Raw genomic sequence first — 144,179 nt, 5'->3', positions numbered from 1 at the left:
GACTCCTTCTTCCACGAAAGGCCTATTACAAATTAGGTTCGCGTCAGCCTATCGGGATCGTTAGCTTGACAGTGTTCGGAGGTATTGGGCTTGCCCTTAGAAGACGGCTGCATTCATTTCTTGGTTTTCTTCTGAGTGAGCTGAGTGAACGGCAGGCATACCGGTCACTCCTTCCAGAGTTTTCTCTTAATATGCGAGGTTAGGAGAAGCGATCGGCAACTCGTCGATCGTGATCGTCAGAGCGGAAATCGTTCGCAATTTGGCCAATCGCGAAAGATAAGAAACAATCATTAAATTTGACTTTTGTTTTTGATATATTTCAATTTATAATTTCCATTAGGTGTCTGTAAAAATTACGCGTAGTTTCAAAGTTTAGGAATTCACGAACTAAGTCGATTGTCATTGGAGAGAAAATCGACGAAACTCTGAAATAATTTTTTTTATCACCAAAGGAAATACGAATTCCTTTTGTAATTTTTTGGTGCGAATCGTGTATTGCAAGAAAACTAGCGAATTTGGATTCCAAATGTGCATTAAACTCTCATTTTACTTATTTTCACGAATTTGAACGACTAATTAGTTAATTAATTATGATTTTAATTAGCACCAGGATCGTTGTGATTAATAAATGGCAAGCTTTCAAATTTATAAAAATGATAAAATTCTCAATTTTACTGATTTTCTTCGGATAGTAAGATTGTTTTTTTTTCCAATTGTCCTCTAAGAGAATGATTCCCAAACGTTTTCCAGAGTCATGCTGGAGCGCCCCTGAGGAGTTTCGTGATCTGACAGGAGTACCACGAACGAGAAAAACGTTTGAAAGTCTCTCCTCGAAATCGCCCTTCACACGCAGAGCATTCGCACTTCGTGCTGCTCTCTGTTGATCACAAATTTCAACAGTTAGCCTTTTATATAAAGCAATTTTGTTAACGTCCTCAAATACACCTAATTAAACAATCCGAATTACACATTTTATCCAAAGAATAATAAAATACTAAATCTGTGTGACTATGTTAGAATTCTCTAATTTTTGAAATGCAAAAAAGTTTAATTTTTATATGAAATAGCTAAAACTAATAACTTAGGTCCTCATGCGAAATTTTGAGCAATCTCAACAAAACTACATTCATTCAATAAGCGGATGAAGAATTCGGGAGTATTTCTTTCAGGGTTGAGATCATGTCATCATCGATGGCGGCACTTTTATTTATAAGTTTTCCAAACATCTTCTTGAAAGAATTCTGACGCTATTTCAGATGAAGGGATGTTCAGAGTGTCAACCATTCCATTTAATTCATTGGTGCATTTGCATATCATATTTGTCATAAAGGTCCGTATATATTCTTTCCACAATACAAAGTTACAAGGACATTTTGGGGTCTCGCTTCTCCATACTTCAAAACATTCAACAAAACCTACTTATCATTGCTCCAGAATAATAAACCTACCTTTATCCTGGTGATAGATGGCTTGTGCTGATCGAGAATTTCGAAATACAGTCGAACTTGGCTCACTCGAAGTCCAAATTCGCCGGAAAAATTTTGAATTACAATCCTGGATCTAAAAAATTAATTCGAATTGCAACTTAATCAGCGCCATTCCCATAGTCATGAATTATTAAATTTTTATCACCGGTTACGAAATTATATTCCAAAAATTTTAGTAATGCATAATTATAATATATACAGTATAAACCGCAAGAGCGACCTGGCAGTCCAGTGGTTAGGGTTTCTATCTCTTGTTGATTGGATCGAACCCCGGTTCCAGCATTAATATCTCCTAACACTAACCAATTTCCTGGACAGATCTTACCGACCTCTTAGGAATACGTGGTAATCACATTTTTATAACTAAAAAACATTAATAATAATAATAATTTATCTCAGCTGCTACATTATTCCACTGCTTTCGATTCAGCATCACTGCAGAATTTCTTGACCATATTCAAAGCCAGACGTAAAGAAACTGTTCACGATCATCTGTTGTGAAACTGTTTTGCGAATTTTGCATATCATTCTTATACTATTAAGGAATTGCACTTTCATTAACTTATAACGATCTGAACTTTCCATACCCACAACGACAACGGAGAAATCATATTTTAAATTTTACACCTTGATCTACAGGTTGAAGAACATAATCGGTGTTAAATGGTACACAATGTCGAAGCACTTCAGATGAACAATGTTAAAATGGGCATTAAATTGTCAAAAAAAAAGCTGAAAAAAAACAAATTTTTCAATCCTTTATTAATTTTTCAAAAATTTGTTTCTTAAGAACTTCATCGAGAAAAGCAACCTCTGGCTTCTTGAAGAATTTTTCTATCTCTTGTTGACTGGGGAATATAACAATTCCAGTGTCTCCACAATTTTCTTTTAACGGAGTAAAATTATCAACATCGAATTTTAGTGGACATTTTATTTTTATTTACGTGCAGGTGAAATTGTACCTTGAAATTTCTATCCCCTCTCAACCATCATTCGAAAGAATCACCAATTGAACATTGCAACTTCTCCCCCCCCCCCCCCCCGTTCAGATGCCCATCCGTGGGTGAATGACGTTAGAATAGCACTAAAGGTTTAATTCTTGTGATTTCACTGGTTGTAGCCGATGGTAGATTTTAAACAACCATTTAGACGCAGAAACAAATTACCAAGACGCAGAAGAGACGAGAGCCCAAAGTGCTCGGTACTTCGCAGCAACTAGCTAGCAATGGCATTCACTAGTTGAATCTATTACAACGTATATTATCGTCTTCTAACCTGACAAAATGCGAATACGATAATATTGCATTCAATAAATCCGTTGAAATTAATTTGTACCAACGATTTTGGTTACATAAGAAATTCAAAGCAACCTCCGAACAAAAAACGGAAAAAGCCGGGGCTGTAATCGGAAAATAAGGGACAAAATGCGGGACGTATAGTTAATTTGTGAAAAACAATTTGAAAAATCACCCCTCCCAACGGCGAGCTCTGGATACACCCCTGCAACTCCACACAGTGAAGAAAAAAAAAGTATTTCTTCTGTCGTCCCATAATTACTGTCGTCTTTGTTAATCCGTCATCGTCATACATTATGGTTGCGACTCTTATATCAGTGTATAACGCAAAGGCGAAACAATATTGATGGCATAAACATGTTCAAGACATCTCAGACACGCACTTCCCCCTTTAACTACTTATCATTCATTTAATTGGATCATTTATCACTTGTTTTGAGCGAAATTCCCATTTTAAAGGACAGTATATTTCTCAGCCGTAGAATTTTCCTGCCATAAATTCCATTTTCTCCGCGTCAGTTATTTATGCGGTTTTACGGCACTTTATGATTTTGGCGAGAGCAATTTCGGGAACGGGAAAAAAGTTGAAGAAGCGTCACCTCGAAGTTCTCTTAAAAGCTCATAAATAATCCATTGATAAAGAAAAATAACGCCAGAGAAATTTTCTCTTCCATTTTTCTCGAGGAACAAACTTACTTTTCTTAACTCTCGAAGATTGATATTATCGTTATAGAAAATATCCTTTCGTAGGATGATTCAAATTTGTATTTTCAATAGCACTGACTCTCTAACCGTCGACTTTAGAAGTCGCCTGTGAATAAACATTGATGCATTTCTCTGTGAATCTCGCCAAATTGATGACAAACTTGGCACGTCTGGCGAAAGCTCCTGCGACTTAGCGATGTCATAGCGCCAAGAGAAGTGTAATGATCCCGGGAGAATCTTCGAGATTTTCTAGAAGGTTTCTTATACCTATATAGTGGCGCCACCAGAAGAGAAGTAACTATGCTCAGTTTTGTTGAAATTTCTTGTATGGAGAAAAGTCACTCTCTGGTTTTAGCGTGTTTCGTCGAAATTTCAATTGTAAATTGAATTTTCAAATTGTAAATGCGTGTAAATAGCTGTTCTTTAAAATAAATCTGTGTTGACCTTCGAATTGCTTCGTGCTTTGCCATATCGAGTGCTAGTGACAGATATTATCCCGAACAGTAAGTATACTTGCAATCAGAGAAAGCTTTCAAATCATATTCTTTAAATAAGGTAATTTTCTTTATCAAATATGCGTTGCAATTCGATAACTGATCATTTTCGAATTTTTTATTGCTGTTTTTGTTTAATTATTGTAAATTAATAGAAGTAAAGGAATCGAGTACTGAAATTCCATGACCCCCCTCAAGGGTGGGGCTGACAGACGGGATCGTCTTAAGAGCATCATGGGCCCCGAGCCTAGGGATTTTTTGGAGCCCCCCCCCCCCCACCTGAAAAATTCTCGAAAAATGCAACTACGTAAAAAGTTTACTACTTCCCTAAGGTTCGCACCAGGCGTCCTCCTTTTTTAGTTTTGAATCTGGTAACCCTATCTGAAGAACTGCATAATCCGTATTTTCACTTATTTCTCGATCATCCATATTGTCAGCATTTTTTTGTGGGAAGAAATATTTTTTTTTTCTACATAAAAAAAATCGATTATTGCAAATTTACAAATTTTGTTACCGAAATTTTCGTCTCATAAAAAAATTTAATGCTAAAAAGTAACAAAGAACTCTCTCTCGCTCTCTTTTCATCATCGCATCAGTTGTCTGAAATTTCGAGATTAGATGGCAGCACCCACCAACAGTCAAGCCTCAGAATCTCTGTCGTCTGCTTCTATCCAGGTTCCTTGTTTTGGACGTCTCCTTAAGTCCTGCAGAAATTACTGAACTGGTAGTTCGAATTTCCAGTTCTGTTTGTGAGCTGAGTTTGTAGGGGACCGACTTCTTGTCTGTCGTCTGCTCATCAAGGGGTTCTTTGTTTTGGACGTCTCCTTATGCTCAAATGAAATAACCGAACTTCCAGTTTGAATTTCCAGTTCAGTTTATTAGATTCGCTCATAAGGAACTGAGCGGAATAAAGAGTATAGTTTTTTTTCCTTCGAAATTCATCGTCACCACATGAGTCACTTTTAAATTTGAGATTAGATGGCAGCACATTACTATAAAGTGGAATATGGGAAAAATTCACTTTTTACGATCTTACCTGTTGTCTGCTTATGTGGAAGTCCTTTGTTTTGGATTTCTCCTGGAATGTCACAGCGAAAATTGCACGTGGAAATTTATAAAATTTCTAGAAAATTCGCATTTTTACTAATTTTCATGAAAGTCTAAATCTCAGCATTTACCGAAGTGCTTGGTAAATGTCCGAAATGTATTCGTTTAAAAGCGTTTTTCGGGCTTTTACCAACTCGATTTAGCCGGAGTTCGGTTAAATTTATGATCATGTTGAACTTGAGAGCTTTTCTATTTTCTCTACAGGGTGTCCTAAAACTCCTAATTCGACCGTTCGTCGTACAGGTACAATCCCAATTAAAAAATGCTCAAAATTTGTACAGAAATCACTCTGTACCAGTTTTGAGAGTGAATACGCAGTGTGTGACAAAATAAAAAAAATTCAAATTTTTCAATGGTCCTCCCTCTGTCTTCTTTAATGTGTGTTCATAATTTTTCTAGTTGGAAGTATGCCTCTAGGATCAACAATTCATAGGAGAACGTGACACTTGGTGACTTTCCTTACTACCCTGTACTTTTTTTGGCATTTATATATTTTCTACAATCAATGGAACTTCCTGGAAAGTGTTAGAAAACACATGCTTGAAGAAATATTCCCGAAAACGGTCGGCTCCATTTGCTGAAACACATAAAATCTCTTGTGAAGTTTCTAAATTGTGAGAGAAATTCCAGGACTTGGCACACAATTTTGAGAGAGACATTCGCTGGAAATGAGCCAAATTTTTCTTTTTTCGAGCAATAAAGGAACAGATTCATCCATGAGAAGAAAAATTGATGAATCTCGACAGAATCGCTTTTAAAGGCGTGGCAGTTGCGGTGAATTTTCTCCTAAAAGACTTCCAGAATGTTCCGCCCTAACTTTATGATTTCCCCACGAGGACCTGGAAACGTTGGCGAATTCCCGGAATTTCTTCTCGGTTAGTAATGATCATTGATAAAAAAAAAGTACAGAAAATTATATATTATCCGACCAACCGTTAAATTCATAATATGACAGTATCTAACAACAAAACTGTCGGCATTATGATATTTTTTTTGCATTCCTAAATCTAATGAATGTCTCATTATATGCAACGTTGATTAATTAATGATGTAATAGCTGATTATGGATAAGCATATTTCATTCCCCATTTGATGATTTTGTCGTTCGATATGCACCGGCAACTACGCTTCTAAAAGCTCTCTTCCTTGTATGTAGACAACGTTGAATGGTGCGAATAAATGTGACTCATTTTGTAAACCCTCTGCAGAGAGAGATACATATTTTAATAATCATTCGATTAGTTCAGTGCATGGAAATGGCTTCTTTTGGTTTAAAATACGTTAAAATCACTAAATACATTTCACGCGCGTATTTATAAGATATTTTCTAGAAGCCCCTTATGAACCCGGCGTGAAGTTACTCATAAAATGAATGGAATTTGCCATAGTCGCTCGTTAGCATTTGAATTTCTGCTACGCATTACTAGTCAGTGCATACTAGAACCATGGTAGCGATCAAACCTGATGATCAAAATACCCATCGACTATATTTATTATAACGGTAATTATAAACCTTTCCTCTACCTGACAACCCGAGTGCAATACTATTTACTTTCCCGCACATTTTGAATAAGGCGTTTTCTAAGTTTCTGCAATCGATTACATCAATTATCCCTCACTACTATAACTATAAATAACTTTAATATATTTTTCCATATATGTTTTAGTACCTTTTGTTTTGTGAGGTTAATAATGTAGTTAGTTTTGGCTCTTTTTGGAAACTAATTCAAAAAACTGAAATAAAATTTATTTTCACTTGGCGCTTGAGCTCCGATGTGGAGGCGGACGAAGACCAACAGTTTAAAATGAAGCGAGTGGACTTAAATAGATTCTGAGTTGTCTATATTGGTTTAGGTATTGGGGGTTCCAGGCTTCACAGGCATAGGAGAGAGCAGGGAGAATATAATGTCTGGTAGCGCGGGTGACGGAAATGACGGGTGGAGTTTTTCAGGTTACGATGAAGCAAAAAGTGTTTTTGTAGACATTTATTAAAAATATAATCAACGCGAAGATTGGAAGACATTATAATGACCAGGTATTTAAAATGGGAAACCTCACAGATATCAAAGAATTGTATATAACATAACGAAATAAATTCAGATATGTCTAGATAATGTTCTAGACACTAGAGACATATTTCGCGCTATTACTAGATCTGAAACAAGTAAAACTGAGATAATATATAGATATTGGGTTTCTTCTACTATCAAAAGATTCGAACATTTTCTTGTTTGAAGCGAATAGCGTTTTTTTTTTCTCTTTGATATCGTATTATTATATTCAACATTATCGTTGCGAATCCGAAATGCCTTCTTCAAATATTTCAACTGGCCGCGTGTGATTGATTCAACTAATACTCACTAGGTAGCAGCAAAGTACTTAACTGTGAGATTAATATTTAAATTATTAATGTGTCTCTATTTTTATAAGCACTGGACAAATGGTTTTCACGTTCCTCGATACCTTGACACGGATAGTGAAAATGTAGACACAATACCATGCATTATGCTTGTATTTTATATACAAGGTGAAAAAGTGCGTCCGTTTGATCCCGTGAAACGTCGCCTATAGGAACATATTTTAAATAAGAAAAAAACATTGAAATATATTAGATATTTTATATATATATATAGGGGACGTCTCTCCATATATACCGAGACACAAAATATAATTTGTCACAAGGTTCCCCGTCCACTAAGCAAACGATGCCAAAAATCCCTCGAGAGAAAGAAGCGACACGGACGAGAAAATTGATTACATTCGCTTTAACGAATCAAGGATCGCACACACAAACTGAAGACCAAACTCTCTCTCTTACTCCACGCGCGCCAACATTCCGATCCTTGAAAACTCTGTAAGACCTTTTCCACTCGATATAACGCTGTCAATAAGACGTGATGGTGGAAGTAAACGGTTGTGGGTGGTTCACAGCGATGCCAACGCCATCTCCGAACGAATCCTTAAGGCGGATGGAACTCCAGAAAGCAATCAGATTTCTCTCTGTCTGTATTTCTTTCAGCAATTTGAGCACAGAACCTTTCAACATTCCATTAGACCATCGCCCTTGCCTTCTCCTACACGACTGATCCCACTGGAAATCCGATTCTCTCTCTCTCTTAAATGATCCAAACCGTCATTTTCTGAACGATGGCGTCTCTTCAGAAACGAGAGAAACAATTGCTAAATAATTAACTCTCGGGCCGTCATTTTCGAGTGCGTGTGGGGAGAAAAGTTTTGGCGAAAGAAATTTACGGAAAGTTGACACGATGTAAGTGGTACCCAGTACATTAAGAAATCACTAAAATGACTCGAAGCACATTTACAGATCACATAAGTGACCCGTAGTGCAGTTTGACATCACTTAAGTGGCCCTCGGCACCGTCCCAGATCACTTGAGCGGCCCACGACACATTTACAGATCACTTAAGTGACTCGCGGCTCTGTTCGAGATCACATAAGTGGCCCGCCCACCTTTAAGAAACGTGTGCGACTACGTTTGAGACAGCTATATATATTTTTTTAATTTTGAATTTGAAAAAATTCCAAATTTAAATCAACTTTTGAGACGGAATGTAAATGCCATTGCGTTGCATTTCATCTTTTCTTCCCTTGCAATATGTTTTTGCACCATCTCCATTTACTGCAACGCGTCTCGTTCACTCTTAAAATTTCTTGTTTTGTCGCAAAAATACGGATTGTGTGTGGAACTGGCAACTTACTTCACCACTGGTTCTTTGGACGCAATATTACGTCCGTGATCGTAAAGAGCTTTAAAAACGTCGCCGCATTAAATGACAAATGTTTTTAAGTCTATTAAATTAAATCACACGAGTTGGTGTTTATGCTTGTTTACAAATTAAATAGCACTAACCGCATTCTAGGAAGAAAGTTTTTCCAACCGAGAATGGGGGCGATGAGAAAGATCACCACAATGACCAAGTCACTGATCATAAGAATGACCAAGTGACTGACCGTATGAGTGACCAAGTCAGTAATTAAATAGTTGACAGTATGAGTGACCAAGTGAGCGACTGACTATATGAGTCACCATGTGATTGTATGTAAGAGCGACCGAGTGATTCACCGTGTGAGTGACCAAGTGAGTGACTGAGTGATTGGCTGTATGAGTGACCGAGTGATTGAATGTGTGAGGGACCGAGGGATTGAATGTGTGAGGGACCGAGTGATTGAATGTGTGTAAGTGACCACATGATTTACTAAGAGAGTGATCATATGGTTAACCGAGTTATTACATCCGGGAGCTCTTTATGCTCCTGGGAGAGACAAACAGAAGGACCAAAAACAAAAAAGTCGTCTGCTCTCACTGGTGGCGGGAAATTTCAAGCCCTTTGATTGGTGCTGCGTCTAATCCGGGGATTTTGAAACTTTATGTATAACAAAGAGCGAGAGAGGAGAGGAGGGAGGGAAGAGCTGACAAAGTCACGTGGGGGGGAGGGGGGGGGGCTCGGCTTAATATAGAAACATTTCATGAAACATTAAAATCATTTGAGATTCTTTTTTTAAATTTCTGTAAATTAATGAGACAGAGAAAATTTAAAACCTATTTTTTGTAACCTATGCATTTACACGAGACATGATCTTACAGAAGCAGAGCCCTCCTTGAGTGCAGGCACGTATTTTGTTTGAAATAAGATTTGAATACTGCATGGCTAAATATCATCAAACTATCTGATAAAATTATCAAAATAATGTGCTAATCGGTAAAAAATCTAAACTTTCGATATTTAATTAAGAAAGGGTGAATATACTATTTAAAAGAAAATTACGCAAAATGCGGACTAATGAGCAAGCTGTGATATTGAGTACGGCTTTACTGATGTAGAGAAGTCTGGAATCACGATGGAAATGACCCGTATATTGTACGGGACATTCTATATCATTTATATACTCTCGTTATTATCCCAACAATTCTTACTAGCATTTATAACTTTTACTGGAATCACGATGAAATATTGTTTTCATTACTTTATGACTTGTATGAGGATGATTATGAATATTCATATAATATAGTTATCAAGTCCAATGTTAAAATATTTTGGAAACAACAATTTTCACTGCAGATTTAGAGCAACATTTTCTTAAACACCCAAACACGACTTTTAAGCAACGATTTACCTACGTCCCGTTTTTCTCAGTGTATACTAAGGTACAGATTTTTAGTATTTTCAATCTTTTTTGTAGCACCGCGGGTTCATTTTTTTGCCGACGAGGGGCAATTAGACAGGGACCTATACGATTTATAGTCGAACCCGAACGGCAGCGTTTGATATCACTATTATTATTCCAAATACCTCACCGAGGACAATTTCGTCATCTCAACTGATCACATAAACACTAATCGGATTTTTCACGCTGCACATTTACAAATCATTTAAGAGTAACGCAGCGCATTTACAGATCACTAAAATGACACGAAGCACATTTACAGATCACTTAAGTGACTCGTGGTGCTGTTCGAAATCACATAAGTGGCCAGCTGTACTTTTTCAAATCGATTAAGGGGCCTGCAGTCCTCTAGTGGTTGAGCACTCTTGACTTAAGTGATCTGTAAATATTCCTGTGGCGGTCAAACAAGTGACCTAAGCAATGTGAAAGGTAGCAGGAAAAAGTGAAAAATGAACAATGTGAAAGGTAACTGCACTGCGGGTCACTTAAGTGATCTGTAAATGTGCTTATACGATTCATTTCTTATATAATACTGTATTGAGAATGGTATTATTTTCGAATTGTCATTTTTCTATGTTTATTGCCAACAATGTATGTTTATAATTCTCCATATACAAAGTATTTTATTGATATCTTAATATATTGTCCTGTGAATGATAATTCCATATATATCTCGCATCATTCATATATTCATATGTATATATATTTTCAGCTTGTTATATTTTTTATAATATATATATATATATATTTTTAAACTGTGATGTTTGACAAAGTCTGTTATACCAATGGTTGTTAATTACAACAATCCTGAACCTCCCCAACAGTTATTAACTCTATGCCGTGCTGTGCTCTTTTTATGTTGCGGAGTCACCACACAGAGCCACAGCTTCGGAATAAACATTTATTACGACGACACAAACATGATAATCAGGGTTAATGAAAAAGGAAGGCAGACATAGAAATTTTTGAACCTCACGCTTTCGTGTGCAGTGACTCTCTGCTCTGCTGTTTTCCAGACGGTCGTCTCCAGTACCCGGGATCACGTGACACACTCGAGCTCGTTGACCCGACTCTTGGGGGGTCGTCTGCGTGAGACACCACAATGTTATCGTTTTAGGTGGATGATGCAACTGCTCGGTGTGAAGAGACTCCAGAATAGGATTAGAGACTGGTTACTTGACCAGCAACTAGGGATTGAGTGCTATAATGATAATGGTTTGATATGTGCCGCTGGATGAGGAACGGACGTACGGTTCTTCCCCGTTGATCCGATGGAGTGACGGATGGTGCCGTCCTGCTGTAGGTCCGGCGGGACCATGGGCTGCCAGGGTGTTCTTACTGGTCATTTGCGTGGGTCGGAAGTCCGGTGATGCGATACCGGCCGGCGTTCGACCGGTGGTCTGGGCGGCTGGCGGGGCTTTCCTTTTTCTAACATGGCCCAGCCGTGAGGTGACCTGCTTATATCCCGCAAGGGACAGAGCGGGGCCATGTTTGGTGATTGTGTAAATGTGCTTCGGGCCATTTTAGTGATCTGTAAGGTCGGGACGGTTTTTTTCTAATGTGGCAAAAACTTAACACTGATTGCTTTTGAATTTTTTATGGTGGGAGCTGCTGATGTGGCCGGGATATGCATACGGGGGGAAGGGGGGTTGGAGAAGGAAGTAAGAGGAGGGGGGGACATGGTGACTTCCCAAACAAAACCACGGCCAACAGGGGTCAGAGCGAGTGAGCTTAAGGTGATTCTTGAGCTGTTAGAATCGGACCCACCACCAGCATTTGGAACAAAAAAAGCTGCACACACACAGATATCATTATAATGCGGATCAGGGGAATTTTAAAACCTCTCAAAGGGTTAAGCAACAGTTGGCAAAACATTTCCAGTGACAATTGGTCCAGTTACAATATTAAAAACTCATTTCATGTTCTTATTTAGATTCTTATGATATTATTCACACATTAAACATTAGAAATTCTCTAAAGCAAGGGTCTTCAAACTATGGCCGCCGCCACGTGCGTCAACTGAAGTTACTTTTCCTTTCCTTCTCTTCACACATTATTTCTGAAATTATTTCTCACTAATTTGCAAATTATGTCTCTCATTATTTCCGAAATGCGTCCTGAAAAAATAAATTTTTGATTAATTTTTCACCATTTCTGATCATTTCAGTGAAATTCGTATCTTTTTCGTCGGTGGTTCTCTGCAAAGATCCTCGTTGCCCCCCCCCCCCCGTCTCATGGGGCTCTGGAGGCTTTTTGCAGGGAGCCTTATGTCCACGCTCTGAAGACCACTGCCCCCTCAGTTGGCTATTGGCTATTCTTATGCCCTGGATATTCGAGTTAGTGCACATGTCTGTAAGTGGTTCAGGTTTATTTATGGCTGTCTGCACAGCTCTTTTCGGTAATGACCAGACTATAGTTTTGAAAAGGGTTACTTCAGTGTTTGTCAATTTTGGCTTTTCCCACAGTTAGAAACCTATTCGGATGACTTCGTTTTCCAGCAGGGCTTGGCGCCACCACACTGGAGCTTTGACGTTCGAGAATTTTTGAACAATCGCATTCCTAAACGATGGATAGGACGTACGGGACCTGACGATTCAGTTAAACCTCACTGATCTCCAAGATCACCGGACCTCACAGTGTGCGATTTCATCTTGTGGGGAATTTGAAAGACTACATGTGCCTCCTCTCTTACAGTCCCATTAGCCGAACTCAAGATACGCATAACAGCAGCAATGGATGCAAACATGCTCGCAACTAGAAGAAAAATCCGGACAAAAAGCAAAAAAACAACCACTCTGGATACTGAAACCAATATGCCAGTGTGTGCTGTCGAAATGAATAATGACGCCATATATATAGAGACATTGCTATGAAAAACGATCAGAATAACGTTTACTGCCCTTTACCACATCGAATAGGAATGCGATGTATTTTTTCCGATTTCAAACTTTACGAAAGCTACTCATACGAAAAGAGGGAGAGAGCCGTGGTTTCGAAAGAATCGATAAGTTTTATATCGTTCAAATAGCGATGGAACGTATTTTATGGACTCACTTCCATCATTTTCGTTACATTGAAACGAAAAAAACACTTTACAGAACGGCTTACACGGAAGGAAATGGCATAGTCGTATCCGAAAATGTAAATTTCTTACATCTATCTCTCAATAAACAAGGCTCGATATCAATAACAATAATATTTTCGTCATCAGAGAGAGAAGCCCTTAAATTAGATTCCGACCGAGGGATGGGACAAAGAGCGAAAAATCCAACTTTTCCCATTCCTGGAACATCCGGAGAAAATAGCCGTCTTCTCCAAATAATGAAGTTCGGTTGAATTTATGATCATGTTGAACTTGAGAGCTTCTATATTTTCTTCTACAAGGTGTCCTAAAAGTCTTAATTCGATCGTTCGTCGTAGAGGTACAATCCCAATTAAAAAGTGATCAAAATGTGTACAGAAATCACCCTGTACCAGTTTTAAGAGTGAATACGCAGTGCGTAACAAAATAGAAAAATATAAGTTTTTTAATTGTCTCCTCGTCTTCTTAATCACAACTCGAAAGTTGTTGCCCTGTCACTTCTTAGCCAAGAAAAATACTCCCGTGTTTCTAACTGCAATATTCGCTGAGATATTCGAATTCAAAAAACGAAAGAAAATTAGGAGAAAAAAAAAATGCCCAAAATGTGTACTACAGATGTGAGTTATGATTTGACACTTGGTTTTGGACTCTGGAACATTCCTGAGCAAGGCACACGTTTGTAAAGAAGCCTGTTTGTAGTAGATATGCTGCTCTCTGTTTTTTATCTTTCTTGCCAAAAAGAAACAGAAAAAGTTATACGACAATAACAACAGAACAATTCGAACTATTATGGATTGGAGATGACTGTAATATTCGATGCCAAAATAATAATAGAAAAATCAGTGACGATGGAAATAATTGTGTATGTTGACAATTATTTAACTTCTTTATATAAATTTTTCAAGATTTTGTATTTATATATTTGTTGACATCTGAAGTATTGAATATAGTTCTACACATTCTCTCTTGTATATAGTTCTCGATATTAATTTGCATATTAATGGTTTATATATATTCTTCTATTATTCCGGAAAGGTTTGGAGATGCAAGTGCATCACTCGCAGTTATTACCCTAAACGTTATACATGTAGAAGCAACTAAAGTGTAAACGAGTCACATCAATTCAGCGCGTTCCGCACGCTGATATTGTCTGCTTAAAAGTGTTTGAGCAGTGACGGAGCTTTCAAACAAAGGCCGCTGATCCAAGGCGGAAAACAATACTTCGAAATCGATGAAACAGCGCTTTACACGGTTTCCTGCAACTTCTGATGCCGCCTTTATCGCATCAACCACAAAGAGTCATAGAGGTACGATTTCAATTTCAAAAAATACTCAAAACGAGTTCAAAAATTGCCATTTACCAGTTTTTCAGAGTGAAAATACAGTGTGTCGGCAAATAAAAAATCGATATGATTATACGATCCCCTTGTCTTCTAACTTCCATTTGAAAAGTTGTTGCCCTGTATGTCCTTACGAGATATATATATATTTATTTATTTATTTATATCTCTCGATTTTCTTCACATATTTTTTGTTATACTTATCGAAATCAACTTCAACAATTTTATATTTGTTTACCTTTCAAGGATACGGCTATGTCCACACTGACTGTGAGCAATATTCGCTCGTTTATGATTTCCACGTGAAATGTTAGAATGTAATTTCACGAGTGGTCAAAGTCGTCCAGACTCTTATACATCAACAAAGATGATGCCACGCATCAAGGGTTCACAGCCAGAAGAAACGAAGGTACAGCCGCTTCGCACATCGCTCTTTCTAATTTAATTCCCCCGGTCAATTAAGGTACTTTTAGCAACATAACTATGTAGCAATGATCGGATATTTGGCGGCATTAAAAGATATTGAAATGACGTTCTTATCTTAGTTATGTGCTCGATTCGGGTTGTCATTTACGTCTCAATCAAAGATTTAGTGCTCAGATCAACGTATCGCGACAACTTCTACACATCGACTCAAGAGGAACCCATTAAGAGGAAAATTAGCTCTTTTAAACAGATTTGAACAGATCCGAGACTGAAAAGGTTCGTTAAATTTCATTTCAACATTGATTTTTCTCCGATAAAAGCATGGAATCCATTAACGATGAATTGCCTCTAGAGATAATGGCGATGATCTTCTCTCGTTACATCGAAACTGAAGGACCGGTGAAGTTTCTGAGGAAAGTTTCGCCAGTCTGCAAGCTATGGAGGAATCTGTGCTCAGTCCCTATTCTGTGGGAAAAAGTCAGCTGGAAATCGATGTGCTGGAACTTTGAACACTTGCTCAGATTGGCCGAAAGAGGATATCTTTCATCCACTCGAACCCTGGACCTATCGACTGAGGACAATGAAGATTCACCCAAGATGACTGTCAGAAATTTCATTCAAGTCATTCCTTACTGTCACAATGTGAAATCGCTTGATATTTCTCACAACGAGTTGATGACTGGAAAGATGATGCAGTTTCTGGCAGAAAACTTTCAGAGCATGGAAAAACTGGTATTGCGTTCACCAGACTGTAACTCCGAGGGGGACCCTTTACGTTGTCCTCGGATGGTATCATTGACGGCGTTAGAACCGATTTTCAAGGGATTCCGACGAACTTTGACGCATTTGTATGTGAGGTGTCACTTCACTCGTGATGATGCGTTGGTCTCGAAAATAGCTCGATCTTTCCCGACTCTCGTAGAATTTCATTTAATCAATTACCGATTCTGCTCCGAATCGACCGAGTATTACTCTTTTCCAATCGGTGAGCTTCACGCTGGATGTCCAAAACTACAAGTGCTAGAATTTTCTTTTTGCAAATTTGAGTTATCGAAAAAGCTCGAAGAAGGCTTCAGAGAAATGAAAAGATTCGTAGCAGTTGGATGTAATTTCAAAGACCTCGACGTGATCAAGATCTTCGGGAATTCGGCGCAATTGCGACATTTGGAAATTACCAGATCCAATAACGTTATATTGCGTCACATACACGATATCCCATCGGGCAAAGTCGAAGTCTTCTGCATCGGATACATCCTAAAATATTCGAAGCCTCTTGAAATAGCTGTGAAAAAATGGAGACGAACATTGAAAAGACTTTCGATCTACGCATCTTGTGACGTTACTGGAATCATTAAAGCCTTTCTGGAGGATAACCAGGACCCTGTAATCGAGAAAATTGCTCTATACGGCCTCGTCGACGCAACATACCTGAAATTATTGATACGCGATTGTAAGAAGCTCAATTCCTTGACTTTCGCATATGAAAAATTGAACAGACCACTAGAGGTTTGCAAAAATCGAGAAGAAGTTGAGAAATTGATGGATAATTTTAGAATTTCTGCTGATTTTGTATGAAGATTTTGATTTCGTCATCCACAATTACATGAAACTATACAGAATGTTTAACAAATGTGACGTGGGAATAAAACTTCTTGATCATGTTATCCGAAGAATTGATAGGTAATATTTTTTGTATTTATTCATTTTGCCACTGCAGGGTTTACATAATTAAACTTTCCTCTGTTCTGAACTGTCTGCAACCGTAACTATTCACATCAGTTATCTACGAAACTGAGTATTGAACTGAAATTTCAGTATGCTTCAATGAAAAGTTCTTGAGAATAGTAAAAACATGATTATCAGAGCCTAGTCAGCCTAGTTTCGGGCTACCCGAGGCGCTTTTCATAAATTGATTTGAAAAATTAGGTGCAGACTCTTGCGTTGCGACAAACTGGTTCACTGAATGGCGCAGCGTGTAACGAGAGCTTCAGAGGTTGTACAGTTAGGGACTTGGATATGTGTTTTCTAAAATGGGTGATATCGCCCGTTTAGACTGAGCTATGTTACGGACCACGAAAGCAGTAGATGTTACAGATGCAGCACGGGATTTTATGGGCTGGCTAGCCAGGAAAGCGATAAGATATTTCTTTTTCTTCTGAAAAACATGTTAATGAGAAGATTGTCATTTTATTAACAACTCTGTAATATCGGGCACATTGTTCAAAAATGGAAAGAAAATATAAGAAGTTCAAGTTTCGTAGCTACTGCAATTCAAAAGGAAGAAATAGTTCCCCGTAACTTCTTTCGTTTTCTAGCGTTAGTTGTATATATATTTTTTCGCAGGAGAATTACTGTGAGTTTCACTGACCCCTCTCTCCGAAGAGAGCGGGCATATGCACAACTCATTACGGGAGTTAATGTCTATGTCAAAAATTTAATAACTTGATCATCAAATTTTTATAACAAAAAAAACAATAATAATAATAATTTATCTTTGCTGCTGCATTATTCCATTGTTCTGGAATCAGCATCACTGCAGAATTTCTCGACCGTATTCAAAGGTGGAGGTACAGAAATTGTTCACGTTCATGTATTGTGAAAATATTTTCCGATGAAAGAAGAAATACAGATAAAAAAAATAGACTTCGCGTATAAAGTTTGGCAGAGAACTATCCGTCAGATCATCACAGGGTGCGGAATCTTCGTTTTTATCGTCATCTGGGCTGTCATCGCCATTGTCACTTTCAAAGAGGATATCATCTTCAGTTTCGTCCATCGCATTGCTGATGCAACACTTTTTGAAGGGTCGGATGATAATTTGGGTGGAAACAGAATTCCACGCCTCTCTCATGTACAAAATATGCACTATAATTAAAAAATTATGTCCTCAAAAATGGAAAACAATAATATGCATATCAAAAAAACTGAATTATGCATTAATAGGAAAAAATATATGCGCAAAAAATGAAGAAAACATGCATTTAGAAGTGCATAAACATGCACTTGAAAATACTTAAAAATATGACCACACATTAATAATCAATAGTTAAAATATTTTCTTAAAAAAAAAAATTAAAGAAATTTTATTAAATTCGTTTAATGTACCGGAGACGAAACATTCCGGGGGGGCAAAATGTCCGTTAACCGGTCAGATGTGGCCATCCGAGCATTTTGCTGCGGCCCGCCGACGATTTTTAGAAAATAGCAACTTCACATGAAAATACTATTAGATTCACAAAAAACAAAAGTTAAAAAAGTGGTCTGTCCACCGAAATCTGTGCTGCCGTATTTATAGCACTGTGAGATAACTTCCAGATTTAATAATAATGCTGCGCATTTTGATGCATTAAAAGGGCCGTCGTAACGAAATGTGTGGCCAAATTCAGCATCCAAAAGTTGAACATATTTACAGAATTTATAAATTAATGTCTTAAAAATCCAAATCGACGTTTAACGTCATAAAAATCCGAATCGACATTTCATCTGTGGGTCATAAAAATCCGAATCGACATTTCATCTGTGGGTCATAAAAATCCGAATCGACATTTCATCTGTGGGTCATAAAAATCCGAATCAACATTTAGTCTTTGGGTCATAAAAATCCGAATCGACGTTTCATGTTTAGCGCCATATAAATGCGAATCGACATTTCATCTGTGGGTCATATAAATCCGAATCGACATTTCGTCTGTGGGTCATATAAGTCCGAATAGACATTTCATCTGTGGGTCATATAAATCAGAATGAACGTTTCGAAATCCTGATTGACGTTTCACTTTTGGGTCATAAAAATCCAATACGACGTTTCATCTTTAAAGCCAGGTTTTCCTAGAAATATATTTTACGCAGCGTGAACCGGAATATATAATTTCGCGTCGGCAGAAACGTGTTACAAAATGACGCTACTCGTTTGTGTTTTCCTAGCGTGTCGTATCAGATCAGGGTGGCTATTATAGATCAGAGTAGCTGGCACCAGCTACTCTGTCGTCTGCATTTCCGATTTGAAGGGGTGAGGGGGAAAAACACAACAAAAATGAAGAGAAGATCGGTGAAACGCGCCCCTCGTAACGCATTTCACTCCTCCAGGAGCAGTCCGCCTATCACGCCCAACGTAAAGCGCTGTCGTGAGCCGTATCGCGCTCTGTAAGAAAACAGTCACACTTCTTTTCTTATTGGTGAGTGGACGGCGTATCGCGCTTCACGTTGCGAACGGCACAAAATCTGCTCCTAGGAATTTTTTGTTGTTTTCATCTCAGTTTTTATTTTCAACCTTGCTCTGAGACATTTTGACTCGAACTGAGCTCGCAATTTGTTCCACACTTCAGCACGATGGAAACTCAAAATTGGAAAACAAATAATTTACGAAAATTAACCCTTTCCGCTATTTTTATAAATTTCACTGATCGGTATCAAAACTGGCACCGTGGGAACTGTAAACTCTCTCATTTCTTCAAAATTACTTTGTGTAAGTTTTTTTGCATATGATAGGTCTTTCCTTTCCCCAACTCCGACGACAATGAAAAGAGGAAGATGAATGTCGTCTTCTTTTTTCATTTGCACTCTAGGCATAATCCCGTACCACTCCCACGGGAAGGAAAAAAAGCTACATTTCAAACATCGTCTCTGTCATGATAGTAGTCCCCTCAAAGTATTAATTTGAAGATAACATGTTCGTTATAACATCTTCCTACATTCTTTCCCACGCCTAGGACCACGGCGCATTCATTTCATTTATATTAGATATAACTTGCTCGGATTCATCAACAACATCGACTCCGATATGTGAACGCAGCATAATCATGACGAAAAGTCGTCGCGCCATAACATGCCTTGTTTTTCAAAACATCTCTGGCATCAGAGAAAAGACGGCCAAGCTTTCGTCTTACGAACCGCTGCTATCGCCACAATCCGCATTTTGGCAGTTGGAATCCACGCAAAACACCTTTTCTTTATCATATATCATATATATTTATCTATGCGTTTAGAATCAATACGTGGTGTTATCGGTGAATAAAAATAGCCTCTATTAAATTATTGCAGTTTTTCCTTCTATTGCAATTTCATTATTTTCTATCTACTCTTTTATTTACTGTGAATTTATTTCTTCCGTTAAATTTGAACTTTTTTTCTTTTTTCCTTCCATTCGTTAATTAATTAATTTGTTAATCACTTTATTTCTTTTATTAAATCTCAAATTAGTCCCGATAACATTGAGAAATTACTGTTTCCATAATTTTAAATTTTCATCGATTATGAAATTATTTTCTGCAAAAAAAAATTACACAATTAACAATTCTCAATAATTCCGAAATTATTCCTATCAGTAGTTCTGCAGTTACCACTGATTCCGTAACTATTTTTCATTAATTATAAATTTTCGTCAATTTGGGAAATCATTATTTTTTCACAAATTATTTCTCCTCGATTGAATGCCTCGCCTTGATCAACAATGGTCATTTCTCTAACAATTGTATCGGATATCTATATATATAAAATTGATTTTCTGTGTGTCTGTGTGTGTGTATGTTCTCTATACAAATCTACAATTTTAGATCGATCGTCGCCAAATTTTGCATATATACCAAATGGGACCCGACTTGAACGATAGGCTACTTTAAAATTTCGTCAGACCAGGGCAAATGCCCCAAATGGGCAAAAAACTGTCCGGCAACAATGGTTTTTGGGCCTCAACAATCACTTTCCGAACGTTTACTTTGGTTACCGTGGTTCCCTAGCGATGAGTTTCAGACGCGTTTATGTCTTTACAATGGTTTGTCACTTCTTTAATGCTGCCAGTTATGTATAATAGTTTATGCCTTTATAATGGTTTGCCACATTTTCAATACTCTCAGTAATGAGGCTTTTTGAATAGACGTCATAATCATCACCATCATCGCTTTGAGGGTCAGGAAAAGGGTGATACTCATAGAAATCACTATTAAAATTGCCGATTTAACTGCATAAATACGGAAATTTAGTGGGGGGGGGGGGTCCCTGCCACATCAATAATTTTAAAAATTAAATTGAATTCTCGATTTTTGAAATATGGAATTCACTTGGAGATACGAAGCCCAGAAAATTAAAAATATGAATAATTTGCCGGATCTACTTTTGAGTTGGATATCCATGTAATAACATTGATTTCAACTTTTTATTTATATCTTCTCAAGCATGAAAATTAAGTTCTCCGTATTGTCTTTTGATATTTATTTGCATAAATTCATATAGTTTAGGATGTTTTTAAAATTAGTTATGGGCCCCGTAAAGTGCATCGAAAAAATTCCACAGCTTTAATTAAACATTTTTGGAAGCTCAAACAGGCAGAAATAGATAACTTGAAGTTCAGGGGGAGGGAATCGAAATACCTAACACCCATAAAAAAAGTGGGGGGGGGGAACTATTCATTTCTACGTTTCTTTAAATTTAGATTTATTTCTTTCATGAGTAGCGCAGGACGTCGCCATATTGGTTAACTTAGACACGGTTTGCATGTCCCTCAAAGAAAGAGGGAGATATCACGTGTTTCTAACAGCCTTATTGAAGAAAACCCGGGCAGCGCCGGGTATTATAGCTAGTAGACTATAATATTAAACAAATCATGTTCAACAATGTGTCTATAATATAAATACGGGTATTTTATCGTCCTGGTTTGATAAATAATCACGAAGAGACACGAAGTAAATAGTAAGAATCAGACGAAGCTGTACCAGATTTTTTTTTTTGCTTCACATCATGGTCTAACACAAGCGGAAATGGTGTTCGAGTTAGAATTCTCCTTTTTTCCTGTCTGGCTTTCAATGATGAGGATGGGCCTCGACGTCGGTGCCCGGGAACCGGCCCGAGGTTCTGATCCTGAGATCGCGAGGAGCCCGAGACGGATGAAAATCGCTTCTGCACAGGTTGTGCCACTCAGGACTTACGACCCGATACCCCAAAAAGGCGGGCAACTTAGGTTTCCTAACCACTGAAGTTTCCAGCTGATATAGTTTGATGTAAAAGTATATTTAATGCCTCATTTCGAAGCTGTAATACACGGTTAATATAGTAATAACAAAAATAATAATTGTGATAACAGTAATAATAACAATAATGGTATATAGCTGGAAGTTTCACGGTCGGGGGGTGGTGCGATCAGCCGGTCTCCTCTGTGGATGTGATGTGAAGTCAACAATATGGTTAACAGTGATATTATAAATAAATATATATATCCAGTTAAAATTCCAGTCAACTTCTACCAGACCAGCATTAATTTTACTTTCCCCCTTTTATAAAGTCATATGAGTTGGCGAATTTGGTCGCTGATTTATATTAAAATATAGTAATTTTTAAATTTTTAAGTAAAAATGCACGCATTTAATTGTTAATAATAGTAGTAGTGGTGGCATATAACCCTAACATACAGTTAAAGAAACCGTGATAAACTGCCAATTAGTGTAAATTCCACCCTTCTTTAATTAAGAACTTATGAATAGGATTTCTAAATACCCGATATTTTTGAACCTTAGGGAATCGGAAAGGGGGAAATCGTACTTCTCTCATGAGAACTCTCGAGAATTACCGAGATCATATTAATTTTGGTTTTTTTTTTTTGGAAAATCGAAAATGAAGCCCCCCCCCCTATTTCCCCCGAAAATACAACAGCAACCCCCCCCCCCTTTTCCGAATTCGTGACCACTATGCTAATTTTCTAGTAAATTTATACTAGATTTATACTTTATGAAAATTAACTGCCAGGGAAGGTGTCATGAAATGTCTACGGAAAATTCACAGACCAACAATTCAACGACGGAAAATTCACCAACTATAGTCCGTTTCAGGTTAGCTATGCAGTGAAGAGGAAGCTACGAGGGAACCGCATCACTCGTTGCTATGACAACGAAAGCTTCTTAACCTATGTATCGATGCGCGGCCTCGGTAAGGTATGGCTGATTCTCGCCAATCGCGCAGAAAAAAATATTTTTTATGTGTAACGTAATGCTTGTAGAAAAAATTGCAGTCAGTTAGTAACAAAAAATTAGCTAATGAAAAAAAAAAATCATTGTCGATACTTTCAGAAATCAAAGTTGCGGTTTTTGAAATCATTTTTTTTATTGAAAAGTATCTTAGTAACTCCTATTAACCCGGTTTTCACGTTTGAATTTGGGAATAGCCCCAAATAATAATAATAATAAAAATGATAAGGCAAAATTTAGAATTCTTTTACTCACTTTTCTTGCCGAAATTTCCGCCGCTCATCCACCCGAACGCATATACGTCGATGCCACTTATTATCACTACAGTTTTAGTCATTTTTCACGGATTCCCATTCTACGGAATCCTCACTTGACGTTGTAGAACTATCTGATTCTCTATTACTTATTAATTGTTGTTGCTCCAACATGTGTTCCATCAGGCCACCTGCAATCCAAAATTCCTCTTCTTTTTCAATAACGTGCTTTATGCATTATTGCCAAAAAGAACGGAGAACGTTTTAGCGTGTCTATCTCTGGTGAAAAGCAAGATACAACTGTCACAGAAGAAAAAAATACACTGCAAGCCTAAACCATTGTGGGTCTCTCTCTCTTTCTTGCTTATTTATATTTATCTGGAGAGACACTAAAGGGTCATCTGGAGGAACAGCCTCTGCTGTGGGGGAGGAAGTTGGTGTGGGTGAAAAAGAGACATTACTTATGTCAACACCCTCCGCTATCGGCTATTGGAATTCAGAAACCACCCCTATCCTACGAACACGGCAAGAAATAGATATAAAAAAAAAGAGGGGGGGGGGGTCTGGAACCGTAACCTACCCCCATAAAGAGAGCCTCTCACAACGGTATCGGCGCTGTCGTGAAAGAGGGACAGTTCCTGTAATCTATGAGTGAATATCTGAATTCGTTGGAGGTTATTTTCGGGAGAAAAAAAAACCTGATTGAATATTCGTCTGGGTGTGTAGGCCTATAACTACATGCAAAACTGAATGAAAAATTGCATCGGAAAAAATTCAACAAAATGACGATATAATATATATATAACTCTCTCTTTCTCTCTGAGCAATCAAAAAAAAAAAAAAAGCACGATAGTAATATTGGCGGGGAAAATTTCTTGGAAATCGCGCCAAAATGTTCTTGAGCTCGCCATGGATTTTTGATAATGGTAACCAATATTTTTCTAATTTAAAAATTTTAAACGAATATACATTGGTTCAAAACGGTATTTTTTCAGTATCTTTTTCAAAATCATAAAAAAATTTGAAATATTCTATATAAATGATCATCAGAAACCTCCGATGTATGGGAACTATATTTTGCGGCGAAGGAATACACTCTCTACCTTTCTCTCCACTGCAAAGTTAACCTGAAACAAACTATAATAAGTTCGACGACAACAGTTTGACACGAGTCAGTGAGCCAATAAGTGAGCGAGGAATGACCGGGTGAGTGAATCAGCAAATGATGCAGTAGTTAGTGTTGGTGAGTGAGCGACTTAGAGATAGAGTAAGTGACCTAGTGAGTGTCACGATGGTAGACTGAGACCTAGACCCAGAATATTGATTGATCAGGTGGTAGACTGAGGGATCTACTGACTGAGTGACAAAATGCGTGAATTAGTGAGTACGTGCGTGACCTGGTGATTGAGTGCGTGACACAGTTAGCGACCTAGTCAGGAAGAAATACAGGGCGTTTCATAAAGAATCATCCGATTAAAAAAAATCATAACTATTCTGCTTTCAATTTTGATCGTGTGCTTCGTTTTGATCGAATAATATATAGGTAGAAAAAGGGAAATCTCTCTCTCTCTCTCTCTCGAGTTTCACGCAGTTTCCGACAGGTAGCGCTAACGCTCTTCCTTCGGCCACCACTTCAGTGTTTGTCAAGACGGTGACTGCACAACAGAATGGGTCACAACATGACAATTTTTTAACACGCTTAGTGTTTAGGAACGAGGCTACTTTTCATCTAAGTGGTGGCAAGGTTAACCGCCTCAATGTTAGAATATGGGGTATATGGAGCAGCATGAAATTGTACAGCATAGGAGAAAGCCTCGCCCAAAAATAAGCGCTTTTTGTGCAATTTCATAAGGTGTATGGCCCACTTTTTATTCATAAAGACCACTGTTACGGGAATCTCACATATCTCGATATGCTTGAAAATTGGCTTTTCCCACAGTTAGAAACCGATTCGGATGACTTCATTTTCCAGCTGATGCTAACAAATAAATTTTACGTTTTTAAGTGCAATATTCAATGATATATGCAAATTCAAGTAACGGAAGAAAGTTGGGAGAATACAGCGTTGAATACGGGTAAACCGCGTTTAGCCCGTTATGTAAGCAACGGTATATCACAACTAATAACGATATCCACATAGGTTTGAATTTGAAAAAAGGTTCAGGCCCATATACCGCAAGTGGTGAGTAGCCGCGGCAAACATTGCCTGAGGCAAGGGAGCTACGAGTGATGAAAGTTGAAAAATCGGCTGTTAAATTGTCTCACCGCCCATTTAAATTACATTTTAATGGCCCTGGGATTCACAAAGACTAAGAAAAGCTGCCGTGAACGAAACTTCGGTTGTGCCCCCGCTCCCTCTCCCCCCCGAACGGTCCTGGAAATGAACAGAACCAGCGCTATTTATTATTGGAGATCGACATCTAGCCATTAACATAGCCATTGTTCCCGGATTGGTACAGTAGTAGCTAACTTCGCATTTGGACTGTATTTCTCTAAAGGATAATTTCTGCATTTAATGGAATTTTATTCTATTCGCAGCTGAAGATCTCTGCATCGGCTTTATTAGCAGCTAAAGATGCCTGTACGTCCGTTCCATTCAAATATTTCTGCCTCCAATCATTTCGCAGTTTAAGATGTCTGTATCAGCTTCTTTCCCAGCTGAATATTTCTGCCTCTGCTCCATTCGCAGCTGAAAATATTCACCTCTGCTCCATTCGCAGCGGCTGAAGATGTGTGCCTTTGTTCAGTAACGGATCCAGGGGTGGGGGCGATAGGTAAGAACCGAATACTATTAGAAAATTCAAGATATACAGAAGACAGTCTTCTGTATATCTTGTATTAACAAGTGGATTCATGTCATTATATATTCATGTCATATATATAGCCATCTGGTGGCTCGTCGTCCATGAGCTATTAGCTGATCGGTTTCACCGTCCATTGCACGGTTCCGTTCGGCATATATACGCTCTAGCGAAGGAAAATCTCTATCTCCTCTGTAGCTTAGTGGTCAGAGCACTCGTCCGGCAATCGAGGGACCCGGGTTCGACTCCCGGTAGAGGCAGAGATGAGTTTTTCCCTTCCTTAAAAAAAATAAATAAATAAAAAAATTAACATCTCAAATAATAAATATCTTCACAACATCCAGTCTTCTGTATATCTTGTATTAACAAGTGGAGAGCGACATTCATGTCATATTAGAAAATTCTCCTGTCCCGTAAAATACAGGACGATCCAACGAACTTACACAATTCGCTTCTCCCGACACCTGTACCCGCACCTGGCGGTGCCCATACGGTCGCACGAACCGTCCCTAGTTAAGAACGCCGATTATGGTTTCTTTTCTGAATTGTTTCCAACTCTGCTTCAACATTACAAGAGGGTGCCCACATGCTTGCTTGACACAGCTGACCAAACCTCTAGTTGTGGCCCCGGGTCTACGATGGTCTTAAGGTGACCTTGATGTACCAATGGGTAGGGGCAGAAAAAGGAAAGGAATCTCTGCCCGTGCGGGATCTATTTTTGGTGCCCCCGATGGTGTTTATCAGCTCGACAATTTTTTTTTTACCTTCCAACTCGGATTTGGCATCCTTTCCTAGAGAGGTGCCCCATGTGGTTGCACAGATCGCACGGCCTCTGTGGGGACTGAAAGGCTTCAGCCTAGTTTCTTATAATTTTTGTTTTTTTCATACTATAAATTCTTTATCGAGGGACCAGTGAAAAATGTGGCCTCTAACAAAGGCCCCAACAAAGATCCCAGCCTAGCGACCCTTGCTGCAGGACGTGGGTGCGATAAATGAATCCAGTCTTCCCGACTAGGCCATTAATTCCTATAGACATCTAGGAAGTAATTAGTCCCATATATACCGGGTGATAAGAAACGTTACGCCGTCCACCAATAGCAGTTTTTTGTTTTGTTTTGTTTTTTTTGCCTTGTAGCATTTGCGGCGAATTGACAATGGCACTAACAATTTTAAGGAATTAAAATTAAAATTCAATACTCTAGAATACTTTAAGACATTCATTTTTAAAAATATTTTTGGTGCTGCTATCTACTTTCAAAATCAGAAGTGCCTTATGTGGGGATGACGAAGCTCAGGTATAGAAAACTAAATTCTTCTCATTCAGCTTTGCTCCTTAGAAACAAAGCTTATAAACTGACCTGAAAGATCAAACTTCCAGTTCAGTATAAGGGGCTGTTCAAGTATTACGTAAGGAAAATTTCAGCCATTTTTGACCCCCTGCCCCCCCCCCCCTTGACAGCAAAAGTCAGCAAAACATTGACCCCCCCTCCCCCCCTTGTCAGCAAAATTTTGCCATCAGCTCTGCCCCTCTGAATCCCCTCTGAATTTTTGTTTTTTTCATACTATAAATTCTTATCGAGGAAACCTGCTCCTAGGAAAACCCGGTTTAAGATCGTAAAAAGTGAATTTTTTCACATTCCACTTTATAGTAATGTGCTGCCATCTAATCTCAAACTTAAAAACGACTCATGTGGTGACGATGAAGTTCAAAGTAAAAAACTATATTATTTATTCCGCTCAGTTCCTTATAAACAAAGTTTAAAAACTGAACTGAAAGTTCAAACTGAAAGTTCGGTTATTTCATTTGAGCATAAGGAGACGTCCAAAACAAAGAACCTCTTAATGAGCAGACGACAGAGAAGAAGTCGGTTTGTTCGGTTCCCTACAAGCTAAGCTATCAAACAGAACTGGAAGTTCGAACTGCCAGTTCAGTAATTTTTTCAGAACACAAGGAGACGTCCATAACAAATAACCTGGAGAGAAGCAGACGACAGAGATTCCGAGGCTTGCGTTTAGCTGATATTTTGGCGGAAGTATCTAGCCGCCGCGACAGCAGCGACATCAAATGCAAGGAAATCACGTGACTGGGTGAAAACAAAGTTCCCTCCTGGCAATTTGCCCATAAAAATGTACAGTTCGGTCTAAAGATTAAAAAAAGGATAGAGAACTCGCATCTAAGTCTAAAGGTGAGAAAAAAGATTAAATTATTTATTTCATTTACACTCGAGAATCATTTCTTTCTCATCAATTCTGAATTTTCCTCCATTATTTCTGGAATTATTTCCCTTTTATTAATTATTATTTCTTTCATTACTTCTGGAATAATTGCTTTCATCAATTCTGAATTTGTTTCTTTCATTAATGCTGAAATTATTTCTTTTATTAATGCTGTTATTACTGCTTTCATGGATTCTGAAATTATATCTCATTAATTTTGGAATTATCTCTTTCATTAATTTTGGAATTCTCTTTATAGCCCTCTGCCAAGGGCCGCTTGAGTGATCTGGAACTGTGTCACGGGTCACTCAAGTTGTCTGTAAATATATACTGTAGGTCACTTGAGTCATCTGCGTGGAACTGTAGGGCTATTTAAGTGATCTATATGTATGCCACGGCCTGCGGGTCACTTAAATGATGTTGAACTGCAGTACAAGTGATGTCGTTAATGTGTCGTGGGTCAATCAAGTCATCTACAAAATCTCACTTGATGCATTTTTACAAAGTTAGATTATGAGGTCATGGGTCACATCAGATGACTCGCGTGGCGAGCCACGAGTTGAACATGTACGAATTTGATCCAGAGAGAGAGGGGCGGCTCGAAAAAAATCTCAATTCGTGTGAGACCTATTTTCGCACTCTTGGCCAAGCTTGTTGTTGTCGACAAAGTTTTTTTTCTTTTGTTCTTTTAACTTGGTTTTGGCGTCTTTGCTGTCACGCAAGAGCTGCACCTGATTAAACCTGCGGGCAGGGCCGCAACTAGGGGGCAGCAGGCGGGTATGATGCCACGGGTGCGGAACCAGATGGGGCGCCGAATTCACGATTTAACTGCTTCCTTTACATGCAAGGGGCACGAAAATTCCGCCCTTCCCCAGGTGACAAAGTATCTAGTTGCGGCCCTGCTCATAGGTATAGGTAATTAACATGCAGTTTTTATCAGCTTCTTTTTTAGTTAGATTAGAAGGCTAAAAACCCTTCTTAGTAAAGTCTTTTCATCAAGAAATAAAACTTCTGACCAAATGTCATGAATTGAACTATAGACTTCAGAAGTTGCGGTTCGGGGTGATGTTTCTAATGCAATTGAACCCCCATGACCCCCTTCCTTCAGAGGTGGAATTTCCTAAAACCCCATAGCTTCAGCGGTTTCGGCTTGGCATGATTTCTCTTTGTTACCTCTGTAGCCCCTAAGGGATGGAATTTTGAAAAATCCCTTCTCAGTTTGTCTTTACGGCATGAAATATAAAACTTGACAAAATTTCATGAATATAGGCTTGAGCAGTTGCGTCTCAGTGTGATTTCTGTTCACAATTGAACACCATCCCCTCCCCTTTTAGAGGTGGAGTTTCCTGAAACCCCATCTTAGTGAGTTTTAACGTCAATAAACAAATCTTCTGACCAAATTTCATGAATATAGCTTCAGCGGTTTCGGCTTGACGTGATTTCTCCATGTTACAATTGAACCCCCTTTTATGATCCCCTTAAGGTTCAAATTTTGAAAACCCCCTTCTTGGTTTGTCTTTATATCATGAAGTAAAACTTCTAAAACTTATTCTTAGTGAGCCTTTGCGTCATAAAACAAAACTATTGACCAAATTTGATATTTGTAGCTTCAGCGGTTTTGGCTCGGCGATGATGAATCAGTCAGTCGGGACATGTTATTATATATGTATGTAGATTACTTTCATTCTTGTATAAATTCCATCATTGAACATTCTCATCATTGCTTCCAAATTATATTTCAAAAGTTAAGAGTTGCGACAGAAAATCCAATGACTTTTTTGCAAAAATAATAACACAGCATATCTCCATCGATAACATTTATTTATTCAATGTTTTAATCAATACAATATGGTATTGCTCTGTATGAAAGCTATGAAGAAAATATTCATATATAATTCTTATTCGAAAATAAATTCTTATAGAAAAGTACAAAAGCCACAAAAGATTTTTTTATCCCGTCTCTTAACAAAACGTGTAACAAAAAAAAAGCTCTTTTTTTCAGTAATAAAGCGCAAACATCACACATACTAATTACTTCCACAAAGGGATGGTAAGAAAATAATAGCATTCAATGAGTAGACAATAGGAAATCGCAACATAGATTTTTTTTAAAAAATCATAAAACGAAACAAAAAATTGTCAATTTCTAACAGTTTTAAACGGGAACAAAAAAATACACATACTTCCCTTATGGACAATCTATTCACAGACTCTATCACTTGACACTTCAGGAACATTCACAAACTCGCACGAATACGAATATATTACTATAAAATGCCGATGGAACATAAAATATGTGCTTTGATAAGTGTTTCTATGTATCTAAATATACATATATACAGAAATAAATATGACTTAAAAATTCATGTGTGTGATAGGCAAATTGCTTTTTGTATGGCACAACATACTGAAATGGCGAGGGTAAGAAAGTCTGTGACACATTTTAAAAGTTGATATAAAAAAAACAACCAAATTGAAATGAAAAGAAAATTGTTTGCACTAATCAATTTATAATGGCGTAGAATGTTTCCGACAAAATGAAAAAAGAGTGAGTGGAAAATTTTACTCACAGATGGTATATATTTTACATGAAACCTCACACGATACATAAAAAGTGGCATGTGCAGATGGTGCAACAGATCAACATTTTTGCAAGCCTTATTTTTGGAGAGTCAGAGATAAGCTCTTTTGCATTTTGGTATGCTTGTTTGTAGCTAATTGCTAAGCGTGATGGAATGCAATCTGAAAATAGCACCTTCCGATACTGTCATGCTTGAGATGGCTCGTCCATCCAGTGAAAGAAAGAACTGTGTACTTTTGTGTACTGGTTGGTATTTTGAAACAAAATCTGTTATCAAGGAAACAAATACCTTCTGGATATTATGCCGAAGTGAACTCTGAAAAGAAAAGTCATATCATCTGTCCCGGACTCGAACCCTGGCCCTCTTGCAAACCGGGCAAGCATGCTACCATCTACAACACTGCAGACACTCCTGTATTCTTTATTTCACACACTGTGGCATGAGGCATTGAAGTAGAGATATTAGTAGCTTCTCTTAACCCACAAGTGGGACGGTAGAGAGAGAGAAAGACGGGTGGCTTCTTTGTCGGTCCAATATATCAAGGAAACAGATATTTTCTGTACATTACATCGAAGTGAACTCAGAAAGGAGAGTCATCTGGTCTGTTAAAACCGTCAAACCAAAAAAATCTATTATTATGTGTCTCCTGATGTCTTCTTGTGGGGATATCCTAAAATTTACATCTCATGCATAACCAACATCAATAAAATTAAACTGAGTACAAGAATGACGAAAGTGATTGAGATTCTTATGCAATCAATGTTTCCAGATGCGTGAGTTGAAATTGAGCATCTTTTAGGTGTAGCCCCGAGCTACAAAGGATGCTCAAATTAAAATGTGGTTGTTTTATGTAATGCAATGCATTATTTACTGTCTGTGTGCCATTTTGTGTGTCAAGTCGAGTTTTTCAGCACCATCTATGAGTGAAATTTCAAACTCTTTCTTTCGGTTTATCAAAAAAAGAAATAAGCCATGTGATAAACATTTCTGTACAAAAAAACAAACACATTTTTTTTTTTTATGTCAAGCGATTGATTGATTATTAATTTTAAAAAGCGTCATATGGATTTTTTTTGTTTATCCCCTACATAACAATCAGTTGTTCTAATGTTATTCAATCAACGTATACAGCGTTGGCTTCTTTTCACATCAAAAAGTGATGTCACATATGAGATCCATTCCTTGTTTTTTTTTCTTTTTTGGGCAAACAAAAAGTATTTTTTTCCCATAATTACTAAAATTCTCAGAGGAAAAATTGTGGTCAAGTTATGTTTTAAGTTGGCAGCAGCCATCAGGCTGAATCTTTTCCAGCCGTGTAACCTTCATGTGTTTGTGCTTCCAACTGACTTGGTTATAAAACTGATTTCAACCGCTCATTACCTTAATTAAAAAACAATGAGCTGAAGAACTTGTTGGAAATAATGGAATGATGTTCAGCTCAGGTACTTTGAATATATTCTAGCTTGATATGTTTCATTCTCCTTACCCCCAATAGTGGATATAAGTCATGAAAAACTACCAAATATTCTGGGTTTTTGCAGAAAGTTTGCATAAAAAACTTTACAGTAAAATCAGATTCATTGCAGCACAACCCTCTGGCCTGCTGGCCATGTGCAGTCTGCCAAGGGGTCCCATCCATCCATCTTGCGAAAGGTGTTCCGGTAGAAAAATATCAATACACACAACACGATAAAAGCCTGGGCTGATCATATTTCCTTCATAAAAATATGGGAAATCAATATCCATGTGGAACTTTGCCAATTATCGCAAAAAAAATTAATTATAAAATGCAAGTAAAGTTGCCAATAGAAAAAATTATCTATGTGTAATTATTATCCCAGTGTAATTTTTGAATGCAAAAGTGCAAAGAAACAATCTCAAAATCAATGTGTGGTGAGCGCTTTCATCTGATATGATCATTGGACCAGTGGACCAACATAAGGAGCACATGTGAAAAGTGCACTGATTTTGTTTTAAACAAAAACTTTTCAAGTGTTACTCTTATTTGTATACTTTTCTCATCCTTCCCAACTTCTTGTAAAGTGTAGGAATTTACAAGAAGTGAACAGGGACATTTGATTTTTGGACACCCTGTATATTTCAAGCACTCTCCCTCCTTTCTTTTTTTCATATCGGGACACTTGGTAACCCTATAAGCAGGGCCGTCATTTTAACTTTTTCTGGGGGGGGGGGGGGAACAAAGCACATGTACTCAATGTATGTATATATATCTATATATACCATTTTTAGTGTATTTTCAAAAGCCAGGGGGGGGGGGGCATCTCCCCCCTGCCCTCCTAAATGACGGGCCTGCCTATAAGCAAACTGTTCTTTTTCTTTCCTATGTTTTCTATATTAATGATGTTCTTTTCTCCCTCGATGAGTTTTAACAAGAAAAAAATTATATGGCCACCACGTTGGGCGTTTTGCCTGCTGTGGCCTTGTATTTGTATTTTGTTACATATACAGAGGAGGGCAGACACTGGAAAAGAAAGAATGAAAAACCTATTTTGTTTCACTAATTTTTTCCACTCTATTTTCATTCTCCTTGTTAACAAAGATAGCATTTTTTAAATGTATCGCTGGTGCATCAGTGAGAGCTGATCCCCCATTCAAATGTCTCTGTATACAGAGCAATCAGGCCTGTAATATTTCAGCATAATTACTAAACAAAGCAAAATAAACTGCCACGTTGTTACTTCCGAGTTCGGAAGACAGGTGGTAGCACTATTTGAACACATAACAAGCTTTCCTCAGAAATGAACTTCATGCTAAGTACACAACACATGGTGCATTCACACTTGTACCAATTCATTAGAAGTTCCTCAGAGGAATATTTATGAGATGCATGTGTGGTTTAGTAGTAGTAGTAGTACTTCAATTGAATCAGTGACAGAAGAACAGTGCGAGTCCAAATTACGCCATTTTCTTTTATGAACTGGTTCGGTAAATGATAATATAAACATTGAGCAATACTATACCAGCCCCTCTTCATTTGTTCCAGGTATGTTTAAAACTCGAATCAGTCGAAGAACTGTTCAGGAAAGAAAACTTTAAAACTTGATTATCTGGAATTGAGAATTTCGGACTATATTACTGTTCTTTTTTCTCACGGATTCAATTGTATATTGTCTAAATTTGTTGCCAAAAGCCTGTATGAAAATGGGTTAAAAAGCTCCCTGCATTTTCCAAATAGACAAAGAATATGAAGAATTGACATACAAATACAAGCTAATATGCAAAGTGGGGATGAGTGTAATTCCTCCCCCTCAAGAAAGATTTTAGCGTTTTTTTGCAGTAAAAAACTGAACACTGCCCCCCCCTCCTTCCACCCCTGAGAAAAAAAGTTTAAATGCTTTCCTTTGAAAAAATCCTATGTCTGGATTATATTCGATTTGTTTCAATGAATCACAGTTTTTACTACATTAAAAAAAATCAGTCTAATTGGTTATTGAGGATGTAGAATTTAGCACATGTTTACATTTGTATTTACACTGGAACCGGCTTGTGTGCCATAACAATGTAATGATAGATAATGTTGTAACAAAAACAAAAGAGAAAAAGTTGTAATTTGATTCAACAAATTATTAAAAAAATTTAAAAATGAAAATTTTTTTCATTTGTTCTCACTCTTGTTTGCACAGCAAACATGTCAAAAACTAAAATATTCACTTCTTTGTCTGCGAAGCCATCGCTTTCAGCTGTTCTTCCAGGTACGTCTGCGACAACATCAACAGTCGATAACGCTGCCTCAGGTTGCGAGCCCTGACATGGGAGCTGACTATTTCTACTGTGTGCGAAGATGGGAACCAACCTCTTAGACCATCTCTGATTCTTTCGCCTTCATACCAACCTAAAAAGAATAGAAATTAATTGAGTAAAGCATCACAAATACGATTGTGCTGTGTTACTGTTTGAAACACTAAGTAACGGGGAACTTTGGTTCATGAGCGATTGTGCTGTGTTAAAACTCAAGTATTTTCAGAATGATACAAAAGACCAGAGGGTTTTGCTTCGGAATCCCCACTTACATTAACATCCAATAAAAGGATGAGAGTGTTTTAGAGATGGCAATTTTATAGGCAGTGAAATCTTAACAAATGAGCCCCCAATTAAAACAGGGGCCTTTAAATTATTGAAAGGTTTCCTTCATACACGTGTACATACAATGCAGTTTTCAATTTGCTCATCCATTAAAATAAAAAAAAGAGCTCCAAAAAATGCTCGAGCCCGGCCCCTAAACTCATTGTGGTAGCTTTGCTCACTGTGAGAGAAAGCAAACTGTTGGTTTTTCATTTGTAATCAACATCAGAAAACGTGAATATGCATAGCCTCATAGACTAGTTCTCATTGCAATAAACGACGACAGAGATTTCCAAAGTTTTGACCTATGATTGGTTACAAGACAGTTCTATCAAACCTAAGAAATATGAGTATTTCACAAATATATTTTTAAAACACCAAAGAAACATTTTCCAGCTTTTGATATACTAGTAGGGTTACCATGAGAACTTGAACCCATGAGAAATTTGCCAGATTTGAAGACAGAGAAAGGATTATGCTTCCGCGCACACAATTTGTAGAGTCACTTTTTTGATTTCCACATCAGATGGCACCACAATATTAACAAAAACCTGTTGCCGCAATAATTTCTCTTACAAAAACAGAACCTCTAAAAAAAGCAAGAAAAAGAAATAATAACAATCCCTTTTCCCTCATTTTTAATGAATTGTTCACACAGTCTGGTCAGTTGTATTACTTTGCCTGAAGTGAAGCGAGAGGTATTTTTTCCCCTCTAGGGGTCATTCAAGTATTACGTCAGCATCGGGGGGGGGGTTTGGATTTGGTGACTTTTGATGACAAGGGGGGGAGGGGTTTGAAGGTTGCTTATGTCATCAACCACCCCTTTTTGAAGATATGAAATATTCTAAGCTGCTGACGAAATTTTGCTGACGGGGGGAGGGGTCAGTGTTTGGCTGACTTGCTGACAAGAGGGGGGGGGGTGTCAAAAATAAAAATGGCTACAAATCTTCTTACGTAATACTTGAATGGCCCCTTACCCTCAGAAGTGTTTTTTTTTTTTTTAAATTTTATTTCGGGAGCATTGCTTTTTTTGGCAGAGGCAATTTCGCCACAGGATTCTGATTGTTTTTTGTGCACCCCATTTTCTTAATTTCTGAATGTAAGAGGTAACACCTTCCCCCTCCAGTGCACGGCATTAGCTGCTGGTGAGTATACAATGGCATTCTTAAAATGGATGTTGCAGTTTCTTTCTTCAAGAGCAATTTTTCAGATTGTCTTTTTAATATTATCATAGAGCAAGCTGAGCCATAGTTGAAGTAGCATCTGCCCTACTTGGGGGACAACTTGGGTTATTATATTCTTGGAATTCCTATGGCGACAGTTCAAAGCATGTAAAATGGGATGGGGAAATGACAAGAGATATACTGTATGTTTCAGAATAAAAAAAAAATTTCCCCAGCAAAAAAAAAAATAGAAATTATAGAAACCTAAAAAGAAGGACAAAGGGGGAAAATTTTCTAGATCTTAGGAGGATGCTCGAAATGACTACACAAAGGAGGACACTTGGTAACCCTAGATACCAGGCAACTCAAGCTTTTATGGAACCCCAGTGTTCTTTGAAACACTACTAAAATCTTATAATCTGAGACTTTGGTATACACAGCACTGTTATAACGAGAAAAGTCTCATTTATCAAGTAAAAGTAAAAATTGCTGAAATGGAATTTTTTCTAACTTTTGCCAGTCTTGCGAGACATTGCACAAATAAAAAGTAAAAAATTTGCAAAAAACAAATTGTACTCGTTTTTTTACAAATCACTTGTTAACAAAGTTACTTATGATCGGAAGTTTAATTGCACACTGTTACAAAATCACAATGAAAAGAAACAAAAAATTTGATCTGGAGCCGATACCGAAATTGCTGATTTTATTTAAGCTACATGCCAAAACCGCCATTTTAACATTACTGAGCAAGTTCAATAAAGTAAGAAATTTTTTACTCACCATCTGCCATCTTCCTAAAGACATTCACCACATCAGCCTCATCAATAGAGAGTTCATCAGGTTGCTGAGCTGTATAGACATGGGTGCACTGTACTTGCGGACAGTCTTAACAGAAAGAGAAAGAATTTTGAGGAATGAGAAATAAATTGAGATTCAGTACGCAATAGTAATAACAATAATTACAGTAAAACTTTGATTAACCGTCACCATCAAGACCAGGGCTATGACGAATAACTGAATAAATGCAGATAAGGGAAATCTCTTAATACATTACAAAAGCGATCAAGGCCAGCCCAGGCAGTGGCGATATATTAAAAATAACATCCTTTATGTTGTATCGCTTCCAAAATTCTTTGACAGTCATGGAGATGCATCAGATGAAAGCAAGCCTTCGATAAAAGCTTTTCTGTAACGTCACTTCATATTTTCAATTATGCCATGGTCCATAGGCTGGATAAGTGGAGTTGTATTTGCTGGGAGAAAGAGGCATTTTGCCATCATCACTTTTGAGTTCACAAGAGGGGTGTGTCAGGGAATTGTGCATTCACAGCAATGCTTCCTGAGGCAACTGCTTTTCGGCCATATGAGCTCTAACTTGAGGCACGAAAATGTTGTGAAACCATTCTGGAAAAACTGTTTGGTCCATCCAGGTAATTTTTTGGGGCATAATAGTTCACAGGTGATGCATTCGTGTTTAGTGATGCATTCGTATTTAAATTGAACAAGCAGACATCCAACCATCAATCATTACATTGGCATTGTAGCATTTTGCTAAAGCTTGCCCCCCCCCCCCCAATTTTCACTTTTTTACAAAAGGAATTTTTTATCCAGCTTAAACCCTGGATCTGATCTTTTTGGGCCTTAAAATCTGGGACTGTATTTCCCACACATTTTTTTAGACGATGACGGATAATAGAAACTGACGGTTAATCAAAATTTTACTGTTTTCGGGAAAATAAAACCTTATTTTGTAAAAGTGTGTGAGCACCTCATACTCAGATAGAGACCATAATTACATCATAAATTGCACACAGTATATCAGTGAGTGGCATTCCTAGCAAATTTTTATAAAGATCAATAGTAATGAAAGCCATTTTTAATATGAAAATGAAATACTAAAAATCTCAGATAAACCCTACACATTCTTTGGCGCTTTTCATTTACTCCTGATCTCCGAAACAGTATTCCCAATTGATATCCCTATTACATAGTTTCAGACTTAACAAATAACATATTCATTCCATTTTAGCTAGTCCGAATCAATTCGAAAATTTTTACTGGCCTGCAAGAGTGTAAAAAAGTTGAAGGGCACTGATCCACATCATTGCATACAGAGACCACCTCCTGAGGGATATTGCATATTTTTGTTTATTTTCTATGATATTTATACCAAAAATACATGGTGGGGAACCACAGTAACCAAAGTAAACATTCCAAAAATGACTGTTGAGGCCATCAAGTCTTGTTGCTCAACCGTTTTTTTGCACATTTCGGACATTTGCTCGGCTTTGACGAACTTTTAAAGCAGCCTATGGGTTTAAGTGAGGCCCTGTTTGATATAGGGCCTGGTTTGATGTACGCGGAATTTTGCAATGATGTGTCAAAAATTGTAGATTTTTTTATAGAGAACATACCCGCAGAGACCTCCACACACAGAAAACCAATTTTATATATAGGGGATCAAAATTATGATAGCATCTTATCAAAGCCACAACCTTTGCTGTAACACCATAACTTCACTGTCTATTGAATGCCTTTATCACCAATTTGAGTGCATTTTGCTTCATCAGCATGAAAATGTAAGTTCACAAATCAACAATTATTAACCCTTAAACTGCGCAATTAGATGGAAATATATCTATCAAGAGAAAATTTTGTTTTTTCCATCATCAGATATTTACACATGTTTGGAGGAGCCTAATAAACTCATTTTATATTAGCAGGGAGATCAATTTAAGAACTAAATGCTAGATACAACCTCTGACAATAAAGTTCGGTGAATAGTCCTGTAACATTAACGTAGATGAAATGTTAACGAAAGTTACCTTACTGTCCTTCGAAATAGTCAACTCCCATTACTATACACCGCTGAGATCTCCTATACATGTCCTGGAAACTTTGCAAGAAGTCTTCTTTTGGGATGGAGTTCAAAAGCCTTGTCACGTTTCGTTGGATGTCAGGAATATCGTCAAATCCCTTTCCTTTCAAAGCAAGTTTGAGTCGTGGGAATAGGAAGAAGTCTGGAGGATTGAGATCCGGCGAGTATGGTGGATGTTCAATTTGCACCCCCACTTTTTTTCCAGGAACTGTTTGACGATATTGGCTGTGTGAGGGCGAGCATTGTCATGAACAAGAAACCATGAACCTTGTTGTGTGTACTGAGGTCGTACCCTGTGTAGACGTTTCATGAAACGGGTCAAAATTTCAATGTACCTTGCAGCATTTATCGTCGTTCCCTCAGGTAGAAATTCCTTGTGGATTTTCCTGTTATCAGTTAAGAACCAATGCACTAAACAAGCACTTTGTAAAACAAGTCTTTCACGGAACACAAAAGACGCTCAACTGAACAACGGTGGCAGCAGATGGTCAACACCTGGCGAAGCAAAATGCTGCACATGCGCAGCATTTTGCTCCGCCGGTGTTGCCAGATCGGCCATTCTGACTTCATTCACCGAACTTTATTGTCAGAGGTTGTAGATTAAATTATCTATGAGAATTTATTTATGACTTAGTTTGTTGTTATCCAACTCACCAGGAGTCTGAACTATAGAGTCGATTCTGACTCCTGGTGACTCTAGATCATGGCTCTCCAAGCTGGTCTGTCATTCACAGCATGCCTCAGTTGCGCTAGCTTCATTCTGGTGCTTTGCAACACCTCCTCTATCCATCTAGTGCTCGGTCTGCCACTTCCTCTCTTTCCTTCCATTCTTCCAAGCATTAGCATTTTTTCTAGTGAGCCTTCTGTATGCATTATATGACCAAAGTAAGATAGTTTCTGTTTAGTGACTGTTGCTTCTAGAGAATAGTCAGCCTCGACGTCTTCGACAACAGATTTATTAGTCATTTGTAATTCTAAGTATCCTCCTCCAGCACCAAAGTTCAAAGGAATCAATTAATTTTTTATATGCTTTCCATAGTGTCCAGCTCTCACATCCATACATTAAGACAGGAAAGACGAACAAATTTATAATGTTGGTTTTTGTTTTCATTGATACATCTTTGTCTTTCATTATTATATTAAGCTTCCTCATGGCTGTTTTACCCAGAACTACTTGTCTTTCTATTTCTTCTGTGCATGTTCCCTCTTTTACTATTCTTGATCCTACGATATCAAATCTGTCCACAATCTCAGAACTTTCACCATCTAGTTTAAAACTGAATATCTGCTGTTGTCATGATCTTTGTTTTTTTGGTATTTAGATAGAGAAGTCCAAGCTTTTTACTTTCTGTTTGTACTCTTGATATAATGTTGTTCAAGTCCTCTTCAGATTCTGCCATCAGAGATGTGTCATCAGCATATCTAAGGTTACTGATCATTCTACACCCAATTTTAACAACTGCTTCCAATTCCTCTAAATCTGATGCTCTCATTATATATTCTCCACAGAGAGCAAATGAGCTTGGGGAAAGAATGCATCTTAGCCGAACTCTTGCAAAAGTCTCTCGCTTGTTCAAAGAACTCTTGCTTGTTTTTTTTTCAGAATCTCTGCTGGAATATAGTAAATACCTGGAGCTTTGCAGTTCTTTGGTTGATTGGTTGCCCATCTGATTTCGTCCTTTGTAACTGGTGGTTCATGATTTATTTCTATATTGCTATTTATTATCTTTCTATCTGATTTCTTATAAAGATTTTCTGTGTATTCTTTCCATCTGTTTACAATGTCTTTTTCAGAGTTCAAGACATTTTCATTCTTGTCTTTTATGATACCGAAACACGAACTTAGTTAACAATTCATTATTATAGAGCTGTGAATTGAAATTCTAAAAGATGAGAGCAGAATTTGATTTCTGATAACCCTTATGCAATTATGAAAGTATCAACAAATGTGCAAATTTCACTTACCCCATTCCTCGTAAATCTTTTCATCTGGGTTCTGTGATATGGGCGGTGTAACTGCATTCATCCATCTTGTTCTATCACTCCTGTTGATAAGAAAATCAATACCTTATATACTCGTATATAAGCCTACCTTTAGCCCCCCCCCCCCACACACACACACACGCACGAAACCACCCTTAGGTGTGTGAAACAGAGGTGCGGTCAAACCAGGCCCCTGTGTTTTGGGGTCCTACGTTTACAGTAATAATAACTTCTTTCATCAATTCTGGAAATCTGCATTTTCATTTAGAAAGAAACAATTCTGGAATTATTTCTTTTTCATAAATTCTAAATTTATACCATATCTGACATTATTGAAAAAAAAAAAACTTTCATCAGCTCTGAAACTATTTCTTTCATATGTTCTGAATTTTCCTGATTTTCATTTTCTAGAAATTAGATTCTCCTCTCTCACACAAAAGAAAAAAATCAGGGCCAACAGGCTCAGCTATTATTTTTGCACCAGCCCCACATCTGGTAAGGGCGATCTTGCACACATGCACTAGACACATTTTAGAGAAAAAAGTATACTTCAAAGCTGTAATAGATGAAACCTTCAAGATCTTTTTTGGTTCTTTGGCAGACACAGTTTGGGAAACAATGATGATGTTTCTCTATTATATTGATGGCTACTGCATGTACAACATGGCATGGGTGTGCAATATGTTCAGTCTGCAGGCTACATATGTGAGATGTTGATCATGGGCCACAAACTGGAATAATTATCATGCTTTGTGGATTAATACTTCTTTTGGAAACAACTTTCAAGCAGGACTGTCTTAATGTATGGGTTCACCTGGGTGTTGCCTTGGTGCATGAGGGGGTTTTTAACCAGTCAACTGTCCAATTAATTTCTCCGAGTGTTACCCGCAGTGCCCACTTTTTTTTAAAGATGCGCAAGCTTTTTCCCTTTTTTTTCCTTTTCTTGGAAGTTTGAAATATTAAAATATTTTTTTTATAGCATGTTTTTTTATGGCTCGAATGTGTCGAGACATTATATCACTCCCCAAAAGTGGGGAGGGGCGGTCATAATGTCCTGTGACTAAAAGAAATGCTGTTGATAGATTTATGTGGAACCATAGTAGTTGAACCTTTGCTAAAAGATATGTGAGTAATAAAACAGATGCATCTTCGCAAGGGAGTTGGAAATTGAAACAAAAGCGATGGGGATGCAGCTTTGCAAAACATGACAAAGATAATAGTAATAATAATCTCAGATTTTGAAATATAATTGTCAACTCCATCTAGTGATGAGATAATAAAGTAGAAAGATGGCTGTACAGAGATGGCAGCACATGTATGACAAATTATTCCGTCATATCTCTGTGAAAAAGACCGAAAAGTCTGCGTGTCGGCAAATGTCGTCGTAGGCAACACCATTACGTATATCAGCGACGGCAAATGCCGTCTCAACCACTTGACTGGTGAAAAAAACCGAAAAAAGTCTGCGCGTCGGCAAATGCCGTCGTAACCACTTGACTGGTTGAATGGCCTTGAATAGCTATTGTCATCAATTTTGTCCAGCTTGTAGCATACAGATCTGCAATGCAGGGCTACATAGAACTCTTTAGTAATGCGTGTATGTGTGTACATCTTAGTCTTCAAAATATGGTGACTGATTGGGGTGGTGGTGAGATACCCATCTACCACAATGAAGGTTGCCTTCAGGTCCCAGGTTCAATCTGGGGAAGAAATATAGATAAAAAGGTATTTTCCCTAACAAACTTGGTGACCACTAATAGATGGCTCTTTCATTTCCACCCTAGCTCGTTAACAGCAGCAAATTACATGACCGGAGTTTGTGTGTGATGAAGTAATAATAGTCTTAAAAATATGGAAGAAGGCGACAGCACCAGCAAGAATGCAAAACAAGAACAAATCTGACAACATAAATGCATCAGAGGCCATACATAACAGGGGTCTCACAACACACATTCTGGCATGTTCATTAGAAATTCTGCAAAGGAATGTGTACAAAATGCATGTACTGTTGAGTGGTAGTAGATAAAACTATATCCTGAAGGGCCTGCTCTCATTAATATGAATGATGTAGCCTGAGCTGTGTCAATGGGTTGAAGATGCCTGTTTCAGAGTGTCCCAGTGCACTGCTCAGCCTGGAGTTTATGATGCTGCTAAGAGGGACTGTTTTTTGTAGGCAGGATAGAATCCACTTAGCAGGCCAGAATAAGAGTACTCCCACTATAAATGGGGAGGGGACAGAAGCAGGTGTGTTGATAAAACTTTAGGGTCCTTAAAATATATGAGCTGTAACCCCATCCCTAAATATAGGAACAGATTTTTGAACAAAAAAGTTGGCTTATACTTGAGTATTTACCATGTGCTGCGATATAGTATTATAATTATAAGTTAAAAAAAGTTATGTTCACAACATTTTAGCAATGCAAAAAGAAAGAACAAACACTTACTCCAGTACGCAGCTCAACAGCATTTCCACAGTTTTTCCTTCCTTGTTGTTGAGCATTGTCAATTGGAATGTGTTTTTGCAGCTGGACGGAATTCTGGATGGCAACGCAAGTGGCGTGTTTTCATCTACCAACATCACCTGAACCATATTACGAGGACAATAATCCACTACACAATATGATTCATCGCTGGAGAAAAATATGATGATTAAAATGGTTTGACATGAAAGATATTAAAATATCAATTTTTATATAATTAGTAACAAAATTCATATCAAGTGCTGCACATTTCTCCGATTTTAAACACAATTTGTCTGGAAATTGCTTTGTTTTAGGAAGTATCAAGGCACAATGTAGTATGAAAGAAAAATTATGGATGGTTAAATATTCATTACAAATGATTGCTATATACCTTTTCTTCTTTGTGACAACGAGCAAATCTGTAAACAGGAACAGAAAAAGTCTGATTTTGCACCAGCGTGCATTCCTGCCAAATGACCTCTTGCTGTTAGGATCTGAAACTAGTTGTACCAGCTCCCCTTTTTTCACCAGCCATCTTGATGCTGAGAGAACACCTAAACCCTATAAGCAAAAAATATATATATAGACAATAAATACATATGCACACCAGTGTCACCTCCTCACAGAACATTCTGAGCGATGGCAAAATGGTTTTGCATTTTATTATGATACATACAAATAATCTACTATTTATGTTGCCAAGTCAAATTATTTTTTACATTATCTGTACATCTATGTGGTAAGAAAAAATAAAAATGTTATATTAATGTGCACATTAACATAAATAATCTGTGCAGTAGGCCTAAGTAACAGATGAAAATTATATTTCAGTTTTAGCAATTGCTATTAGCCTTTATTGCAAATTTTGAAAATGTAGCCTATACACTGCTTCCAATAGCACATTCTAAATTAAAAGGTAGATGGCAGCCTGAATATTCGTCGGCAAATTTTCCCAAGTGCCCAGGAGAATCTTTTCTCTCCGCTCTCATATTCTAACTACCAAGGCTCCCATTTTCAGCGATAGACTCTTGTGTGCCAAAGCGTATTAGGGAGTGACCATATTGTATACCTGTATTTTGCAGCATACTTTTTTTTCAATCAACGTTTTCAAAAAATTCCCCAAATTCCTCTAACTAATAGCAATTTGATGGCAAAAAAATTTATGCAATGCAATATATAACCCATTTAAAGAATTAAATATAGTCTTCCCTCTTCAGGAGCTACCCCTGATGCTTACTGTATGTGCATGCAGGACACAAAATTTAGAAGAGGCCTACATCCCACAGTATAGATAACAAATGATTGGTGATACCGTAAATGCGGCTACTTTTGCACGGGAACCCTTCCTAGGCCCGAAATGATAAAATAATAATACATGCTTTAATTAGTGTAGAAAAAGATTTTCAGAACCACTTTTTGTACTTTTTGCTAAGTAGTGCTACTAAGCAAGGCAACTGAGTGTATCGAGTAGTTCACGAATGGCCGACTAGGCAGCAATGGTGGTGGTTTTTTATGCTTCGATCACAAATGGTCTTTCCATTCATCAAACTTTCAACTGTGGGTTTCCTGTGGTTCCCAACTTTTAGGTACAAATTCAAGCCCCTCTCTCAGTTAAGTCTCGCCACAGGCCTCTACAATGGTACAAGCATTGGCATACGCAAAGAGGGTTTTGGGGTTCTAACCCCCCCCCCCCCAAGCCGAGGTTGTGGTTGAGGGGGGGTATAGTTGTTATTTTACAAGAAAAAACTTAACCCCCCCCCCCCCCGAGGAGAAAAAAAAATTTGAAACCCCCAAGAAAATTCTGCGTACCCCTATGGGTACAATCATTACACTTCATTCACTCATAGTTAGAAAAATTGATGGCGGATGGCAGCACTTCACATAATAAGCATTACACAGAAGCAAACTTCACGTTAGGCTCACATACACATAACATTCCAGCAATATATTATACAAATACAACGCCACAACAGGCAAAATGCCCATAATATTCTGTATTATAATGAAAGAAATTTCATATTAATTAGTATTTTTCTGTTGAGAAATGATGTGTGGAGTTAAGGATCACAAACCTTGCAGTCTTTGAAATCCAGCTGGTGGCTTATAAGCAGCATTTCTTCCATACGCTCCATTTTACGAGCACCTTCATTGCATTCTGCAACAAGCTAAATGGAAAATAGCAAAATATTTTATTTTTGTTGATAGTATCTAGTAATAAATATCAGTTAATTAATCAAGTTTGAAATTCATGCTAACATGCGGAATTCAGATATGAAATTATTTTGAATTGGTGAGCAAAATAAATCAGAATAACCTTATTGAGAAGTCCCAACGCCATCTTGCAACTTTCATAAATAGGAGAATCTGGTTGAAGTCTGTGGAAAATGGCATCGATCAACAAAGGAAGGCGAGTTATTCGTTGCATTGGCAACATGAGAAATGACAGCATATCGAGTCCTTGACAAACAGGATTGGTTTCCAGTCGCTTCAAAACTTCGACAAAAGCTGGTCTGGTCTCTCTAAAACAACACATGTTGTATTATTTTAAAAAACATTCTATAAATCCCCAAATACCATTCTATAATAAAAGTGAGAAAATTAAAATATTTATTAATTTGGCAAAGTGGAAATTGGTAAATCATTGTGGAAACATTGAAACCCTACTCTGGGATATTTAAAACCATAGTTTTAACTGATAATGATGTGTTTAACTATATTATTATCAAACTAAAAAAATTGTTGAATGCAATGCTCATAAATGATTATTTACCAAGTCTGTAATTCTTAATTTCACACTCCACGAATGAAAGTTCTTTTCTTAACTTTGAAATCAAGATTTTATGAAAACATTTGAAGCACACTACACATGAGGTTCATTAGCATAGATCTGAGGGAACATAGACTTTTTTAAGGACCTGATTGAGGCCATCATTATAAATGTTACTTTCGATTTAGTATGCTTTGTAGGAGTAACAATTTTTTATTGTAATTTTTATTAAAAGATAGGTGTTTTCCCCTAAATTTAGGTTCCAATTAACAAATTGTTCCAATGACATTGGATCTCACTTATAATGTTACACGAAAAACCATCATGAAAAAATGTAAGTGGAAAAACGCTTTAAATGGGAAATCTTAATGAGAATAGAAGTTACAGTTGAGACCTTAAAAATAATTTGTTTCAAGTAGGAACATTATAAACGGGATCGAATGTATTTATATATCTTTGCATGCCAAATTGTACACACCGACATACATGTTATTGTTTGTTTGGGCAATCAGGTAACTTCTAGGTATTACTGGACAGCAAATAATACTCCCCCAAAGTTGAATTATAAAGGGGGACGATCAATAACTGCATAAATCTGGGTACTATTCCCTCAATAAATGCATGTAAATATCAATTGATCGGGATCAAAATTTAGGGAAGCACCTGTTTTTTCTTTCTTACTATTGCTTTACTACTACTGTATTCTTCAATGACTTAATCATAAAATTTAACATGCTTTGTGAGTGCAATCTAGTCCTCGAAAAATGGCTTCTCCCAAAAAATGATCATCATGTGTGTTGCAGTACAGCCCCTGTCACTTTGGACACCTCTATATACTGAACATCTCCCTATATTGGACAGCTTTGAATGGAACCAGCTATAATCCTATATCAAATCTCGTTCATAATAGTTTATATCTTGGACATTGGGTTCTCTGGACCCTCTGGGTTCTTATCTTTGACAGGTGCAGATCATTGTCTGCTGAATATCTGCTTAAGTGTTGAATATTTGACAGTGTAGATGAAGTTGTTGTAGGGAGGGTAGGTTTCCCTATCTCTGTAAGGCGATTTAAAAAAAAGATTTATTGAGAAAACTTCATTGTTAAACTACGAAATAGGGTGCAACAGTGAGATTATGGTGTTTTTCTTACACCCCGTACATCCCTTTATTTCTTTTACGCTTTTTTTCATGAATTTCACTGCATTTCAAACTTTTATTCAGTCTTCAATATTGTTTTGTATGTGAAGTATCATTTCAGACTTCCTGCAAGAGTGAAAGTAAACTTTAACTTCGCATTACGAGTAAATGTAAATGAGTGGAGTTGATCATTGAAAAGAAAAAAAGAAGCTGTTGATTAATTTAATTGATATATTTAATTACTGCATTTAAATTTGGTAATTGTAAGATTGTTATTAAATAAAGAGATAATCGTCATGACTATTTTCTAAAACCTATTCAAAAGGTTAATACTTGTAAGTACAGTTCATTTTTTTCGTCATATTCTACTAGCTAAAGCCTTTTAAAGATGCCGTAAAATATTTCTATGTACCTCTATGTGTTGGACACCTGTCTATATAGCTTGGATAGATTTTAATTGAACTGTAGGTGTCCAACATAGACAGGTTTTGCTGTATGATTCTGATCACACTTTGGTCCACTTTTTGTGTTTGACGCAAGAAAACAATTTTTACCCATGTGTCAAAATTAATGGACAGTTGCAGACCAGGTGAATTGTCAACTGAGGAGCATCACATTACATTAATTTTTTCTAAAACTGGCAATATCGTTTTCTTCAGGCATGAACTTGTTAGAATTCAGCTATTTATTTTTATAAAAAAAATGGCAGATGCCACACCAGCCTTGGGATTTTATGTCTAAATCACAGCAATTTTCCTCTTTAACAGCTTCCCTTAGCTTATTAATTTTATTTTATCATCACTTAAAGCTTTGATTATCACTTGATAATCAAAGAATAAAAAATATAGTAGAAATCCATTTCTACTATAATTTTGTGATTGTACTTGAATTTTAAGAGTTTGAACTTTTCACAGAAAATCATGAACTCGGTATAGCCCCAGGATGAACTTCCTCATTAAAATCAAAGAATAATTTTAATATGTTCCAAGGAAAGTAACAGAATAATCGATGCAACTGGACGTCTATTTAAGGATAATATATAGGCCTATATTCTAACAAATAATGTAATGTCTATCAGTTAAAAAATTATCTTGAAGACTTTATTTAATATGCCATCTAGTGATAAAATGCATTCATGTACAATTATTATCAAAAGAATCTAAAAATTATACGGATGTCCAAAAACTGGCAATAAATGAAAATGTAAAAAATTAGTGCATATTTCAGCAAATTCTTCTCTGTTTTATCTTTTGAGAAATTAATTATAATCTTCATTTTTAATTTTTTTTTTTTTTTTAACTGCTTCGTGGAGGAGCCACATGTGATTTAATTAATTTGCTCAGAAAATAGGGCAATAGTGAGAAATTCCTGTATTCTTTATTTTCAAGAAAAAGCGCTGCCCAAATGAAGAGCTGACGATGCAGAATATTAGAACTATACTTTGAACTAATAATCAATAGTAAATAACTGGGACATTATCATCGTCACTTATTAATTATATGTAGGAGCATAGGCACCAAAACCTAGTGGCTGAGGCCCTTTTGAGCCCCCCCCCCAAATTTTGTAGGGGCTGTGAGCACCCCTCCCCCAATAATTTCTGAAAAAAATAATGCAATGTACCTTCTCTCTCCTGCATATATGTTTGAGTCCCACGTATATGGGATGACAGTAACTTTCAGCTCCCCCAATATTTTCTTCATGTTGGCACCTCTGATTAAGAGCATTTTTACATTGACTTGTGTATATATTGTTTGTAATTTGTGTTAATTGCATTTTTAATTGGGTTGCTGTATTTTTGAAACATATGACAACCATATTTTTATGGGCATCTTTTTATCAGCCACCTCGTTGGGCATTTTGCCTGTTGTGGCGTTGTATTTGTATTTGTATAATTGCATCTGACTAACTAACTTAACTAACAGTTAAATTAATTCCTCGGGGCTCATACTTATTGATCATGGTTGGCAAAAAATTGACAAGTGTGAAAAAAATGCCCTGCCAAAAATAGTTTTTGTCATATTAAAATAATTCTAAATTTTAACTTTTGCTTTCATGAAGCAAGTTCTGAGAATTTTAACTTACTTCACAAAGGTGAAATATTTAAAACTATATTTTTTTTACCTCTGGAATCAGCGCTGTTTTCCTTTCAATTAGACAAGAAGGTTGGAGATAAATGTGATTAAAAACCATCTTTGCCAAGAAAGTTGCTTATAAATTTCTTAACAAAGTGCATGTCTTTTTTTTAAAAATAAAAACAGCAACATGAATTGATATGAGCTGTATCGCAGAAGTGAGGGTCTACAAAATTCCTTATTATTTCATTAGTTTCGATAAAGTTGAGTGAAATTGTGCCACAAAGATACATTCCAAAGTATTAGATAGGTAAGATCACCCATCATTGACTTTTTTAATTTTAAACCTATATGCTAAGCTTTTTGTCAAAAACATTTTTTTTTTGGCATCTCTTAAACTAAAAGAAAGCATCACAATAGCTTTATATATTAGCATTAGATGATATAAAGACTGTTTCCGAGGATTGCAAAAAGAGATGGCAAAATATGGGATTTGGCCATATGCAAGCTATAACAGCCAGTGTGAAAGCACGCAAAAGAGTAACATAATTGCAAACCTTGTAATTCCGGTTTTTTTCGTAGTATTATAAATCTTTCTCTATTGCACTGAATTTGACAACTCTTGCAACAACCAAAATTTAAATTTGCCACTTCATATAAGAACTATCCAACAAACTCTGAATATGTATACACACTAAAAGGACAACTGAGAATAAAAAGCAAAGGGGGTTTTTTTTTTTTTTTTGGTATCTAGTATTTTTCCATCACTGTTGTGTTAAGGAAAATGGGCTTGTTAAAAACCATGCTCAAACAGTTTTACTCGAAATACACATCACTTACAAGAAAAACTGCCACGATTGATACTATTAGTATTATTGACTTCAATAATTTTTATCGAAATATGGAAGAAAATAAGTAGTGGAAAACTATATCAAAATTTTAGCTCTAAGGTTTGATAATTACGTAACACCCATGATGTAATATTGTTTTCAATTTTTCTCATTTTTGCTGTTTTTTTCCACTTTTTGCCACTGTCCCGGCAAAAACCCAACTTTTCTATTGATAGACAGACAGGTAGTAATTGATCCGTGCAAAATCACCAAGTACATCCACTATTTATTTTGACACAACTCATATTCGGACATCATGTTGAGCAAAGAGAGCCAAATTAAAATAGAAAGTTTGATTAGAATTTGTCACTCAAAATCACATTTGTCATTGAAAAATAAAAGGCTTGTGTTCACCCAGATCCTAAGACCCATATTAACCACTTCACGTGCAAGCTTTTGTCATGGAATTTGGATTATATCTATTGGACGAATCAGCGATAAATCTGGTAACCTTGTCCTAAGTTCACCACACATTAGAAAATGGACAGGGAAAGGAAAAATATATAGCCTACATAAAAGGGAAAAGGATATTAGATAAGGTAGAGATAAAAAGAATTTTTTTTAGAATCTCTTTTTCATTCTCACCTTACGTGTTCTCTTTCGCTCTTATATGCATATAGTAGAAAGATACATTATTATGCGTGTGGGAAAAAAAATCATCAACCGGAGTATACAAAGAATGGTGGAAAAGAAAAAACACCTTTAGTTGGGGGTAGGGTTACTATAAAGCTTTGCAATGGTGAAAGAGACGAAAGAAAACCCAGAGAACTTGTTTGAATTTATTCCACTGGTGTTTAGATGCAATATTACATCCTTAATTGTAAAGGGGTTAAAGTAAGGAGCTCCACCTTGCGGGGACTTCTGCTCAAAACAACAATCTTAACAAGCCTAAAAAATTTCAGGACCACATTTTAATTTGTAGGCATATGATAGTACTTTTGAATTGTGGGCACCCATGACAATGCCTGAATTAAAAAAAAGTTGGCTTTATTGTGAGGGGGGGGGGGGGTAGTGGTTCGATTTCTCAAAAAGGCAGTTGGATTTTCTTTCCTAAATTGATCTTATAAGACAGGTGTCTAAACCTTTGTATTTAATAGCAGAAAGTGATATCTCCACGTAAAGTACCATTTAGAAAACAGTACTGGGTAAACAGATTATGTGTTGGCAGCAGAGCAATATAGTGAATATAATTCCATTACACCAACATTATTTGCACAATCATTTGACTATTTTTATGCCATGTGATAAACTTACGACAGTCATGTGTGTCATTTCATGCACACAGTGCAGGGGAGGCATGATGGCGTGTATCCCCTTGAAAATTTCAAGTCATTAATTTAATAATTCAAATGGATTTGGTACCAACTTAATACCATTGAATATATTTTTTTTCAAATGAATTTGTTAAATTAAAAAAGAAATATTTTCAAAAGGCACTAATAAAAAAAAGTGTCCCATGAAGTACAGGCCATATGGTCAAGGTTCGGCAGAGCTTTCCATGGAAAAAAATATACGTTCTTCTTTCTTCTTTAGGCGCTTTCCGTCGTGCGGCCAAACGAGATACCATTATTACTGAGGAACACGTGGGGAGGGAGAAAGGGGATAATTAACACAAGTTATTCCGCACGTTTTGGCCACACAAAAAAAATGCGGCCCGGATGTTGATGCTGCCATCTATTTTTTTAAATCTGTTGCATCTTTTGCATTTTTTTAAATTAGAATATATTTGAATATAAAAAAAATAATTATATGCTTAGAACTCTTTATCGGTAAAATATAATAAATCTTTTAAATTAGAATAATACGAGTACGAATTTTCGCGCAATTTGCAAAAAACCATTGCCGATCGCAATTGCTGGACCTAAATAATGATCTCCAACGTTGATGTTAAGATATTGATAAGGCTCATTGCACAAATTATTTACGTTGATGTTGCATTGATAGAGCATTATTATTTTTGTATTGCATAGATATACAGATAACGTGAAAAATAATTTGACAAACAAAAATTATGGAATGCAGTGCAATACTTTACTAATTGTAAATATTACATGTACTCAGGGCCGGAACTAGAGGGTGGCAGAGAGGGTGATTGCCCCAGGAGGAAAAATTTAGGAGGCGGCAAGTTTTGGATTGGGGAGAACAGAGAACACCATTGTGTAAAATTATAGAATTTTAGTGTGTCAAAATTATGTTTGCCCCGAGCGGCTAAATTCCTAGTTTCAGCTTTGTATGTACTTGACTACATATCGCAGATAGATGGTGGTATATTTTATAGATCTACAGCCCCCAAAATATCAGACCACGGGAGCAGTCACAGACACAGTGAATATAATCAAGCATAAAAATCAAAGTATAGTAACCCCCCCCCCCTTTGTGCAGACATCAGCAGGACAAAAGAATTTGTCCATTATGAAAAGGGGTTCTTATTGTGTTGTTTTAAAAACACAAAACTTATTATTTGGTCATTAAGAAATTAGTGGCCTCATTTACAGGGTGGCCATCAAAATGAGTTTCACTCTAATATCAATATATGGCCAAAAATGAAGGCCAACATGCAACTGGATGTACTACTGGAGAAAGAGTATACCAACTTACTTCAACTGTTTCAAAGTTCTGTCCTGATAAATTTGGTTAGAGCAGTATTTGACATACACTGAGAAGTACTTGCTGGCATGATTGTAGACGATGTCACACACATCACTTATTACAATGTTTTGCAACCATCGTTTTTCCAAGTCACTCAGTAAGCTTTAAATACACAAAAATAAAATATATTAAAGTCTAAAAAAAACATTACAGAAATTTTACATTTTTTTCACGTTTAGAAACACGAAAAATAAAGTCCTCGTACATGTATTTCCATGCAGAAACTCTGTATGCATATCATACAAGGTACTACATGCACTTTTGTGTAAGCTGCTTTCCCCAACCTTGATGAAAACAAGAAAAAAAAGGGTGTCAAAAGTGTTTCAAACCAGGGGGTGCTTAGCTTTATACACAAAATTCTTGTTTGTGAACTGATTATACAGGTGCTCAAACTTGTTCTACAAAATACTGTACATACTTGAGCACCTCCGGCTCTGACACCACTGAAAAAAATGTTGCTGCTGGAATGTTTTCAAGCCAATGTGCTATCCGTATATTTTGTTTAACATTTTCATTTCCTTTGTGATTAGCATCTCAATTATCCTATGTTTGTCCTTGTTTCTTAAATACAGTGTAATCTCTAGAGAACGGACACCTTTGGGACCAAAAAGTTAGTCCACAAATGGGGAGTGTCCACATATAGGTAGTAAAATACATTGAAGCCTGTTGGCATAGTTTAAAAAAGTGTTTGCTAACGGAGTGTGTCCATTATGGTAGGTTGCACCCTATGCATTCTTGGCGAGTTAATTTTAGCTTTTTTTTCAAGGATTGAATATTCCCCAATCTGATAACAAAAATATTGGTTTTTGATTTGTTTTCTGTGTTACCTTTAATGAATTTTAGGTGTCATAATGTTTATTTAGGGCGTATCTGAATGAAATGCAAAAAAATTTGACAGCTTTATTTATACAATTTTTATTTTATATGATTTGTTGAAGCAAAAAAAAAAAAAATTGTGAGGCATCAGGAAAGAAAAACTATGGCGCAATTTGTAATACTCATAATACTCAATTTGAATAGGTTCCAATTCACAGACATATCAAACAAATAACAGGGAAAAACCGGGGACTTTAGAAATTTCAATGGGTGACCATATTTAAAGCCCGTTTTTCCGGGATGCATTTTTCGCTGTTTCAATTTTTTTAACTATAACTAGCCACTTTGATTGCTTTTGGCACCATATTTGGCTACAATTACCAATTTTCCATACTTGAAATCGTGATTCCCCATATTTTTCCCGAGGAAACGGGGTCAGCCTGAAATTAAAAGGACTGGAAGAGTATTTTCTTTAGGGATTTTCCATTCAAACAAAGCTCGATTTCATGACTTTTAGAGTTTTTTCTATGAAGATACAAAAAAATTAGAAGAATTGGATTTTTGAATGGAAGATTTTAATAAGGCTGAAAAATCGGAAGGGTTCCAGGTAAATCGAAGCATTGGCACCTATGCAATTTGGGATAACACCTTTCTTACAGAATCTCAGCTCAAAAAAAACATTCAAAAAAGAGATTTTTCACTAGAGTGAAGGATATTCATACGTGAAAAAAAAACGGAAAAATTAATAAGCCAACAATGCATATTTAAATAACAAGCAAGAGATAGCTAAGATGCTTATGATTATGACCAAAGAACTGGAAATGACGCTATGAAGATAGGAATACCACACTGGCATGAAAAACAACCTTTTCATAAATGAAAAATTCTAAAAGAGTCAGAGCGTCAAGGTAAACTAATGACAAAAAAAAAAATGTAGAATTGCATAACAGCTGCAACAGATGATATGCTATGGTATACAACAAATACTAGTTTTTTTTTACAAATTGTACGCAATTCGTAGGAAATATGTGGTAGTAGTAGAAGATTTAAGCTATATGTAGGTCTATATAGGGTGCATAGCAAACATGCCATTTCACTGGCGAACCGTTGATCCTAGAGGCATATTTAGGGGCCATTCAAGTATTACGTAAGCAGATTTTCAGCCATTTTTGACCCCCCCCCCCCCTGTCAGCAAAACACAGACCCTCCCCTCCCCGTCAGCGAAATTTCGTCAGCAGCTTAGAATATTTCATATCTTCAAAAAGGGATGGTTGACGATGTAAGCAACCTTCAAACCCCCCCGATGCTGACGTAATACTTGAATGACCCCTCTTACGATTAGAAAAGTATCCAAATAACATGTAGTACACAGATATGTCATTCATGTTTCAAGGGGTTGTGTAGTTATTAAAATGAAAAAAATTAACTTTTTATATGGTCCCCAACAACCCAATTAGGAAGTTGCTGCTCTGTCTCCCCTGATGTGAGCAAAGAAATTCTACATTTCTAAGTGCAATATTTGCTGAGATATTCAAATTTTAAAATCTCAGTTTTTCCAACTTTCCTCCCTTTTTTGAATTTCAATATCTCAGCGAATATTGGAAAGGTGTTTTTTTTTGCTATGATCTCCCTTGAAACATGAATGATATATCTGAGTTCTAAATCCTATTTGGATACTTTTTCTAATTGGAAGTATGCCTCAGATCAACGATTCACCGGTAAAATGTCATACATCTTGTTTCCTATGCACCCTGTGGATACACAGTGTCCTCTACAAACTCATATGAGTATTCAAAGGTGTAGTTTTCTATACAAAACCGATTTCGCCTTCTATTTCATATCTATCCACAGAATTTGAAAAAAAGTTTTTAATGACTCTGTATATAATGCACTTCATAACATGTGATGATCAGAAGAGTTCTATTGTTATGTGCTTACCTAGCACTCACGTCTCGTACTGGAGGAACGTCAGAGAATAAGATGTGTCTCTCCCTCTTGTCTAATATATGCCTGTTATTCTCATCTGCACAGAATTCAGGACATTGAACAAAATTATCGAGGAGGAAATTCAAGCTCTTCAAGTAAGATGCTTCAGATGTTATCACTTCAAACATGGCCTCTTGGAGTTTACGTTCATGCTGAGATATCGTGTCAAGGATCAAACTGGCTCGAACCTGGGAATTTACACAAATTTTGGAAATGTACAATATTCGTCTATAAGAAAGCAAACAAAAAAATTATATTTTTTTATATATAACAAGAATTGAATAAAAAAAATAACCAATGACAAACCTCTGGTACTTCACACCACAGAGTGCGTTGACCACCTTCTTTCCGAATGAGCTCCATGGCAGATGTCTGACTTTGCATAGTCAATGGCTTATGCTCTGTGCTGTCTATTTCACATATGCTCTTCTCCTCTAGCATATCCTCGAATTCAGATTCAGATCCACTGGTCAGGTACCACATTGTGGCACGCTCCTGGGCGTTTTTATGGTAAAACTGATACAGGGGCTCTTCTTCGAAAGGAGATTTCAAAAGCTGCTGAGATAAAAAATCAAACATCATTAAACAACTATCCCAAACACTAATGAAAAAAAGATGAGTCAAAATAAACTTCAAATGAATGGCATATCAAAGAAATTTGATCTAACGGTTTTATCAATAAAAAGATATGAATCTTCGAGACTTCTCGTATTATATTTTTATTCACATGTAATGATTAAAGATTTCTAAATATCCAGGCATGTCCAAACCAGGAGGGGGGGGGGGCAAAGGGAGCAATCGCCCCTCTTCACTGTGTTTTCTAGAAACGGGAACAAAGGGGGAATTTACTACCATGTTTTAGATCATAGTTTCCCAAACTTCTTGTTTCATCACCCCCTTCATCAGAACTCTCACTGCCTCCAACTCAAGTGAATCCATAGGATCTTATGTTAAATCCGTAGCTTCTATCGCCCCCTAGACCATTCCATCACCCACCAGAGGGCAATATTGCCCACTTTGGTAAACACTGGCTCAGATTAATCTGTTACTTATCCTATTGGTCTTTGTCATCTTGAGATACACTTGATGTCTCATGTCCTGGTTTTATGAGATTTGTCAATAAAGATGTAGCAATATGTTGAATTCATTACACTAAATCAGCTTTCCTTGTCACCCGTGGCTTTCTTGTTTCAGTCATTGTTTATTCACAGCTCGCCAGAATGGTCTTAAAAAGAACCACTTCATGACGTTGAATAGGTACACTTCAATATGGGCAGCTTACCATACACCTATGAATGTCCCTAAAGAGCTCTGATGCTCACTTTGAGAAAACACTGCAATAAAGGCCTCTTCTCTAAATTTTATCACTCATTTTTAAAAAATATATCTGCCTCTTTTTGCCCTTTTATTTGATCTCTGCCCTTCCGACCCCCCCCCCCCTTCAAAAATCTCTGGCCAATCCCAATACTTCATTTTCATTCCCCTTCTTCCAAATTCCTTGACCCTCTAACTGCTTCTTTTTTTTTTTTTTTAATTTCAGCCCCGTTTTTTTCCCGGGAGGCATGTCCTCCTTTTTTTGGCTTCTCACACTCTGCAGGTCTAGTTTGAGAAAAAGCACTTAATATCGTAAAGTTCCCTCTAAACATCTCTAGTGGTACCACAAAAAAGTAGTAATGGACGAAAAGTTCAGGTAATGTTCCAGAGCAATGGTTCTCAACCTGAGATGATACGGCTGACTTGTGGGCCTGGGAAACTAGGAGGGGGAGCGCGGGTAGAAATCAAGTGGAAAAGGCACTGATAGCTGTGAAATTGAGTTCATGGTGTTGAGACCAGGGCCGTTTTAAATGCATCATGGGCCCACGAGCCAAGTGATTTTTCCAAGGCCCTCCCAGGCAAATTTACATGCTCACTCTCCAAAATTTCCACCAGGTCTCTTTTGTGAGCCTCCCCCCCCCCCTTCTCTTGAGGTGCCTGGTAAGCCCATGCATTAAGACAGCACTGGTTGAGACAATCCTGCACAGACTCAAGACAAGAAGGAAAAAAGCTGAATTCTAGAACAGAGATCCAAAAATCTTATTTATAAATCACTATAAATTTACTGAATAAATTGGTTTCAAAAGTAGAAAGGGTCTTGCTCCTGGATGGTGGGGCTGGTTAATAGGCCAGGTTCACGAGAAGAAAATATGATATAAAAAAGGCCATGGGTAAAAAACGGTTAATAAACAACTGGTTTTGGAGAACATTTCCCTGCACAGGGGTTCCCGCAAACTTTTCTCAAGGATTGAGCAACAGTACAAATATTGTAAAACACATCTCATTACGACAAATATTATATATAACATCATACTTCAGATTTGTATTCTTTGACTAGAGGCAAACTTAAATTGCTTTGTCTTGATGCTGCCCTTCGCTCTGGGTATGGATTGAAATCTGATTCTATGTGCAATGTGAAACCAGAGCTATAAGTGGTAGATGATGATGCTCCCGAACTTCCGCTTTCATCCACAGCGTAACTCTCATATGATGCTGAACTTCCAATTGAATTCCTGAACGAAAAATCATCACATTAAAATTCCAAAATCATATTTATGTTACATACATAAAAATAACCAGAGCTAACATGGTCATGTAAAATGTCACTATGAATAAAAATGTTGTTGTATTCTCTCAACATGTGTGAAATCAAAATGAAGTAATCGCTGACCATTGTCACTGAACATAGGTAAGTGATGAGATTGGTGAATAAAACCGAGCCGAAGTAGTGCCTAGACTTAAGACTGTGTTGAGTGTTGGGGCTGTCTTAACAAAAAAATGTGGGGCCTACCTAGAGATGGCAAATCATAGTTCCCCAAACTTATCTGTTCATCCACCTTCCCCCCTGCTCAGAATTTTTATTTCTCACCACAACCTTTTCTGAGATCAATCGTATAGGATCTCGTGTTGCATCCATCAACCTCTAGTATGCTCCATTACCCTCCAGGAGTCACCCACTTTGGGAAGCACTGTATTAGATGATGATAGGGAGGAAGGAAGCAAATGCATAAGAGAGCCTCATGTTATTAACACAATTTTTTCTTAAATGCATTGAAAGGGTATTTACTCATGAGTATCAAAGAATACATTAGGGATTTCAAAATATCCTGATATGGTGGCTAACCCTCAATTAAGTGATAAAAAGGATTCAATCATAATCCGTTGCAAGGGCAAACTCCACTATAGCACCAGATTTCTATGAAACAGATGGTGGCATTGGATCTGGGATCAACTGTGAAGTTGAAATCATTATTCAAGCAGAGAGGCTCAATGTTTATTATGAACTAGCTTATAATAACCAACGCTGCCTGGGTTTTCTTCAAACTTTACTGAGAGGATCCAAAAACCATTATAAAGGCATGAACTATTATACATAATGCTGGCAGCATTAAATACTTCTGATGGATTTGGTACCAACTTAATGTCATTGAATTACATCAATTAAATTCGACAAAATTGAAGATAAATATTTTTTACTAAAAAAATCAGTCATATATGGACCCCCCCCCCCCCCCCGGCGTAAAAGAGACAGCTTCGGTAATGGATACCTGAGAATGGTTGGTTACACAGGTTAGTATACTACTTTTGGTAACATGAAACGTTGTATACATTCTTATAAGGAGTTTTTGATGAATTGGGATACGCTGGAATGTGTCATGTGTATATGCATGGCCTTAACCCATTGTTGTGTTGCATATCCTGCCAAGCCGACGATGTTTGGCGAGATTTGATCTCGCTTAGTCAGAAACACACGCTTCCGCTGGCAGTCACTGCGGAATAAACACGCATAACAACCATCCTGAAATTGTCAAGTTTATAAATTATATAGTAATAAATATTTTATTTTAACTCGCACAGCCATTATTTTTCTCAACTCCTCCATCACTAACCAAAAGGATGGTGACCCAGATGTAGCCTTTGAAGCATGTGAAGAATTTCTTCATTGTTTTGCATTCGCCTCATGGTTTCACAGTATCGGTTTCTTTTTTGGACATGACAGAAGAATCGGCAATATGGATACCAATTTTTACCGCGTCGAATCTCGCCTTGTGGTTTGAAATGTGCGAAGCTACCTTCGAGCTCGCAACACCGAACTCAAAAACTATGTAGGCTACAACCACTGCATTTCTCACCTGCCACCGGAAAAAACTACAATGGTACGCAATTTCATCATGCAGCGCGGGAAAGTCAACCCGTATGAAGAACTGAAAGCATGGCCATGTTAAAAGCATCATAAGTGGTTTTTCCTAGGCCCTACCTTGTAAATTCTAGAAAATTTCAACCGGATCTCATTTTAGTGAGGTCCCCCCCCCTTTCCCCTGAGGGACTGGGGCCATATTATAAAAATATATTGTAAAATACGGGACAATCCAACAAACTTACCTAATTCACGTCTCCCGAAACATAGACCTGAATAAGTAACTGGCGGTGCCCCAGCCGCGCAGGTCGCACGGCCAAAGAACCGCCCCTAGTTAAGAACACTGATTATGGTTTCTTTTCTGAATTGTTTTAAACTCTGCTTCAACATTATAGGAGGGTGCCCACATTCTTGCTTGACACAGCTGACCAAACCTCTAGTTGTGGCCCCAGGTCTACAATGGTCTTAAGGTGGCCTTGATGCAGGGGCGTAGCCAGAAATTTCGTTCGGGGGGGGGGGGACCAAACTGACAGAACAATGGATTTGGCCATCTTTTTTCCTTTTATCGGTCATTTTCTCACATTTCGGGGGGGGGGGGACCAGACCCCCAAGTCCCCCCCCCCCTCCCTGGCTACGCCCTTGCCTTGATGTACAAATGGGTAGGGACAGAAAATAGAAAGTAATCTCTGTCCGTGCGGGATCTATTTTTGGTGCCCCTGATGATGTTTCTCAGCTCAACAAAAAATTTTTTTTTTTACCTTCCAACTCGGTTTTAGTACCCTTTCCTAGAGAGGTGCCCCATGTGGAAGGACAGGTCGCACGGCTTCTGCAGGGACTCAAGGCTTCAGCCTAGTTTCTTATAATTTTTGTTTTTCACACTATAAATTCTTTATCAAGGGACCAGTGAAAAATCTTACCTCCAAGGCCCCAATAAAGATCCCATCCTAGCAACCCTACAGCAGGATGTGGGTGCGATAAATGAATCCAGTCTTCCTGCTAGGCCAGTACGTCCTATACATATTTTATCTAGGAAGTAATGAATCCTGTATATACCGGGTGACTCTGACTCGAAACGTTATGCTCTCCGCCAATAGCAGTTTATTTTTACTGGTAGCATTTGCAGCGAATTCACAATGGCACTAACAATTTTAAGGGAATTAAAATTAATATTCTAGAATACTTCAAGACATTCATTTTTAAAAACATTGTTGCTGCTGCTATCTACTTTCAAAATCAGAAGTGTCTTATGTGTAGGCTGAAAGAAATACAGGAAATCGGAATTCTAAATACGGGACATCACCAATTATCGCCAAAAATGATGCTAAAAGTAAACAAAGTTGCCAAATATTACAGAAATTACGTAAATATCAAAATGGCGAGAAATAGAGCATTACTGCAAACTGCAGTAGATTTAAATGAATTCCATGAAATAAACGTTCATCAAGACAAATGTGAGAAATTAGTATTCTTACTAGGGATACGGAAGTGGGAGACCCCCCCCCCCCACTTCTCTTCACAACATATCTAGTGGGGCCCCACACTGGATATATCTCGGGCTACCGATGTGTTGCAAATTTTACAATGTTAAACAACAAAAATCAATGGGATACATCGAAGGGCCCCGAATTAGAACCTGCCAACATTTCCATGGAGCCCTGACCTGGAAGCTTGTCGGACACCCCCCTGTGAAGGGCCACGAAAATTTTTCATTTTTATCGATTTTACAACAAATAAAATCCAGGGCTCCACATCCAGTAGCGGGGACACAATACGCAGATTTTTAGTGGGGAATCCAGACTGGATTTATCTTGGTCTTCCGCTGTCACAAATTCTACAATGTTAAACAATAAAAAAGAATCAGATTCATCCAGGGCACCAAAATGAAACCTGTAAACATGGGGCCCCCGACTTGGAAACTTGTCAGTCATCCCTTGCTGTGAGTGTCATGAAAAATGTTCAATTGTATTCGTTTTACCAACGAATGAAATCCAGGGCCCCCAACCAATTACCCGTGACACAAATTCGCATACGTTTAGTGGGGCCCCAGACTGGCTTTATCTCGGGTTTCCGCTATCGCAAATTCTACAACAGAAAAGAATAAGATTCATCCAGGGCCCCAAAATGAAACCTGTAAACATGGGGCCCCGACTTGGAAGCTTGTCGGTCATCCCCCGCTGCGAGTGCCATGAAAAATTTTCATTTGTAATCATTTCACCAACGAATGAAGTCCAGGGGCCCCAACCAATTACCCGTGACACAAATTCACATACGTTTAGTGGGGCCCCAGACTGGCTTTATCTCGGGTTTCCGCTATCGCAAATTCTACAACAGAAAAGAATAAGATTCATCCAGGGTTCCAAAATGAAGCCTGTAAACATGGGGCCCCCGACTTGGAAGCTTGTCGGTCATCCCCCGCTGCGAGTGCCATGAAAAATTTTCATTTGTAATCATTTCACCAACGAATAAAATTCAGGCCAACCCACGCAACTACCCGTGACCGAATTCGCAAATTTTATGGGGCCCCCACACTGGACATATCTTGTGCTTCCGCTATCGCAAAATTTCCAACGTTAAAGCAGCAACAAAACAATGAGATCCATCAAGCGCCCCTGGAAATAAAAACTTTTAACTTTCCCATGAAGGTATATGTACAATCCCCCCCGGGTACCCCGACCCTGTGTGTTGGGAGCACTGCTGTTATATGTATATACATACCTCTCAGCATGACCCCCCCCCCCCCTCCCCACAAGGGCCACAACGATTCTTATCACTTTTTGATTTTTCACACTATAAATTAACCACAGAGGGGGCACCTGAAAAGCTGGTTCTGGGGCTCGCCATCTAAATTCCGGCCTATGGGCCCCTGCTGTAGATAAGATGGCCCCGATGGGTCCCGATATGTGCTAGAGTTAAATGAATACTTGACCCAAAATCGTAACAGACTTCCGTGATACAAAAACGTAACAGATTTCTGGCACTCAAAAACGTCACTAATTTCGGTTGCTTAGAAACAGGCCCTTTTCGAGTTTGTGATTTTATATTATAGAGAAGATTTATAATTGTAATTATCATAATATAATTTATGAGTGGGAAAATAATTTAATTTTTTCACTTCAATAAGGAATTAAACTTCGAGTATGCTTCGTACGGGAAAAACCGGGACACTTTGGCTAAAAAGTCGGGACGACCAAAAAACTTATGTGGTGATGACGAAGCTCAGGTATAAAAAACTAAATTCTTCATTCAGCTTTGCTCCTTATAAACAAAGTTTATAAACTGACCTGAGAGATCAAACTTCTAGTTCAGTAATTTTTTCAAGACCCAAGGAGACATCCAAAACAAAGGAGCTCCACACAAGCAGACGAGAGGTAAAATCGCAAAAAGTGAATTCTTCCACACTCTACTTTATAGTAATGTGCTGCCATCTAATCTCAAATTTAAAAGTGACTTATGTGGTGATGATGAAGTTCAAAGTAAAAAAAACTATATTCTTTATTTCACTCAGTTCCTTATAAACAAAGCTCATAAACTGAACTGGAAGTTTAAACTAAAAGTTCAGTTATTTTATTTGAGTATAAGGAGACATCCAAAACAAAGAACCTCTTAATGAGCAGACGACAGACAAGAAGTTGGTTTGTTCGGTTCCCTACAAGCTAAGCTTACAAACGGAACTGGAAGTTGGAACTGCCAGTTCAGTAATTTTTTCAGAACACAAGGAGACGTCCAAAACAAGTAACCTGGAGAGAAGCAGACGACAGAGATTCTGAAGCTTGCATGGAGCTTAAAGCCGGGTTTTCCTAGGAATAGGTTTGTTGCGCAGCGTGAACCGAATTAGACTATTTCGCGCCGACAGAAACGTGTTACATAATCACGCTACGCGTTTGTGTTTTCCTAGCGTGGCGCATCAGATCAGGACGACTATATAAAGTATATGGCTTTGGCATCAGTTAGTCTGTCGTCTGCATGCTCCGGTTTGAAGGGAAGGGAAAGAAAACACACAAGAGTGAAGAGAATATCGGCAAAACCGCGGCGCACGACGCACTTGACTCCTCCAGAAGCAGTCGGCCAATCACGCCGGACGTAAAGCGCTGTCGTGAGGCGTATTGCGCTCTGTAGGAAAACAGTCATGCTGCTTTTCTTGCTGGTGAGTGGACGGCGTGTCGCGCTGGGCGAATCACGTTGCGCGCGGCACAGGAAACCTGCTCCTAGGAAAATCCGGCTGAATATCGGCAAAACCGCGACGCACGATGCATTTGACTCCTCCAGAAGCAGTCGGCCAATCACGCCCGACGTAAAGCGCTGTCGTCAGGCGTATTGCGCTCTGTAGGAAAACAGTCATGCTGCTTTTCTTGCTGGCGAGTGGACGGCGTGTCGCGCTGGGCGAATCACGTTGCGCGTGGCACGGGAAACCTGCTCCTAGGAAAACCCGTCTTTATATTACTGGAGGGAGCATCCATCCGACGCGACGGCAGCGACATCAAATGCAAAGAACTCAGGTGAAAACAAAGTTTCCGCCTGGCAATTTGTCCATAGAAATGTACAGTTCGGTCCATGGCCCCCCACATCCTGGAGCAGGGCCCCTAGGCTGGGATCTTTTGCGGGGCCCCCCGACCAGATTTTCACGGGACTCTTTATGATGAATTTATAGCGTGAAAAAGCAAAAAAATTGTGAAAATCGTCCCGGGGGCCCCCAGGGCTGGAGCCCTGTCAGCCCCACCCCTTGTGGGGGGGCCATGGTTCCGTCCCTAAATATTGTGATTTAAAGATTAAAAAAACGGACTGGAAACTCATCTAAAGGTGAAAAAAGATTAAATTATTTATTTCATTAATACTGGAATAATTTCTTTTATTAATACTGGAATAATTTCTTTCATTAATACTGGAATAATTTCTTTCATTAATACTGGAATAATTTCTTTCATTAATACTGGAATAATTTCTTTCATTAATACTGGAATAATTTCTTTCATTAATACTGGAATAATTTCTTTCATTAATACTGGAATAATTTCTTTCATTAATGTGGAATTAATTTCATTAATGTGAAAGAAAATTTCTTTCATCAATTCTGGATTTTCCTTCATCAATTCTGGATTTTCCTTCATTAATTCTGGAATTTTCCTCCATTATTTCTTGAATTTTCTTTCATTAATTCTGGAATTATTTCCTTTATTAAATATTATTTATTTTATTACTTCTGGAATAATTGCTTTCATCAATTCTGGATTTGTTTTTCATTAACGCTGAAATTATTTCTTTCATTGATTCTGAAATGATATCTCATTAATTCTGGAATTGCCTCTTTCATTCATTTTAGAATTATCTCTTTTTCATTAATTTTGGAATTATCTCTTTTTCATTAATTTTGGAATTATCTCTTTTTCATTAATTTTGGAATTATCTCTTTCCTTCATTCTGGAATTATCTTTAATTAATTTTATTATTATCACTTTTATCAATGCTGAAATTATCTCTTGCATTAATTCTAGAATATTTTCTTTTTCGTTCATTAATGCTGAAATTATCTTTAATTAATGCTGAAATTATCTTTAATTAATGCTGAAATTATCTCTTTCATTAATTTTGGAATTATTGCATCAATGCTGAAATTATTTTTTTCTCTTTCTCATTAGCCCCCCCCCCCCCCCCCCCCCAGTAATATAAGCTCAATGGAGGCTTGGTATATACTGTTGGTGCTGCCATCTAATCTCAAAATTTCTGGCAACTCATTTCTGGTGATGATGATGAAAAAGAGAGAGAGAGAGAAAGTTCTTTATTATTTTTTAGCATAAAAATTTTTTATGAGATGAAACTTTCGGTAACAAAAATTTGTACATTTGCAATAATCGATTTTATGTAGAAAAAATAATTATTTCTTTCCCCAAAAAAAATCGGACCATATGGATGATCCAACAAATAAGTGAAAATACGGATTATGTGGTCTTCAGATAGGATTACAGATTTGAAACTGAAAAAGGAGGACGCCTGGTGTGAACATTAGGCACAGTGCCGTCTTAATACATGCCTCCCCCACCCCCAGTTGTAAGACATATAGACGACTCCAGGAGAATCTGAAGTATAAATTACATTAAGCATATTTAATAATTTACAACATGGGAATCGTTTTCGCGACCTGAGATACCAACGTGCCTCGTCTCCGGCGTGTGTAGACAACAACTGATAAAACTAACTGATAAAATTAACTATTCTTTGTTTATATCGATCACACTCATTTTCAAAATCAGAATTTGTTGAAGAACTTGACTCTATATTAATGAATACAAAATCCAAAAATGTCCTATTGGTAGGTGACATCAATATAAACATATTAAAACCCAATAATGACGATCTAGATTACATGAATATGTTGTCAGGACATGGTTTCCTCCCCTTAATTACTGATCAAACTAGGCCTCTTTCTGATAGTTGTATTGATCATATTTATCTACGTCACTCAACTAATATTACCAAATACTATTCATCAATAGTTGACACAGACATAACTGACCATTTTCCGATCGTTTGTAAACTTCACTTTGCCACCCCAATATTAGATAAAATAAGTCAAACTATACATAGGAAAATGAAAATTATTCGGTATGCTGATATGTCAAATTTTCTCCAAAATTATGAATTTCGATTCGATCACACTCATCCCGAAAAAGATTTTGATAATTTTTTATCCACCATGAATGTCATTGTCCAAAATCATTCCAGTGACCGAATAATTGTTTCAAGGAAGAAGATCGGTAAACCATGGGTTACAGGCGAAATTTGCAATTTGATTAAGACAAAACAACAACTTTACATAAAAACAAGAAAATATCCGTATGACCTCTCTATGGAAACTGCATATAGAAATATAAAATCAAGAATCAAATCTAAAATAAAGCAATCTAAAAAACAGTACTACTCTTTCAAGTTCTCGGAATGTCGTAACAATACTGAGCGTTGGAAGTTTGTTAACAGAATATTAGGCACTGAGAATAAAGAGAATGTACTTCCAGAAAATGTTGAACCTCTGATTCTTGCCAATCAATTTAACTTGTATTTCAATAGTATTGGAAGAAATACTGTAGTTTCCATGGATGACTATAAAAACTACGTACGTGGTTTTCAAAATTCAATTTTTCTTTCTTCAACTAATATTTTTGAAATAAAGAAAATTATTAACAAACTAAAAAACTCTGTATCTTCCATCGATGCAATGAACTCAAAAGTTTGGAAGCGATTTCCTGACAGCGTCATTCAGGTATTCTCTGATCTAGTTAATAATTGTTTTCAAAGTGGTGTTTTCCCAGAATCACTCAAAAAAGCAATCATTACCCCTATCTATAAAACCGGTGACAAGAATGACCTCAGCAATTATAGACCAGTCTCAGTTCTCAGTACGACAACCAAAATATTGGAATCTATCTTAAAATGTAGATTATACTCGTTTTTAAATGCTAATAATTTTTTTTCAGAAAATCAACATGGTTTCCTGCCAAACAAAAGCACTGAAACTGCACTAATTGAATTTAGCAAATTTGTGGTTGATAGCTTAGATAACTCAAAACAAACAATAGCAATTTTTCTTGATATACGAAAATGTTTTGACAGCATCAATCACAATATATTGCTTGCTAAATTGCACACATATGGTATTAGAGGTACTGCTTATAAATTATTTGAATCCTATCTTAATAATAGATCTCAATCTGTTAAGTGTGGTAAGCATATTAGTAGTCCAGTAAACATGCACAGAGGAATTCCACAAGGAACTACTTTGGGACCGTTGCTTTTTACTATCTATATTAATGATTTCTGTAACCTTGAACTAAATGCCAAAATAATCACATTTGCGGATGACACTGTACTTCTTTATTCTGAGAATGATCATCAATCATTGGATCATATTATTAACAACGATTTAATCAAAGTCCGAAATTGGTTTCGATCAAATGATCTCGAAATAAACATTCTAAAAACAAAATACATTAGTTTCTCAAACCTCACTAATTTCGATAACTGTAACCTCATTTTTCATAATAAAAACTGCCCTACTGATCTTTTATGTACCTGTACTCCATTAGAACAAGTAAGCTCCATTAAATACCTAGGTATTGTTATAGATCGAAATTTTAAATGGAAGTCCCATGTAAAACATATCCAATCAAAACTTTGTTTTATAGTTTATAAATTTTATTATCTAAAACATTATCTAAATACTCATTTTTTGCTGTCATATTATTATTCCCTTTTTCATTCTCATCTATTATATGGACTATCTGTTTGGGGCAGTGACTACATCAATACGTTGCGACCCATCATCCAGACCCAAAAGAAAATAATCCGATCACTAACTGGCAATTACTCAACTCCGTCATTTGATCTCTACCGGCAACTTAACATACTCCCTTTGCGGTATTTATATTTTTATAAATCGATTCTCCTACTTAATAAAAAACAACTTTGTCTCCCTCTTAATTTATCAAGGACATCAAATAGATACAATAACATTCTTAATATTCCCTTGATACATAAAACAGTGAAGAAAAACCATTTTACATATCTTATTCCGAAATTTTATAACAAACTGCCGCATGATATTCTTTTTCCCCCTTCAATACCGTTACTGAAAAAACGTTTAAAAAATTACCTTTTTTTCAATAGCTAACATCAACGATCATTTTTAAAAAACAACAAAAACAGAGCTCTATCGATCAGTGCTAAATCGAATTTTCTAAATGTCTAAGTACACTTCCTGCTGTTTGCCTCCACATGTCGAAGTCGCAAAACAATTCTCGCATCAATCTAGCATTCCATAATCTTCATTTATAATGTATATGAAAACATACTGTATATCTGAAATGTTGTATTGTATTCTAATTGTACTATCTAATTGTATTCTATTGTATCTATAATTGCTCACAGATGCAGAATTACTTCGATATAATTATCAACATTTTTCCCTCCCCCTCTTTTTTTTTTTTTTTTGTGTTCGTTCTGTCCTTGAAATTGTATTGTAATTACTCATCGATACTTCGTGTTCATCAGTACAGATCCACGGGATCTCTTGGTGAATTTGTTTTATTATTTTGTGCTATTTCATCGTGTTAAATAAAGTTCAAAAAAATAAAAAAAAATAAAAAATAAAATAAATGACGTCGTGGAGTTGTACACTTCGTACAAGAAAGGAAAAATATGTACTGAGTATGGAAGTACACTATGGTATGGCAACGCCATCTGTCGAGTGAAATATGAACTGAGGGTGCCGGCGCACCACACAGTAATAAAAAACTCGAAAAATGATCAAAATTATCAAATTGCAACGTATATTTGATAAAGAGATGATGAAGTGCTTTAAAAGTATAACAAAAATTTATGTCTGTTCAATATGGTTCGAGCCACGATGAAGTGTCAGCAGGTGGACCATGATAATTATTAATAATAATTTATTAATTTTGTAAAATTAATATAAATGTCATTCCCTCTCAATTGATCGTGTTTGATTACGATCCAGACTATCAACACGTTCCTGAAATAATCAAAAATATGAGTGTAATGGAATGCGTTCTTTGTGGAAGAAAAATTTCCCCTTCAAGATTTACGTTCGTAACTCAAAAAGTTTGTAAGTCGGGGAGCAACTACATACAATTTTTTTAGAGGGCGCAGATTTTTTTTTCGTATTGGGCTGTGAAATTGTAAGCCTGGACCTGTCTCCTATTTTTGAATTTAAATATCTCAGGGAATAATGCAGTTAAAAACCATGTAATTTGTTTGTTGGGCTCAGAAGAGAAAGAGCAACAACTGTCTAATTGGAAGTTAGAGGACAGGGGGGGGGGGATCGTATAAAAATTTTAATTCATTATTTTATTTTTTCATCTTCAAAACTCGTACAGGGTGATTTCTGGTCACATTTTGAGAATTTTTAATATTAGAATCACACCACTACGACGAACGGTTGATGAGATAAAGGCTGTAACAACACTCCAAGGAGGAAACCATTGAATGTTAGAAGGGCCACAATATTACCAATAGGCAGGGCCGCAAGTAGTGGGGGGGGGGGGAGCAGGCAGGTCTGGTGCCATGGGCACATCACAAAAGGGGCACAAATTTCACCATTCAACCTATCCTTCAGCATTATGATGGGGGTGCCTAAATGAGTGGTTGCCCCAGCTAACCAAGTACCCAGTTGTGGCCCTGCCAGTAGGTATCTTATTTCTGACAAATCACCGTTATGTTGGGTATTTTTTCTTTCAGATACGTTCTGAAGTTTGTAATTTACACCTGGTAGCATTTCTTTTACTTCTATAGATCAAACCACGCAGTTAATCTACTAATGACCCACAAAAATCATGTCCTTATTCTGGTGGAACTTGGTTTACTGCATGGGGCACTTCTGGCACCGTGGTGTCAAGTGACAATCAGATCTGGTTCCGATTTTCAAGAGTAAATATGCAAATAGGTAGGTAGGAATTTTTTTAGCTAGGTAGTAGAGCCTCTCTCGAAAAGCTAATCGAAAAACTCAGCAAAATAATGTGGTCTACGTGGGTGGAGATACGGGGGTGTGAGGCATGCCCCCAGCTTCAAAGGTGGAGTCAACTGATCTGATGTATATATATTCCACATCAGAAAAATTTTGTATGTGGGTGTATGATAATGTTAAAACAGCCCTGTTAGTACTTTATGAAAATTTTGAAAAGCTAATAGAAAAACTCAGAAAAATAATGTGGTCTACATGGGCGGAGATATTGGGGGGGGGGGGAAATGGGCAGGCGTTGCCCCCCAGCTTCAAAGGTGGAGTCGACTGATGATCTAATGTATATATGAATTGACATCATCGTGCCCTTCAGACTTCCAAGTCTATCTCCGCCTATGGGGGTCTAGTTTGATTATTATTATTAGTTTCTCATCTTTTGCGCCATCCTTGTGATAATGATCTTCAACTATACAATCAAGTGTTCTTAAAATTTTAGGATCTTCTATCGGATTATCGATGTTGAAAAAAATTTTACACTAAAAAGAAATACCATTTGATATCTTTTTGTGGTGCCCTTTTAGTACTGATGCGCTAAGCACGTGCTTATTTTGCTTAATGGTTAAACCAGCCCTGGATGGGTATCAAGATTCGGAACTCCTGTTACCATCACAACCAATCATCGACGGAACTTTGAATCCACTCTTTTCCGTGAGTTTAACAAAATTCTCGGCACTCACCGAATACATACAACTGCATACCATCCTCAATCCAATGGTATGATCGAAAGATTTCATCATACTCTGAAAAGTGCCCTTGAAACACACAACAACACTCAATGGACAGAGTCATTACCAATAGTTCTGCTGGGATTGCGAGTTGCTTACAAAAACTACATTCAAGCCACCAGCGCCGAGCTTGTTTACGGTACAACAGTTTGTCTTCTAGCTGACCTACTTTCTCCCGAGGCATATAGGGAAACAGCTGACTCAAACTATGTTTCACGTTTGCGTGAAATTATGCGTAAGCTATCACCTCTCCCTTCCTCTGGTCACAACACAAGAAGTGTGTACATTCACAAAGATTTATCGTCTTGTCTGCATGTCTTTCTTCGAGTGGACAACATCATCCCTCTCTGACTTCTCAGAGAATGCGACAACGAAGCTAATATTGTAAAACCCAAAAACACAGTGACCAGATCAGGAAGAAGAGTTCATTTTCCTGAAAGACTCACTTATTACTACTAAGATTTAGTGAATATGTTTTGTATGCTTTCAATTTTTCAAATCATTCATTATGCCTATTTTTTGCATTTAGTATATATATAAATATATGATTTTTGTTTTGCACTCAGTATACATATTTTTACATTCGCTAATTATATTTGCATTCGTATATATATGTATTTTTTCTCTTCTAATTCACTCATTTTTACACTTATTATTCATTTGCAAGTTCTTAAATGCTGCGAATATCATTATGCATAGCATTTCATGCACACTTTTTGTTTGCACTGCATTTCATGCATTATTTGTGCCATATCACATATATTGTTTTATATACTTCATGTTTCTCTTAATCGCAACTAAGTAGCTGGGGGGGGGGGATACTCTGTTGCATATCCCGCCAAGCCGCCAAAGTTTGGCGAGAAACACATGCTTCCGCTGGCAGTCACAGCAAAATGAACACGCATAACAAACGTCCTGAAATTAAGTTTATAAATTATATAGCAATAAATATTTTAACTTGCATAACCATTATTTTTCTCAACTCCTCCATCACTCACCAAAAGGATAGTTGTTACAGTTAGGCTAGTTTCATATTGCACTAGTGCTGCCATCTGGCTTCCATATTTTGAAGTGAATATCGTGAACGCTTGAATTTTCGTGTTATTTACTGAATGAAATGAGGTTTCATTCAATTGAAATGAGGACACCCAATGACCTTTATTTTGTTAGTACAATAGTGTCTGCGGGTCAGAAAAGGTGTAGAACCCACCCCCCTCTCCCAGGAACTTCTGGAGTTATTTTAGTGCCAAATGTTTTTCTAAATGCAAATTTTCTTCTTGTAAATCAAAACCTTCGGCACAAAATGATTAAAACAAAAATAGTCGATTCCTTCCCAGGTGTGGGTGCAACATGTATCTGATCAACATCATATATTATATTTTACACTAATTTTAAATTACACAAGCTCTTATAGGGAATGTTCACTGAAGAAGAAAGGATTCACAGAAACAACATACCTCTTTCGCTGATTCAGTGAGTCGATGGTAGCATAAATAGACCCAGTTTCAATATCGGAATATGTTGGCTGATTATCATCACCTGAAAATTGTGGAAAACATTAATTTCCGGCATGAAAATTTAGAAATTCTTCAGAAATTTTTTTTCCCACCGCCCCCCAATGCAATATCACCCATAGGGTCCCATGCTATACCCATAGCTTCTACTGCCCCCCTGGAACATTCCATCACCCCCAAGGGGGCATTAATGCCCACATTGGGAATCACTGATCTAGAGTTACAGAAATTTCATGGTATTTTGCATCTTGTTGAGACATTTAACCTCTTAAAATATAAATTTTTTACTTTTCTTAGTTTAGTTATAGAACAAAGTTCTACCTAGAACAATGGTAGCTGTCATTTTACCGCTATAGAGATTATGTGTTATTTATGGCTACCAAACATCCTGAAATGTAAACTTTTCTCGTGTGAACGTAAATATGAAAAAGAATAGATATTCTATCACAGTGGGGGGGGGGGGGGTTTGCTCTTCGCCAACATTAATTTTATACCATTCAAAGCTGTGCATTGGAAGAAGCTCATCTGCATAGCATACATTATTCGATCCATATGGTATTTCTATGGATCTTGCTGCTTTTACTGCAGTGAAGCGAATGTCAACGGTTTTGTCTACTTTGTGGGACATAAAGAAAAAGGCATTCTCATGATGAGCAGCTTCTCTAATTTTAATATTTTATCAAGCATTGGCACTTTCATCCAGTATGATACGCTGTCGAACCGCTACCCTCTTTTATATGTGAAAATCATAGTTTTAATTTCATCAACTGTTGAGAACATCAAACTTGATGGACAACTGTTTCCATTTTACTAGTTATTCAGAATACGTTGTGAACAATCAGGGGAAAATGAACTGAAATTTTTGTTGGGTGCTGATGATGAGACCACACCAGATCCCATATCGTTAGTTGGTAAGCAGAAAAAGATCTAGGTCTGATTATCAGACCACAGTTGAAATTGCAGGCAAAGCAAATAATTATGACTCTATTATAAGTGTGATACATTTTTCGAACAAAGTGCCCGTACACAACAATGGTATTGGCATTGAAAAGCTTTATCATGTATTTGTTACCCCCTATAATGTTTGGGATATGACAGCTATTTACGATTTTTTTATTTCGCACATGGTATCATTTTGGATATTTTTCAACCTTATTATACTTTAAAAATTATCCGTAGATTGCCAAGTGAAAATGAAGCCACGAATTACAAGAGCTCAAAGAATCACTATCAAAACTCATTTTACGGCAATAAAACAATATAACAAGCCATTTTGTCCACAATTCCAAAAAAAAAAAATGATGCACGAACAAACGTTCATTGAAAAAATTAGTCAAAGAGACTGAACAGATACTACTTTATGAAGTTTCAGTGAAGATAAATAATTTGCACTCAATTTTTCTTATTACAGTCAAAATGACTGCTTCCCATCGTTCTAGGCAATTCAAAATTTCCATCATTCTAGTGTTAACCAAGTTTAGTAGTAAAATATTTTACCAAGTTTTATTTCTGATATTTCCATGAAATCATTTGTATATAAAATATCTTGAAATTTTAAATAATAATGAATGAATATAACTCATAATAACAAATAGTGCTCCACCTTTTTCATTCAGAAGGGATTCCGAATAATGAGATGAATTGGTGTTGAATCCAGAGAAGATAGGTTTGTTTTCCAAAGACAATGAATTGTTTCTGCTTACTATCTTGTGCAGAGATGACTGGTTCTCTTTCATTTCGCAGCCACTCTTCTTTGCCACAGCTTGAGTGGGTGGAAGTGGTGGAGGTGCTGTTGGGCGTTGTATGATTTGACCCGATGATATTTTCCTTGCTCTGCCACTGACAAAATTCCTGTGGTTGCCGCTGCCAACAAGTAATGGTTCAGATGTTTTCCTGGAATCAAAACTTTTGATCGCACTGACAGTCGGATCTTGCATACAAGATTCACTAAACGGGCGCGGTTTCCCGCTGGTCATAGACAGATGAACATAAAAATGAGCGCTTTCTTTCTTCGGGGAGAGGGATTTCTTGACTGGGATATCACTGGCACTTTTCTGCTTGAGTATGCATTTGATGAAAGTATTTTTCTTTGGTGAAGTAGAGGCGCTGTTGTTGTCTTGCATCTTCAAGCCTATTTCTGTCGAATTGGGAGAGTTCTTCTTGATTTTGATTTTATTGAACTTGGAAGACAGTTCTAATTTTATATCACTTTTGGTCCAAGATAGATGCCTCCTCAACCTTCGCATCTTGCTTCCCATTTTCTTGTTGTCGACTGATTTCAGAAGGTTCTTTTCTGTGAGATCTTGGTTACTTTCCACTTTCTCACTGTGGAGAGATTCTAGACTAGTATATGATGAGAAGGTGTCTTTCTCGTTACCATCATCAGGTGACAGTGATTGAATATCATTTTCTTCATTGTTGTTGGCAACCATGTAGTTGTTGAGACTTTCATACACTGGTTCGTACAAATGCTCATCATCAGGCTCTTCGGAATTTGTCAAAGGCTAGAGGAAAATACATAGAGATGATCAAACCAATATTGTGACAATGTATAATCATAAATGTGCATGTTAATGTCATTTGTGTGATCATTTAAAGCATGAACCCCCCCCCCCCCCCAGCCCTAAATGGAAAAGGTTAACAAGAAAAGAGTCTGATGGATCCTAGAATAAAATCTTTTAGTTTTTTTTTTCATACCAAAGATCCAACCAAAGATCACATCAGATTCAGTCCTACAGATTGACTATGAAGAAATCTTTCTCTTTTAAAAGTAAGGTAAGGTGACTATTGGTATATGATGGATTTATTATACAACACAGCCAAATGTCTCTCCTGTGCACCCAAACAGAAAAAAGACAGAAGTACAATGCATGTGAATACGTGTCACCTCTATTGGGATTGGTTGGGGAAAATGTAAAGCTCCACCCTCCTTGGGAGGAGAACAGGGGTAAATATTTAGATTTTTTTATTTTCTCCTATTTATATGCTTTTTTTTATGCATCTCATACGGGAAACATTTCCCTCTAAGAAATTGATGCCAAAAAGCCTTTACCTTTTTCAAATTGTACCTGATGGGAAAAAATCATTTTAACCTCATTTTCTCTCTTTTTTTAATCCTGTTTTAAAAGTTTGAAGCTCTAATAAAATATATTTTCCTGATTAAATTTATTTTATGAATATATTGAAACTGATCACAAAATTGATGAAATGGTCATTGAAACTGATTGAAACCATCATGTTCTTTTTGACTGTGTCTTTAAACAATCAACCAAAAAAATTATAATAATTGAAATAATTACCAATCAATTTTCAAAAATTTAAATAATTAGACTGAAAATCAGCACGACGTCCTACACTATTGTAGCTAAGAAGGAGACAATGTAAACGTGGGTTGATGCAAGTCAAGGAGATGTAAATCAAGATATTACCATGGGCAACCGAAGTAACTGCTCAGCGTCCCCCCCCCCCCCACTAAATTTTAAAAGGTACCGCTAAAATTCCAAAACTAGGGAGGTTGTTCTGCATATTTTTATTCTCATCTTGTTGAATTTTTGAATGCAAAATTGAATACCTTGATGAAGATGCAAAGTAAGCAAATTCCACAGCATACTTGAAAATTTGTTTCAACAGCAATGAAACTGCAGAATCCACACACATAATATATATACTTCCACGTTTATTTTGTTCACAGTTTTGTATCCTACTGAGAAATACAGGGTGATATACATACCTATAGATCTTTGGTATATGCACCACTTGTATCACAAGAAATATCTTGTTTATCAAGGAAGAATCAGTTTGAAAAAATTTAAATTTCTGCTATGCTTGCAAGTTACTTACACTCAAGTTACTTGTAATTCAGGGTTCTACTGCATTATTTATTATCAGTGTAAATCAATGCTTCAAGAAAAGCTCACTTGATGATTCTTAAAATATGAAAAACATACAAATATTTTTTCTTGCTTTCACTAATTGATATTACGGAGTATATATTTGTAGCATATCTCACAAAGAATACTCTCACCTGATTTACCTCATTGCAGTTTATCTTATCCTTCGCAGGAGATGACTGACAGTCATTTTCTTTGAGATCTGTTTTAGAGATATTTCTAAAACTCTGTGACCAAGTCCTCTGCATTGAACTCTTGTGATGAGAATGACTTTTGTTATTGTTCTTCCGTTTCTTCAATGTGCTGAAGGAAACAAAATAAACAAAAATTGAACTGTATGTTGGAAATCAGCATGAATATTTTTTTGCGTAAATCGGTGTGATAATCATTTTCCCTGTTCATGATATTCTATTATTTACTATTGGCAACACCACACATCATTATATGCACTTATTCAGTTTGTCTTATTATTTCAAACTTTAATTCTTCAAAGATGGTACAAATTACTGCTTATGTTTGGTTCTCAAGAATTTTTGAATGAAAAATTTCCATTGAAAAAAAAAACATACACAGAGTCAACCCTTGGTTTAGAAACTCAATTTGTTCCCGAAGTCTGTTTGTAAACCAAATTGTTTGCAAACTGAAATAATTTTTTTCTATAGGAATCAATGTAAAATGCCTTAATTCATTCCTGGGACCCTGAAGATTCCAAGTGTCAATTTTTACAACACCTTTTTACACTCGAGTGCATAATGTACAGCCAATTGAAATCATCATTACTGACACTGAACACACTCAACACCCCCCCCCCCCCCCCCCATCAGAGAAGAGTAATCCCCACCTTACTAGATAGCAGGCTTAAAATCCTATACCAGGGTAGAGCCAGACAGTCTCATTAATTTCACCTACAGTAGAACCAGGGTTGGCAGGTTTTTGACACGTGGCAGTGTCTGGCGGTTTAAACCACGGTATAAACTGTCACGTCAAAAACCCTCCATCAAAAACCTTCGTGAAATCTGTCAAAAACCTCAAATATTGCTTTTCAATATAAAAATTCCCATTGGAAATACACATATTAATTGCATGTAATGTTTAAAGTGACTATGTTATACAAAGAATAAATATTTAATATGATTGTAAATTAATTTTCTACTCTCTACAGAATTATTTTGCACAAAAATATATATGGTTTTTTCCTTATAAAATATACAATTTGAATAAAGCATAGCATAAACACTGAAAGGAAAACTATGGAAGGATTTGACATTCTCTGTTTCAAGATGATTTTTGACCTTCCAAAATTTCTTCAACTGCTTATGCATGTACTTTGATATAAACCATCGGCTGTACTAATTTTAAAACAGATACGTGTTTAAAAAAGTTTATTACATCATGTATGTAATGTTGATTTCTGTTATTATTAAATTATCTAGATAATCACTGATACTTAAAACGATACTCTTATTGTGCAATAACATTGAAATATATCTAGAGATCAAAATACTAAATTGTAGGACTAAAATGTCATTTAATTTGGCAATGGTAGCTTGTATATGATGCTTAAGAAACTCCTGTAACTTATCCTTAGTCAAACTTAGTTATTCTTTCTTTCTTTTCTTTGATATGGTATATTTACTAGCATTTATAATGCAATGGTTTTCCCAATTGAAGCTGTATTCAAACATGCAAAAAAATGCTTTGGGTATCAAGTCCTATCGCTCTGCTTTGGTTGAAAATACTCTTTAAAACTCTGTGAATTTATACACACTGAGCTAAGAAATTTTTAGGGGAAAATAAATGAGTTTAATTAGTGTATTAGCAGATGCTGAGTGAAAATTTTTATATGGAATAAAATTTTGGGTGGATCAGAAAATTTAAAATATCAAAATAGGTATTTTTCCTCAGTAATTATAATTCTGAATATAAAACCCTTTAATCTACATAAAAGTAAGTGTTTTGTTATTTAATATATGGGGCCGTTCAAGTATTACGTAATATTTTCAAGTATTTACACGTTTTAGCCATTTTTGACCCCCCCCCTTGTCAGCGAAAGTCAGCAAAACGCTGACCCTTCCTTCACCCCCCCCCCCCCCCCCGTCAGCAAAATTTCGTCATCAGCTCTGCCCCTCTGAATCCTAACTTATATTTTCATAAAGGGGGGTTGATGATGTAAGGATTATCCAACCCCCCCCTCCTTGTCATCAAAAGTCAGCAAATCGGAACCCCCCCCCCATCGATGATGACGTAATACTTGAACGGCCCCTATCTATCCGGTTAACAAAAACTATTTGACATCATCGAAAGTTTTTACCAAGGTTTTCACAGGTTTAATACCAAGCTAGTTTCTGAGGTCAAAAACTAACCCTGATGCCCTATCATACATATTTTGAATAACAGCTCTATTCTACTTAGAAAATTGAACACAAGTTAAGATAAGATTAGATAAATAAACCATAAAATTATATTTTATATGTTCTAGACTTATGTTGAAAAACTCAAAATTGCAAATTATAATTAACATATTTTAACATACATTTGCTTTAATTATTGTAATAAATTAATGTTTTAAAATAAAACATTGTAATATGCAAAAAAGTAAGTTTTTCATCATGTTATATACCTATTGTGTTCAAAATATTATCAAAAGGCATTCATTTAGGTTTTTGGCGGTTTTCGACAGTTTTTGATGGTTTAAACCAGTTTTTGATGCTTGTCATGTCAAAAACCCAACCCTGAGTAGAACCTCTTGATAACAAAGACCCTTGGGACAGAAGATTGTCCACTAACGTGGAGTCAGGCCCGTCATTTGGGGGGCGGGGGTCGGGGAAATCTGTGTATCTTTTGAAAATACACTAAAAAGGGTATATATATATATATATATACATACATACATTGAGTACATGTTATTTGTCCCCCCCCCCCCGGAAAAAGTTGAAATGACGGCCCTGTGTGAAGTATCTGTTAATAGAAGATAAAATACATTGAGGCCTGTCGATGTAATTCATATAAGTATCTGTTAACGGGAGGTGTGTGTCTGCTAACGAGACTGTCTGTTAAGGGAGTTTCCACGAATTTGAATGTAAAAGCTCTAAAACTTTCTGCCTGTAAAACAAAAAATCTAGCCACAATGCCTTTTAAACTAAATTCATGGGGTTATATAAGTAACTTGCTGCTTGGCTGTGGCAAGAGGAGGGATTATTCCCTCCTCTTTAAGGAGAAGATTATTGAAAAACATCTGTGGAATATTTCTTTGATGTAAACCTTCTCAAAGTTTGAAGTGAGACATGCTGATCCATAGCAGGAGTCATGCTACGAGAAAAGAACTGGAAAAAAAATTGTCATGGAGCCATAGACCTTCCAATTTCACAACTGTTGCTTCGGGATTTTGTGTAATTTTTTTCTTACTTGCATGTTCATAATCCAGGACAAGTTTGTTAGCCAATCAATTTTTCTTGTTCGTAAACCGAATTGCACACAAACTGAGGGTTTACTGTATTAAAAAGAAGTTATGGGTGAATAAGTTTATTTGATACAATGTGTCCAACTAGATATTGCTCCAGCCTGAGTAATAATGCCTTTTCTGCCACCCCCTCCCTGTCCATCTAAACATTAACAGCCCCCTCCAAGTCTAATACAATTAATGACAAGGGCAATGAAAGATAATTAGAGGACATTCATTCACCAAGAGGGCTTCAGGACCATGCTTAGGTGTGCCCATGAGTTAACCTGTCCCTCTGGCTCCCCTTACCCACATAATGCAAACTAAACATAAACAACTAACATAATGCCACGTAATGCAACTTGTTTCAAATGTTAACAACTTGTTTCAATTCAAAGTGTAAGTTTCGAGACTTCCTAATCAAGCTCCAGATCTCTTGATTTCACCCTTGATTGTGATCTGAAAGGTACCAACTGGTATAGAAAACTTTAAAATTATATATGAAAATCATACATTTCATAAATCTGAAATGAATTACTACCTTGATCTTGAAGAACTGGACTTGGATTGGGCTTCTGGTCCATCTTCACTCATATCCGTCCATCCCTCTTCATCGGCTTCCTCTTGTTTTCCTGATCAATGAAAATGAAACAATCAGGTTTTTCATCATAATTCACCCAAGTAGTAATAGATTGAAATGATACACGCCTTAGTAAATTCTGTCAAAAAAAAAAGGGGCGCATGCCAGAAAGTTTGTGCGTTACAGCTGACTGTATAAGTGTATGTCTCTGGGCAGTTATGTGTTTGATACTACCATCTATCTATCAAATCAAAAGTGAGAATTTGCAGGAGGGACGATGATGATGTTAATTCATATATACATTAGATCAGTTGACTCCACCTTTGACGCTGGGTCGTCCCCCCCCCCCCCCGTATCTCCACCCATGTCCCAGACCCATCAGGAAGGACCCTGTTCCTTTTTTTCAAAATATTTAGCACATAATAATGTAAAAAACAAGTTAAAACAAGACTTTGTTTTCTCATCCAAGCTTCACAGATCCCCCCCCCCCCTGCCTCTTCAAACCCATATTTACAGATTGTCTTTCAGTAATATTATGCTAAAAAAAGTACTGAGCTGAGTAAAGTTTTGTCTATGGGTACAAATTTCATCCTGCTTCAATTTATTCTGGTAATTTTTTTTTTAATATATCAAACCTGAAATCCAACAATCATTGTGTCCTCAGGGGTGTGTCTTCGGCTGCATAGACACTGGGGCATTGCTCTGTTTGTCCCATCTGGTGCATAGATGGATTTATGGTTTTGCTGCCTCTGCACTAAGAAAATTTTGCTACCCTTCTGCTGTTCTATCTAGGCTAATTTTCTTGACCACTCATTCCTTAAATTTGCCATGTCTCTGAATTTGCCATCCTCGGCCTGCTTCTTAGACCAACCCCCCCCCCCCCAAATGAATATGACTGTCTCCAAGTCCCTCTTTTGTTTAGTGACTGACCAAAAGGGGAAGATTCATTATTCCCTTGCTGTCTAGGTTACTCTTATCGTCATTCACATGTTTGCATACTGTCTAAGTCACTATATTTTAGTTGCTCACCTTATACTTTATTTACAAGGCTATCTTTATTACAAGGTGAGATTATTTTAGGTGCCACCAGCTGCACTAACGATGGCTGCTGCTGTACTGGACGAAATATTTGTTGCAAAAATGGCTCAGTTACTGTGTAACAACCAGAAAAGTTTCAATATTTCTGCAAACTCTGGCTGTGAAAGCCTACCTACTCTTTCCAGATCATGATTGTCATATTTTGCTGCACAGTTATAGCCCAGAGTTTCATCATGGGGACAGACACTAAGCATGTAAGTCAAATTCATGTAAGTCGGGTGCAATTTTGCATACAAATACATCAAATAGTGGTTAATTGAAACCAATATCTCTGAAAAACACTGGTCTTTAAAAAAAAAGCAATCATCTTGCAGATTTTCCTACATTCAACTTAAAATTTCTCATTAATATTTTTAACCCTAGATAACTAAGCATTCATCTAAGAGACTACAGAGCCAGTTTTGCCAATTTAAGATGTTCCCATTGCGCTTGCACCACCTTACAGTATCTTAATAACTAGTAAAACGAGTTTATAGATATTTATTTATTTATTTTTTAAATTGAAGTATTATAATACTTCTCTTAAGTTACGCTAATTTGTTTTAAATAAATGAAGGAAATATAAAAATATGCTTGTTTTTAATTCGTAGTCTATGAGTTGAATAAGTCACTGAGTAATACTGATTTAAGTTTAGTTATCTAGGGTTAAATTGCTCCAAATATATATATACTAAGTCAAATGCAGTGCAATATTTTGTATCACTTTAGTCTATCGAAAAAAAATTAGCTTCTCGTATTAAAGCAGGTTAATTTTGTTATTGCGGTTTTTGTTTCTTTGTATAAAGTCAAGTGTCAAAATTAGTTTGAGTGACAGTTGAGTGACTGGGTGCATTGTCAAAAGAATTTTAAATAGCATAATTTTTTTAACTGAATGTGTACTAAATGTTGACTTATATGTGCATCATTTGGTCACAGCTTATTACTGTTCAGAAATGCACGCGCTGTTCGGCTAGGTAATTGATTCCATTCTGGTGGCCATGATAGTCAGTAGCATTTCTCTATGGATTTTGTGTTTATGTTTGTAGAATAAAGCTTATATTATGCTATTGTGTGATTTGGAATGCTCCTCCAGTTTGACCTGTATAAATGTCTAGGGAGACATTTCAGTGACGAAACAATTTTAACAATTTTCAAGAATGAAAGGTCATGTTTCCAAATGGTTTGAATTGATTCTCAAAATCTGTGGTAAATTTGCATTTTCAGCTGCTTCCCTAATTTCTACTTTTATCACCTTAAAGATCAGCTCAGCTGGGCTACATGGGGTTTTCCAATTGAATGGACAATGTACAGTCAATTCGTTATAACAACCATTCCATTACACCAACTGTAAGGAGAGTCCAAAATGTTTTCATATAATGACTATCATATATGTTTTCCTTTCGATATAACGACTATCATATATGTTCTCCTTTCGATATAACGACCCTCCCGCTATAACATCCATTTTCGAAGGGAACAAGGAGGGTCGCTATATTGAGCATTGACAGTGACTGTATAATTTTTACTTGATTACAACACCATAAAAAAATAAATTTCCATCTTAGCTATAATCCCATAATGCTTACAAAATGTGCTGAATTCTCAAAAACCAGGCATTTTTCACAGAAAATCGTGTAACTCTGAAATCGCATAATCAGGGTAGAGAAGTCGGGGTATGACTGTATTTGTGTTGTATAAAACTATTAGGAATGACTCTAACTGAAGGTACCTATAGCAATTTAAAAAATTCATGTTTACATGGTTTGTGTTAGCATGAAATGTGAAAATATATGGTATGTCATTCTCTCATAAAATGTACATTTATGTCTTATGTAAATAGGTTATAGTTTAAAAATGCACCTGGCGTCGAGCTATCACTGGAACTGATATTCTGATAGCAAGCTTCACCGCCGGCAACTTTAAGAGCATAATTTCCGGATGTATATTCTCTGTTATTCTCCTCGGATTTCTGACTAGCAGTTTCATAGTCCAACGGTGTGTAATAGTTTTCTAGGACATAGTATTTGCTGTATTTACCTTTATCATCATTTTCTTCGCTGCTTTCAACACTTTTTGTGTCATTGCGTACGTTCCTCCACAAGAACGATTGGTTAGGTCTGAGGGATTTGCCAGAATCCTTCTGCAGATTGTTAATCTTGTGTAAGGTAGAACTTTTGTTATCCAAGCTAGAAGACTCACTGTCTTGCACACCAAATCGCTGAGTCAATGCTTTGACGCTGATAGATGAAGCACTGTCTGTTAGCGTGCTTTCAGACGATGTCATTTCTGATGCATCTGAAAGATAGCTGGATGTTTCAGAGTTTGGGAGATTCTTTGAAGCGACTTCCCAGTGTTTGGATCCGGATTCATTTTTGGCATCAGTTTTGTTTCTGTTTGATAAGTAGTGTCCTTTCCTCAAATGATCTGTGTTATACCTGCTGAGAAAGCTGCGAACTGGTGGGATTTTATCGCCCAACTGGTTGTTGTGGGTGATAGACTTTAATCTGCTGTCAGAGTTGGAATTAGATGAACTACCCACATCGTCTGTTTGTTTAGGCGATTCATTCGATTTGGCTTCTGATGGCTTTAAACTGGAACATGTGATGAAGCACTGATCATTTTCTGCCTGTGCACGGACCTTCTCCCCGAGAAGTTTCAATTTCCTCTGCGTTTCAGGTGATAACAAGGATAAGTTTTCTTCATAGCTCAGTACGGCTCTTTGAACCAGACTCAATTTACGAGCTTTTTCTTGAGGATCGTCGTCTAAACTGCTGCTGCTTTTCTCAGAGCCATCGTTAGATGAAGATGAACTTCTGCTCAAACTCGAGCGCAACCTACGACCAACCTGACATGATTCCGAATTTACTTCAGCATTGCTTACTTTACTCAGTAGATGACTGGTTGAAGAATTGGTGTTCATTTTTGTTGTAACATCATATGTGGCAGTGCTCTTGGTATTTTTGTTTGATAGTTCATGACCAGATTTTATCAGTGATGCCATTTCTGGCTTATCCATGCTATCCTTTGACTCTGTTGCTCTGGAGCTGGCAGAAGACAAACTGCTGAATTTGTTTTTCAATGCAGACACTTTTGACTGGTTGATCGAACTTTTTGGTGGCGAGTCTGCATTTTTCACCCAGTTACCGAATTTGTCTTTTACCCATAGATTTTTATTGCCTGCTTGAGCAGATTGCATTTGAGATTCTTTTTCGACTGAAGTTGCGAGAACTTTCCTATCTTGAGTCTTTGATTTGGGTTTTGAGTGATCAGTTTTCAAATCCAGCCTCATGTTAGACTTTGTTATCGACGCTGTTCCTGGCAGTTTTTCACATTCAGTCTTTTTGACGATGATATCAACATCTTTTATAGATGAGCTGGTGGTGGTGAGCTTATAAGTATTAGCAGATTCATTCACTGACTGCTTATCGATGGAATCCGCACTGCTATTAAAGTCATTTGACTTACTCTCAGTTTTTAGAGACGATGATGATGGAAGACTAGATAAACTAGGACTGGTGCCATTCGATTTGGCAGACGACACAGAGGAACTGGAATTTTTGTCATTATGTACAAGTCTTTTTGAAGTGTAATTCAAACGGCCTGAGCTTGGAAGTAGTGAGGATGCAGCAGCACGAGCACTTAATGGCACATTCCTGATATTAGCTTTTGAGGTGTCTGGAATAGTTTTGGAAACAGCTGATGACTGAAAATTTTCCTGAGTACTTTTGAAGCTCCCTCGAAGTTGTGGTGTTGTTCCGCTCAAAGTTTTTGGTTTATCTTCAGAAAACCCTAGAGATTTTGAATTGGTTCCATTACAAAGAGGTTTTGTTGTGAGATTTCTGTTCGTAAGATGTGACCCAGTTTTCTTTGAAATTTGTGAAGTTTTTGAAAGTGCAGTGCGAGAGATAGGCTCTGAGATTGGCCTTAAGGGGTCAGGTTTGACAGTCACTTCTGTGCTTTCAAATTTATCTTTTATCCTAGCCCACTTTGGTGAAGACATCAGACTGTGGACTCTACTGTCTGAAGAACTCGTCAGATCCAAATCTTTCTTCGTCCTCGTAGATTCGTGTGTACTCGCTGCAGATCCAGTTCTTTCGATTACCAGTGATTTCCGTTTACACGCAGGAGAGATTTTACATGTGCTTGACAATATTTTATCACAGCTATTTGGCAGTGGAGATTTTCTCCCACCTGTGGTGGCAGAAACTCCATTATGTTTCTGCACTGACGCAGATTTGGATGAAGAGTCAGTCAAAGCAGATCTCGCTGACCTGTTTTGAAGAAACTGTCTTGAATTCGGTCTGGTAACAGTACCGCTACTTTTCTTGGTGGCAGACATATTTGCAGTATCTTCACAGCATTGCAGCACTTTTAGAGGTGCTCTCGTCTCTGCAGATGCGTAATCTGGACACACTCTACCAGTCCATGAAGAGCGTATCATGGCTACTGAAGCAAACTGGAACTAAATCATAGAACAGGGGGCGAAAAACACCAAGGCAGATATTCCAAGACATCTTCCTCCATCAAAACCTGTGAAGGAAATGAGATATAGATTACTGTAAAATCGATATTTTAATAAGCATGAACATGGGAATGAACACACACTAGCAAAAGGATATCCAAGTTTGAAGACCGCTTGAAAAATTCAAGCATTTGCCATCTTTACTTCAAAATATGGAAGACAGATGGCAGCACAAACAAGAGCACAAAACCTGCAACTCTGCCAATGTAAATGTGTTAGAACCACAGATGCACTCAAAACATACATTCTGGTGTGGGTCGATTCGTTAGAAATTCCACATGAAAATGTGTATGAGATGCAGGTATGGTATAGTAGTAGAAGGGGGCTTCCCTATACTGGGATCTTTGGTGAACCCTAATACCTGATTTTCCACAGGCGTAGTAGTGAATTTTAAAAACATGAAAATAATAGGAATCTTCCTGGGCCCCCCAGGGCTGTAACTCTGTGAACCCAATGCTTGGAGACCATCACTTCCTCAGCTTAACCTGTGTGGAAGATATGCAGGATCCTGGAAAGGGGGGGGGGAGGAAGAAGCTGAGAACATTTTGCTTTCTTGAAAAGTGGTGCAATAGGAAAAAAATTAATTTCAAAGTCACTGATTTATTGGAACAGTCTTTTTTTGTGAGGGGGGAGGGGTTAAATTTATGTTCAATCAAAACTTTCCTATTTTATGAAATCAAAAGATAGTCTATTAGTGATGAATACGGTCTCCTCGAATGGAGGGAGGGCGAATCACCGAGGCTGTGTATAGCGGAGGGGGGGAGGCGAATGTCTAACCCGCCCTCCCGTTTATGCCAAAAATACAAAATTTCCATTGCACAGAGAGATAACGAATCACCTGAACACTAATAGACGCATCTCCATTGTCCTGTCGCTGGTCAGTGAAGCACCAATATTTTTTGCTTGTACAAATAGAAGATGGATATATCTATGGGGAGACACCTACCAGAAAGGCCGGTTTCCTGAGGTCCATAGGGTGGCTTTCCTCAGAGCGGCCTATCTTTACCAAAACAGTCAGACCTCTGTATAACTCCACTTCCTTGAGAAAGAGGATCTGGTTGGGTGGGGAACGAATAAAAAGTGTTTCATAAGCGGGGAGTCACTTAATAGCAAGTGAACCCAATCTGCAATTTATGCGGGGAGATGCAATTCACATCACGAATGACTCTTCAGAGCCAGGGGCGCTCTCAAGTATCCCTCAGTATGTTTTAGCAGGGTCAAGTACTCTCAGAGTTAATTTAAAAAAAAATTGAAATTCCATACATAAAGTGAAAGAAGAGCACCTACGTGGTATCGAATAATTCCGAAGCCCCCCCCCCCGTTCCGCCTTCAGACAAGTGTTGGCTTCGGCTAATGAATCAGTGCCGCTTTTCAGGGTGTGTGACAGGTACGACCGCACCGGGTCCCACGCTATTGGGTGCCTTGCACTCGTAAAAATAAGAATAAAAATATTCAATTGATTCATGATTGTCAGCATCAAATGCAGGGCCGTAACTAGGCTACGGCAACCGGGGTTCTGAGCCGAATAGGGAACCCCAAAAAAATTTAACTTATGTTGTAAAATAATAACCCTTTCAAGAATTCCAAAAGGAAAAGTCTGCCCCAGGGCCCTAGAAAGGCACATTACGGCCCTGGTCAAATGCTTGTGAAAAACCAGAGCGAGCATTGTACAGTAGGCCTACATCCGTACCGCGACAGGCGCAGTATGTAGAAATGTACCTGTCCCATAAAATACGGGAAGTTAATAACCATTAGCATATATGTCACCTTCCCCCCCCCCCACCCCCCCAGACATATTACTTTGGATCCATGAGGGTGCGAGCTCGCATAGGCTATAGCCCATTGCGGAAAGGAGGTCAAGAACAAAGATCAAATTATAGAGTGAAAGGGCTTCAAAATTTTAATAGCCAGCAGCAGACGGAAAAGCCATAAATCCTCCTCTGACCGCGAAGGGGGATGATCCACAGAGTAAGAATAATATCTTTTTATATAATATCTTTTATATCTTTAGTCTATGGGATGATCCGATGATAATTTCCACACAGAGCCCCGCATCTGGTCAGGGCGGCCCTGTAACGATAAATGTGTTCTTTAAATTTGACCACCTCTGAATTATGCGTCGTCGTCCCCGCGAACTATTCCCCCACTTGCACATGAGAAAATAAGTCCCGGGTAACTGTCAGCTCCATGAGATGTGCAGTCATCAGATACTCCTCTCTGAAACAGTTACAAAGCCATCAGAAACTCTTTGAAACAGTTATCCTCTTCCCTCCAGAGGCAAACATGCGTGAACCTTATTTTTAACGGTTTTAAATAGCTTTTAATGATTCCCTTTTCTTAGTTAAGGCTTGTAGTACACATACGTGTACCAAATGGTCCTAGTAAAGATATCGATCCGAATTAATTAATCGATTAATTTAAAAAAAATTTAAGGGCATTTTGGCATACAATGAACATATAAATAAAAAAAAAATTCAATAATCAGTATTGGTGCAGGTGTGAAGCAAAGAATATACTTCTTCACACCTGAATGCTACAGAAACCCCTCTCTCATATAGCTATCAGAAACTCTGAAGTTTTGATTTTCAGGTACGACAATTAGTCGGTACAAAAATAGGTATACCGTCTAACGTGGTGCCGCAACTAGGGGGGGGGGGAGAGGTCTGACGCCCTCAGCTGGACTAAGAAATGCACCGAGTTTGCTTTTTATTCATTCGAAAGCACGGGACGGGGGCACCAAAATGGATTCTTGTCCCGGGTGACAGTCAGTTTTTGTTTCTATAGTTGCGGCCCTGGCCTAACCACCTAAATAACTACGGAAGAGCTCATTACTATGCACAGACAAAATATCACACATCATTTCGCCTCAAAATGCCTAGTATAGTCAATTTTTTTTACTGACTCACCGAACAGCTGCGGCGATGCAAGGCCAGGTCACATGGGCTGTCATCAGCTTTATAGAATAGTCCGGGGGGAAAAAAATCCAAGAAATTAGATCCCTCGCAGAGCCTCAACCAGTCGGTGACAGATGCATCGCGTAGAAGCGCACAAAACCCACACTGCAGTGAAAACAACTTCACCGAAGCAGACCTGCTAGCCAAATGGCGGCCGCGGCCTCTACAATTCTTTCCCCGCGCCTGGATTGTGGAGTAAGGGAAATCTGTAGTGTTGTCGATGACTGATTCACCAACGACCACCCCCGCCAAATACAGACAGACTATGGTAAAGCACAGCCTGAGTGGGTGGGATCCAAGCCAGACGAGTATTCACGAGTTGTCTACGGGGAGAGCGGAACCATGATATATATATATATATAGTAGTCTCCCTCCCCCAACTATCACGCGTGGAAGGGTGCCTGTACTGAGGGGGGTTAGAAAAAAGATATAAAAACAAGGACGGGGAACCCCACCTCAATCAACTCCTTCAAGAGAGAACTAGGGGTCCCTAGAACAGTCAGAATTCGAATCGTATTTTTTTTGCCAGAGACATCTATGGATTATTTGTTCCGGAAAACGAGGGAGTACATCGGAAAAAGAAATTGCTGTTATGGACGGTACTAATGAAGTACATAGCAAATGTCATGAATATTGCCATACTTTCCACAAGGCAATCGATATCTTTCACCCCCACTATTGCATATACTGTGTGTGGAAACGACGCATAACCTTAATGAATAGTTGATGATCTTCGGCTATCGGAAATTACGAAGTGCAATACCGGTAGATTCGTTGCAACTCACCCCCCTCTTTGATACATGGAAAGACGAGCTAAGACGTACCCGGTATAAATTATTTCATAGGTCTCATTCAGGAGCTATATTTGATGTAATATTGTAGGGAACCTTCCATTAACGGGCACACCCCCCCTCTTTAGCGGACACCTAACGTTAACACACTTTCCACGGGCTTCAATGCGACAAATTAACGGATACGTCCCGTTAGTAGACGATGCCCGTTTTCAAGAGATTCCACTGTACGCACAGGAGAGGACGACTTGGGAATTTTTGTGGCCCTTTGAAACAGTGGTTCTCTCAGCCTAGGGTCATGCGGGTCCTTTGTAGTCAAGGGAATTCTAAGGTAGTGTTTTTTTTACCTGGGGACACATGGTCTCTTCGTGGTTCTGGGATATTGTAAGGGGTGCCACGAATGAAAATCGCAAATACAACGGACACCTCAGCAGAAATTTGATACGAATACCTGCAAAAAAAAACCTGAAGATGGTGAATTTACTATTCAGCCATCAAGTGGAAGGACTAGAATTGTTTTGATATAGACTTTATAGGTTTAAAGCAGTAGTTCTTAACCACGGGTATTCTGGGGCGATAGGAGCAATTTCGAAGGTGAATGCTTGTTCTACGATGTGATTACTTAAAGAGGTGGGGTAATGGAAAGTTTACTGGGGGGGGGGGGGGGGTCAGGACTGTAACTAGGATTTTTGCCATCCCCACAACTTCAAAATTCGATAATATTATAACGGTGTTCTTTGTTCCCAACCTAAAATTGCCGCCCCCTCTAGTTCCGGCCCTGATTGGGGTCCAAGTGTATTAATCAAAATTCACTGAGGGTGCGGAAAGGACCAGTACAGAGGTTAAAAGCCACTGTTTTAAAGACTATAAAATTCCTTTGGACCAGTTCATCGTTACCCACGACACAATACTATCATTTTAGAATCAATGTTTAAAAATAGACCCTGCTAACATGGCCGCCAACTCGTACTTGGAGCCATCTCTGTTTACTTATTCTAATTGAATAAAAAAAAAAAAAAAACACGTGTGTTCAGTCCAGTAGTTTAAGGTAATTAATGCGTGCTTGGTGATTAGATGCTTTGATACCACAACGACATACTCGGTCAGTCGAAGTAGGCATACATTTTGGAGGAGTGCCACTCCCTTCCCCTCCCGTGATGTTAAAAGAGTAGTTAAAACATACATGCTCAACCCGTGACCCGCAGGAAAAATGTGGCCCAAGAAGTCATCGGATAACTAATTAAGTGATCTGAGAATGTGATCCTCAAACCTCATTTTACATAAATGAACTAAAGCGGCACGTCACTTAAGTGACGCGCGCCATATATTATATTATTACAGGTGACCTGCGGTAAACTTCCAGAACACTTAAGTGGGCCACGGTACATACCTAGATCATTTAAGGGACCCGCAACACAATTCTAGAGCACTTGATCGTTCCACGGCACATTCAACGTTCACTCAAGTGACCTGCGGCACAGTTTCAGATCACTCAAGTGACCCGCGATGCAGTTCCACATTACCCAAGTGGCTTGTGGCACATACTCAGATCACAGATCAGCGTCACTAAAATGGGATGTGTCGCTTTGGTTCATTCATGCAAAATGAGGTTTAACTCCACGTGCCACATCAGATGACTTCGAGGGCCACATTTTGACCGCGGTTCGCGCGGGCATGTATGCTTCAACAACTCTTTCAGTGATCCACAACACAGTTCTGGAGCACTTAAGCACCCCACGTGGCACATTTAATGTTCCACTCTAGTAATCCGCGGCACAGTTTCAGATCACTCAAGTGGCCCGCGACACATTTTTTGAACACTTAAGTGACTCACGACGCAGTCCCATACTGCTCAAATGGCTTGCGGAATATTCCCAGATCATTCAAGTGATTCGTGATACAGTTCCACATTACTCAAGTGGCTTGTGGCATATTCTCAGATCACTTAATTAAGTGGCCCGCACTCTCTTAAAGGTTGTGAACCCTTGTGTTAAAGGACGAATTCTGCTTCCTCGTTCCCCACAAATTCGATTTCCAATCGAAAAGTCGCGAAACATAATTCTTGATGTGGAGAATGCCCGAGATTTTTCTATAATCTCAATCCGGTTTTTTAATCTCGATCCGAAACTCGCCATTTCCACACCAAGAACTATGAAGGAAACGCTCTGGTACCTTAATCATCCGACGCGATTTTTTTAAAATCTCGATTCGGTTGTCTACGCAGAACAGTTCCTGTCTCACTTGGATACACAGTCAACGCACGTTCCAAAGACATCGCGGTGTCAAATACAAAGATGGCTTCTAAGCAAATCACCAGCCGAAACAATAGCTAAAGACAAGAGGGTCCAAGAAAAAGATATAAATATTGAAATAACAAGTAGCGGCCGAGAGATAAGATACATGGCACTCGCGCCTATTGTAGATAAGACGCCTTGTAGGGAAGGCACCCATCTCCTTCAGCAGTTATCGCGTGCATAATATTCACGAGACTAGATAGCGCTCACGAGAATAGACACCGTCTCACTAGTCTACCGGCATATCAATAAGCAGGTATGAAGGCAGGGAAGTCCCGAGGGGATTCCCCCCCCCCCAACACACTTCTCATGATAAAAGCCCAACCACACACACACCACGCATAAAAATATTTCCATTTCCCATTCTACCCTTCAGGGTGCAAAAAAATCGATTTGTCGCAGATTCCTGTCGACCTACCCTCACGCAAGTTTGGAGGGTAGTTTTAACATGCGTAAAATACAGTCATTTCGACATACCAGGCGTGATATCTACTCAGAAATGATAATATAAAAATGTTGGTCACAAGTATCGAGCGGCATAGACCAGAGCCGCCCTTAGATGTGAGACAAGCGCAGTCGCGGAAATGGAAATCATAAATACTGTACAGATTAGTTTTTATGACTATGAAAATATACTGCATAAAAACTAATTTTGTGCAAACATTCATCTCGCGAAGGGGGAATAGCAATAGTTTTTGGTGCCAAATTCGCCATTTGTTGCTCCATAACCATCAGCCGGGGAAGGGGGGAGGAATAAACGTATTTTTGTGTTTTGTCGTGACTCAATAGGCTCGAAAAAACGCCTAAATTATTGGAGTTTTTTTCATTCGTTTTCAATTAAATTAATTAATTAGCCATTTTCGCCGAAAAATACAGTGTCTCCTAAATCCGTATAAATCATTTAAAATTAATCTTTAATTATTTTTTTCTTTTTTAAGTGCAGAAACCAAATTAGTTCAAAATTTTGTCGACAGAGGACGCTGAACAAAAGCAAATCGCTGCAAATATGCTAATCACAGTCCTATAAATACAGGATACACGATTAAACATCTCATTTCCGAATTTCCCTGTTACTGGTGCTTGCATTAGGTTTTCATTGTGATGTTGACGTTTATGGATAAAAGCATTACTATATAGTGAAGTTGTTTTACCTCAGCCACGAATCACACCGGCTCAAGCTTTACGCATTCATCGGAAACAAAAGATATTGCGGAAAGATTCAGGTCCAGAATTATGTGTCGCTTCCATCGACAAAAACTTGAACTAAACTTTTCTACAATAATATTTTTTCATCAATATTTTCTTTTATTAATTTCAAATTTCCTTCAGTTCTGCATTTTCATCAATTTTCGCCTTAATTTACGTTCAATTGCGCATTCATATTTTCGTACAGATATTTTTCAGCACATTGTTACAAATTCTGTATAATTTATGATGCCTTTTTTTCTTTTTTTAATGCCAAAATCCTCATTCCCCCCCCCCCCAATGTAAAATCAGGAATAAAGGGACCCCCATCCGGAATCGTTAGCAGCTCTGACCCCACGTGACAAGGACGGTATTGGTACAAACGCATTCATCTTAACCAGCGACGGACTCTCAAAGTATTTCATGCTCGGATGTCATTGGCTTCTAGCGATGATGTTCCCGTGGAAAAGGGAATCGAACGCGTAAAATCATCGGTTCGGAACGCAAGTTAAGTGTGTGACATTTCCTTGATGCGACAGGAGGTAGGAAAAAAAAAAATGAAAAAAAAAACCCCCTTCGTAAGTTAATGCATAACAACAGCGTGACTCGATCGTACGTAATTGATCGGTAATTATTTTTTCCTGTTTCCTTCTCGGGGGGGATTCAATGATTACGGATGGCAAGCACCACGAAAACAGCGATTTTCGAAAGAAATCAACCGAAATCTTGTATTAATCAGCAAGGCCCGTAGTCATAAAATTATTGGAAATATTGGGTGAAGAGGGGAGAAGAGCAATGATGAGCCGGTTGCTCGCGTGGAAAGAAAAAAATTTATGTCTGTGTGGAAAAACAAAATAACATGATACCTTAGGGGTCATTCAAGTATTACGTCAGCATTGAGGGGGGGGTTCGGATTTGCTGACTTTTGATGACAAGGTTGGGGGGGGGGGGGGTTGAAGGTTGCTTATGTCATCAACCAACCTTTTTGAAGATATGAAATATTCTAAGTTGCTGACGAAATTTTGCTGACAAGGGAAGGGGGTCAAAAAATGGCTAAAAATCTGCTTACGTAATACTTGAATGGCCCCTTATGCAATATGATGAATTTCCTTTTCCTGAGCAAAAAAAAAACTGCGTGTACACGGAAGCATTCTCAGTCATTCTTGGACACTAAACATTCATATTTTGTAAATTTTTTCAAAATGAGAAATGCCTTTCTTGGGCACTTTCGGCCGTTACCAATAACCCTGGTGAAAATAGAATTTCATCAACATAAAATATGCCTTCTAGAAAAATATTGAAAATAATAACTATACAGTACGCTATTATATTACATGTGGGAAGCATCACTGAACTGGAGCTTTTGCAGCCACCTATCAAATAAAAACACAACTGTTTCGATTAAAATTGGCGACCGTTTTTTGATTAATTGCACCACATAAAAAAACCATACAACGTTATAGTAACAAACATTTTTTGTGCAATAACGTACAGAGCGTCCATAGTTAAAAGACCCTGTTTTAAAGTAGCCTACAGGCGAAACCAGTCATCAGAAAAGTGTAAAATTTTGTGGAGGACTTCATGAAGTGATGGGAATTTGTTTCATGGGCGAAAAAAAAATTAGTTGCATATGTCGCCACCGGAGGGCATTTCATTTTGAATAACTGTAGTAAACATGTAAATTTCTGTGATGTCACGCAGCAAAATGGAAATATCGGACTTGGAAGAGGATTCGAAAAGTCCAATGAATGTTAAAACCTTCGGAATATGATAATGAAATTTGAAATTACAGGAACGTTGGCTATTAATCCTGGAAGAGGAAGAAAACCCGTTTCTAAAGACGCAGTACACGAGGTTTCGCTTTGAACCGTTGGGGCAGGAATTTTTCGAATGGGACACGAACTTGCGATTAGCGCCTCAAGTTAAATATCCTCAAGCCGCTATATCTATCCTCTATCTGCACGCGCCTCACCAAAAAGTATCCGGAAAAGCAATTGTAAAGGAATGTAATAATGCCTATTTTCCTACATGATATGTTAAAGCCCTCTACTTTTTCCCCCTCACCCTGTACTTCAATCAGAGATTTCACGCCATTTTTTCCACAATCCTAACATACTAAATGCGTGGCTCTAGGACTGCCTAGAATTCTGGGAAATATTTCAATCAAAACACTAATGAATAATCGATTGCTATTGTGTTGCTCGCGAAACCGCAACATCAACAGTGGATTATGCAAACATCCCGCGACTTTTAAGAAAACAAATGTCATTAGTAAATCGATATTGATCATTGGCACCACGTCTTAAACCAAAATACAAACTGAAAATGACACACTGTGTAGCAGAGCAGAAGTACAAAAAAACACTATTAACATAAACTTTTAGGCATTTTTTTTAAAATTGTCTAGACACAAAATACTCAAGGGAAGCTAATACACATGCAAATGGGTCGTATATTTTGTCTACTACGCGTCCACAGATAAATAAACCACAGATTCCAGAGGGGAGGAATCACTAGCTAAGATCAAGTTATGCACGCTCCATTTGCTGCATCAGCAACGACAATGTCCAGAACAAAAACAAGAAAAGCTTGACAAAACGCTCATTAGAGAGCGTTTTTTTTTTCTTCTGGTATCAACGTTTCCATTATTATTATTACATTTCCCAGCAATAGCTAGTACAGCAAGTCGTAATTTCACAGATAAGATCTTATGCTCAGAAAATCGTAAACAATTTACGATTTTCTGAGGCCCGAATAATTGAATGATAGACCGTTATTAAGGTTTCTAAAATCTAAAAATAGTATTGAAGATCGGCCTAAAAATTCTGTGCGGCTGTAGCACTACTTTTTTTGGCCACAACATTAACTTCTCAACCACAATAACAGAAATAATGTGTAAAATACAATATATTTTTTTCCTTTTTTTTTGTAAAGTAGGCTTGATTTTGAACAACACAGGCCTAGAACGGTACAAATATTCAATCATCACACTTCACTCATCGTGTGAAAAATAGATGGCAACCCTGAGTAATTCATGCACAACACTAGATATGCAGTCAGACTGTTGGGTACACGTGCACACTTATGGCTGAACTCGATCGGCAGTAAATTTCCCATTGCGATTGACCGGAGTTATGCTCGGTTTGACAGATGATGCGAAATAGGGGGGTAAAGGACAACATGTGCCATTGAAGGAAAAATCAGCCTCACACAATATCAGGGCTTGTCATTTACTAAAATAAAAAGGCTTTTAAGTGGACGAGATACCTCGTCAATGCCGGTTAGACGGTTAAGTTAATTTCCAAAAATTTTTGAAATTCCGTGTTTGTATAATTTAACTAATTTAAGGGTTGAAATGTAGTCTTTATGGCTTTTGAATACAACGTATACTTACATCATCAAATTATTTTTTTCAATTTCGGGTGTGTGTAACAATGACATGATGTCTGGTCAGTACTATGTAACGTGATGAAATATAGTCCAGCCCATCTTATGGAATTTCCTTTTAAGTGACCGAAGAAAAAAAGGTCTTCGAAGCATGCGACACAAAGAACATCGATCCATGCTGTTTATTCTTCGAGTAATGAGAAGCGTTTGTATACCGCATTTTGAGACATGTTTACCCGAACACAAGGGCGTTCAAACTTTAGGAAAGTGTGGGCCATTTCATTCATGAGAAAACGTGTCACGGGACCACATAATTAAGCGATCTGGAATAGTGCCGCTGGTTACTTGAGCGATCTATAAATGTGTCGTGGTTCACTTAAATGATCTGTAAATATGCTACTGGTCACTTAAATGATCTGTAAATATGCTACTGGTCACTCAAAGGATCTTGAAATGTGCCACAGGTCACTTAAGTGATCTGCGAGACACTCAAGTGTGTCGCGAGACCCTTGAGTGATCTGAAACAGCCCCACAGGTTATTTCAGATCTGTGAATTCCTCTGGTCACATAATGAATCCGCAAACCACTTAAATGACTTTCCGGAACTGCACCGAGGCTAACTTGAATGTTCTGGAAATGTCCCGCGGGCCACTTACGCGCACTGGAACTGTGCCGCGGTTCACTCTAGTGGTCTGTAATTATTTATGGCAGCAAGAAACTACAGCCACCTTTCAGTGACAGTGCTATCGAACAATTCAGGACATTTTATCCAGTGCTTGTAAAATCTGATGCGATAGCAATGCGCTCTACTGAACTGAAGAAGAACTGAAACAATGTTTCGTAACCCTATCGAGAGCTGTCGCCACAAGCACAATTTTCGTCAAATCATAACAATATCTACCAACGTTGCAGCATAAATTTAATTAAAACTTCTCTTTTTAAGTAATTAATTTACATTATTATTTTTTTCAACTTAGCATTAATTTATTTTATAATTCTACAATTGGGTCGTGGGTAAGAAGGTCGTCCAGTAAGAAGAGCCGTGGACCCCTGGGGTTCAGGTATCCCCTATTTGGAAACCGCTGTTTCAATTGGCATCTTTTGGTAAACAAGGAAGAAAAATTATTGGCATTGTTCAAAAACTAATCAAATTGTTTGAAAAAGAAAAAAATCCGATTGTTACCGAATTTTTCCTTAAAGAGAACCTATTGTTACCTTATCTTGTAGGTCTGAAACGCCATTGTCACCTCAGCTCATTGTAGACGGAATCTGACGATGGAAAAATCACGAATTCTGCCAGTTTATAACAACAATGATTTTTTTTCCCGAAACAATAACACACATTAGGCACGACTCCACTGTCGTGTTCCAGCAGCTACGTCACGATATCGATAACCAGTCATCAAGTGACCGACAGCATACAGATGATAACAATCCCCGTCTATCCTTAAACATTGGCCACATGATTTGAAATGAAGACTCTTAAGAACGCCCACTCTCCAATTTCAGAAACAATCATCCGGAGAGAGAGAGCGAGAGCGATACACATTATTATAATGATCACAACAACAATCATCATTACCAAGAACGAGCAGCAAACAGATGGCGCTCTTATTTTTCCACTAAAAGGATGCGTCATCCACGAAGCCTTAAAAACGAGCAGATTTTCTCGTTATAAAAATATGCACATTTTCCGCACAAAAAACGTTATAACCTGGACTAATTATCACTATATATCAATATCCACCACCTGTTGCAGGTACCGTTTCGTGACGAATCTCTCCTTGGCGTGTATCTTCACACGAGGGCATTGAAAACGAGTTATCCTTGAACCAGAGGAAGGAAGGATCTGCACACAATAAAAGAATTCCTCTATTAATTATTGAATCCAACTTTGCGGTCGTGAAACGAGCGTGCGAACTTCTGGTGCCGAAAAAGCCGCACAGGTAGGCTCGACATTGTATTTGAAATACTATGTTGTGAATTTGGTTGCTCGTGGCTCTTCCGAATCCCATGGCGCTCTTCCAATGTTGCCCTTTAATTTTCACAGCAACCGACAGCCAACACAGCCCTTATCAGACGCGAGGGGGGGGGGGGCCCAGTGGGAAAATAATTTCGGGGCTCCTTAGCCCCCGATTTTATATCTTTTGGGGGGGGGGGAATCGAAATCAAGAGATTCATGCATTCCCTGCATTAATGCTGAAAAATATCTATTTACCAATGAAAATTCAGAATTAATCAAAGAAAAACGTCCTATAATTGAGAGATCAAAAAATCCCAGAATTGATGAAGATTCAGAATTAATGAGAGAAATAATTCCAGAATTAATGGAAATCCAGAATTAATGAAAAAAAATTATCCCAGAATGAAACCTCAGAATTAATGAGAAAAAAATCCGAGAACTGATGAAAATTCAGAATTAATGAAAGAAAAACCCGAGAATTGATGAAAATTCAGAATCAATGAAAGAAAAACCCCAGAATGATCAGAATTCAGAATCGATGTGAAAAAGAAGTCCAGAATTGATGGAAATCCAGAATTAATGGAAGAAAATGTCCCCGAATTGATGAAAACTTAATGAATTGATGATGAGTTAATGAAAGGAAAAATCCCAGAATTGAAAATAATGTATGTCTGATATACGTACAGTGAATCCCCCTCCTTATTACGTTTTTCAAAAAGCCGTCATGAAAAAACGTTGTGAGAAAACGTTTTAAACTGGCAATCTAAATGAGAATTTGTTAGAGTTGCGACCACTAGAATAAGTCGTACCAAGCGGGAAAAACGTTGTAAGTGGGAACGTTATAAGCTGGATCGACATATATTTTTCACTTCTATTACGGTAACTGCGGCTCCTTCCCCCAACCGCTGGTCAACACCTTCTATAGCAGAAAGCTTTGACGTCACTGAAGTCGTCCATTTCGCATGCAGACATTGGATATAGCAGTCCGACCGTATATGCGAAAAATCTTTACTTTTTTTTTTTTTTGCAGAATATCCAATGACTATAGGCGAAATGGACGACTTCAGTGACGTCACGAGGTTCGCGTGGAGGCTTTGTGCTATAGATGTCGGCCCGGTGGTGCAACCGCGTCACCCATCCTAAGGGCGGCTCTGCCGACACCCCCTACAACATTCCACCAGGAAAAAGTGTTCCTGGTTAAAAAAAATCGATGGCAGCAAAACATGAAATTGTTCGATGTGTTCAAACGACGACATCAAAAATACTCGTTATCTTTCACATTGTTTCTAGTTTATATCTACCTATTGAAATCTGATAATAGGTGACATCATCACCAAGTAAACCCAGGGTCGCTATTTAATGGATATTGATGAACAAATTTCTAGAAATTGGTGATGACGCTCTACATACAAAGAGTCTGAAAAAAAGGTGTACCTAATTATGCATCTATACCGTTCAATTAAAATTCAACAACTAAAAACATGTTTTAAAGAAAATTTGAAAAAAAATTGATGAATTTTTAAAACAAAATTATGTAATTTGAAAAAAATGTGTAATTTGAGAAAAACAAACACTTCCCCCCTTGAATTTTACTTTAAGGATGCTAAAATTCTAAAAAAAAACCCAGAAATATTGATGAAGAAAATTAGAGTTCCTTTCAGAATATAGTAAAATTTCAGAAAAAAAAATTTAAAAATATAAATTTTGCGAAACGAAATTGCAAAGATAAAAATAAGATTAGAAACGACGTGAAACGCTATGAAATATGACATAATCTTTAAAGAAAAAGGGAACTAGAAAAAGTTAAAAATTGCAAGTTAAAATTCCAAGAAAAGGAAAAATTTATAAAATTTCAGGAAAAAAAATTAATAAATTTACAAGAAAAACTGATAAAATTCCAAAAAACGTGATAATAAATTTCCAAGGAACAGATAAAATTCCAAGAAAAGGAAAAAGATAAAATTCCAGGAAAAAGAAATGTTTACAAAATTCCAAAAAAAAGGAAAAAAATCAATGAACTTCCAAGAAAAGTCAATGAAATTCCAAAAAAAAAAGAAAAATGAATAAAATTCCAAAAAAAAAAAGAAAAATGAATAAAATTCCAAAAAATGAAAAATTAATAAAATTCCAAGAAAAGACTAACAAGAGACTAAAAAAATTCCAAAAAATCACACATTATAAGGAAAAAAAACAAATTTAACAGAAAATGGATACAGTAATTTTAACTGTAGGAACATATATAATTTGAAAAAAAAAAATTTCAACGCAAAAAACATACATAAAATTTAAAGAAAAATGATAGAATTCCAAACAAATAATGTTATTAGAATAAAATCAAAAATTCAAACGAAAAAAATTAGTGAAAACGCCAAAATAAAATTTGAAAAAATAACCAAAAAACAACTACAAACGAATTAAACAGTTCTTATTCAAAAACCATCAGCAGTCATTAGAAATTTAGAAAACCAACAATATCCGAGATTATAGCAATTTGGAATTACGGTATAAGAAAAAAAATATATTACGCAATTTGTAAAAAGGAAGGAAGAAAAACCAATTAACTTTCCCCCGCAATATAATGAATTTTTCTTCCCTGGCGAAATTTCAATGCATCTAACCTCAAAAAAATAAAATAAATAAATAGATAACACGGTAATAACAAGAAACAAAACTGATGGATGGCAACAACCTCAATAAGTGCATCGTAATGATCAGCTTACGTTAAAGCGTTTCGAAATCTTCGGCACTAGAACATGATGCACAAAACCGGGTCAACGATACGCTTTCAGTATCCAAATACATTTAACTCTGGGAATTACAGAAAAACGCTTATTATTATTATTATTCTTTCAAATACATGAAATGTACGCATTTGCAGTTCATGCACTCTTTTTACCGTCTTTTGCAATACAGAGGGCCGAAGGTCTCTTTCAAAGTTAATTTCGATCTTTCGGAATCGCGATTATTCTGGGAATATAATCACCTTCATTCGAAAAAATAAAAGTGTCTGAGTAGAAAATGGAACCCGAAATACAAATAAAGCAATTTCATTCCTATTTGAACTTAGAACACAGGAAGTCGGGATTGAAAACCCCGGATGTCCGCTGTGCTTCTATCCTTTGCTAAGAAACAACAAAGCTTCCGCTGAGGAAATCAAACACCAAAGTTCAAACATCAAACATTTCTTGAGACACACATCGCATGGCGAATCAATGGTCAATATCACAAATACACACACACCATAGTATCGTTTGCGGAGAAGGTCACGGTATATCGGTCGATGGTGAGAAGATGGATGAGAGTGATCTTGAGTTCATCAATCACCAGTATATAACCAAAAATAATTTAATTAATAAAAAACAAAACAACTGCGTGTTATCCTCGGCTTGCCGTCTTTTCCCATGATAATAATAAAAGTAGCTTATATCTTGGAACAAGAAATCTAGATAAATAAACAGCGTACAAAGAAATAAAAAAAATGGTTTATTCTAGAGAGTTTGTATCATTTATTTGAGCCGTTTGTTATCACTGATATTATCTTGGAATGATGGATCTATCTTATGCAATGTTTTCCTGTCAGAAAAGGAATCAAATGCAGTTAAACCTGTCTTCAACGGAATCGCAAGGGACCGAGATTTTTTCCGTTGAACACAGGATCAATGTACATAATGTGTGATATTACGTAGCGCTCTCGTATATAATTGAAGCGCAGTATAACCAAAATAAATCACTTGAAAATAAACTGATTCATTTAAATGCTCATGAAATAATGCACATTATTTACTCTATAGTTACTCAATATTCAGGTCTTCACAGCCATCTGTATGAGAAACTCCACCCCCACACTGTTCTTCATCTGAAAAATGACTACATTTACGTTCTCTTTCACTTTCTCTGAAATTTTCAGTGAGGGGTGTCAATATCTGTCGGGTCAGGTTCAGTTTGTACATTGCCGTCTATATTTATGCAATCCTCAGCACCAGGGCCGTAACTAGGATTTTTGTGGAAGGGGTGGGGGAACATGATTTCACTGCCCCCCCCCCCCCCCCCGACTACTGCAAAATTCGATGATTTTTTTCCAAGTAAAATTTGGCACCTCCTAAATTTTGCCGTCCGAGCAATTGCCCTCCCATTTTCTAATTCCGGCCCTACTCAGCACTTGCGATCACAGAAGGCAGCTTGCATACAATTTTGTCAAGTCGTATATCATTTAGAAACCTAGCCATTACACTGACTTCTTCCGTAGAAAAGCCTGCATCACAGAAAAATTTTGTTACAATTTCACAGAAAGCAACTTTTTTCACTACATGTGGCATTTCGAAAACCACAGCATCAAGTACGGCAACGATTTTTACGAATCTAAGGGTGGGTGAAGTGGAACTAGCATTATTCAAGCAATCATCGAATTAAAAATTTCGATAGAAGAACTAATATTTTGTCTGATCCTTTGGTCAATTGATCATTTTCCTCGCACCACGGCCATTTTCTGCACACGAGGGCTAATTAGAATCCGGGACCTACAGTTTACTGCCGATTCCGAACGGCAGGCTTGTTTTTTATACTCATCGAAAGGTTGGTGCGCTAACCCCTCGATGAGGGGACTCCCTGCGGTAGCAATTTTTTCTGCGGTCATGTCGCCGTTTCTGCTGTACCCGTGTCTGGAAAGTTTTCTGACAAGGACAAACCGGGTATCGAACTCGCGACACTTCTAAACATCCTTTGGTACATTAGGCGAGTATCTTGTCGAACCGAACAAGGGCTACCGCACCCGTCAATTGGTCACGAAACAGTCGAAGTGTTTGTAGAATTTTTCGTTATATGGTAAAACTTTCCTTTCCGTTTCCGCGTTAGGCCGGGATTACACTATAAAAGTTTGATAAAAGCTCTTTTATAAAACTTAAAAAATCCAACCAATAAGCATATTGGTTGCATTCGAACAAATGTAACTGATAATCTTATTGGTTGCATTTTTCAAGTTTCATAAAAGAACTTTTCTAAAACTTTTATAGTGTAATTCCGGCCTTAGACAGGTTTCGTTTAATCCAGGTTTTTTAATGCGTATTTTGGCATTGAAATCAGCGAGATCACGGTTTTTTTCCGTTAAAGACAGGTTTTACTGTATAAAGCTTGAGTTAATTTTTTTCGTAAATTGTAGAAGAAAATCAGTGAAAATATTCCCTGAATTAATTTTTATGTAATTACCATAGGTATAATATCAATAATAAAAAAAGACCATTGAATGAATTGAATTATTCACCAATTAGTTAATACCTAATAAATATTCGATCAATATTTATTAGGTTAATCTAAGGTAAATTTTTATACCATCAAAAGCACGACTCGAAGATATAATTTATTATTGCTAGTGAATTGTGAATTTTTTTTCTTCCTAATAGTAAATTTTTACCAATTTTATAAAATAAATTTGAGATCAGTTGAATATTTTGTGAAAATTATAGAGAGAGATACACAGCTTTTAGGAAAAAACATTCATTTTGTGCGAGTTGTTTATGAATCATTTCTCAAACAATGTTTCTTTTCTGCTATTTTGGTTAAATCAATGTTTTTTCGATCGTTTTTTGTAGTTTTCTTTCTTCACGGTGATTCTTTTATTTTGGTGCAAGACCGCTCAGCAGACGCAACGAAGAGAAGAAAACATTCAGGGGGCTGAACATTGCTAATCGTCCCGTATATATACGGAACTCAAGCCCTTGTGGAGGAAGGGGGAGTGGTGCGTTGCATTGTACAGTGCAACCTCGCTAGAACGATACTCGATATAAAGATAAGCTCCTCTGCAATGCTTTCTTCCAAGTCTTGTTTGGAAATATCCATACATACTTTAATGTTGAACTGCTGCATCTCGATATAACGCCTTCACAATGATATTTTTTCTTCGTCCGCAGTAATATCGTGTTTTCGTAAATATAAATTAATTATGGAAGGGGGGGGGGGGCAAACAGCCTCAGGTTCCGGTACCTATACCTCTATAAGGCCGGGATTACACTATATAAGTTTTTGTATAAATCTAGAAAAATGCAGCCAATAAGCATATCAATTACATTCGAGCGAATGTAACCAATAGGCTTATTGATTGCTTTTCTCTTTTTTTAAAAGATGTTTTATCAAACTTTTATAGTGCAATCTCGGCCTGAGCAACAATACCTTTTCAATGCTTAATCCCCTTTTTCCACGTTTAAACATTGTTTCAATCCACCTTTAAACAATGCTTCAAAATTCGCTTTCAAACAACTTCAATTCATCTTTCAAACAGTTATTTTCAGTTTGAACGATCAGTTTTTAAAAATGCTTTTCCGATAACCATTTATCACACAATCACACTGTTTTTCAAGTTCCCAACACTTGTAAGATTTTGATAAGAATTCAGGAATCTGAAACATATTTCTTTTTCTCTTAAAAATTGCACTTCAAAAAAAAAAAATGCTATACAGGCATTGTCACAAATTTCTCTACTATCAATCTTAAAGCTCATAACTATCGCTCTTTCTAATAATAGTTTCTGCATAAGCATCACTCAACTACCACAACTGTCAGCGCATCGAATTTCTCTACAAAGTTTTTTCTAAACTCTAAAAATGATCATGACTCTGAGCCCATAATTAATTAATTCACCAAGAAGCATATTTTCCCCCCCCCCCCAAATAATACAGTATTATCCAGTGCAGTTAATTAATTCATAACCTTCTAGGGAACTTCAACAGAAAAAAAACCTCAAATACTCACTATTTAATAGATTCAAATTACTTATTTAACTGTTAGGGCCAGCAGACTTTGAAATGGACGGAGGGATAGCCTATAACAAAAGCAAAGATGTTTAACTATTCTCATGGTCTGTTTCATGTGACGGCATTTTGTATTATTTCAGGGTCGTAAAAAATTATGAGGTCCTGAGAAAATTTCTTTCTTGTCCATACAGAAATCTGACCCAAGTAAGAATCCCATCTAGTTAAAAACTGAATAAATAACTACATATAAAAGATAATTTCAATCAATCATCAACAAAAAGGATTCAAATGACCTCGCACGGAAAACCGAACATCATGCAAAACCCATTCATGAAATGTCATCGTTCATCATAAATCACTATTGACGTCTTAAAAAGTGATAGCCAACGGGGAAGGGGGGGGGGGCGTAGTCAAATAATGGCGAAGAGTTCGCCAATAGTCCACTATTTTCCGGTGCAGTTATTGCCTAAACTTAACCTCTAAGACACTTAAACAGAAGAAAAAAAATCAAATATTAACCATTCAATAGATTCAAATTACTTATCTAACTGTCGAAACAGACTTTGATATGGGAAGGAGGGATATAACCTTGTCACGGACAGTTTTGTGACAGCGTATTGTATTATTTCAGGGCCGTTACATGTATGAGGTCCTGAGAAAATGTCTTTCTTGTCCATGCAGAAATATTTCCATTGTAAGAAATCTAGTTAAAAACTTGATAACAGCAAAAAAAAGATAATTTCAATAAATAATTAACGAAAAGAACTCAAATAATAACCTCTTCTGGCATAATTTTCACATACAAAACCGAACACGTTCCAAAACCCCATATACTGAAATTTCACTATCCATCGCATACTATTGTCGTCTCAACACAAGAAGTCAAACAGATACCCCAAATTATTGCAGGCATTCATAAACTATATAAGATTTAATTTACATTTTAGCTCAAATGGCTCAAGACGGCTCTGAACATCCCGATTGTAACATACAATATGGATGAAATTACAAGCATTAAAATCACAAGATTTCACACAATCTGTAAAAACATAAATGAAATTAAGACATTGTTAACATCATACAAATATCTCAATTCGATGCATGTATTACAGAAAAAAGACAATTCGGGACTCACCAAATTCTTGTTTTAATCCTAAAATCAATGGCCTTTGAATGGTTTTGAATAGAAAAAACACACCAGAAAATAGTAAAAAAACACTAAGATATGAAATCTCGACGCTCATAAACCTGCAACAATGACGTTTTTCCCCCCGGACGTGTTTTTCGTAACAATATTCTCAAGAATTATTATCCACAAGCCGCAACACAGAGAACACTGACTCACTCGCAATACCTCCGAGGCGCAAATGTGACTGACTGACTGGTACGAAGCCGCCATGCAAATGTTATCTCCGTATCCCCTGACAACCGCCGCCAGATGGCGCTTGAACTAAAAAGAAAGGGAAAAAAACCGATCGTCGCTGCTGGGAGCGAGATAGTTTAAGAGAAGGATCGTATTTATCTGAGGAATCTCGTCCGGTGGAGAAGAGAAATCGTGAAAGAAACACGACCTCGTTTTCACTGAATCGAAGACCTTGAATAAGAAATATTTATGCCTTTAAAAACAAGAAAGTAGTTTCTCGAGCAGTGTATCGCGGCGGGTGGGGAGGACGCTAATAGGAACTGCCACCCAATTAAACAGCAGTTTAATGAATTTTTTCGAAAGGATAAAATCAGAAATTCCTAAGACGAATCATAAAAGATACAGTTTCATAAAATAATTATCGTTTAAAATAAAATAATATTTCGTTTAAAATAATTATCCTCTTTTTCTTTTTTTTTTAACAAGGCTTGTATATAAGCATCAAAATCAACTGTCAACTTCATCTTAGTTTCCGTTGAATGACTTAATACATGATCATCATCCCCCCCACTCATGCCAGAAGCATGAATGCGCAAATTTCCAGAACTTGGGAAATGAAGTTTCAGTGTTTTTTCTACACACGTTACTCGACGAGTATCATTTTCTTAAAATTGTTTGTAACATGCGTTTCAGTAGCAGTTATACATTCGCGTTTCTGGCAAGACTGGTGAGCAAAATATGAGATCATACCAGCTGATAAACCCAAAAATTGTTAATTGGCATATTCATGCCATGCAAATACATGAGATGATACATGTTTTTGCATGAATTATGTAAAAAAAATGCATAAATCAACTTTTCGCAAAATTTGCTTCGTCATTTTTCACTTCAGTATATGCTTATTATGAGGTGTTCTTTTTTTTGGAAAAAAGGGCATCACATGCTATAGTGTCGGATAAAATATATCCATAGCAAAAGCTTGACAATTCATGCAAAAAAAAGGCTACAGTCAGGAACACTTTTATGATTTTTTTTTGTAATATCTAGTTTAAGTAACTTTAAAGCAGTTGTTCTCAAACTGTTTAGGTTGTAGGCTATAAGCAATACCTATAGTCCACAAAAAATCGTCAACGAACAAGGCGTATACCAGGAAACACTAAAAAATTCCTAATGCATTTTGACACACTATGGGTGTCGTCTTCAGAGGATATGAGTATCACGCTGACCGAGTTTCCCACTTCGATTGAATACCAAATCTTCAATCTCCGTTGCTCAGCGGAACGAAAAACAACACGTTTGTTCAAGTCAAACGACGTTGATGAAAATTCAAGGATCAAATCAGTTGAAGTTCAGACACTTTGTTTAGTACAGGGAAAAAAATGCATTTGTTCGATATATATGTGTATAATTTTTCACATCTATTAACGAAAGTGTGAGGAGTTCTCCCCCCCCCCCCAAAAAAAAACCACGGGATCGCACCTGTCACACACTACTAAGGGCGGCTCTGGTAAGGAACCATTATGTCCTCTGCTTTGGGATCAATAGAGCTACTAAAACGGTTCCTGCTTATCTCATAACTTTCCTTCAATGTGTTTCCGTTTGATTGGGAAATAGTAGTATTTTATTTTAAATGGTCTACCGTACTAAATATAGGTTTGGTGGCCTGCAAGACAATTCCTGATGAGAATAAGATTGTGTGTGTGTTCATCAGAAAGAATTTCTTCAATATTTTGAAGGAAAACTTAGCGTGCTGGTTCTGCTTCCATGGCGTGCCGCGGGATGGCCATCTAACCTTGTTCTAACGCTACTAACCTACGTCTGTACATCTTAAGCCGGGTTTTCTTAAGAATAGGTTTCTTGCACAACGTGAACCGAATCAAACCATTTCGCGCTGGCAGAAACGTGTTACATAATTACGCTACGTGTTTGTGTTTTCCTAGCATGGCGCATCAGATCAGGGCAGCTATATCATAGTATATGGCCTTTTGCATCAGCTACTCTGTCGTCTGCATGCTTCGGTTTGAAGGGAAGGGAAAGAAAACACACAAGAGTGAAGAGAACATCGGCAAAACGCGTGGCGCAGGACGCATTTGACTCCTCCAGAAGCAGTCGGCCAATCACGCCCGACGTAAAGCACTGTCGTGAGGCGTATTGCGCTCTGTAGGAAAACAGTCATACTGCTTTTCTTATTGGTGAGTGGGCGAATCACGTTGCGCGCGGCACAGGAAACCTGCTCCTAGGAAAACCCGGCTTAAAGGGGAAAGAAGGAGGTTGGGGGGGGGGGGGTTGTGATGTGCACAAGGTGTTTCTTGCAAAAGGTGGCTGATAGGGATGGAAATTCCGAAGTACAATTTATTTCAGCTGCACGTAAATATAAAAAATTATCAGCTAAAACTAAGTGATAATTTCACTCCCCCCACTCCTTAGATGAAAATTGTATAGATATTGAAATTTTCATGTTCTCCAATCAACAAGAGGTCAATAAGTAAAAATTTGTGCAATTATTATTCTTTTTTTTACCGAAAGAAAAATTTACTTCGTAACTTTCTACCATAAGGAAGCAATTCATCGAGATATTGATAATTAAAGCTATTCCTTTATACAGCTTCTCACGTGAAAAAAATATCTAAATCTTATAAGATAGGTGCCAGTTTATTCTGAAGACATTCCACAGACGAAATTAAAAATATTTTTCTAAACCGTCGAAGACGATGTGAAATCTTGACTCATGCGTGCGATCCATTAATTCAAAACCGGATCTAAAGGTAAATAAATAATTATAGATAATTAAAATGAATAACATAAAACTGTGAAGCAAGCGACTATCATTTTATTTCGAAATTTCCGAGCAGCGCCTGCCATCCCTCTCACAAAGATAATGTTTTTCTCTTGCTTGAGAATGTTACTGAGAACTATGCTAGCCGACTATGTTCAATAAATTTATGGAGCAATGATGAAAGTCAGGTTTCCGTTGTTTTCTGAACTATGGCGATATCTCGGGTTCCAACAATGAACATAAACCTTAAAATTTTCGAGAAATCTATAGGGACCTTTATGGCAAATACGATTTCCAAATGCACCAATAGTGGTTAATGGAATGGTTGACCCCCCCTCTCTGTCAGCTGAATAGCTTCAAGATTCTTCCAGGAAGTTTTTTGAGAAATTGTAGGTAAAAGTGCAGTGACATATGGTGTAGGGACGTCTTAACGCGCGGCCAAAACCGAAGAGAAATTTTCATCCGCGGGTTGGATAAGGGGGCCATTCAAGTATTACGTATGTAGATTTTCAGTCATTTTTGACCCTCCCCTTGTCAGCAAAACACTGACCCCCTCCCCCCCGTCAGCAGCTTAGAATATTTCATATCTTCAAAAAGGGGGTGGTTGATGACGTAAGCAACCTTCAAACCCCCCCCTCCGATGCTGACGTAATACTTGAATGACCCCTAAATGCAGTTCCGATACATCTATTATATTCAAAATAGCATTATTTTGTTTCATTAATTCCAAAAAAAACATATCTCCCAGCTTTAACTTGGAATAAATGTGAATTTTGGAACACTTTGAAGAGGGATTTATTGTCCAATCGCTTCGCGGAGCACAGTTCGGGAACCTAGACTTTTGAATCGCCTCACTAGAACTGGGAGCCGTTCTCTGCGGTCAACAGGTAGAGATAGCCGTAACTATTGGAAGAGTGTAATTTTAAATTAATATTAAACTTATAAAATTAAATACCTGTTCAAAAACACCACTGATGAAATAACAGTTATTCAACAGTAAAAAAATTACAAATGTTGTAAATTTCAAGTATAATTAATTCCAAATAAAAGGATATGACATTCAAAGCTTATTGAACAAGTTTAATCCAATTTAAAATTTAAAAAAAAACTTGATAGATGGCGCACTCATACCTCTGAATAGTAATGAATAGGGCTAGGATTTTTATGACCGTAAAAACTGCTTGAAAATGCTCATTAAAAATGAATTTATGCCCTAAAAAAATCTAAAAATATGACATAAAACAAGAAAAATGACCTAAAAGTATTTCTCTTCCATTTCAGGTAAAATGCCAAATGTATAGGTCAGTCATAATATCAGTAGTGCAGTTTTTTTTAAGTTTTGGTTTCTGTATCAAAACTGAAAGTTTACTGCCTAACAGCATCCAATAGCACAAGGATTTTTAACGTATGGGTTTATGGGATTTTTAACGTAACGTTTATGAAGCAGCTTTCTAAACAAGTATTGTGACCTGTCCCCCATATCTTATCCAAGATGCACTTACTTTCACGTTGCCCCCAAAACAGAACGTTTTGCATTTGTATTGCTTTGCAACGAGCCCTCAGCTGACTGAAAATGTTCTGCGCCGCGGTAAAAATTCGTTTAGAGCGTTTCTCCATGCAAAAAAAACACTTTTCCTGACATTCTTCCTGAGTAGCACGCCTTAAAATTGTTCTGCAGTAGCACTGATTGTTCTACGACCTATATCGCAGATTTCGGCGTATTCTGATTCGAGGACGACGTTGCCCCTTCCCCCAATGTTGTCTGTATTTATTTTTGAATATGGCTATACATAAATGTTCAATAAAGCGTTTTTTCGATATTGTTTTCAAAACGTGTCAGCCCATGTTAGAGCTTTTTGAATGGCATTTATTTTCCAATTTGCGCCAGTATCACCCCGTACGTGACGACGACACCAGCCGTGGTCAATATGAAGCTCCTGGTGACGTAGAACAATCCCCAGCCGGTAGCACACACCTCACCGGCGAAGTGGTTCGCCATCTGCAACATGGTCGTCATAACGTACGGATTCACGTCTTCTTGACGAGACGGTATCTGATGGACGACGTACTTGATGTCGGCTGAGGATTCCTCGACACCGGACGCCATAATGCTCAGCAGCAAGAACGAGAAAACAGTTACGACGAAAGCGAGGGCCTGGTGGAGGATACCGTAGATGTAGTGCTGGTCGGTAGGAGTCGTCACGAGGTAGCTAGTGACGGAGAATATGGAGCTCAGCAAGTAACCGTATATGAGGAAAGCAATCAGGGACAAAGATTTTTCTACCTGCTGGATAGCGGCTGTCATCTCGTTGTGGAAAACTGAATATTCTTCGAAGATAGTCGACAAAGCTGTTGTGCGAACGCTGATTACGAGGCGCGTGGCGAAATTCACGTTGACCAGTTTCAGCATGTAGTACGCATAGCAGCACGTGACCAGAGACAGAAAAGGTAACACCTTGCAGATCAGGACCTCCATCACGTGAGCGATGACCACTAGAGCGAAGTACCACCATTTCTTGACAGAAATCTTCGTACCGAACAAATAATAAGCCACGTACCTCTCGACGGAACTCTGTATGATGGCCGACACGCCGGCCGTCACCATCAACAAAACCGGACAGAGGTACGAGACGAAGCAACTGGCGATGAGGTACCTCTTGATCTTCTGGCCCTGCTGATGGCCATCATAAGAAGCTGGTTTCTTCGACTCAGAGTTGAACTGGACGCGCCGCGAAAGTTTGTTTATCACCTTGGCTGCTGCGCTTAGGTCTCTACGTTTGTGTAGAATCGCCAGGCGGATGCAGACCGCCAGGAAAGTCGTGGACATCGAAGCGAAGATGAAACTCGTACCGGGAGTGGTCAGCGTTTCGTTGATTGTTGCACTGAGGACGTACAACATGTAGAGATTGTTGAATACGTCCAGGGAGATCCTCAATAGTTCCACGCCTTTGTCCTCGCTAGGAAACAAAACTCCACTCGCGAGGAATGCTTTCTTTAGGATTGTGAAGTGAACGGTGGTGTCAATTGTAGTTCCTCGTTGCTCTTGCGGATACGATACGGCCTTCCACATTTTTACGTGTCCGTGTAGGTAGTTCTTTCGGATGTTGAATGGAACTCTAATTTCGTTCGTCGGTCGGCGCGGGACACACTCTGCTCAACAAACTCCGGAGGAAACCAATCTCAAGGGGGGGGGGGGGGTACCATTATCACGGGTTTACATCGTTCTTTCATTCAGTATACAAAATATTCATTGTGTTAGGTACTGAAGGTAATTATTTATTTGAGGCATTGACTGATAATAGACATCAATAGTATCCAGAATGTCATCAATTACTAGAAATCATATCAACAAGAACTGTTATTCTTTGTCATGAGTCGAAAATAGGAACTAATAACCAGTAGGATACGCATCATTGTTTTCATTTCGACATATATGATAGATGACGCTAGTTGATGCAGTGAATAAGCCGGTTATCATTACCAGAAGACACGCAAACATACGTAATGACTGGATTATAGATAATACTTTTGCTTCGTGTTTACCAGATAGCCATGTAAGAGAGTGCAACTGCTAGGCTATTCAACAATCGATTACATGCATGCAAAAAAGTGATTAAAATCTTCTTCAGCGTCGTAACTGGTTTAATTCATTCGTTCGTACGATATCGTCCGTTTCAATTAATGCTATCCACGTATAGCAATAAACGTCTCTTAACAATTCTATACCCATTTTTCCCCAGCAGCCACTGGTTTTTCAACAATGCTCCCTCAAAGAGCTACTCGGCGGTTTGGTTCAACTGTTTCTATAGCATTGGGGAAACTCGGGCGCTACAAAAAATCCTTTTATTTCCCTCTAAATTTCTCCTCCCCCAAACTCTAATCTTCGGAAAATTATTAAAACTGCATCAGATCTGACGAGACAGTCAATTAAAATATTTCTTTCTCATATATTGTTCCATTTCAATGAAAATAAAGTATATACTGGATTCTTGTTTTTGCACCTGAAATATATTTTTCAAAAATAAACACTCGCAAATCTCTCAGCATAGCGATTGCTTCATCAAACAATGCTATCAACACCGATACAACTAGAGAGGCATACGCAGAATTTTCTCAAGGATGGGGGGGGGGGGGGTTAACGTTTTTCCTGCAAAATAACACTATAATCTCGGCTTGGGGGGGGGGTTTAGAACCCCAAACTCCCTCCCCTTTGCGTACGCCAATGCAACTAGATGCTTGGTCAGCCGGGTCAAGTACCCATTCTGTCGCCCCCTTGTAATGCTAAAGGGTGAAATTTGCACCCCTTCTGGTCCAGCGCCAGGCACCCCAGACCACGACCTCCTATATAACCAGGTTATCTAGTGGTCGTGCCCAGACCCGCCTGCTCCTCTCTAGTTGCAGCTCTGACGTTTCGGAAAGAATTTTTTTTCAAGAAGTTCTTCTGGTTTGAAAAGAATTCACAAGGCTTACAACGCCGATGAATAATTCTTCATGCAAATGAATTCACAAAGGTCACAAAATAAGAATACTTCCTTCCCAAACAATGCTCCATCAAACACTGCTTCATCAGACAACGCCCAATACAAGTCACTAGTCTATCAAATGTAGCTCATAAAAAATATTCTTTCAAAGCTCGATAGACCCGTCAATATTTCAACATTAATAATCATCACTCCCAAGTTTACGCACTCTCCAGGTTTACACCCTCCTTAGATCACTCATACAGGGGAGATTGTGACACATTATCACATATTTTTTCAATTTTCTTTTTTCATAGCACATTTTTACCGCACAATTTCACTAAATTCTTTTTAGTAACTGTTTACTGTATGAAACATCGTATAAATTTCAATTTGCCTTTTTTTTTTCCTTTCTATAATCATGAAATATCGATTTTTGGGAAAGCAAAAATGTTCCAAGGTACAACAAGAGGTCTTGTACCTTAAGCATCCACTGCTGTACCTCGAACCGGGGTAAAATTACGAGGGAAAACAATGCAAGTGTTACAGGAAAAATAATATAATAAGTATTTTTTTAAATTATAAATCATGTATTGAAATATAAAATACCAAAATAAAGAGACACAAATATGATTATTAATATACAGGGTCTTTATAATTAAAGTTCTACCTCGAAATAGCCGTAAAAAAAAACCTACCGGACAAAATGTTACCAAAGTTGGTAATAGTTTACAGGAGGTCGTTGGATTCCATTTTTCGTAAAAAAAATAAAATTAAATAAAAAATAGTTCAAAAACTCACCACGGGGGGGGGGGGAAATGGCGCTGCGTATGCAATATTTTTAAACGAAATAAGACATGAAGACATCGGTTTAAAATGTTTTTAATCGTTTCTAAAACGTGTTACAAAGCATGTTCAATGTGGCGTTCACCATTTTGTGAAAGCAAGTTAAATCGCATTACTGCGTTCTCAGCTCCTTAGCGTATCAGGAGGAATGTTACGGACATATCGGTGTACAGCATTTTTCAATTCCGCCAAAGTGTTTATACTTTGTTATACACCATAAACAGTGGGTTTGAGGTATCCCCTCCACAGCCAGAAGTCACAGGGATTGAACATTCCTCCTGATATGCTAAAGAGCTACTGCTGAGAACGCAGTAATGCGATTTAACTTGCTTTCACAAAATGGTGAACGCCACATTGAACATGCTTTGTAACCCGTTTTAGAAACTATTAAAAACATTTTAAACCGATGTCTTCATGTCTTATTTCATTCGGCAATATTGCATACAGCGCCATACCCCGCTGGTGGTGAGTTTTTGAACTTTTTTTTTGAGGAAAATTTAATCCCGTGACCTCCTGTAAACTATTACCAAGTTTGATAGCATTTTGTCCAGTAGTTTTCTTTTTATGGCCATTCCAAAGTGTAACTTTAATTATAAACACCCTTGCATATAGACAAAAGTAACAATAATGGAAGTAGGAACGTACTTATAATAGACAGTACCCCTGTCAGGAAAGTTTTCCTACAAGGACGAACCGGGTATCGAACTCGCGACACTTCTAAGCATCCTTTGGTACTTTATCGACCTGGGCTACTGCGCCCAGGGTGGGCCCATGAGTTAAGACGGCACCGGTTCTCAACCTTCGGACGCCCGAGGCAGAGTAATTTCGTTTTTGTGAGTGGAAGACTCCGGTCGAGGATGGTAATGTTGGTTTTGTTTGCACATGTTGATACGTGTGAAGAAAGCCAACATAACTGATAATGTTGTTATGAACGTTTCTCTTCTTCACACTTATTTTAACGTATCGTGTACGGGTAAAAATTATTAACTGGTCTAATATGTGAAGAGTATAAAGTTTATCATTTTTTCTATATTTATGATACTTTCCAACTTTATTTGAGAATTATGCATGATTGACGGTAAAAGTGATAAATATAGTGAAATTTAATCAAACTGTCTTTACATACCGGGACGAATGGTGATTATGCACAGACCAGACACCAGTGTATCACTTTTACACACAATTGCGACCGAGGCCAAACGTAAGAAAAATTTAAATGTCGTATAAACGAGGTTCTACTGTATATCGTACCTCCCCAATAGTGGACAAAAGTTCTGGTCCCATGGATCTCCGTTTTATCGAAAGGTTATACTATACTCATTCTTCGACTTTGCTGTCCCTCCGAACTTAGTCCTGGAATAACCCCACTTGCCCTATGTAAATATGCATCCGACTGAGTTAACTTATCTAAGAGGATTAAGAGTGATATAATGAACTCCAACAATGCGAAGTAACAATTGTCTTAACATCAATTGTTGCTCGTATGTCTGTGTTTTTCCTTCATTATTGAAGATATTAGTTAAAAGTTTTTCTTCATTGTTAATTTGAAAAATTCGATCGGTTCTGTTGGAACAACAGGCTATATATTGGTACTATAATTTCAGTCTCGTCCCATTCAAGATTCGTCCGTAGAAGAGGAACACGATTATCCGATTAAGCAGAAGACATAGAGGAGGTAAGTTTGAATTTTCTCACTAAAAACCGTTTTTAATAGTAATCGGAAAAAGAATATTGATCAGGAAACATTAATTGCTGGCTAAACATAGGCAGGCCACATTCTATTGGCTCTTCTCATTCTTTGGGCGAGAAACACCGGAGCGATCACTCGTGAGTGGGCTATTCCCCTCGTGGTCCGCTTCCAACAGAGATGTACAGAGATGAAGGAAAAAAAAATCCAATAAAAATGGAAAGTACCTTTGATTTCGTTTTCTCATAGAAATATAAAAATTGATTTTATCACGGCATGATCCTCTGCTGCTGTTGGTTGTCGGTGGGAAAGTGACCATACATTCTGAGAGGTTACAGGAGTAATACGCGAGGTGGAGCGATAGAAATGTTTGAGGACTCTTCAGTATTAACGTAGATGTTAAGAAAAAATTGTAACTGAAAAAAAATATGGCGTCTATTTCTGGTTGTCATATATCTGAGAATATTTCATTAAGAAACTGCGAAATGAGAGGACGTAATGACATTTATGTCCGTTCATAAAAAAGACTTAGAAACAGATTATGCATCATGTAATATCGGTATATTACGTTTGGAAGCAGCTGTTTGGACACGTGCCGTTTGGCCATCGGCTGTTTTGACGCAGCAATTCTTAATATCACGAGAACTTCGGTAATCGGGAAATCATCGGATACTCATTGTGCTCACAATTTCATGCAATAACTTAGTACAAATAGAAAGGCCGCAAGAGGCAAATTGCCAAACGAAGGCTCAAAAAAATTAATCCCATAAAAAATATGTATGCCAAATAAGCAGGGCCGTAGCTAGCCATTCCTGTGCCCTGTGCAAGAATTTGAATTTAGATCCCTTGTGACCCATTTAGCCTCTCCCCTCCAAGTGGGCCCTGTGCGGTTGCACCTGCAAATACGTATAACCAAAATACAGCAATCCAATATAAACGCATTTACATCACCAAAAATTAATACTACACTGCTCATAAAAAAAAAGACCACACGGTTATCTTATCCTAACTACTGGTAGCTTCTCGATTCATTCCATTATGCCCATGGTACCTCTTTTTACATGTGTCAAATGTGTTAGAGAATTCCCGACCCCTGTAGGTAAGCTATCCCATTAACTAACAAGCCTATTGGCGAAAAACTCCAACTCGACACCACAACCTGGAACTGCCCCTTACTAAACGACACTGTTGTTTCCCCCCTTGTTGAAGCAGTTGATATTGGCGGTGTATTAATAACTCATGGTTCGCCCTATCCATCCCGTTGAAAATTTTGAACTCTTCTATCTTATCCCGGGTGTCGGGAACGGCGGTTTACTGTATTTTTATAGCATCGGGTGCCGCAGGTGGAGAAATTGGTGAACTAATAGAAATTCTCACATTTTCCAAACATCAAGTGCTGTCAAGGAAACTATTTATTCTCCCTCATGATGTAGTAACCATTAGAATAGAATACCCGGTCTATTTATTTCGATTAAGTAGGCGTATAAAAATAATTTGATTTTTTTTTCTTAATTTTGCTACACACTATATTTTCACTATCAAAACTGGTATAGAGTGTTTCTAAACACATTTCGAGCATTTTTTTTTTTACTTGGAACCATACTTCTACTACGAACGATTGATGAGATAAAGGACGGATGAGGACTTACAGGACACCCGGTATATTCAATTGAATTACTTATTACTTACGGGACGAGGCTTTTAATTGTTAATTTTGAGATCACGATGTTGCGAATGAAGTTGTTTTTTTTAAATTTGTTTGCTTTTTTGAAACATTAAATGTCGGCGAGTCATTCGAGTAAATTTATCGGACTGATCATGAACCAGGGTTCAGAACAATGAGCTTTTCATCGCCTCAAGTCAACCCCGTTATATCTAAGTACAGTAATATCTTAGCGTTCTGCTTTTGTGTTGTCACTCCTCACTTGAGTAATTTTCTTTAAGGCCTTAATTCGAATTTCAAATCTCTACTAGGACAATGGCCCATCAGTAGTAATTTGTCCTCCTCCTAACCAGATTATGCCCACCGCTCGGTGCCAACGAAGACAGCGAGGTGTTCAGAACTCTTACGCCAAATCAGTGTCATGGTCTTCCATCAATATTTCAATTTTGAGTAAATTGATCCTACACATTACGAAAAATGTGCTGCCACCTACCGGGGAAAATACTTAGTCTACACTAGAAAAATATTTACACTGCATTTTTTTTTTTCAAGAAAAAATCTTTTGTTCGATGAACTCTCAAAATTTCCCACAAACGCCAAGAAATTTCCAGCGTGGACAAATTTTTCCCACGATTATGAGGAATTTCTCACGAGCTACCATCACTGCGCCGAAATGAGAGGGGGGGGGGGGTGACAATTCACGTGAAGACTAACACATTTTCGAATGTCGCCAAAATATGGCAACCTTGCTCACATCACAGAAAAAATACGCATTTCCTTTCAGTCACAGGCAATAAGAGGGGGGGGGGGAATTGTCACCTCACAGTAACCTCGGCAATGTGAGAGGGGGAAAAAAATATCCCTTCTAACTGCTGAGGTTGCTCTGTGGGATTTTCCCCCCTTTTTTGGCGCCAATATACGCTGACTCAAAAAGTCATTTACCACCCTGGGTTTTATTGCAATAGCTGTTTGTCTTGACGCGTGCTATCTCCCCATTCATTTTGACGGTAGAACTCTGGAACCCCCTGAACATGTTCTGAGCTGCATTTTAGACATCTCGTATTACGTATTTCTAGGGGGGTATACACGTCAGTCATCTTTACACTTCTATGGGGGTTGCTTGAAACACAAAAAATTTTCAAGTCGGACCATATTAGCATAAATAAATAAAAGTCCCATCCAAACGCTACATGTTGTATTTTAATAGTTAACGGAATTTTGTGTAATTTTTTTGTGATATTAATATTCATACCGTGTCTAACGTTCCCTGTGTGTGTCTCTTGTATTATAGATAAGAAAGAAGCCAAGGGCGGATCCAGAGGAAGGGGGCGGCGATTTCCCCCCCCCCCAAAGAGCCAAAGAATATGGGGAGAAATTTGCCTGTCCGCTAAAATACGGGATGATTCGAAACATCTCTACAGAATAAGTAATTTCTTCGACAATATCGACCTTTATCCGCCTGCCTCCGCTCCATTTCACAGTTGAAGATTTCTACCTCGTATTCGCAGCTGAAGATAGCTGCCTGCCTCTGCTCCATCCTCAGCTGATGATTTCGGCTTCCGCTCCATTCGAAGCTGATGATTTCGGCTTCCGCTCCATTCGAAGCTGAAGATGTCTACTTCGGCTTCAGTCGCAGCTGAAGATATCTGCCTAGGCTCTTTCGTAGCTGAAGGTGCCTGCCTTTGCTCCAATCGAAGCTGAAGATGTCTGGCTTGGCCTCCTTCGCAGCTGAAAATATATAGCTCGGACTCATTCACAGCAGAAGATATCTGCCACATTCGAAGCTGAATGTCAGCCTCCGCTCCATTAACAGTCGAAGATATCTGCCTCCGCTAAGGCACGGATCCGAAGGAAGTCGATAGGAACGACCTTTGATCCCAGTACCTTTGTAATGTTGAGTATGGTTTTACAGCAGCCTAGCTTAATTATTCTTTTTATATTCGCAGGTTCTACATCAATAGCACTCAATCTTTCGGGGAGTGCGTTCCACTTCAATGGTTAGAAAGCGTGCCGCAAGCTATTTAAGTGATCTGTAAATGCGCCGCGGGTTACCTCAGCGATCTGTAAATGTGCCGTGATCACTTAAGTTGTCCGAAAATTTGTCTTTGGCTCCTTATGTGATATTCAAGTGTGATCTGTGTTGCAGACCACTTTATTAAAGTGAGAATGTGGCCACTTCAGTGATCTGGAACAGAGCCCAGCCCACTTAATTGATCTGGAAATGTAGTGCGGGCCCCTTAAGCGATCTTTAAATGTGTCTTGGGTCACTTAGGTGATCTAGGAATGTGCCGCGGGCTGCTGAAGTGGTATTTAAATGTGCCTCGGGTCACTTAATTGATCCGAAACCGTGCCGCGGGTCACTTAAGTGTTCTGGAAATGTTCTGCGAACCACTTGATTGAAGTGGGAATGTTCCTCGGGTCACCTATGTGATCTGGAACAACGCCCACGTGTCTCGAGTGATCTTTAAATGTACCGCAGTTTACTTAATTCCTCTGGTAATGTGCCACTTTATTCATTTAAAAAAAAAAAAAATCGAGATTTCATGTCACAGGCACATCAGATGAATTCGTGGTCCAAATTTGGCCCGCGGGCCGTGGGTTGAGCACATGTATGTTCTAAATAATTCTAATCGATGAAATAATTCAAAACTCGGAGAAAATCAATAATTATATCCGATTAATTGATTGATAAACATAAACTATCGAGTTTATTTATAAGTATAATCTCAAAATATATTATTTTTTCCCGATGTTAAATTATACTCAAGGATGTGAAAAAACCAGTCCCCGAACCGGAACAATGATGTCATTCATGGGTCCTTGATGGACATTCACATCCTCATTCACCTGAAGTCCACTTAAGATAAAAATCGTACAGCGCAAGGAAAATTATCGCACGTGCCTACGACGGAATCGAGTGACCTCACGTGAATGAACAAATACCCAGGGTGGAAAAGGAGGGGGACCGGCGTGAAAGGTGTTGGACGAGTTTCGGGTCGATGAGATGAGGCTGTGCCGTGAGTCATTCCGGCAATATCGAAGAATAATACGAAAAAAAGCATGACCCGAAATCACATTTGTTTAGCTGAAGGACGGCTGGATCCCGCCCCAAGGCTGACTGACCTCCTGGTTGCTGCGGAGATTCATCACCGTTTTGTTATGCACGTGCGTAATAACCACCGCATAAACACCGTAATCATGGTCAAGGTTCACTTTCCTCCGAGGATTTGATTCATCATCAAGTTACCCATTTGACTGCTTTACGGACCGGAATTGACTATTAAAAATACATTCGGAACCCGTTCATCCGCGAGTCTCGTTTATCCAAAAACACGTTTAATCAGAACAGCTTCAAAAAACGTGAAAAGAATTGGGAGAGAGCTATAAGACATTCCCTATACTTTTAGCCAGTCAGTCTTGATGTGCGTTTGTTTTTTAGGACATGGGTCCTGCCCCTTTTGGACCACATTTTCTACTCTTGCCTCCCTCAAGGAGTGAGAAATTTCAGGCCCGTAGCCAAAAATTTCGTTCGGGGAGGGAGGGAGACCAAACTGATAGAACAATAAATTTGGCTATCTTTTTTCCCTTTTTAGGTCATTTTCTCACATTTCGGGGGGAGGACCAGACCCCCAAGTCATCGTCCCTCTCTTGCTACGGCCTTGAGAAATTTCCTATTCTTTTTGAACTGATTTTCCGATTAAAGTTACGATTATTATTATTACTAGTTAGGGACCCGAAAAAAGCCTTTTTTTTCTTTGGGCTTACAAAAGATCCCAGCGTAGGGGTACATGAATAGCGCATGGGAGGGGGGGGGGAAGCATGAATATAACATATTAGCCCCGTTCACATGTGCAAATATTGCGGTAGCATTGGGAGTGCAAGCACCCGCTTGACGACTTTTTCCTTCGTAAGGAAGGAAATGGAAAGCAGTCATTGGTGAAAATTCCCGAAGCGGGTTTTTTTTAAACCCGCTTTTCTATTTTCCATGTGAACGGGGCTATTATGTTTACGTATAACAACCGGACTAAATGAGTTCTTGAATGCAGCTTGAATTGCGTGATTTAATATAACGTTGTCTCGCAAGGGAGTGCAAAATCAAGTCCAAACATCGAGCACTCTTGGGTGCTTCAGCGAGCACCAGATGCTTTATCGACTCAGTCATTGCAACCGAGATTATTGAAAATTTTGTGCGATTGGTTGGGCTGGAGAAACCGCGAGACACCCAGGCTCTGTCGCAAGAAGCAACGTAAGCACTTCGCCCCCCCCCCCGGAGGTGGGGGGAAACAGGGCATCTCCGGTAAAACCAAAATTTATTGATACGTCAAAGATTACATATAGTGCAAAGAAGTGCGATTGGGCTGACCAATGGGAGCCCAAACTATTACAAAATTCTGTTAATATAGGCATATGCAAAATTTTTAACATATGGACCAGTTCTTGACTGACCGCAAACAAATCCAGGCGCCAGAATTTTTTTTTTATCCGAAAAAAAAAACCAGGTTCTTTTTTTAACTTTTCCAGGGCACGCTGACCCTTCTTCATGTTCAGAGATATGCTGATACAAATTTCAAACATTTTGTGCCGTTCTCAGACTCCAATTTCATAATTATACAAAGGAAATTTCAGGAGCCAATGCAAAAATTTTGTATGTTATTATTATTATTTTTTCTTTCTGACACAAAATAAAGTGTTCCCAGACTCTGCCACGAAGCTGGGCTGAAGTCCAGTGGCAAAGTTCTGGCGTCCGTTCATTCATTCATTCAGGAGCCAATGTCAATTTTTCACTCGCCCTGGCGACGTGGCGCCTGGGATTTGTCCAACACTGATATAGACACCTTAAAAGCCCCGTTCACATGTGCAAATATTGCGGTAGCATTGGGAGTGCTAGCGCCCGTTTGGCGACTTTTTTCCTTTGTAAGGGGTCCATTTAAGTATTACGTCAGCATCGAGGTGGGAAGGGGATTTCCGATTTGCTGACAAGGGAGGAGGGGGGTTTGAAGGTTGCTTACGTCATCAACCACCCCTTTTTGAAGATATGAAATATTCTAAGCTGCTGACGAAATTTTGTTGACAGGAGGGAGGGAGGGAGGGAGGTCAGTGTTTTGCTGACTTTTGCTGACAAGGGGAGGGGGTCAAAAATGGCTGAAAATCTGCTTACTTAATACTTGAATGGCTCTTAAGGAAAGAAATGGAGAGCAGTCATTGGTTGAAATTCTTGAAGCGGGTTTTAACCCGCTTTTTTCTATTTCCCAGTGAACGGGGCTATAGGGTGCCCGATCTCAAAACTCGTTAAGATGATCCCTGGTTGTCATGTTTAATATGCACAGGGAGAATGCTCACTTTTCTTATAATATTAAAAAATATATATATATTCCGGAAATGAACTTCACATAATTTGAATTTCCTACTATTCTGGACATTTCCCAGTCCCAACCAGTAAATCAACACAGGGTTGGTTCTGCATAATGTTAATCAAATTCAAGTACGGTTCTCTCAACACATGAAAATATATTTAAATATTTTCTAAGTATGTTCAAAATCACAGAAAATATAAAAATTCCACATGCCTGAATGGGTTTTTTCCTCCTCAGTATCATCATGTATTTCAGTATGGTAACGTCATATTAAGGGCATACAACAACAAAATGCTGTATGATTATGGTCGAAAGGTAAGCCGTAGACATAGATATGTTGATTACAGCTTTCACATGAAAGGCCAGATCAAGAGCTTGACCATTACTTACACTGACGGAGATTCCGGCTTTAATTTGAGAGGTCTTTGAAAAGGCAACTTGATCGCCTAACTCCACCTACCCATTTTTATTTCCAGAGGATAAGAGTCCATTATCCCCATTGCACTTCAATCACGTTCAAAGGAAAGGTGATTAACTTGAGGAATCAGGTAGGCAAAGAACAAGAACGTTCTCTCTACTAAGATCACAGAGGATGTGACAGATTAAAAAAAACTCGAGGGTCAATGATCACACTGCCCACGGGACGTTCTGCCGTCAGACTCCGGCCTACCTCTATTGCTATCTTTATGCAATGCTTCGGGTATCTTTTAGAGTGATTTTCTCGAGATTTTGGAGAGAATAGTACAGACTAGAGGGTCGTCTCAACGAGTTTTGAGTCCGTTGTGACCCATTTACATTCTAACAATCTAAATATAAATGTCTACAGTGTAGACCAGTATTCCTGAACATTTTTTTGGAACACGGTCCAGAACTAAATTTATAATTAACGAAATTTTTTAAAAATAGATCGAACTTTGGAACCCTGGGTAGGGCTCGGGGGTGGAGGTTGATCATCCCATCCAAAGAGCCGAAATTATATGCAAAAAATAGGTCTGTGAAGTACGGGACGATTTAATGAACCTACACCAGTGTTTCTCAACCGCCGGGCCGTCAGTGACTCGCAGTTTAATTTTCCCCATTAATTTCTCGTTAGTTGTGTGTATGACCGGGCCTTTCAGTTACACAAAAGAGATTTACCGGGCCGCGGGCTTACAAAGGTTGAGAACCACGGACCTACACAATAGATCGCTCCTCGCGTCACTCACCCTGGGTCCCCCGCCTATCCTGGCGCTACTATTACTGAACGACACACACATGCACCTCGTTCATATTTCTCTATGGAACTTCTAACGAATGAGTGCGTGTTGGAGTGAGCGTGAATGCGTTGTGGACCAAACGAAGTTTGTTTCTGCGTAATGTTAGCGCTTTTATCTGCCATCTATTTTCCGAATCACGAGTGAAGTGTGATAATTGAATATTTGTACCGTTGTAGGCCCTTTGATGTATGTGGAGAGATCAGTATTTGACGGGGAGACCGACTCGTATTTGCCTCCCCGAAGTTTGGAACCACAGAAAACCAAATTCAACTGACCACCAACTGTGTCGCTGGCGGGTCGATGCGAGTCCGTTCACTATGACTACCCGGGACTAGAGCTCAGTGATTTTCCTTCTCGTGGGAGTTTTATGCAGTCGTTTTCACATCATGGGTACCCGGACACGTGATGTTCTGGGAGGGGGGCTACACTTAGCAGGAAAAGGCAGTTTATATTTATATATCAGAATAATTACATTCGAAAATTATAGTACCAGATCTCATAATGTGAGCCCATTCTGGATATTAGACTAAGCTAGACTTAACGCCCGACTGCGCATTATTATAGGGCTGCATCAGCACATAGCCAAAAAATATGGGTAAATTTTGTCTCTCCCGTAAAATACGGGACGATCCAACCAACTTACGCAGTTCGCCCCTTCCGACACATCACCCTGGAATCCCTGGATCCACGCCTGGCTATGGTTCGCTTTAAAGTACATTGCTCTGCTAAGACGGCCCTGCCATAACGTCTGCGCTATCCCTAAACCAGACATTTTCGGAAAGCAATGTGAAGTGAAATTTCTTTTTTGACTGAAGAGCCTATTTAATAGAAAAATTAGTTAATTATTTTATTGACTTCATGCTACATCACGTCGGCACTCTTTCACCAAAAAACCGGAAGGAAGACTCCCATGTTGACGAGAGAGAGAGAGAGATACTAATTGAAAGACGGAATGAGAGAATATCGTTGTAAGAAAGTGTTTCTTGTTTTCTTGGGAAAAGCAAATAAGCCAATTAGCGGGCCCAGCCCAGGGGCGCTGGCCCCATCGTCTCAGTAACGAGAGCATGGGGAGAGCGAAAATCAGGTCAATAGCAAGTAAAAATTTGGATGATAAGAAGGAAAAAGAGAAAGTTGATGACCGCAAGCAACGAGTCGCTTCGCCCACGACATGATTCAAATGCCACCGAACCGGTTCCTTCGCAACCATCTCCTAATAAAATGCTGTATTTTTCTTACGAACGAATAAAATTTAGGATAAAAATCTCTAAACATATTATTTTTTATTGAGAAATACGAAGATGGCAGGATCTCTCAGCAACATGGATTCAGGCGCGGATCCAGGACGATGTGTCGGGAACGGCAAATTGTGTAAGTTGGTTGGTTTTCATCCCGTATTTTACGATACTGATTTCCCCATATTATTCGGCTTTTTGGAAGGGTGATCACCCCTGTCGCTCCCCCCCCCCCCGCGGATCCACGCTTGAGCAATAACAGACATCTACAGCTGCGAATGGAGCGGAGGCATTCATTTCAGCTCTGAATGGAGCAGAGCAGCACCTCTTAGATAAAGAAGGCCTCCGTAGTCTGCTTGTGACGTCAGTAAGTAGTCCATTTTCCCTCAGAATATTCAGGGGGGAAAAATTCCCTGATCGTGCCAAGTATCATCGATGTGGGGGAAAAGAAATGATCAGGCTCAGAATTGGTGATTTCTATGCCCCACATCCAATCACTATGCGGTATTTGTGAGCAAATCGGTAAGATTCTACGTCAAAATAAGAAGAAACGAAATAGGATGCTGTATTTGAAAATGTGGAAAACTTGCTAGGTAGTCTGAATGACGTTTATGGCAAACAGTGCAGAGGCCTTCTCTCTAGGAGGTGCTGAGCAGAGGCGGTCATCTTCAGCTGCGAATGAAGCCGGGGCAGGCATCTTCAGATCTTTAGCTGCGAATGGAGCGGAGGCAGGTGGATCCAGGGTGTTGTGCCGGAGAAGCGACAGTGCACACAGTGCACTGAATCGTCCTGTATTTAACAGGACAGACAAATCCCCCCCCCCTTCATATTATTCGGCTCTTACGAGGATCGATCACCCCCCCGCGGATAGGTGCTTGCGTGTATGTTCCAAGTGGAAAATGAAATCTGCGGCCATCGTTACCCTGTCCAAAGAAATCGAATTTTGATTTTTTTCTTTCAGTCAGAATACAAAAAAAAAAAAGAAATTTGAATTTTAATTGTTGAAGAAGTTCACTGTTGAAAAGCTCAAAAATGTTAATAATGTGAGGAAATTTTTACAAACTGAGTAGAAAACTCTACGCTTATTCAAAAAAATAAGAAAAAAAAATCCCTCACATTAATTCAAAATTTCAAACTAATTGATAAATTCAGTTTTTTTTAATTATAGTTATTTTGATAGTTCAGATGCTCCGAAATTTTGATTCCCATTCGCTTTTCAATTGTTAAGATGCTCAGAAATGTCAACTGGAAATTATTTGAGATATTCAGAAATTAATATTATCAATAGAGCTGTTGATATTTCATCAATTAACATTTTCAACTGTCAAGATATTCCGATTGTTACATAAAATATACTGCAGTGAAACCTCTTTTGCGGACACAGGTGGGACAAAAAAGACTTCGTCCGTAATAGAGGGGGTTCCCCCGTTCGTCGTTCATGGGGGTTTCATACTATACTTCAGTGATGAGAATTTGTAGCGAATTTCACCTGTTGCGCTGCTTAGAAATTTCTAGTACAGCGGTATGTGAATTGTTGACATAGATATAATTCATTCAATTGTATATTGTTAATACAGTCGAATCCTGTTTCAACGAATACCGTTATAGCGAAAATATCGTTTTAACGAACACTTTTCTAATCCCTCAAATAAGTTTACATAGGAACAACGCTTGGTAACCTGGAATTCCTTTATAACGAAATTTCGTTACAACGAAGCGATTCTTTCGGTCTCTTGGCGCTCGTTATTACGGGATTCGGCTGTATATCTAATTTTTCAAGATTTTAAGGAACGTTAACTGTTATGGAGAAAATTTTTTTTAGAAGAGTGAATATTTCAAAGGAAAACACTTTTTTCTTTTGCAAACGGGTACAGTTGAATTTAGTATCGGAAGTTCTTTTGAGACAAAATTAATCAAAAAATTAGTACTACTAAGGCCATGATTCTCAACCAGTGTGTCATGATACGGTAGGATGCAACCGAAGTGCCTTGAGACAAGGTTCTGCGAGAAATATTTGATATTCCATTCGTTTTATTCAAGGGTTATCAGATTCTCAGGGGCGGCTCGAGCTCACCTGCCGCCCGGGTGCGAAGCCTCATATGCCGCCCCAAAAGGCGACCCCGGTGGGAGGCTAGCAGAGCTTCAGTCAAGGGGGATCTCTAGATAAACCTGATTTTTTCTCAGAGGAAATCCTCACGGAATTGTTTATCGTGCAAAATGTTATCCATACGTCCCGCATTTGAAGCAGTTTTTCCTATATTTTGATCCAGAATTATTTTACCGTTCTTAATAATGCCAGAGATAACAGGTAATTTAATCCTTAAACATCACTTAATTTGGGGAGCCATCATCACTTATCCTGTGAATATGATGTATAAAGAGATTATTTTTATTAAGAAATTTATTTCAAAGGTAAGGTGTTTCTGGTACTCCAGGGACCGGGCAAGTGAGAAGCCGAATTTTTCCTTTGTTTCCGACCATTCTGGAAAAAATACTGAGCGAGGGAAAAATGCATGCTTGCCCCTTTTCATAGAGTACAGGGACAGCTCTTGGACCATGTGACCCATTGCGGCCGCACGGGGCGACGCTCAAGAGGGTGCTAAGTCCATGGTGAATGAGTGAAAAAGTTTTATTGGCCAAAGAAAGAGAGAGAGAAATTATTTCAGTCCGTTCTCTGGAGAGGCGCTAAATCTGGGATGAAAGGGCAATCTTTTTAGGAATTATTAGGATAAGTTATGAGGGAGGGCCTGACAGGGCTCCAGCCCGGGGGCCTGGGACTCTATCCTTAACATATTTTTTAACGCTACAAATTAACTGTAGAAGGTGCCCCATTTGAAATCTGGCTTGGGGCCCGTGAAAGATTGAAGCCTAGGAGCCCTGGCCCCGTAGCTTACATTCTTGTTTCTGGTATTACGATCTGTAGGTTTTGGCTATTTATTCCCCGAAGTTTTCTCAACTTCTCCGTTATCGGGGTGTGACTTGAAATCGAAAGCGGGATGTCATATGCACCGCACCCCTTGCACCCTCGCTTAAGCCGCCCCTGCAGATTCTAAAACTCCGAAATGAAGACGCTTACGCGAAGCCACTTGTGAACGTCCCTTAGAGTGCTCACAACAGGTGGCGCTACTATATCTGAACAAATCGAAACCAGTTTTGTTCAACCGCAATAGAAATGCTAAGGATCTGGATTCTGTGGTGGATCTAGAACTCGTTGTTGGGAGGGGTGATTTTTCCCTACACTGTGAATAGGGTGACCATACTGTCCCGTATTTTCCGTGACAGTAATGGTTTTTTCTTTGTTTCGACTTTTTTTTTTGAAAAAAATACCCTTGTTTTTTTCTATTTGTCAAAGTTTTTTTCAATTTGTAATTTAATCAAAAACATGGATGCAAATAATTTTCAACGGATTTATTGAATGTAATATTATGATATTCGTATTTCTCTTGGGGGGGGGGGGTGATCACCCATCTCCCCACACTATAAAAGTTTGATAAGACATATTTTACAAAGCTTAAACAACCAATTAGAGCTTTTACAAAAGTTTTAGTGTAATCCCCGCCTAACTTTTACAATATAAAATTTTGATAAAATTCCTTTTATAAAACTTGAAAATCCGAGTGAATGCAACCAACAGGCTTATTGGGTTTTTTTTTTTCACGTTTGTAAAATATCTTTTATAAATCTTTTATGCTATAATCCCGGCCTAATTTTTTTCTGCCTTTCTGTTTATCCTTATTGCATTACTGACATGCTGATCCCTCATGCTAATGATCGAAACAAAGGGGGGGGGGCGGCTCATTTTTCGTCTGTCACTGTATTGCTGCTCCTAGTGACGAGTGATGTCTAGTCATTAAAAAAAAAGAGCAGGATAGGGAAAACGTCGATTAGCTGCAACGATAATATTGTCGTCATACTCATGCTCGAAGATGGCGGATGAGTCGGCCTAGTGTTTCTAGGTTTTTGACGCTCTCTAGAGACTTTAGACATGGAGGTCACTCATTCAGTCGTTCAACGACCTGGTCCCTGACACGCTTACGTGCTGATTAGTAGTGATCTTACCAGATCACTCTATCCAGGGCCGCAACTACGGAAGGGCGGCAGGTCTTTTGCCCCAGGTGCAGGACCGAAGAGGATGCAAATTTCAACCTTTAACAACTCCTTGAACATTACAAGAGAGCGCCAAAATGCGTGCTTACCCCAGCATCTGGTAGTGAATTCCATCGGTCACTCACTAACCTAATCCTTCGCTCTCTAGAAGAGTACGCGGTTTCAACGCTCTACTCCCATTTTAATCCAATTTTCATGATCACTCATTGTTTAAATTTGAAACTCTCTCAAACTTGCCACCTCTGGCTACAGCCGCTTACTCCCCGCCGTATGAGTAGATACGGGGGGGGGGGGGGGGGTATTCACAAAACACACTCGTCGGTGGTTCGCAACCTCCCCCCCCCCTTCCGGAAGAGGAGTACGCTTACGCCTTATCCCCCCAGTAAATATGTCTGCGAGGAGTTCTAAATGAAACAATCGATTTATATTTTTCATTGATAAATAACAATTATTCAAGTATGCATGCACCTACGCATGCCCCACTCCCATATGATTTTAGATGAAAGAAGGGTGCTTTTGGGCAGGTGTCGCTGTGACACCTTGACCATCAAATACACATGCCTTTGCCTAGGTATTTTTGGCCAGGGCCTCAGAGTTTTAGGGGCCCAAAATCTGAACACATATTTGGTCACAGACTAACAAAACATCTTTGAGGATCAAAACATATCACAACTATTGTGCATAATCTTTGACGCTGATCACAGGGCTCCCACCAAAAGTCCACCTTTGATCAGGGTCATGGCCCCCACCCCACATCCTGGAGCAAGGCTCCTCTCTCCGAGACCGTCCATCCCTTTGGGAAAGAGCGCAAACCATCCCAAGATGGTCTCTCTGGGCGGTCAGCGGTCATGTCTGTCTGTCTGGAGCAGGGCTCCTAGGCTACTTCACTAAACAATAACTATGGCCATATCACAATATTGCAATTCACTGGCATTCATGATATAGGTTGGAAATGAAGGCGCTGTTTATCGGTGGTCGCCTCAAGCTCGTTACGGGAAAATATCATTAACTATATCCCCTTCGGATTCGAACCCAGGACCGTGACAGCAACCTTCACTGTGGTAGACGATCATCTCACAACCACGCCACTAGAGCGCAGGGCTCCTAGCCTAGGAATTTTTGTGGGTTTAAAGATCAGACTTTTCAGGGCCCGTTCACAGTGCATTTATAGCGTGAAGAACATGCCCCCCCCCCCCCCACAAAGGTGGGGTCTGACAGAGTTCCAGCCCTGAGGCCAGGGACGATTCTCATCATTTTTGTTTTTCCACGCTATAAATTCCATCCTAAAGGGGCCCGTGAAAGTCTGATGTGGAGGCCCGCAAAATATCCCAGCCCGGCCAGAAATTTCGTTCGGGAGGAAGCAGTGATAGAACAATAGGTTTGGCCATCTTTTTCCCTTTTTTTGGGTTATTTTCTCACATTTCGGGGGGGGGGGGGACCAGACCCCCAAATCCCTCCCTCGCTACGCCTTTGTGTGTGGGGGGGGGGGACCAGACCCCCAAATCCCTCCCTCGCTACGCCTTTGTGTGTGGGGGGGGGCCATGGTGAAGAAACAAAAAAATGTTGAGAATCTTCCCGGGACTTGAACTCTGTCAGCCCCATCCCCCCCCCCCCATCCTTGTGAGGTCCCCTTAAGCCGAAATTGGATCCCGGCGATAATGGAAATAAATAACATTTCGTAAAATGATCCTTACCATTGGAGATGATACTTTCGACTATTACTGCAAATTGTAATACGCTAATTCAATTTTTCTTCGAATAAACAACACGTTTAAACTTCAAACAACAATAAACAAAATTACGGACGGCCGGAGTCGCCGTAATTACTCCACGGGGAAAAAACTGATACACAATGAATGAAAATTATCAGTCGGAGAGATAGCGATCACGCCAAAAAAATACCTTTTGAAAATGTGCTGCCATCTAGTGAAGACATTTGTACCACGAGATGACAGTGTTATCAAAATTTGCGATGACGGTACATATCCCGCATTACCCCCGACATTTTTTCTTCATTATAGTCTCCAAACAAACGATTATCTTCCCAACTCAGAAATAACATTACGAAAATCACGACAACAAATGAGAATATTCATCACGCATATTTGTGCCGTGGTCCCCCCCCCCCCCAATTTATTTAAATTTGCAGTGTAGCGCTTCACTCCCCGCTAATGGCGACTTTACTGTGATTTTAGCATGAGTTAGCAATTTTTCAAAATATCTATATTAACAATTATTACGCCATCTGATGCGATGATACAGTATATTTTGGAAAGAGGGAAAATTCAACTGCCCCTGCGGGGAATTGAAGTCACGTTCTTTCACTTTCCGGGTGAACGCCCTAGACCAGTGTTTCTTAACCTTTTTTTTGCTCGTGGACCCCTATGAACCATTTTTTTCCCCGTGGCTCCCCTGTCTTACCCAGAGTCTTCTACCCTCATCTGGAAGCAAGATCCTTTATGCGTATCGAATTGATTTTTTCAGTGAATTTACAGTCGGCCCCCCCGTATTCGAGGTTTGTTTTTTCTTTATTGGAAAAATTTTTTTGCAACACTCAGAAATCGTCATTCATGAGTTTTGTTTACAAAATTTGTGTTGTACATGTTTAGGATGGCTCGCTAACGACATTAAAAAATTAAATTACTAAAAATATAGTAATTTAAAAAATTAAATTACAGTCTAGATACCTAGACTATATAGACCCATGTAACGTCCTTCACATGTTGAAAAATGGTAGAGGAAGTCTTGTCAACATTATTTCAGCATACTTCAATGATGATATGAAGAAGAGACGGCAAACAGAGAAATCACAATATTCTTTCAGAAAACATCGCCAACAATCGCTGCAACCTCTTTTCCATTCCCTTCTACCTCTGCGTCACCCTGCTCTTCTCATGATTAATGACTCTCATAAACGAGATAAACAAAAAAAAAACCAATGGTTTCGGTTATTCGTGGATTTCCCGTATTCGCGGTCACCTCCGGAACGTAACCCCCGCGAATACGGGGGCCCGACTGTATACTGAACGAAAATTTTGCAAAGAAGATTGGCCTCCAGACCACTTTCCTATAATTTATTGAGCTCCCTAATAGTCCGAGTTCTATTCAGGACCGTCTCAACATCATAGCCACCCCCCCCCCCCCAGGCAAAGTTATGCTATGGTAGTCCTATACATAGCTACTCGGATAGCTTAGCTAATTCAGATAACTTTACTTTTTATCAAAGCTACTTGGGTATTATGCATAAACGGTGATAAAGATGATAAGTTTATGAAACTTGCGTACCGAGACGATTAGGAATTATATATAACAACCGGTTATATTATGCATAATAACTAATTTGTCCCATCTACTATAACATTTAATGTATATGTCTATATCAAGTGGAAAACTTATTCGAATTCATCAACATTCTTTCCTTCCCACTTTCACATATATAATTTTACTAGCTTTCTAGTGAAATATTTTGTCGAAATGTTTAATATTATTTCCCTGATTCTCTCTCTCTTTTCTTTGTTCCATTCATGATATTTATATTTTTCAACTTGATACAAGTTGAAAAAATTTCCATTCAAATTCACATATTCAATGCTTCAATGTTTATAAGTTGAAGATAACAAATATTTTGAAGAAACTAATAATTTTGATTATATTAGCTTCAACTTATTGAAGCATTAAATTTATGAATTTTAATGGAAATTTTCCAACTTGTATGAAGTAAAATATGTGTTTCTACGATGATTATATCAGTACCGAGAACGAGCAAACTTTTAAAATTTCGAGTGTTTATTCAAAAATCAATGATTACAAATAGACGAACGTTTCTTCATAAAAACTCTCAGGAATCCCGTCCAGGCTCCTAATGATGTCTTCTCAACCGGTGTGGCGTCCTGAAACAGCTACAAGGCTTTTGATCTGCAAGGATGATAAATAGAATCGGCAGTATCACGCAGAAAAAGTATTTCGAAACTTGGCAGACGCGGAATAGAGAAAATAAAATTATTAGGAGGTTTTAACTAAGAGTTAAATATCGAAGCTTTTACAATCTTGAATGATTTTAATGAGTGACTAAGCTTGAAGAATTTGAAAGACTTCAGCGTCTTTAGTATTATTAGGTCTTAGGTATTTTAGTATTTTTAGAGTTGGTAAACTTTATACAAACGAGAGATTTTTATCCTAAAAGTGTGATTTAAAAATTCAGTTTACTTGTGTGTGAGTGCGTTGGAAACATTAGCAGCATATTGATATTTGTAGTATGATTAGGGTATTAATGATAATTAATGATAGTTTTGAAACCGTTTAAATCGTAATTTGAAATAGTTATTTTATGTTACTGTTTTTTGAGAAAGAAAAATTATTACTCTTATTTATCTCCGCTGTATCTTATGGTCTACAGTTTTTTGGGGTTTTTTTCGCTTTTTCTGCACTTTGGCGTCCACACAGATGCTGTCAACGCATTTCAAAGGCAAAGTTTTTCAGCAACGCTCACCTACTCGTTTGCCAGTGGAATGACGCTTCCAAAAATTTACGTGTGAGAAGCGTGTACACACGATAAGAGAGCCATATACTGTATACAACCTCTCCATACCCTGTTGGTAAAGTTTTCTGCAACGCTCGCCTACTCGTTTACCAACAGGGTAGACGCCGTGCCTTACATGGAAATACTGAACAGGTGATGCCTGCACTACATTAATGGTAATGAATATTATATATAAATTGTTAGAAATTTATTTATCATCAATTTTTGAAATGTATGATCAATTTTTTTCGTTAATTTATATGAGTTAAATATATTATTTCCCAAAGGGGACAATATCAATCACTCCCTGAGGGGCAATGGAAAGGTTCAGGGCTGGAAAGAGCTTTGGGTTTAATATAGGATCCTATGGTTTGGCTTGAGTTTCGGGGGCGATGAGAAGGAACATTTTTTTTGAAGAAGGGGGCGATGGAACAAAATGTTTGATTGGGAAACTATGATTTATACCCTTAAACTCTATGCTATTATTTATATGTGTGATGCCGCTAAATCTTTAGTATACTTTAATGATAAATATTTAATTATGAAATGTTAGAAAAATGTGATCGATCTCATGGAAATATATTAGTCGAAAAAATTAATATTATAATTGCTTATACAGAATTGAAATGCGTTGTATTTGCTGATTGTCGATAAGTATTTTATCTTTGGTAATTCAAGTTACTATTAAAAATTAATAATAGTAATTGTTTATCAGTCCAACTGTTGTCGTCATAGATTTTTCTTATTTTAACTCATCTTTCACTTATATAATTTACAATTACAAATCTTATCAGAATACCGTACAATTTATACTTTAGTAACGTTAAAAATACCTTTTGTTTAAAATATTATATTGTACTATTTGTTCTTTACATTTCAATATATTCTCCCAATTTTAGATCTATTGACTATGTATATTATATATGACTATTTGTGTATGACGTAATAATGACGTAGTCCACATCATTTAGATAGCTTATACCATTTTAACAATTAAACAAACACCGAGACGTGAAGATGAAAGAAAGAGAGAGAGAGAGAGAGAGAGTGTGTGTGTGTGTCTTCTATATCGTATTTTTTACCTTGAATAATTTGACAAAAGTGTTTATTATGGAATAATTTAAAGTTATTCGTTACAATAAATAAATTTTACTTTGTATCTTTTTTTTAATTTTAGGAATGCATTTTGATATGATAATTACGGTTTACGACTGTTTATTTTTAATCAGGTGATTTTGCTTCTACATTGTTTGTATATTATGGTCTTTTCTGTTAATTCACTTTAGCTCCAGATCAGGGAATACGTGAGTGCTATTTGATTACTTCACTTTTCTCTTGGTTTGTTACCAAACTATCCATGACTATAACTTTATTATAGATTATTATCCACTATTGGGACTCTTCAGCACTCGTGTGACTTATTTTGGGAATATATAGGTATATTTTTTACTTTTGTCCGTAGAGTTTCAATTTTACTCGAACTTGTGAGTATTACAATTCCCACTCCTCTTATTGAACGGAATATGCTTTGGCACTGGGTAAACACATTGAACTGTCCATCTTTTACACTAATTGAAATTGTTTACCCGATTTATAAGAAAACTTACGTTAACTTAAACCCCGAATTAGTTATTGATAAATTTATTGGAAAATAATATTATTCTATAGCAGAGTTACCACAGACTTTTTGCTCCATCGCCCCTTTCTTCTGAATTTTTTTTTCTCTCATCGCTCCCCAACTCAAACCACGTGGTCGTAACTCCGATCGCCCCCCCCCCCCCCTTCCCGTACCATTTCATTGCTTCCCAAAGGGCGATATTGCTCACTTTAGGAAACACGGGTTTACGCGTATCAAATATTTTGAGTATCTTACACTAAATTATGGATAGCGATAATAGCTACATGGATTGAGCTCACCCCCTGTCTTAAAAGATCCCAGCAAGATTGAGTCTCTTCTTCGATGTCCTCCTTCAGCAAGTTGGAGTCTCTTATTCGATGTCCTCCCTCAGCAAGGATGCTGTACTTCGAGACGATTATCTTCTTCAAGATAGCATCTATTGTAATATGATATATATCTAATTATCATCTATTAAATGCATTTTGATGATTCATTGTGATATAGGATCCTCAGTTACCCTTCCCCAATATTTTCAGAGCCAAAAAATAATAAAGATTAATATTTGTTTTTATGTAACATGTACCGTATCTCCCTCCGTATTAGTCAGCATGCCGGAAAACAGCGAGGGAAACCCGCATTCCAGGAATACCCGTATTTTTCTTCATTTCGCGAAATTCGAGTCACAGAGATTCTGGAGAAAATTCTTAAACACAATTTTTTTACTCTAAAAAAATTCATTGGACTGGTCGAATGCTTACTGCGAACCTCGTTTTTCCCAGCATGCCGGGAACAGACCAGACCCGAATATTCAGAAACCGGGTATCAGGTTTTAAACCAGTGTTATGGCATGCCGACTAATGCTAGGGTATACGGTAACACAACACTTGGCTCTCTAAATTTACGTAATTTGTGGTAGGAAAAATTATGATAATTTAAATTTCCGCCACTATATTTGATTCACACGAATCCGTATTTCATTATTCTGCTCTATAATGTATCCTATATTCAAATGAAGGGCGCGGTAGCCCGGTCGATAAGATGCTCGCCTAAAGTACCAAAGGATGTTTAGAGGTGTCGCGAGTTCGATACCCGGTTCGTCCTTGTCAGAAAACTTTCCTGACACAGGGGTACAACAAAAAACGGCGACTTGACCGCAGCAAAAAATTGCTACCGCAGGGAGTCCCCCATCGAGGGGTTAGCGTACCAACCTCTCGATGAGTATAAAAAACAAGCCTGCCGTTCGGAATCGGCAATAAATTGTAGGTCCCGGTCTAATTAGCCCTCGTGTGCAGAAAAATGACCGTGGTGCGACAAAAATGATCAAATATTCAAATAAAGTATAAGAACATCTCTTACCTTTTTGATTTTCTCACTAGTTTAACCAATAAAATATTTGACTGATCATTAATTTACAGTAGAACCTCGTTATAACGGACTAATGGGGGCTAAAAGTCGTTCGTTGTAATGAAAATCCGGTTCATAACAAACAATTATTGTATGGGGCGTAATGCTACGTCATTGAAAGTACAGCAGTTAGCTGTATAAAAAGGGTTTATTATACATCAAATGAGGAAACAGCCTTCAACATGGGTTGAATTTAAAAAGATGTGTACGTATACACTTTGCATTAATCTTTACTCATAATTTACTAAATTAATAATTTACTCATAATTTACTAAATTAATAATTTACTCATAATTTACTAAATTAATAATTTACTCATAATTTACTAAATTAATAATTTACTCATAATTTACTAAATTAATAATTTACTCATAATTTACTAAATTAATAATTTACTCATAATTTACTAAATTAATAATTTACTCATAATTTACTAAATTAATAATTTACTCATAATTTACTAAATTAATAATTTACTAAATTAATAATTTACTCATAATTTACTCATAATTTACTCATAATTTACTAAATTATTAATTTACTCAAAACAAAACAGCGATCGACGTTTAATCGCTCACTTGGAAATTCCTTTTAAACGAGTTAATACTTTTTTTAAATACTTAAAATGAGTTTTAAACTCGTCAGATAAAAATTTTACAACTTTTTACAACTGTTTTAGCTGACCGTTATTAGCGGAGTCCGTTACAATGAGGTTGTATTGTAGATTGAATTGATAGCAGCCGTCTGAGAAATAAAATATACCCTTTATTTTTTTCAGAATCAGAAATGCTAATAAATGCTCTCGAAGCAAAGTATGTGAAATTACAATTAAAAGAAGTCGAATGAAAAATCTTTGTTGAAAAGTGAACAATACGAACTATTTCTTAATTGAAGTATGACAACACCTCTCAGTTAGCGGGAACATTTTCTGAGAAGCTTTATCAGCTGAAGTATTACTGAGCCAAATAATTTAAGCTAAACCAGCGGTTCTCAACCTTTTCTGACTCGCGGAGCTCTTTTCAGTGTATAATTTCTATGGCGGAGCCTTGTTTAACTCAAAGAGCCCCTTTTAGTACATTATTTATACGGCGGTACCCTTTAGGCCTCTTTTTTTTTTTTTTTTTTTTTTTTTTGTTTATCAAATTTATTGATTTATTTTATTATCCTCGAGTGGCAGCGGAGCCGCTGGGAAGTGCATACGGAGCCCCAAGGGCTCCGCGAAGCACCGGTTGAGAACCGCTGAGCTAAACCATTATTGAGGGAGTCTGCTGTTCATTCGAAACAATATTGCTCAGAGCAAAGATTTCCAACGCTCTTGCGTAACCCCTGATGATTAAGAAGCTGTTCCACGGAACCCTTTATGGTAACAAGTCTGTTCTACAGAACCAAAACAAGTTATTTTGAAGATTCTCTAATATACGGGGCTTTCTCCTAGGAAGTTCCGATAACAGCATGGGTCATTTTGATCATCGATATTTTTTTTTCTTCTCACCGTGACTATTTTCTGTACACGATCGGGACCTACAATTTATTGCCGATTTTGAACAGCAGCGTCCGACATTTTCTTTTTTTAATAATCACCGCGGGGTTGGTGAGCTAACCCCCCTCGGTGAGGAACCCCGGGTAAAATATTCTGAAGGATTCCTCTGTGTTTCCCCGAAGCCCTTCCGAGATCAGCATGGATAAAAAGAAACGTTTTAATTAAGGGTTCCGTGACGTTTGGAAACTCATAGGAACATGCAGGGTTCCGAATCAAGCCACGAGCTAAAAATTTTCTGGGAAAACAAGCTTTCAGACATTTATTTAGGCACATTACGTTTATGGTCAAAGAAAACTTTAGCAGCTTCAACGCTGAAGGTTTGACTTACTTGGCGTTACAACATATTTCGATTAATATAAGACATATTTGTCAAGTTTTACGAGGAATCCCTACACCCGTCTTCTACCGAGAATTTAGCTGTACCTACGGTGCTCACTAAGCACCTAAGGGTACTCGATTCTGATTTCGTGCTGCAAACTATTGATTGAGCATCCCAGTTTGACCATCACCAATCGAGCATCTTATTCAACTTGCATAATTAACATTTTGGTTATTTTATATCTGAGGAACATGTCCAAGTTGCGTATAGGTGCTCTTGTGATAACAATAGGCACAAACCACCGCTTGGTATTTGAAAAAGTTTAAAGACCGCTTTCCTAATCACTTGATGGTTACCACTGCACTAGATTCGTACCAAAGCATGTGCTTCAACTACAAATTACCCCTACTAATAAAATAGTTTTTTTTTAAAACTAACTTCAGTTTTTTCCCTCCCTCATCACTCCTGAATCAAGGTAACTTTTACAGACCCCCCCCCCCCTCCTGGGCCATTCCACACTTCCTTCTTTGGGAATTCCTAGATATTGCCCACTTTGGGAAACACTTATAATCCTACCAAAAGTCTTTCTCGCCATACATAAAAAACCGCTCTTATCCATAAGAAGGAGCAAAACATGGTAATTTTAACTATAATATACAAAAAAACATATTAATTCATAACTACAACGACTATGTCTCCTTACTTGGATTGGATTTCGGGTTTAATGGCACAAGGACCAATGAGGTCAAAAACGCCAAAACAAATGATTAATTAAAAATAAGATGAACCTTATTCTCTCATCACGCCAAGAAAGTCTCCTTCCTTACCCGAACGGGGATCTCTAGACACGACTTGTCGGTCGAACCTCTTCAGCAGGTTCCCGGACCTGCCATTCATCTACCAACTGAAAAATAAATAAATAAATAAATGTATTAGGTTTCACGCACATATCATATTTGAAGATAGTGAAATAGTTACATTTGAGAATATAAAAGAATTATCAATACCTACATTTAGCGGGATTAACTAATCGATGAAACGAAGGAGATCTTGAGAAATACACCCCTCACCTGACGGATGACAATCCAAAACTGAAGAAAAATTGACTGTTGCGCTTTCGAATATATTTTCACAAGAATGCATTCAGCTTAAACAATCACAGTAACAGTCAAACGCAAAATATTGTTTGATATGGATTTTTTTTTTCCTATATTCCTCTCTATCCATAAATTAAATACATTTTACCTAATTAATTAATTTCTTCGGTAATATAAATGTTGTAGTTATATTAGCGTAATTGGAAATATATACGGGACATATAACTCAATTTTCTAGATAAAAACCTTCGACCTGTTGCTTGTGCGCACATAGGTGCTCACTGAAATACCCAAGAGCATTCCCATACTTATGTTCGTTTCAGTCATCGCAAAATATTCGCGTTTGACCACTTAAAAGATCCAAGAACTGGTATAATGTTGATTTGTGTGAAAGCATATTTGAGAGCAGATTTATGGGTGCTCATGACTCCGATAATACAGAAAATTATGACTTATTTATTACCCTATCATTATGAATTTTAAGTCCTTGAGGAGTGATCATTGGAGTACATCATTGATCTTCAAAATACGTTTATCGACGCTTTGTATGTCAAATGTATGGATGTTATTGCCAAAGGCCGAAGTGCGGCGACGGGGCCGGCCATTTCACGAATTGGGCAAGAGTTTCGGCCATAGTCCGAATTGCAGAAATAATTCGGACTTTGGTTGGCCATTTCGCGAAGTGGCCAGAGCTCGATGTGCAAGAGTTTTGGCCAAATTCCGAATTGCAGAGATGATTCGGATAGTTTAAAAAAATTGATTGCACATGGCAGCACTACGCATAAAGCATTGTACACAAACAAACTTCATGGTAGTATATTTTTGTATTGCGGTACGTGTAGTTTAATACAGTGTGCCATATTTCTTGGAACAAGCGCCACATGTACGTATGCGTCACTGCATCGGAAAAAAAGGAACTATCAAAATATGACATGTTGTTTATGAACTTGAGATAAGGCCCGCATCCACCACACATTTCTGATATAAAATTTATTTAATGCTCATTTTTAATTTCGACAATGTTCGCTAAATGCTCAGTAATGACTGTCAAATGATTGCCCATTTTAAAAATGCTACTCGGTTAACTAACAGTTGAATATCACGTAATGCAGCAGGCCAATATCTTAGAAATTGTGTTTTTTGGAACGAAAATGAGCGTACGTACCACCACCAGTCTCTAAAATCACGTTTTTCACAACGTAAGCAACGCGATGCTCGTTCCATAGCATAAGGGGAATAATATAACATTGCAATCAAAATACTGTATGTATGTAAAAGGCACTAAGTCCATTTTCGTGTATATTGAGATAACGCTATTAATTTTTGCTGTATTTTCGTTACACTATACAGGGTATTCTGTTAATGGACCGACAAACTCAAAGGGTTGTTAGTAGGAATCAAGAGGAACAAAAATTGCAATGGAACATGGTGTCGCAAACCACGTTGAGAGGGTGGAAATCGTGAGAAATGCGTGCAGGCTCTGAGTCCAGAAGAGACGAAATCAGACGACGTCAGTTAATTGCTGAATGCGTTCGCTCACCATATCTGACGTAAGCAGCGTTGCGAAACGCATGCGCTAGGGTAGGATCACGCGCTGCGGGCGACGTAAATTAGCGCTATTACGGTAATAATCACGCGTGTAGCAGTTAGTTGTCTGTTTCAAAGAATTAGTTGTCTGGATCATGGCTGACTACACGAACGAGGAATACGCTGATATGCATTTGATTTACGGTCGAGCAAATAGCAATGGACGCTTAGCACAGCGAATGTACCCAACAGCAATATCCGATGAGGCATTGTCTGCACCCATACTCCACGATCGATTGACTACTACGGGGGACGAGGACCTTCCACCCAGCATCGGCGTGATGCAGGCAGGGAGACTGCTCAATGTACGCACTCCTCAAATGGAAGAAACCATGCTGTGCAACCTCGACAAGTACACAAGCTGTTCCAGCTGGACTCAGAGCCCGCATGCGTTTTTCGCGATTTTTCACCCTCTCAACGTGGTTTGCGACAGAGCACTCTGTATGTAAACATAGGTATAGAACATGAAATCCTGTTTCAATAAATAACAGTGATATCCACTTTAGAGACACTTCAAACGGCTATCAGAAAATTTCCTTTTTGGCACATGGTTTTATCTCCAATATACAGAAATATTTCAAACTGTTAGCGTTTCCTCTCTCGCTCACTAATTCCCTTACTATTTCGCTCGCTCGCACGCTCAAGGACTCTGTAGCTCACTCGTTCGCCCATTCACTCGCTCCCTCAGTATGTGTTCGGCCTGAGGCCGAACACATACTGGGGAGACGACAAAGAGAGCGATTTCAAAAGAGAAAATACATCGATGCTTATCTCGATGTCCCCTCACATACTGACGAGGCGGAGAGAGCGAAAATGACCGCAGGCGTTCCGAAGGGTAAAGAAGAGAAGCCTTTGAGCGGGAAAAGTGACATCTCGCCAACTAGTAACCCTACCAGCCTGTTCATGCCAAATCAATCAGTTTGGCAATATTGGAGGATTCCAATAAACCAGCGGTTCTCAACCAGTGCTCCGTAGAGCCCTTATGGCCCCGTGTGAACTCCCAGGGGCTCCGTGGCCACTCGAGGAAAATAAATAAAAAAAACAGTAAATTTGAAAAAAATAATTAATATTTTTGAATAATAAAAATAAGTCAGAAACTTTGATGAATAAATACAAAAAATAGGCGTCTGGGGCTCCGCCATAGAAATTACATACCGGAAAAGGGCTCCGTGGGTCAAAAAAGGTTGAGAAGCGCTGCAATAAACCCATTAATCCTCAAAAGACTACAAGTCCTGTTTATATATGTTTTTAATGACTTCTTGTATCAAACCGTTGTTTCGAATATTATTATTGCATAATGTTATTATATTATAATATTATTGCATAACGATTTAAATAATTACACTTCAATCAAGATAGAGACAACAGAATTAGTTAGACACTGAATAAAAATACATGCCTATAATCCGCAGAAGATAATTTCGATACTTTCTAAACAAAATATCAGCGTTAATGAGATGAAGCGAGAAGTTATCCATACACCCCTCGATGATGAAACCGTAATTTTTTTATGGCCACCGTATGAAAATGATTGTTATTAGCGATAAATGTATACGTGGTCGTTAAGCACAAATTATCAGTGTGGATCCATTATTTATGAAATCCCAGAATTACAGATTCCTCCTACATGCAGGGCCGTCTTAAGAGCATCATGGGCCCAAGGGCCAAATGATTTTCTGAGGCCCTACCAGGCAAATTCCCGAAAATCTCAACCACATCTCACTTTTGTGAAGCCTTTTTTATCTTTAGGTCCCACGGTCCTTGCCCTGGTGGGCC

General features: G+C 38.0%; 2 protein-coding genes across 2 annotated transcripts; one reads left to right on the top strand and one right to left on the bottom strand.

Annotated features, from left to right (window-relative positions):
• Window positions 1-15,480: 15,480 nt before the first annotated feature.
• Window positions 15,481-16,698, top strand: LOC149077896 (uncharacterized). The gene has a single exon (XM_089242078.1). It carries the CDS (start codon window positions 15,481-15,483, stop codon window positions 16,696-16,698), a length of 1,218 nt encoding a protein of 405 aa, XP_089098204.1.
• Window positions 16,699-32,769: 16,071 nt separating this feature from the next.
• LOC149077895 (uncharacterized) lies at window positions 32,770-106,918 on the bottom strand. The gene is made up of 17 exons (XM_089242077.1): window positions 106,711-106,918; window positions 83,597-86,266; window positions 80,621-80,711; window positions 76,784-76,943; window positions 74,354-75,254; window positions 72,694-72,775; window positions 58,163-58,361; window positions 56,122-56,373; window positions 55,768-56,003; window positions 52,963-53,115; window positions 45,813-46,017; window positions 45,571-45,663; window positions 43,890-44,059; window positions 43,481-43,666; window positions 41,019-41,098; window positions 36,956-37,060; window positions 32,770-34,782 (listed from the first exon to the last, which is right to left on the bottom strand). The coding sequence occupies exons 2-17, from the start codon at window positions 86,175-86,177 to the stop codon at window positions 34,598-34,600; spliced, it is 5,679 nt and encodes a 1,892-aa protein (XP_089098203.1). The 5' UTR covers window positions 86,178-86,266; window positions 106,711-106,918; the 3' UTR covers window positions 32,770-34,597.
• Window positions 106,919-144,179: the final 37,261 nt, after the last annotated feature.

Source organism: Pholcus phalangioides, unplaced genomic scaffold, assembly GCF_987345545.1.
Source record: "Pholcus phalangioides strain wild (caught in Gottingen) unplaced genomic scaffold, Ppha-v1.0 ptg000014l_1, whole genome shotgun sequence".
NCBI lineage: Eukaryota > Metazoa > Arthropoda > Arachnida > Araneae > Pholcidae > Pholcus > Pholcus phalangioides.
Note: the sequence above shows the minus strand (reverse complement) of the source record. Positions and strands in the feature narration are given on the sequence as shown.

Bases quoted from the DNA above. Each gene is read 5' to 3' on its own strand.
- LOC149077896 (XM_089242078.1), top strand. From the start codon at position 15,481: ATGGCGATGATCTTCTCTCGTTACATCGAAACTGAAGGACCGGTGAAG.
- LOC149077895 (XM_089242077.1), bottom strand. From the start codon at position 86,177: ATGATACGCTCTTCATGGACTGGTAGAGTGTGTCCAGATTACGCATCT. The intron at 58,362-72,693 runs GTATGTTGTTTC...TTTTTCGTTCAG, and splicing joins TCACTGAATCAGCGAAAGAG to GAATTCAATTGGAAGTTCAG. The intron at 34,783-36,955 runs GTGAGTAAAAAA...TATTCTTTTTAG, and splicing joins CTTTAGGAAGATGGCAGATG to GTTGGTATGAAGGCGAAAGA.